Consider the following 142,573-nt stretch of genomic DNA (forward strand, 5'->3'; position numbering starts at 1 on the left):
GAGTGCAGTGATATCATTATAGCTCAAAGCAACCTCAAACTCCTGGGCTCAAGCGATCCCCCTGCCTCAGCCTCCTGAGTAGTTGGGACTACAGATGTACACCAAGATGCCTGGCTAATTTTTTTATTTTTTGTAGAGATGGGGGGAGAGGTGGGAGGGGCTGGGTGTATGTCTAGCTATGTTGCTCAACCTGGTCTTGAATTCCTGGCCTCAAGAGATCCTCCCACCTCGGCCTCCCAAAGTGCTGGGATTACAGGGATGAGCCACCATGCCTGGCCGGGAAGAGATGAGTAGGAGATATTTATGAGTTAAATTGGACTGGAATATTTACAAATTCTTCCCCTATTGGCTATTAGCCTATATTTCTCCTTCCTAGCTAAACTTCATGCATTGAACAAATAATTACTTGGTACCTCTCATGTGCCAGGAACTGTTAGGCCCCAGGGACTTAAAGCGAACAAAATTAACATCCTTGCTGTCATGAAGTTTACATCCTGGTGAGGGGAGATAGACAGTAGATAAGTAAATATGTCAGGTGGTTATAAGTGCTATGGAAAGCAGTGAAATAAAATTCTGCCCATCCTACCTTTTGAAAACCTCTTAATTTAGGTGGCACATGGCCACACATACCATAGCTCCTGAGTAATTTAGGCCCTCAGTATCTCTCACCTGGACTATGATTATGATATGCTAATTGATCTTCCTGCCTCCAGCATCCTCCAACCAGTTCTGTCCTACTCTGCTGTGAGACTCTTCCTGAAATGAGTTATGTGAAAACCCACCAATGCTTTTGGTTGCTTGTGATAGGGAATAACATCTAACCTGCTGATCATGGTCCCTTTCTTATCTTCTGGATCCATTGTTGGCATCTACCTCTCTCATTCTCCTTTTTACCAATACTGATTGTCTGCAGTTTGATGACAATGCCACGCTGTCATTTCTGTCCCTTTGCCCGGGCTGCTCCTTCCACTTGGAATGCCCTCCCACACCCTCTGCTCCCTCCCAAATTTGGCAACCCTCTACTTAGCTGAAACTACAGATGTACATTGCCACCCAGGACTGATTTATTTTTTTCAATTTTTTGTAGAGATGGGATCTCAGGGTCTCTATGTTGCTCAGGCTGGTCTCGAACCCCTGGCTTCAAGTGATCTTCCCACCTTGTTCTCCTAAACTGCTGGGATTACAGGTATGAGCCACCATAACCAGCCTTCCTGCTTTTATTTGAATACAACAAAAATTGATTTTTTAAATTTTTTTTTTTTTTTTTGAGACAGAGTCTCACTCTGTTGCCCAGGCTAGAGTGCCGTGGCATATGCCTAGCTCACAGCAACCTCAAACTCCTGGGCTCAAGTGATCCTCCTGCCTCAGCCTCCTGAGTAGCTGGGACTACATGCATGTGCCACCATGCCTGGCTAATTTTTTTTTCTATATATTTTTAGCTGTCCAGCTAATTTCTTTCTATTTTTTTAGTAGAGACGGGGTCTTGCTCTTGTTCAGGCCACTCTTGAACTCCTGAGCTCAAACGATCTGCCCACCTTGGCCTCCCAGAGTGTTAGGATTACAGGCGTGAGCCACCTCGCACGGCCTAAAAATTTTCTTGCTTTTAAAAAAAGTTGAGGCTGGGCGCTATGGCTCATGCCTGTAATCCTAGCACTCTGGAAGCCCAACGTGGGGAGGATTACTTGAGCTCAGGAGTTCCAGACCAGCCTGAGCAAGAGTGAGACCCCGTCTCTACTAAAAATAGAAAAATTAGTCCTGGAGGGCACCTGTACTCCCAGCTACTCAGGAGGCTGAGGCAGGAGGATCGCTTGAGCCCAGGAGTTTGAGGTTGCTGTGAGCTAGCCTGACGCCACGGCACTCACTCTAGCCCGGGCAACAGAGTGAGACTCTGTCTCAAAAAAAAAAAAAGGTTGAGGTTGAATGTGTTTTGTATATTAGCTATATATATTTCCTCTTTTGTGAAATATCTGTTCATATCTTTGTGCTCATTTTTCTACTGGTTGTTTGTCCCTTTCTCATTGATTTTCAGGCTTTAATAATCTTTTGTCTTTTTTGCCTGGAATATTACACAGAAGAAGATTTTTTTAACTTTCAAAAATTGATGTATTTGTATGTATTTACATACATATACCTGTATATATGAACATGCATACATATTCTGAAAACATTTATTGCTAATTTTAGTTGTCATTTTCTTTATTAAAAGGATATTTCCTGTGTAACATCCTGGGATTTCTTTTTCACTTTTCATGTTATATTGCTAAAATTCATCTCAGGCTTGTTGAATGTGGCTGACTTTAGTTATGGTGGCTGCTGTGTAGACTATTCCAATGTGTGACTTTGCTGACATTAATTTTTCTCATGCAGCAGAGGCTCTTGGTGGCCTGTTCTTCCCCATGGCCCACCTGTGATTTCAGCTGAGTATGTGGTGGCCAGGTTCATGGGAGCTTCCACTTACTGACAATTCCAGCTGCAAGTGCTAGGCCTTGGACCTCTCCAATTTCTGCTTCAGGGCCTTCCCAGAAGCCTCAAGAGCCTACTCAGCCCTGTCACCATCAACACAGCCTGAAAGTAAAGAGAGTTAATGCAGCCCTCAAACATGGGGGACCTGACCTGATGAATAAACTCCCCAGCATTCCCTCCTTCAGATGGGCAATTCTGGGAGGCACTTTGTACACTTTTCAGAGGTCTCCGTAGAATCACACCCCCAATGGCTTCTCCTCCTACCCTGCCTCCCTCTTTTCTCTCCTCCAAACCTGCTGTCCTCCACGTACATCATCACTTCCCAAATCCACAGCCTGCACCCAAGTCCTTGTCTCAGTCTCTGCTTTTCAAGAACCCAAATTCATACAACCAATTTCCTGATAATGAATATTTGGGTTATTGCAGGTTTCTGTTATTGCAAAAAGTGCTACTAAGAACATACACATAAAACCCACTGGTGCCCAAGTGCAAGAATTTCTCTTGTGTATTTATATAGAAGTAGAATTGCTGGGTCAAGGGTTATGTGAATGTTCAACTTTATAAGATAATTCCAAACTGTTTACCAAAGTGGTGGTAGTTGCTGTTGTTTTTACCAATTTACAGTTCCAACGACATTGTACATGAGATCCTGTTGACCCACATCCTCTCCAACACCTGGTATTGTCAGATTTCTTAATTTTTGCCACTCAAATGGGCATCAAATGGAATCTCATCGTGTACTGTACTTCTCTGATGATGAATGAAGTTAACATGTCTTCATATATTTATTGACCATAAATGTTTACTCTGCCGGGATATATCTGTTTGTAGCTTTTCCCCATTTTTCTATCGGACGATTATCCTTTCTCCATTACTTTTTCTAAGTTTTTGATAGTTATGGGGTTTTTCCTTGGAACCCAAGTGTTTAGAATGTAATTAATCATAATCTCTATATGATATGATTTTTTTCTCTTGGTTACAAAAGTAACACACGCACGCATGTCATAAAAGAAACACGTGAAGAGCACAGGCAACGTTAACTTGGTCGACGTTACTGTCAGCTCCATCCCATTTTCAACCAGGAATAACTGCCATCAACAGTTTGTCATGCCATAGTTTTGGATTTTTGTTTTCACATCTCTATTTCAAATTAGATTGATAGTTTCTCTTGTCCTCTGACGCACTTCCAGGGTAGGGGCCTTCAGTAGGGGCCGAGGCTGCCCACCAGGGGGACAGGATCTGCCCACGCGGCTGTCTTGGGACTGCACTTAGATCTGGCGCACAGTGGGGCCTGGTTAACAGCTGTTAAGTGCGAGGAAGCAGGGGCCTTGTGAGCTTCGCGCACAGATACGCCCTAAATGTTTGGCCATTGCTGGACATAAGGATATTCACGCAGTTCTGGAGGAGTGGGGCACTCTGACGTGACGTGTTGCCTCGGGGTCACCGAGGGACGCACGGCAAACAGAGTTGAAGGACTGGCGTGCCTCGCAGATCTCTCGGGGTTACTGGGGAAGCTATGACTGGCAGGGTAAGGACTTGGAAAGGCGGGCAGAGGGCGGGCAGGACCTTCCAAGGACCCAGTGTACCTGGAAACGGGGTCTGTAGCATTAAGGGGCCTGCAACATCAGAGCGTGGGAGCACAGAGATGCGATTGCTTCCCAAGGGTGAGGACTGGGTTGTATTCACCTTTGTATTCCCAGCCCTGGGGCAGTACCTGGCTCAGATCAGGAACATAATACATTACTGTTGAATGAATGCTGAAAAGTGAGTTAGAACAGAAGTTTTGAAATTACAAGAAGACTTTAGCTTGCCTGAGGCACAGGATTCAAGCAGGAGAAAAGAGGAGATAGTCCTGGTAAAGTGTGCTGGGGCTTGATTACTGAAAGTCTTGGCTGTTGGGCCAAAGCATTTGATTTTTATCTTGGAGTAGGGGAGGCATTCAAGACTTTCTGGGTAGAGGGAAGTTAATTATTCTTATGTTTTTACCAGTGACAGAATTAAAAACAAGTCTTTGACAATCTAGTCATCTAATGGCATTGCACAGGATGTAAGGGGGAGGTGAGGGGGGAAACGAAACTGGAGACAGAAAAATGAATGAATCAAGAAGTTGTTAAGTTTTTTTGGACAAAGACCTCTATGAAAAATCTCATGGAAACTGTGGTCTCTTTCAGAAAAATAGACATGAACCTAAACCCATGCACTTTTCAGGAAGCCTTGGATTAGTAAATTATTCTGACAGTGAGAGGATCAGCCCCTGCAGCATGTGTTTATTCATTCAGACACATTTACTGAGCCCCTAGCATGTATGTGCAAGGCTCTGTGCTGAGTGCTGGGAACAGACACCATCCAACATGAGGCATGGGGTGCAATGTGGCATAGGGGTCAAGGGCGCAGAATCTGAGCACAGATCTTTGGCTTCAAGTCCCTGCCAGGTGACCTCGGTTAATTTACTGAATCCACCTGTACTCCAGAGGCGTTTTATAGGGAGAATACTGTCATTATCCCCATGGGCTGCTGTGAGGATTAAATGAATCCTACATCCCAGTAAAGCACTTAGAACTCAGGGCATGCAGTGGTGCCTACAGCAGAGCCTTAAGGCAGAAATCAGAGTGGAATGCAAGAGGAAGGAGCAAAAGAGAGCAGAGGGCTTGATGGCTGAAATGAGGGAGGAGGGAGAAAGCAGTGACTAGTGGGGGAGTGAGGGCAGGAATTTTTAAGTCTGGCAAGGGGGGTGCAGTGGAGCAGGAGGGCTGAAGACGCGTCAGATGACCTGTGCTCTCCCCTGAAGACACCCGAGTGGCAGGAGGCGAGAGATCTAGAGCAAAGGTGGAAGGCCTGGCTGTAGCTAGGAAGACACTTCCGCATGTGAGCTGCAGGGGCGGAGTCGAGTGTGGGTGCAGGTGCTGACTCTGAAGTAACCACAGGCAAGTGAGAAGGAATGTCCCCAGTGGGGGAAGGGTGAGGAGAGAGGAAAAGTTGTGACACACAATTTCAGAGGGGAGAGAGGAGGATGAGAGTGCCAGAAATTATTCAGGGCCAGTGAACTGAATCTGCCTGGTTGGGTAACTTCTTCTGGTTATAGGAGCTTACAAAAGGAAAAAAGCATTAAAAGGGGGGGGGGGTAGGGAGAGTGGTGGGTGTAGAATGTCACGGTGGTGAAGTCAGGAAGAATAGAGATGGATAGGGGATTGCTGGATTCGCCAACTGGTTGGTCTTTACTGAAGTAGTATCTTGAGGGTCCCTATAGTGTCAGAACTGATGCCACATGGCAGAGAAGGAAGGAGAAAAAGAATAGGGAGGCAGTAAACTGCTTGGATTGTTCTTGCAATCTAAGAACATTAACTCTGAAATGAAAGGGGAAAGTAAGATATTAACCAGAGAGAATAACAGAGTCAGGTGAGGGTTTTTTTTTTTTTTGGCAAAGGCAGCAGTTGTAGATGCTGGCAGGAGAGGAAGCAATAGGGCTTGAAAAAGTCAGTTGGCGTATGATACCAGCATGATATGGTAGTAAATAGCTTCTCTGGGCCACATGTTTTCCGTAAGACAATGTTATCCCCAATTTACAGAGGAGGAAACTGAGGCTCAAAAAGCTAAGCCATTTGCACAAGATCACACTGCTACTAAATGACAAAGCCAAAATTTGAACCTGGGTCATGTGGCTTGAAAGCACCAGTGTTTGCTTGTCTGATACCAAAGGCAAGCAGACAAGTTGGCACTACAGGGGAGAAGGGATTCTGTCGGCACTGAGGAAGGAAGAGTTGGAAGAGACACACAAACTTATGATTTGTGTTTATTTATTATTTAGAATTATTCTCTCATTCACATATATAAGCATATGGACTTTTAAAGTTGGCATGATTGAGGCCAAGTGCACTGGCTCACGCCTGTAATCCTAGCATTTAGGGAGGCAGAGGTGGGAGGATGGCTTGAGGCTAGGAGTTTGAGACTAGCCCGAGCAAGAGCAAGACCCATCTTTACTAAAAATAGAAAAAGTAGCCGAGCATCTTGGCTTGCACCGGTAGTTCCAGCTACTTGCGGGAGGCTGAGGCAGGAGGATCACTTGAGCCGAGGAGTTTGAGGTTGCTGTGAGCTGCAGTGATGCTACTGCACTCTAGCCAGAGCAAGACTTTGTCTCAAAAAAAATAAATAAAGTTGGGATGATTGAGAAAGCCTAACTTTACACAGAAGAAAATACAAACCAAAGAACTGTCTACTTTTCTGAAGTTAGAGAATGAATTAGGAACGGTCAGGAAAGTTACAGCTAAGGATTGAGGACAATTGTGTGGCCAGTTGATTCACCCAGCCCTCTACCTAAATAAATGGTTTCTTCATGGAAGAAATAATCCTCCCTTAATTCAAGATAATCAAGGGGAATACAGTTTGCACACACTGGCAAGTTGTTTATTGCGATTATAAGGATGTTGTGATGTATTTCTCATCTATCAATATTTTCTAATGGGTGACTTCAAAATATCTGCCTAACAGGCCTCATTTATTTTTGCCAAACTCCCATATGCAATAAATGCGGAGAAAACCAAAACCAAACCGTAGGGCAAAGGGAATTATGCAGTGTCATGATCAGGCCACAGGCTAGAGCCAGAGGCACAAAACCTGAGAGCTGTGGTGAGCAACCTGGCAAACAGGACCCAGAGTCCAGGACATGGGGGGCGGGGGTTGCTGGGGCAGTGGTTGCTGCCTCGCCAATGCCCCAGCCCCAGAGGTTACACCAAAAGTAGTTGAGAAAATACCAGGGTCAGGGGCATGTACTAGACCAGGAATGGACCGAAAAAGCACATCCGAATAAAAAGGAGGTAGCCACCTGACCCAGCTTGCAAATTAACCCCACATGCCCAGCCCACCCATGTCTCAGGAAAATCCTGCTCATCACAACACACTTTGTATAGAAATATGATGTGAACCACATACACAATTTTAAATTATCTAGTAGCCACATTTAAAAACATAAAAAGAAATAGTTGAAATTAATTTTGATAATATACTTTAGCTCAATATATCAAAAGTATTATCATTTCTACTTGTAATCCATATAATTGGTAGTTTCTATTCTTTTTTCATACTGAGTCTTCAATACCTAGGACGTGTTTATCACTTGCAGCACATCTTGGTTCGGACTAGCCCCATTTCCAGTGCTCAGGAGCCAGTGCTACTGGCTTTTGTGTTGGACAGCGCAGACCTAGAAAACTATACTTAACATTTCAGCATTAGAATATTTTATTTATGCTTTTGTCTTTTCTTTTCCTTCCTTTTTTTTTTTTTTTTTTTGAGACAGAGTCTCGCTCTGTTGCCCTGGCTAGAGTGCAGTGGCATCATCATAGCTCATAGCAACTTCAAACTCCTGGGCTCAAGCAATCCTCCTGCCTCAGCCTCCCGAGTAGCTGGGACTACAGGCATGTGCCACTAAGTCTGGCTAACTTTTCTATTTTTTGTACAGATGAGGTCTTGATATTGCTCAGGCTGGTCTCAAAACCCTGGCCTTAAGCAATCCTGCTGCCTTGGGCTCCCAAAGTGCTAAGGATTACAGGTGTGAGATTCCACACTCCGGCTTCTTTTTTTCTTTCAAAACATTGAATTGGCTGTATTTTGAAGGATGTGAGAGAAAACTCTGACATTCTGAGTCTCTAATTAAAAATTTAATGCTTTAGGTACAGCTCTCCCAATTTTCTTTCTATCCCTAAGAGATGACTCTTTTTGTTTGTTTTTGTTGTTTGTTTATGTTTTATTTGATTTGTTTTTTTGGAGACATGGTCTCACTTTTTCGCCCAGGCTGGAGTCCAGTGGCACGATCATAGTTCACGGCAGCCTGGAATTCCTGGGCTTAAGCCATCCTACCACCTCAGCCTCCCAAAGCACTGAGATTACAGGTGTGAGCCACCATGTCCGGCCTGTTTGCTTTTAAAGCCCCACGGTGCTCAGAATCTTTTGGGAAGATAAAAAGGCAGAGGAATTCGATGCAGGTGACTGCTACCGAACATTCATTCCTTCTATTTATTTGTTTGCTCACTTTTCTCTTAATGACAGTTACTAAACATCAATTATAGGCCAGTCAGGGACTGGGCCTGGGGCTAACTTTACAGACATATTGCCTGCCTTGCAGAGCCTACCATTTAGCAGAAAAGCTAGACAAATAACTGTAACAAAATGTGATAAGTATTGTGATAGGGGAAGTATGAGGGACTGAGTGGTTACCTGGGAGAATAAGTTAATCCATTTTGGGAGATAAGAGAAGGCTTTGGGGGCTGGGAGCAGAAGGACAATGTCTAAGCTGGAACCTGAAGTTGAGTAAAGGATGGCGTGGCTGCCGGAGAAGGGAGGCAGGGGACTGTCAGAAAGAGCAGCTTCGGGGAGGGCCCACAGCCTGTTAGGGAACTGAAAGAAGTTCAGTGTGCGTGGGGCTCCAGAGTGAGAGGCGAGGCTGCTATTGTGCATTCTTCTCCACGCAACCTAGTTCACGGTGGGAGTTGGGAGGCAGGATGTTGACAAGTCTGGAATGGGCAGGCCCAGCACAGGAAGTACTCCGCCCCAAAAGTACTCCTTCACCAGTTCAGTTCAAGTTCAGCAGTTACAGACTCAAATGTGTTAGTGAGTTTTTCTTTAGAAAGCAAGAATCTCTGATACAGTGATTATTATCTTTTCAGATCCTGTCAGGCTTTGAAGCCTTATTTTGGATTCAGTAAACTGAACATGATAGAAGTTCCGTGTAATAAGGGACATATGACAGTGTATATAAAATATGGGGGTGAGGCCGGGCGCGGTGGCTCACGTCTGTAATCCTAACACTCTGGGAGGCCAAGGCGGGAGGATCGCTTTAGGAGTTCGAGACCTGCCTGAGCAAGAATGAGACCTCTGTTTCTAAGAAAAGTTAGCTGGGCGTGGTCGTGCGTGCCTGTAGGCCCAGCTACTCGGGAGGCTGAGGCAGGAGGATCACTTGAGCCCAGGAGTTTGAGGTTGCAGTGAGCTAGGCTGACATCACGACACTCACTCTAGCCCAGGCAACAGAGAGAGACTCTGTCTCAAAAAAAAAAAAAAAAAAAAAAATACAGGAGTGGAACCAATGAAAGGGTGATAACTCTCCCCAGGAGAGGTCTGGGCAGGCTTCACATAGGATATGGCACTGAAACAGGGTCTAGAAGAATAGGGAAGAGTTTATCAGGCCTCTAAAGTGGGAGGACAGTCTGATAATAAACATCATTATTTACTAAATGTCAGGCACTATTCTAGTGGGTTTTATTCATTAGCTCACGTAATCCTCATTGAAAAAAAAGCCTTTGCCACTGAAATCTGTTTACAGATGAAGAAATTGAGGCACAGGGAGGTTAAAGTAACTGTCTAGAGTCACACACTTGTAAGGGTTAGAGCAATTTAGCTCCAGAGTTCACTTTTTTAACCCCTATGCCACATTCTGGGGTTACAGGGGGTTGGGTGTGTCTGGATCACAGGGTAAAGAGAGGGCAAGGAACATCAGAAATCAAACTGAAGAAGGAGGCAGTGGCCAAATCATGCAAATTCAGCCTGAACACCTTGAAGATAGGTTCATAGTAGCCTTTAGGTAAATAATTTTTATTACTTGAGTGCATATATAAATGATTGCTAATGATCATATCTTTAATTGTGGTTGCATTAAGAGAACATCATATTCATATCCAGATTTACACAAGCCACATTTCTGGCGGTGATTCCGCAGCCCCAGCAGATTCCCATAGGATCACAGCTATGAAGAGAAGTAGCAGGAACCAGTCCCCTGTCATTAACTAGATGCTCTGAAAGCTCAAAAGGCAATTCACCAGAGAGGAAGGAGGTGTGAGTTAGAGGGGACAGGCAAAAGTCCCCACTCTTGGCCCTCTACCCACAGGGTCTCCACAGTCACAACAGGGCTGTCTTCTCACTAAGAACTTGTAAAACGAACATCAAGCTCCCTTGCCAAAGGGACTGCTTTTAGCTAAAGCAGTATGGCCAAGCAGGAAATCTGTGTGTTGCCCACAACCCCCATCGCATATCCACACATACCAACCCATAGGGCTGGTGCTTGCTCCTCCCAGCTGCCCCTGCAGCTGTCTGGGACTTTAAAAAGAGAGCTCTCCAAAAATCTTCTGGGGACACTTGAGTGACTCCGGTAATCTCTCTGCACAGAAGGTGCCTTTGATTTTGGGGAGTGAGATTTCTTCCTGACACTTCATGCTGTACGGAGCTGCTGCATCTTTTAAAATCTTGGTCTCTCATGTCCATAGCCACTGGGTTGTAGGCAGAAAGCTCCATCTCTGCAGCCCCCTAACTGACCTTGGGGAGGTGGGATAGATGGGTCCTCCCAGCAAACCCAGACAGATCCTATTGGGAGAGGGCACTGAGCAAGAGCCAGGTCTCCAGCGTGGCCCATGCACCACGCTGCTATGGTATGGTTGGGCCACTTCCTTTTCTGGCAGGGTCATGGGAGGGAACTTCTCCTTCCACCACCACTTCCTTCATTGAGAAGGTCAAGGAAAAACCAGTGAGATTGTAATTATTTTAAATGGAGTTTTAAAATGGAGTCAACTTTGCTTCTACTGGTAGATACCCTTGATTTGTAGAGAGATGGTTAACCAGGACTTGATTATAATGACAGACCTTCTTAGCCCTAAGCATTTGGACATCAATTTGAACCTATTTCTTGTTTTTAATACTTATTTTTTTTAATAATATTAAGAGGGGAGAGAGAGAGATGGGGATTCAATTTTCTTTTTTTTGTTTGTTTTTTGTTTTGTGAGACAGAGTCTCACTTTGTCACCCTGGGTAGAGTGCAATGGTGTCACTGTAGCCGACTGTAGTCTCGAACTACTGACCTCCTGCCGGAGTCTCCCGAGTAGCTGGGACTACAGGCGTGTACCACAACACTGCCTAATTTTTCTATTTTAGGTAAAAAATATTTTTAGGCGGGGCGTGGTGGCTCACGCCTGTAATCCTAGCACTCTGGGAGGCCGAGGTGGGCGGATCGTTTGAGCTCAGGAGTTCGAGACCAGCCTGAGCAAGAGCGAGACCCCATCTCTACTAAAAATAGAAAGAAATTATATGGACAGCTAAAAATATATATAGAAAAAATTAGCCGGGCATGGTGGTGCATGCCTGTAGTCCCAGCTACTCGGGAGGCTGAGACAGGAGGATCCCTTGAGCTCAGGAGTTTGAGGTTGTTGTGAGCTAGGCTGACGCCACGGCACTCACTCTAGTCTGGGGAACAGAGTGAGACTCTGTCTCAAAAAAAAAAAAAAAATATTTTTAGTCTCACTCTTGCTCAGGCTGGTCTTGAACTCCTGAGCTCAAGCGGTCAGCCCACCTCGCCTCGCCTCGCCTCCCAGAGTGCTGGGATTACAGGCGTGAGCCACCGTGCCCAGCCTTTTTAATACTTATTAACATTCATTGTTCACTTACCACTTATTATCCATTGTACCAACAACTTTATTTACATGTACCATTTTGTTTAATCTGAAATGACGTAAATCCTTTAGTTTTTTCATAAATTCTTTTTTTTTTTTTTTTTTTTTTTGAGACAGAGTCTCACTCTGTTGCCCAGGCTAGAGTGAGTGCCGTGGCATTAGCCTAGCTCACAGCAACCTCAAACTCCTGAGCTCAAGCGATCCTCCTGTCTCAGCCTCCCGAGTAGCTGGGACTACAGGCATGCACCACCATGCCCAGCTAATTTTTTTTTTTCTATATATATTTTTAGCTGTCCATATAATTTCTTTCTATTTTTAGTAGAGATGGGGTCTCGCTCTTGCTCAGGCTGGTCTCGAACTTCTGAGCTCAAACGATCCGCCCACCTCGGCCTCCCAGAGTGCTAGGATTACAGGCGTGAGCCACCGCGCCCGGCCCCATAAATTCTTTTATTCCCACTTTACACATCAGAAAGCTGAGAATAAAAAAAGTTTTAAATGATTGGCCCAAGATCTTGCAGCTAGGGAGCGTTTGACGTGTGATTCAAAGCCAAGTGGGTCTGACTTAACCTCCATACCAAGGTGCTTCCTGCAGGGGGCCAGCAGGCTATCTGTGAAGGAAAATACCAGACATGCCATCGTGATTGGTAGGGCCCAAAAGACTTATGTGTTGGGAAGATTGGCATCCCAGTCAGCAGAGAAAATAGCACGTCAGAGTCCCACATTTGGAAAATCTAATTCCTTAGGCTTTACATCTTGATCTAGGCTGGGATCACCTGTCCTAAATATCTGAATTATTTTCCAAAGAGACACTATTTCCACCCCAGCACTGCAGGAAACCTCATTATGCCTTTACAGATCCTCCTAGTTTATATTAGTCTCTCCCAGTCCTGTTCCTTCCTAATGCATTCTTTTCTTCCCAATTATTTCTTACTCCATCTGTCTTCTCAAGACTGTAAACTCCTAGAAAGGTCCCCTGGGTGTTCACTGTCTCCCCACAATTACCCGCTTTCCAATCTGTGCTCGACACTGTGCTTCCTCTTCTATTGTTCAAAGCTTACCCAGCTGTGGCCCCATTTCCCTCAGCAGTCTCCTTGACTAAGGCCACGCCTAAAATAATCTTTCTCTTCCCTATGTTTCTATAGCATGCATAGGCTAGCACTTGTACCTTAAGTTGTTCTCTCTCATAAAGATATCTCTTTTCTGCTGCAAATGATAACTGAAAGCTGTTGTAGGACTAGGGTTCTATCTTCTGCTTTTTACTTTGATAAATCCTCTTTCAGCTTTGAGTGCACACTATGGGCCACCATCCCTGTTGCTGTGAGTGAGAATAATCTTATCCTTAGAGCCTTGTCTCTGACAAGGCTGGGCCTCCAGTGCTTTAAGGCTTCCATTCATTCATGAAACATTTTTTTTTTTTTTTCGAGACAGAGTCTCGCTCCGTCCCCCTGGGTGGCATCATTGTAGCTCACTGCCACCTCAAACTCCTGGGCTCAGGCAATCCTCCTGCCTCAGCCTCCCAAGGAGCTGGGACAATAGGCACACACCACCATGACTGGGTTATTTTTTAATTTTTTGTAGAGACAAGGTCTCTCTATTGGCCAGGCTCATCTTGAACTCCTGATCTCAAGCAATCCTTCTGCCTCAGCCTCCCAAGTAGCTGGGACTACAGGTGCGCCACTACACTTGGCTAATTTTTCTGTTTTTAGTAGAGATGGGGGTCTCAATCTTGTTCAGGCTGGTTTCAAACTCCTGTGCTCAAGCTATCCTCCCACCTCGGCCTCCCAGAGTTTTAGGATTACAGGCACGAACCACGCTGGGCCTCAACAATTTTTTTGAGTGTTTATTTCAGGTAAAATATTGGAAGTAAAAAAGGTAAGTAACAAGGCCCTTGCCCCCAGGAAACTCAGAATGTGGTGAGAGCAACAGATATGTAATTAGATAGTGTGCTGATAGGAGAAGTGCAGTGAAGGCTTCCCAATGGTGATACATGAGCTGAATCTGAAAGGAAAGAGGAGTAATAGGTGTTGGGGTGGGATGGAGAGCTTTTCAGGCAGATCTACTAAAATATTTTCTGTAAGGAAGGAATATAATCAAGTTTATGGTTTGGGTAAATCACTCCGGCTGCCGTCTGGAAAACAGATCGGAGTGAGGCAAGACATGGGGGGCAAGACTGCAGGCCGACAGGCGGGTTGGGAGTTCATCGCAGTAGTCAGAGCAAGTGGCAGTAGCATGAACTAAGGCAGTGACAGTGGGGATGGAGAACATGGTCCGTCAAATAAGGGACATTAAGAAAGTAGAATAACAGACTTGCTGACTAATTGGATTTGGGAGCTGCAGGAGAGGAAAGAATCAAGGACGACAATCAGATTTCTTACTATTGTGATGGGTTAGTACCATTCATAGAGACACGGAACACAAGAGAAAGAACAGGTCTTTTATGGGCAGTGGTGCATATGGGGAGATATGACATTTGGGACACCGTGAGTTTCAGGTATCTGTTGGGCATCCAAGTGGAATGTCCAAGGCAATTGATAAAAAGGTTGGCACCCAGCGGAGATCAGGGCTGTAGGCATCCGAGAGGTGAATGTACAGAGAAGATAGCCGAAGCCATGAGAACAGACAAGATCACTAAGAGGAACTGTGTTGAGTGAAAGGATGGTATAGGATTTCACCATGTAAGGAGTGGGCTAAAGAGTCCATGATGGAGACTGAGAAGGATCAGTCGGAGAGGTAGGAGGCAGACTGGAAAAGGGGACCTACTAGACCTCAAGGGACTTCAAGTAGCTACTGTATGATTTCAGCAGTGGGGTGGGGGCAAAACTGGCTTTCAGTGAATGAATGAAGGATGTAGATGATGGTTAAATGTGTATATGCTTTTTTTGAAATTCATTGAGCTGTATACTTAACATTTATGCGTTTTCTATATGTAAACTATAGCTCAATGGAGCATTCAGCATAAAAATTTTATAAGAAATGTTTGAACATGGTCATGTGCTGGGAAAGGGAAAATCAAGGGGGAGAAGTTGAGGGAGACAAGGAATGATTAAGGGGAATAAGTTCCAAGGAGGTGGATATGATAAGCATGCTTTGGGCAGGTGGAAGGATTAACTTTAGACAGGAGGAGGGATGCCTCTTTCACTGACAGAGGAATAAAAGAGGAGGCATGGCCAGGCACGCTATTTCATGCCTGTAATCCCAACACTCTGGGAGGCAGGAGGATCACTTGAGGTCAGGAGTTTGAGACTAGCCTGAGCAAGAGCAAGAACCCATCTCTACTAAAAATAGAAAAATTAGCTGGGCATGGTGGCACAAGCCTTTAGTGCCAGCTACTAAGGAGGTTGAGGCAGGAAGAGCGCTTGAACCCAGGAGTTTGAGGTTGCAGTGAGCTATGATGACACCATTGCACTCTAGCTGGGGCGACAGAGTGAGACCCTGTCTCAAGAAAAAAAAAAAAAAAAAAACAAAGAAGGGCAGAGATGTTTATGGGAGTAAATAAGTTGGATAGGGGATAAGGTAAGAAGTTAAAAGAGTTTCTCTTTAATACTTTCTTTTCCCCATGAAGCTGGACTCCAGCTGAGGTGGTTAAAATATATGTCCACAAATTCTTTGATACTCCTCCCTCAAAAGATGGAACTTAATTCCTTTTTTGAATCTGTACTGGATTCACTTCTAACAAAAATAATATGGAAGAAATGATGATATATCATTTCCAAGATTAGGTTATAAAAGACTGTGACTTTTGTCTTGATAAGGTAACCGTCTGTTGTGAGTGAACTGAGACTGAAGGGTTTCCTGGGATGTGGAACTTTCAAAAACTGGGAAAGTTCTGGGTAAATCAGGGCAAGTTGGTCACCCTAGTCTTGGGATGACTATATCTCTCTGTCTCGGATCATTCACTCTAGTGGAAGCCAGTTGCCATGTTGGAAGCTTCCCTATAGAAAGACCCACATGGCAAGAAACTGAAGGAGACCAGTTTAGTTAATAGCCAACCAGGAAATGAGGCTTCGATTCAACAGCCCAGGAAGAATTGAGGCCTACCAACAACCACATGGGGGGCTTGGAAGCAGATCCTCCCCGCCTTAAGCCTTCAGATGAGACCTCAGCCCCTCTGGACAGCTTGACTATAACTTCATGAGAGACCTTGAGCCAGAACTATCCAGCTATGCTGGCCCCAAATTTCTGACCCACAGAAACTGTTAGATAATGTTTATTGTTTTAAGTTGCTAAACTTGGGGGGGATTTATTATGCAGAAATAGATAACTAATTCAGTAGATCAATGAAAATGAGACAAAGTGGTGAGATGGGTTTCCAGGGCCTAGCACAGTTGGATAACTTTCTCCAGTAGCCCTTGACAACTCTAGACTATGTGCTCATCTAATCTTTATGCCACTGATATTATGCAATGTCCAATATCTTTTTTTTCCCAACAGTATCTTTTGGTAGAGGAACTTTGCCAAAAGATTATTTAGCTTTCTATGGGCATATTTATCATGAACATTGTCATTGGCTTTAAAAGCTTCTCAGCAAGAAAGTGACCTGATGATATTTTGGCTCTGAAAAGTGCAATTTTAAAGGATGCCTTTATAGCCTTGATCACTTCTCTTATCTTTAGGGAGAAATTTCATCAATGTTATATTGGGAAACATTATTCTGTGCTTTTTTTTCCCCTAGAAAAATTTGTTTTGATTACCAAATTGACCACTGAGCTTTTTTTTTTTTTTTTTTCCCCTTTAATGGCACTAAAGCTTCATTGGCTTTATGCCACTATTTGAGCAAGTTTCATAACATAGTGTACTGGGAACTGGGGCAAATAAATCATCTGTTTAATAAAACTTACTTCTTAGAGTCTCATTGTATTTTCTATTAGTGCTTTCCTTTTTCAGCTGCTTGTCAGAAAACCTCACGCGTAGGAATTGCCCAGCCCCAGCACAGCAAGATTCAGCCTGTGTATTTATTTGCCCTGGATTCCTGGTCAATGTTTTACTTACAACTTTTTTTCTGAGTTTAAAAGTACTCCATCACTCTGGGAGGCCGAGGCAGGAGGATTGCTTGAAGCCAAGAGTTAGAGACAAGAATGAGCAACATAGTGAGATTCCAGTCTTTACAAAAAAACCAGAAAAATTAGCTGGGCGTGGTGGTGGGTAGTCCCAGTTGCTTAGGAGGCTGAAGCAGGAGGATCATTTGACCCCAGAAGTTTGTTGCTGTGAGCTATGATCACTCCACTGTACTCTAGCAGGGGTGACACAGCAAGACCTTGTCTCTGGAAAAAAAAAGAGAAAAGAGAATATTCATGTTCTACTCTATATATGCTTTTTTGCCCAATTAGGGTCAAATACACATAACATAAAACTTACCATCTTAATCATTTTAAAGTGTACAGTTTGGTATCGTTAAGTATATTGACATTGTTGTACAACCACTCTCCAGAAATTTTTCATCTTGAAAAACTAAAACTCCGTACACATTAAACAACAACTCCCCATTTCCTCCTTCCCCCCACCCCTGGCAACCACCATTCTGCTTTCTGTTTCTATGAATTTGACCGCTTTAGCTATCTCTTATAAGTGAAATCATACATTTGTATTTCTGTGACTGGCTTATTTCACATAGCATAATGTCTTCAAGGTTCATCCATATTGTAGCATGTGTCAGAATTTCCTTCCTTTTTAAGGCTGAATAATATTCCATTGTATGTATATACCACATTTTGTTCATCTATTCATCCATCTACGGACACTTGGGTTGCATCTATCTTTTGCCTTTTTGTTTTTAATTTTTTTTTAATTGAGACAGAATCTTGCTCTGTCGCCTGGGCTAGAGTGCTGTGGCGTCAGCCTAGCTCATAGCAACTTCAAACTCCTGGGCTCAAGCGATCCTACTGCCTCAGCCTCCCGAGTAGCTAAGATTAATGCGCGCCACCATACCAGCAAATTTTTTCTATTTTTAGTAGAGATGGGGTCTTGCTCTTGCTTAGGCTGCTCTCGAACTCCTGACCTCAAGGAATCCTCCAGCCTCAGCCTCTTTTGACTATTTTGAATAATGCTGCTATGAACAGGAGTGTACAAATATCTCTTTGAGATCCTGCTTTCAATTCTTTAGATGTGAACCCAGAAGTAGAATTGCTGGATTACCTTTCTTGTTTTAATCTTTTAGGATGGAAATATACTCATGTATTATTTGTATAATTTAAAACATACAGCGAAACAAAAAAGTAACCATCATAAAGTGAGTTATGGGGGCATAAGTTTTCAGATGTAGAATATTACCTGGATGTGGCCATAGGTGGGAATTGTATGTATCCAACAAGCGACACTTTAGGCTTGCTCAAGTTTCCTTGGCGGAAAGAGAGCACTGCAGGCCAGACCAGTCTGCTTTCTTATGGCACGGGCAAGATTGGAAAGTGAAACTGGAGCATTCATTTACATCTTCATTTCCTGTCTAGGCACCTTTATTGCAGCAATATATATATATACACACACCCCTCACTTGGTATATCCCTTTTGCTTGCCAACTTTATCTACATGTCAAATACATTTTACTCATATCTCAAATATTCTTGTGCTTCTGAGGCCCCTTTTAAGCTTCCTGTAAAGCTCCTCAACTAAATTGACTTTTCCCATATCTGAAGCCCCACAGGTCTTTGTGCCTCTCTTAGACCTCTTTTCTTCACAATACAAGAGGTGGAACAAGGCTCATACCCATTTAAATGGTTGCTGGTGTCCACCTTTAAATTTGAATTAAACATTGGCAAGCATAAGTCAAGGGCTCTATTAGCTAGAATTTAGATTACAACCCATATTTCCCATATTCAACATTTATTAACAAATACTATAGGGGGTGTGGTGGTGCACACTTGTAGTCCTAGCTATTTGGGAGGCTGAGGCAGGAGGATGGTTTGCGCTTAGTTGGAGCAAACAGTGAGCTATGATTGTGCCACTGCACTCCAGCCTGGGTGACAGAGTGAGATCCTGTCTCTAAAACAAAAACAAAAACATACTGAGTATCTGCTACATGTCTGGCACTGTTACGAGAGCTGGGAACAGACAATGTGCCTTCCCTCATGGAGTTTACATGTACTTTCTTCCATAGGTCTTCCTAATTTAAAGAAATCAGGAGTTCATTTTCAACTCATTTAGTATAGGGTGCCTAGGCACAGCAGTTAGAGATAATACAAACACTCACACACACACACTCACACACATTTTAAATTCAACAAGTATTTATTGGGTACCTAATATGTGCCAGGCTGTGTGTTCAACGCAGGGAATTTAATAGTGAACAAGACACCCGTGGTTTCTTTTTCTTTCTCATAACAGTTTTATTATGATATAATTCATATATCATAAAATTCACCAATTTAAAGTGTACAATTCTATGGTTTTTAGTGTATTCACATAGTTGTACAACTGTCACCCCCACAAGAAAACCCATACTCATTAGCTGTCAATCTCCATTTTCCCCAACTCTCCCAGCCCTAGGCAACCCCTGCTTGCCATCTCTTTGGATTTGCCTATTCTGACCATTTTACATAAACAAAATCATACAATACTTGGTCTTTTGCGACTAGCTTCTTTCACTAAGCATACTGTTTCAAGGTTCATCCATGTTGTAGCATCTTTGTATTGCTCAAATAATAGTCCATTATACCAATGGAATTATTAGTACATTATTCCCATATACCACAGTTTGTTTATCCCTTCATTAGTTCATGAATATTTGAGTTATTTCTATTTTTTGGCTATTATGGATAATACTGCTATGAATATTTGTGTACAAGTTTTTGTGTGGACAAATATTTTCAGTTCTGTTAGGTATATGCCTAGGAGTAGAACTGTTGGTTAATATAGTAACTCTGTATTTAATCTTTTGAGCAATTGCAGCTACGTTCCAAAGTGGCTGTATCATTTTACATTCCCAACAGTAGAGTATGGGGTTCCAATTTCCCCATATCCCCCCTATATTTATTATTATTATTGTGTTTTTTTTGTTTTTTTTTTTTTTTTAGAGACAGGGGTGGGGTCCTCCTGCCTAAACCTCCCAAGTAGCTAGAACTATGGCGAGCAACACCACGACCGGTTAACTTTAAGAATTTTTTTTTGTAGAGACGGGGTCTCTCTATGTCACTCAGCCTGGTCTCAAAGTCCTGGCCTCAAGTGATCCTCCCATCTCCCAAAGTGCTGGGATTACAGGTGTGAACCACCGTGCCTGGCGCCAAACTTATTATTATGACATTTTAAAAAATTACAGCCATCCTCCAATGTATTTTTTAACTTTTTATTTTGAAATAACTTTTGATTTAAAGAATTGCAGCCAGGCGTGTTGGCTCATGCCTTTAATCCCAGCACTTTATGAGGCTGAGGTAGGAGGATCACTTGAGGCTAGGACTTCGAGGTTACAATGAGCTGATCTACGACCTCTCCACTGCACTCTAACCTGGGTGACAGAGCTGTGAGCATAGTACAGAGAGTTCCAGTATATCCTTCATTCAGCTTCCTCTAATCGGAGAGTACGAATATTTTGAAAAAGAGAGAAATAATAGCAAGAGATCCAGCTTTATGTAGTCCTTGTTGGCTGAAGTGGGTATTAGGAGCTTCAGCCAGCCAAAGCAAAAGATGTTTATACAGAGAGAGGAGATAGAAGATACCGAAAAGAGGGTCACATCAAGGTGCCCGAGTTAAGAAAACCAGGAGGTAGAGTTCAAGGAGATAAAGCCAGATCCTGTCAGCAAAGTCAAGGTTAGGGAGGAAAGCATTTTCTGACGACCCGCACCACTGGTGGTCTCATCACACTGTTGCATCTTCTGGTTGCTTTCTAATTGCAGCGGGCTGTTTTCTCTCCAGCCGTACTGTAAACTCCTGGGCGCTTCTTCAGACAGTGCTTTCAAAGACTCTCACGTTGTCCACCCTTATGCGAAAAGCACTTACTGAAAGCTCCTCAATCGTCAGCTTCCCGTAGCGCGGGAAAGACAAGCTCCACCAGAGAATGCACGACCAGATGACACGTCAACTGCCACACCCAGGCCCGGGCCCGGACGCAGGACCGCGCTGGCCATTCAGGAACCGCTGCTGCCCGCCCTGACCGGAAAGACCGCTCCCGATTGGCCAGGTGTGCACGAGGACCCGCCTTTCGAAGGTGGCAGCGCTGCCTCCCCTCTAACCCTGGGTCGCAGCCTCCGCAAAGGCCGGCGGGGTCAGAGCCGGAGTGGGATCCAGCCGGTTTTCGGCAGGCGAGGGCTGGAGCGGGAGAGCCCTCCTACGGCGAGGCCAGGCCGGGAGGCTGGACTAGAAGGGTTGCGGTTCTCTTTGTCTGCTCTCCACAGCAAGGGGAAGGGCCGTGCCGGCTCCCGCCCCGGAAGCGGAAGTGCAGGCACTGCGGCGTCCCGTCCAGTGTGAGCCCGGCCCGTGCGCCCGCCGTTCCGCCCGCTGGTTCACATTGAGCTCTCGTGTCCGTGTCCTGCCCTTCGTCCCCGCCATGCTGTCTCTAGACTTTTTGGACGATGTGCGGCGGATGAACAAGCGACAGGTGAGCTTGGCCGTCCTCTGTTTCACCTGGCTCCCCTGTCCCTTCGACGCCGCTACTGCGGGTTCCGGCGGACCCCTGGGCCCCGGTGTGAGGGCCTGAGCGTGTCTGATGCCCGGATCATTCTCTTTCTTTGGAGTCGGTGGCCGGAGGCCGCTTTGTCTGCCCCCTGTTTTTAGCCCCCACCTGATTCGCGGCCTACCAGGGGCAGAGCGGGAAGCGGTGTTTTCACGTCCCATATCTCCAAACGAGGCAGGGGAGTAGATGGAAACCCTAGGGATCTTTGTAGGTGGGAGTTGAGGTTGCTTATTGTTTTAGACATTGTAAGTCGGCCGACTCCTCCAATCGGAGCGACTTCGGATGGATTCCAGAGAGAGGAGGTTTAGCAGTTCACAGCTACTTCGTCTTTTGGGGCGCTCGGGAAGGCGATTTGTATGCCCCACAAAAGCCGTTTTGCTGCTTTCAGTCCCTGCGCCCTTCTTGTACAGCCGGGCCATAGCGGGCTGCACCGACTTTAACTTGCACCGCCCTGAGCTCAGAGTTGGAACAGTTACGCTACTTGCCCTTGAGTTCACTTAGCATTAAGGGGCAGCCCTCAGAATCTGATTTTACTGTCCAGTGTCAGTGGCAGAGGGATCTTGAAGTTTAGGTCTCCTGATTCTGTCATTCAAAGTTACACTGCCTTGACCTTCTGAATTGTATGCCAAATGGTGCTGAGAATACTGTTGTAATTATTTAGTCGTTAGAAAAGGGGGCTCCTTTTTGTTTTCTGCACCAAGTGTATCCATAGAGCCTAGTTTTACTTGCATTGGATTTTTTTTTACAGTATTTTACTGTTATGATTATTTTAATGTCACTATTAAAGTTTTTTTTTTCCCATTGGACTTGTATTTTGAACTATTTATAATTGCCATTTAGGGAAGTGATTATACAACCTCCCCTTACTCTCCTTCAGGCCTTGGCTAGCTCAGTGTGATCTCCACTTAGACATGTTCCCTCAGTCAGAATTGATCATTCTTTTCAACTTGCACAAAATGTTAGTTTATGTCTTTATAATAACACTTCAAAATTCTCACTTGACTTGTGTTGTCTTTTTCATCCGATTTCTAGGTGCCACGACATTTCTCTGAATAAAATATTTATTTTAGGTCTGCTCTTTATTTACCTTGTGCTAGGAACAGTGAGAGAAGTACAAAGATAGATAAGACAGACTCAGCCTTCAAGTAACACAAATATGTAGAAAAGGACTAAGGCAAAACAATAACTGTTTTGCACTGTTGCTATATGTGAAGCACTTTATACACCTGTGAGGTAGGTAATGGCATTCCCGTTATATATATATGAAGAAAATGAGATTTTGTGAGAAGCAATACAGTACAGAAGTTAAGAATATGGACTCTGAAGCTGGACTGAGGTAGCTTTGCTACTTACTAGCTTTGAGACTTTGAGTAAATTACTTAACTTCTCTGTGCCTACCTTTAGTTTTTTTATTTTTTTATTTTTTGAGACAGAGTCTCACTCTGTTACCCGGGCTAGAGTGCCGTGGCGTCATCCTAGCTCACAGCAACCTCAAACTCCTGGGCTCAAGCGATCCTCTTGCCTCAGCCTCCCAAGTAGCTGGGACTACAGACATGTGCCACCATGCCCTCCTAATTTTTTCTATATATTTATATTTTTAGCTGTCCATATAATTTCTTTCTATTTTTAGTAGAGACGGGGTCTCGCTCTTGCTCAGGCTGGTCTCGAACTCCTGAATTCAAACAATCTGCCTGCCTTGGCCTCCCAGAGTGCTAGGATTACAGGCATGAATCTCCCTCTTATTTTTGTAATAACACTTAAGCCACTGCGCCTGGCCCTACTTTTATTTTTATTGGGATAAAATACATATAACATAAAATACACCATTTTAACCATTTTTAAGTGTACACTCAGTGACATTAATTGCATTCACAGTGTTGTGCAAGCATAGGGTTGCTGTGAAGATTAAATGAATTAATTCATATAACACTCTTAGAACAATGTCTGGCACATGGTCAGTTTTAGTTGTGTTATTATTGATGTTGTTACAGAGATTTAGTAATTTGCCTGAGATCAAAGGTAAATGGCAGGATCTGATCTTAGGTCCAAAGCCTGAAAACTTGGGTAAAAAAGGATATGACAGGTTCTAGCAGTGGTAGGAAAATTGTGGGAGATTCTAGTCAGGGCATTAATAACAGCTTCAAGGAGAAACTGACATTTAAGCTGGATCTTGAAAGTCCTTCTTAATAGCATCATCTCTGTGGGTTGGTTAGAATTTTGATAATTCAAGAGGTAGGGGAAGGAAGAACATTCACTGAACACTTCTAGACCTGCTAGATAGGCAGTGAGGCTATAGAGATGTACAAGATATGCTTCCTGCCCACAAAAGAGTTTGCCATCTAACAGAGAAACCAAGAAAAATATCAATTATTATAGAACAGTTATAAATAACTATTAACAAAAGTATAGGCAGAGAGAACAGAAACATGAAGAAGCTGCCCTGCCCTTCTGTTTCCCTAATATGGAATGATTGTGGTTCAGAATTCATTGCATCCAGGACATGCAGAGTTAGTTGAAGTTTATATGGTAAAATAACCTATCCCTTCCCCCACACCTCCGGACTTCCCAGAGGTTGTTAGGAATGGATGGGAGGAATCATATACCATGGGGATGGGGTGAAGGAGAGCTATGAAATGAGATCTTTGCCTGAACATAATATCTGGGAAGAAGAATTGACAGTGCCTGTGGATATTGGGAGCTAATCAAATGAAAGAGGAAATCTAGACTTTTGTTTTTATTCCTCTAAAAATTGCTATCACTTGCGTAACTTTTCTATTTATGCCTAATTACATGTTACACACATATGAGATGTTTGATTACTTTGAATTTTTTTTTTTTTTTATAAGAGACAAAGTCTTGCTCTGCTGCCCAGGCTACAGTGCAGTGGCTTACTGTCAGCTCGAACTCCTGGGCTTAAGCGATCCTCCCGCCTCAGCCTCCCGAGTAGCTAGGACTACAGGTGCATGCCATCTCATCTGGCTAATTTTTTATTTTTTTTGTAGAGTCAGGGTCTTACTATGTTGCCCAGGCTGTTCTCAAACTCCTGGCCTCAAGTGATCCTCCCACCTTGGCCTCCCAAACTGCTGGGATTATAGGCATGAGCCATCATGCCCAGTCTGTTTGAGATTTAATGTTTTTTTTTTTAATCAGGTCCAAAGAGGAACACTTTAGTAAATAAATTCCATCCATTTAATACATTTTTACACTTATGTACATCCCTCACAATCAAGATATAGAACATACCTATCACCCACAAGGTCATTGTGCCCCTTTGTAGTTTATCCCCCGGGCAACCACTAATTTGCTTTATGTCAGTATGGAGGGATTTGCATTTTATATAAATGGAATCACAGAGTAGTATTCTTTAGGTTTTAATCAATTTTTTTTCTCTATTTAATTTTTTTTGAGCAGTTTTAGGTTCACAGCAAAACTGAAAGGAAGGTACAGAGAGTTCCAGTGTATTCCCTGCCTCCACACATGCACAGCCTCCCCAGTGATCAGCAGTCCCCATCAGACTGGTACATTAGTTACAACTGATGAACCTTCATTGACACATCATAATTGCAAAAGTCCATAGTTTATATTAGGATTCACTCTTGCTGTTGTATATTCTATGGGCTTGGACAAATGTATAATGACATGTTTTGCCATTATAGTATTATACAGAATATTTTTACTGCCCTAAAAATCCTCTGTGCTTTGCCTCTCCTTACCCCTTCACCCCCTGGCAACCACTGATCTGTATATTGTCTTTATAATTTTCGTTTTCCAGAATGTTATATAGTTAGAATCATACAGTATATAGCCTTTTTAGGTTGGCTTCTTAGTATTTAAGGTTTCTCCATGTCTTTTCATGACTTGATAGCTCATTTTTTGTTAGCTCTGAATAAGACATACCAAAGTTTATCCATTCATCTACCGAAGGACATCTTGGTTGCTTCCAAGTTTTGGCAATTATGAATAAAGCTGCTGTAAATATCGGTTCAGGTTTTTGTGTGGACATAGGTTTTCAGTTCCTCTGGGTAAATACCAAGAAGTGTGATTGTTGGAGTATGTTTAGTTTTTTAGGAAGCTGCCAAACTGTCTTCCAAGATGGCTGTACTGTTTGCATTCCCACCAGCAGCAAGCAAAAGTTTCTGTTGCTCCACATCCTTGCCAGCATTTCATGTTGTCAGTATTCTGGATTTTGGCCATTCTGATAGGTGTGTAGCAGTATCTCATTTTAACAGTGCCCCCTTGTATTCTTTCTGAGTCTTTGGGTACTGCCTTTTATGTTAGGTGATTTCTTGCCGATGTCTACTGCCATACCAACCTGAATGTGCCTGATCTCAAAGGTCCTTTTAGATGTCATGTACTATTTTATTTGTCTTCCCTTTATTTGGAGCATGGCTTCTTTACTGGAGTATCAGATCACCTTTTTTTCTGAGGCTTTTCTTAGTCCATGAGGCCCTGATTTGTAGAGTATGACTATTTCCGTGGTGTAAATGCTTCCAGAATGGCTGATTTCATGCTGCCAACATGTCATCACTGAATGCAGAATTGGGAAGAGACATGCAGTAGCACACAACTATAATTTCTACTTTATAGATAAAATAGAAAAAATAACCTTAAGAACATATATAATAGTAAACTGTAGTAAAATAGTTAGGAACTGATGAATTCATTGCCTTTGTTTTTAATTGTAATTTAAAATTATACTAATTTTTACAATTTTTTTGGAGACAGGGTCTGGCTCTGTTTCCTGGGCCAGAGCAACCTCAAACTCCTGGGCTTAAACGAGCCTCCTGCCTCAGCCTCCCAAGTGGCTGGGACTACAGGTGTGTGCCACCATGCTGGGTTAATTTTTCTATTTTTTGTAGCAATGGGGTCTCGCTCTGTTGTTCAGGCTGGTCTTGAACTCCTGGGCTCAAGTGATCCTCCTGTCTCAGGCTTCCAAGCAGCTGGGACTATAAGCTGCTTGGAAGCTTGTGCCACCATGCCTGGCTAATTTTTTTTTTTTTTTTTTTGGTAGAGATGGAGTCTCACTTTCTTGCTCAGCCTGGTCTGGAACTTCTGGCCTCAAGCGATCCTCCCACCTTGGCCTCCCAAAGTGCTAGGATTACAGGCATGAGCCATTGCTCCTGGTCCCTAGGAGATTTTTCTTAGACATAGGCCTAATATGAATAAAAGTGCAGCAAATTGGAGGAGCACAGGGGATGAATCCATTACTTTTTCTGATTATAGAAAACTAATCTGGTCTTGTTTATGATCAGGAAAATCTTTATCACTGACAGGGTGTCAACATTTATTAATGCCATTGCCAAATTTCTATGTAGAAATACTATCAGTCTCCATTACATACACAAGGAAATCACAAATAAAATTTTCTTATAAACTACACTTAATATCTGGGTATATTCTTCTGGAGCATCCAGAAATCATCCTCTATCCTATGTAACTGAGCAAAACCCAGAATACAGCACCATAGTAAGGACTGAAGTCATTTTCTTGCTACTGTTCCTTGATACTTCACATCTTTTAGTTTTTTTCATAACATTCTCTCCATGGACATAAAGACAAGCATGATTATTCATTTCCACAAGCAGATGGCACAAGCCTGTGACAATAAAGATGAGCTCCACTTAGGGAGAAATTGTGATTATAACTCTTCAAAAGAGTTATCTTTTCTGACTTCAAGGAAGCAAGTGAAATATATTATAGAATCCAAACAGAGAAGGTATCTGCAGGGACAGAAAGCTTTGTCTGAAAAACATGATTTATCAGTCAGAGTTTAGTCTGGGAAGAACTATTATGAATTTTATGTTATAGTAATAAAACCTTACACAATTGTGGGAAAAGCTAGATAAGTAAGAATCTAAAAGTGGGAGTTAGAAAACCAGAGAAATACCACTAACCAGCTCTTCTGAAGCACTGGTATGGGTGGACAAATCCAAGCCTTGGGGCAGGACTCCGCATCTGGCTGCTAGAATGGGACCACAAAGGAAGCAGATGGAGAAGTCTGTGGAAGGCTGTTAACCTATATATCTAGTCTCTCTTAGCCAGGAGAGCTGCATGTGGAGCAGAGGAGAGCAAGGACAAACTGGATCCTTAATGTCTGTCTCGTAACACCTCTAACCGCAGTGACCTTCAGCTTAATCGTGGCTGCCTCACTTTCACTTTCCACATCTTGGGCAAATTTCTCTTTTGGGCCAACTCTAACCCAGAACCGTACAGGAAAGGGGCTTTGGGGAAACCTAGTTCTAGCATAGCCAAGTTGACAAAGCACAAAACTGCTGTAGTCTACTCTTTGTCAACTTGGCATCTATACACACCTGTTGTATTCATATTCAGCTTTCAAATAAAGGTAAAAGCAAAGTTATATTTCTGTCTAATATATTATTCTATAACTATCCTTTGTTTGTGTAATTGGTCACACAGTCATAGCTGTTTTTTTCCTCTGCCCTCAGGGAGAACCTAAATTGGTCATGGTTTCTTGCCTGGTGGGGTGACCCAGACCTTCTTTACTGAAGGGTTACTGTCATAAGCCGTGCCACCTGCATTGGGTTGTTGGAGTTTTTACTAACTTTTACATGGGGCCTCTCTAAGAGGGGCATCAGAGAATCCTCTATATTCTAGTTATACTCATTTACCTCATTGTGTAGTAGCAACCCTGTTTCTCTGTGATGGTCAGGATCAATCACCCTAGCCAATAAACAACCCCCCTGCATTTTGGTTCTCTGGCATGAGGAGCCCAAAGTGACCAGGTAGGGGTCTTAAATTCTAACTCAGTGTAACTATTAAACCTAACAAGACAGATGGCTGAGGAAAGAGGCTGACTGACTAACATCCACAGGACAGGTCATTTTTTCCTAATCATTAAGATCTTCTGCTGAGGTAATGGCTCTGATGAGCATTTATAGGAATTATCTTCACATTCTGTATAGCCATTTGGAGAGCTCCATCCACATTCCTCTTACTCGAACTTCTGGTCTCTAGCTTTCCAGTTGGATGTCCCTTCCAAGTCCCTGACCACCCAGCCAAACTGCTAGTCATTCTTGAATCAGTGTCAGTCCACACCTGTGCTCATCTCTCCTTCCAGGTAGAATGAACAACTGTATCGCTTGAAGTTCTACCCATTGGGAGGATTTCCCTTCATCACAATCCATGGTTAACCTTGAATATAGTGCCATAGCTGTCTTTCAGTTGGTGCTAGGTGGCGTACGTAGAACCATCTAAAAATCAGGCCCAAAGTCTTCCTTAGCTGGCCATAGGGAACTCCCCTTGAGGCAGGAAGTACAGGATGGTAGAAGAAGCAGTGTAGCATCATTAGGAACCATGGGTATCCGAATCATTTGCTCGTATTTATTTGTGTCTTCGGGACTTGCTTGAGCCCAATCTAATATTATACCATTTATACTTGATGATTAAATACTTAACCACTGTGCACGCTTAACTTTATGGCTTGGTGGATCTGACAGTATTCTGTTCATTCTGCAGAGTCAGGTTACATGCTAACTTGGTGAGTGTTCAAGTGTTTGATCTCTACTGGAACTTAGTAGCAAGCTAGAAGCTGTTATTCAAGAGGAGAATAGTTCTTCAAAGGACAACATAGCTTTGCCCCTAAGTCCCAAAGGTCTCCTTTGTCATTCACCTGTAAAGGACTGCCAGAGGCTCCATATACCATCCCTGTCTGTCACAGACGCTTCAGTCACCCTGAAGATCTTCTGAGTGATGTGGCCCAAATGATAGAACAGTTTTCACAGCAGCTTAGACCTGTTGTGGATCCTACTTAAAACTGGCCCAAAATTGGTTCACTAAATAAATAGAATAAGTTGGGGAGTATTCACTTTTCCACAGTTTTCTGGAAGAGTTAACTTAGAATTGTTATGATTTTTTTTTTTCCGTTAAATGCTTGGTAGAATTCACCAGTGAATGCCTTTTGAGCATGGATTTTTCTCCTTGGGAAGGTTTTTAAACCACAAATTCAATTTATCTAATAGATATAGGTCTGTTCAGGTTATCTGTTTCTTCTTGAGTGAGTTTTGGTAGTTTGTATCATTCAAGGAATGCGTTAATTTCATCAAAGTTGTCTAATATATTAGTATTCATAATACGTGTCTATTATTGTTTTAATATTTGTAGAATCTCTAGTGATGTCACCTCTCTCAGTTCTTCCTGATACTGGTAATTCATATCTTCTTCTCTCTCTTTTTTTTTTTTTCCCTGATTAGTCTGGCTAACTGATCTTCTCTAAGAACTAATTTTTTGTTTAATTGATTTTTTTATTGTTTTCCTGTCTTCTGTTCATTTTTTTTTGTTTTCTTTCAGTATTTCTTTTCTATGGGTTATTTTGCATTTCATTTGCTTTTCCTTTTCTAGTGTTTTAAGATGGAAGCTTAATTTGGGAATTAAACAGTACATTTCTAAATAACCTATGGGTCCAGGCATGGTAGCTCATACCTATAATCCTAGCAATTTGGGAGGCCAAGATGGGGGGATGAGGCCAGGAGTTAGAGACCAACCTGAGCAACATATCAAGACCCTGTCTCTACAAAAAACAAAAAAAATTTAGCTGTGTGCAGTGGTGCATGCCTTAGTCCCAGCTACTCAGGAGGTTGAGGCAGGAGGATCACTTGAGTCCCAGAGTTAGAGGTTACAGTAAGCTATGATGACTCACTGCACTCTAGCCCAGGCAACAGGGTAAAACCCTGTCACCCCCCACCCCAAAAAGAAAAACCAAACAATGGATCAAAGAAAAATCACAAGGAAATGACAAAATATTTGGAGCTGAGTATGAACAAAAACACAACAAATTATTTAAGACATTTCTTTTTTTCTTAATATAGACCTTTACAGCTATAAAAATTCCCTCTACATACTACTTTAAGTATATCCCACAAATTTTGATGTGTTGTGTTATTTTTATTCAGTTTGAAATACTTTCTAATTTTTCTCTCTCTCTCTCTCTCTTTTCTTTTGGAGACAGAGTCTCACCCTGTTGCCCTGGCTAGAGTGTCGTGGCATCTTCATAGGTCACTGCATCCTCAAACTCCTGGGCTCAAGCGATCTTCCTGCCTCATCACCCCCCTTCTGCCCCCACCCCCGCCCCGGGACTACAGGTGCACACCACTGCCTGGCTAATTTTTCTATTTTTAGTAGAGATGGGGTCTCACTCTGGCTCAGGCTGGTTTGGAACTCCTGACCTCAAGTGATCCTCCCGCCTTGGTCTCCCAGAGTGCTAGGATAACAGGCATGAGCCACCCTGCCCGGACTCTAATTTCTCTTGATATCTTCTTTTACCACTGGTTATCTAGAAGTGTATTTGATTTCTAAATATTTGAGAAAATTTTCAGGCATCTTTCTGTTATTGATTTCTGTTTGCATTTCATTGTGATCAGAGAATATACTTTATATAATTCAAATTCTATTTATTCATATTTGTTTTGTGGCCATGAATATGGTCTATCTTGGTAAATGTTCTGTGTGTACTTAAAAGGAATTTAAATGTATCTGCTGTTGTTGCTTAATGTTTATCTGCTGTTGGGCAGAATGTTCAGTAAATATCAATTAGGTCAAATTGGTTAGTAGTGTTGTTCAAGTCTTCTATATCTTTTTTTTTTTTTTTTAGACAGAGTGTTGCTTTGTTGCCCTGGCTAGAGTGAGTGCCGTGGCATCAGCCTAGCTCACAGCAACCTCAAACTCCTGAGCTTAAGGGATCCTACTGCCTCAGCCTCCCGAGTAGCTGGGACTACAGGCATGCGCCACCATGCCCGGCTAATTTTTTTCTATATATATTTTAGTTGGCCAGATAATTTCTTTCTATTTTTAGTAGAGACGGGGTCTCGCTCTTGCTCAGGCTGGTCTCGAACTCCTGACCTTGAGCAATCCGCCCGCCTCGGCCTCCCAGAGTGCTAGGATTACAGGCGTGAGCCACCGCGCCCGGCCTAAGTCTTCTATATCTTTATTGATTTTCTGTCTGCTTGCTGTATCAATTATTGAGAGGGGTTTTGAAATTTCTGACTGTAACTGTGGATTTATGTATTTTTCTCCTAGAAGTTTTATCAGTTTTTACTTCCTGTATTTCAGAGTTACTAGTTGCATATATGTTTAGGATTGTTACATTCTCAACTTACCTTTATTTATTTATTTAATTTTTTGAGACAGGATATCACTCTGTCACCCAACCTGGAGTGCAGTGGTGCAATCATAGCTCTGTAACCTTGAACTCCTTGTCTCAAGCAATTCTCCTGCCTTGGCCTCCCAAGTAGCTGGTACTATAAGCATCTGCCACCACACCCCGCTAATTTTTAAATTTTTTGCAGAGATGGGGGTCTTGCTATGTTGCCCAGGCTGTTCTCAAACTCCTGGCCTCAAGCAATCCTCCCACATAGCCTCTCAAAGTGCTGGGATTACAGGTGTGAGTCACTGTGTCCGGCCTCTTCTACCTTCTTGAACATACTGTTTTAATGTCCTTTTCTACTAATCTTATTGTCTTTTGCCATTTCTGAGTCTTTTTCTATTTATTGATTTTTCTCCTCATTATGGGTCATATTTTCTTGCCTCTTTGTATGTCTGGTAATTTTATTTTACTTTATTTTATTATTATTATCTTTTGAGATGAGGTCTTGCTCTATCACCCAGGCTGGTCGTGAAGTCCTGGACTGAAGTGATCCTTCTGCCTTAACCTTCCGAGTAGCTGGGACTACAGGCATGTGCCACCAGACCCGGCTAATTTATAAAAAATTTTAGTTAGAGATGGGGTCTCACTGTGTTGCCCAGGCTGGTCTTGAACTCCTAGCCTCAAGCAATCCTCTTGCCTTAGCTTCCTGAGTATGTATGATAATATTTTATTGGTTGCCAGAATGTGAATTTTACCTTTTTGGGTGGTGGATATCTTTGTACTTGCAAAAATAGTCTTGGGCTTTATTCTGGGATGCAGGCAAGTTACATGGAAACAGTTTGGTCCTTTCAAGCTCTTTTGAAGCCTTGTTAGGTAGATCCAGAGCAGTCTTTATTCTAGGATAAATTTTTTGCACCACAAGTGAAAAATACCTTTCTGAGCACTCTGTTCAAAGCCCCATGTGTTATGAGGATTTCCACTCTGGCTGATGGAAACAAACTGTTCGTACCCCATATGAGCTTTGAAAATTGTTCTATCTCCTGCTTTTAGATGGCTCTTTTTCCATCCTCAGTAGTTTCCTTACTTGCATGCGCTGATCGTTGCTTTTGCCTCCCTGAACGCCTCCCACTTCTTTATTCTCAAATCAGGAGACTGCTAGACTCTGTCTACATTTCCCCTTTGCCCTGTCTTTGGAAACCCTCTGGTCTATAAGTTGGGGCAGTCATAGGTCACCTTGTCTGTTTCTCCTTTCTAAGTAATTACAGTCATGTGCTGTCTGGACACATTCATATGTCCAATGTCTGAAAATTCTTGTTTCATATATTTTGTCCAGTGTTGTAGTTATTTCAGGCAGAAAGGTAAATTTGGTCCCTGTGAATCCAACCTGGCTAGAACAGCACATTTTTGAGATTCATCTATGTTGCATGTGTCAGTAGTAGTTCATTTCTTGCTATTCCTGAGTAGCATTCCATTATATGGAAATATTGCAATTCATTTACAGGTTGAATATCCCTTATCTGAAATGCTTGGGAACAGAAATATTTTGGATTTTTTTCAGATTTTGGAATATTTGTATTCGTATTATACCAGTTGAACGTCCCAAATCTAAAAATCTGAAATCCAAAATGCTCCAGTGAGCATTTCCTTTGAGAATCATGTCAGTGCTGAAAAAGTTTTGAGTAAAGACTCTTGGCAGGAAAAAGAGGGGTGAAAAGAAAGGGAGAAGTGTATGACACTTTTCAAACTTCTGCTCAGAGTGATTGTTTTAGCACAGAGTGTGCTTCTGTCTAGGTTCTGCTCATAGACTGACTCAGCAGTATACAAATAGGCATCTTTTAAGGAACATACCAGTTACACACAGTGATGGACTTCTAAACTTTTTCTCTAATAAAAATGAGGAGGATGATCTTGATGATTACATAAATTTCCATAGTAAAAGGTAGTATTAGGTGTCTGAGGAAAAGGGAAAGGGTAATAATGGCTAGGATAGTGAACTCCTTGCAGGGACATAGGAAATCATAAATTTTAAATCATTCGTTTTTCTTTTCTTTCTTTTGTTTTTTAATTTTTTTCTTTTTATTGATTGATTGATTGATTGAGACAGGGTCTTGCTCTATCCCCCAGGCTGAAGTGCAGTGGCATGATTATAGCTCACTGCAGCCTCCAACTGGGGGAGGGAGGGGTCAAGGGATTCTCTTGCCTCAGCCTCCCAAGTAGCTGGAACTATAGGCACACACCACCACACCCAGCCATTTTCCTTTTAAAGAGCAGTTATATTATTAGATATTAGGTAACTGTTCTGACAGTTCTACCTCAGAGCCCTTCTGAAAATGGAAGGTTTTTCTTTAAGAAAACAGATTTGGGCTGATTGACATATGGTTATTTTTAGTTTTTATTTATTTCACTGTGAATTTTTATGTTTTGCCACAGAAATCTTAATGTGTTTGAATATAGGCTATTGCCATAAGCCCTGCTAAGGGTATTGGGTAACATATGGTATATGCAGGTGTTACCCTTTCAAAATCTGACCCCTTCTGAATTCTGAAACATGTATGACCCCAAAGGGTTTTGAGTAAGGGATTGTGGAACTATACATTGTAGTTTTTATGGAATTCCACAGCTCTTTCATCAGAGGTTCTGGATTGGGGCCCAGAATCTCTTGTCCTGACCGGTACTGCAGGTGATATTTTTAGTGTGGAAAGTTTGGAAAATAGAGTCTTAGCTAAATTCTTACCATTTATCCTCTGGTCGACCATGATTGCTTCTTAAAAACTGGTTTTCCTACTTCTGTCGTCTCCCACTTCATGCTTCAGTTCAGTCTTCTAAATAAAAAGACCATTTTTTGTCTTTTAAAAAGCCACCATCTTGAAAAGGTGGAATTTAGGAAACCTGAGTTCTAGTAGTTGCTACTCTGCCTGCCAGTAGCTGTGCAGCCCTGAGCATCACTTAGCCTCTCTGTGCCTGTTTCTTCACCTGTAAATGAAAGTGTCAGCCTTGGTTTCAGATTACCCATATGCTTACATTATTCCATTACTCAAAGAACAGCAAGTATTTCCAAGTGTCTCTTAGAAAATGTTCACATTTTCTTCTTTCCTTTGTGGATGACATTGATTACCTTGACATAGTACATCATGCTTCATTGAAATATCAGAAAAATAGTGTTCTGGCCATTGGCATGGACTTAAGAAAATGAACCTAAACAGTTTATTTTTGAATAGGTGACACTTCCAAATAGTAAAAACTTTATTTATATATTTATTTTTATTTTTTTTGAGACAGAGTCTCTCTTTGTTGCCCGGGCTAGTATGCCGTAGCGTCAGCCTGGCTCACAGCAACCTCAAATTCCTGGGCTCAAGCAATCCTTCTGCCTCAGCCTCTCGAGTAGCTGGGACTACAGGCATGTGCCACCATGCCTGGCTAATTTTTTTCCGTATATATTTTTAGCTGTCCAGATCATTTCTTTCTATTTTTAGTAGAGACAGGGTCTCGCTCTTGCTCAGGCTGGTGTCGAACTCCTGACCTCGGACAATCCTCCTGCCTTGGCCTCCCAGAGTGCTAGGATTATAGGCATGAGCCACTGCACCTGGCCTAGTAAAAACTTTAAAAACGTAAAGCGTATGTATGCCAAAGTATTTTCCTTCCACCCTGACTCCTGATTCTTCTTCCCAGAGGCAGCCACTGTCCCCAGTTTCTTGTGTATCCTTTCAGAGATTGACCATGCGTTTATAAGAATATCAAACTTGAAACCTTTTTTTAAGTATGCAGGAAAAGCAGGTTAATAGTAGGGGAAAAGATAGAAAAGAGAACTTTAGTTCTCTTTAATTATAAGAGAACTAAATTCCTCATCATAAATCTTGAACATCGTCTATTAACTACCCATTATGAAAGAAGAGAAACAATTTTTAGAAGCATTGAGAAGAAATAGCTAAAAGAGATGAAAATGGTTGCTGTAGGTGGCCTGCCATGACTAGGATATTGCTGCCTTTTATTATACATTCTTGTGTGTGCATATATATATATATATATATATATGTAGGTATTATTTTGATAGAAATAAAAATTGTTTTAAAAAGAGAAAAAGCAGAAAATATGGATAAATAAAGGAAATAAAATTGCCTAATATTATACCTCCAGATATAAATACTCACATAGTTTATTTTCTTCCATTTTTTCTATACATTCTTTGAATTTTTAAGAACAATTAAAAGAATAGTATGGTGAGCACCTATAAGCTACCACACAGATTCAACAATTCTTAACATTTTGCTTTATTTGTGCTGTGTATACTTATGTGTGTGTCATGTGTTACATATACATTTTTTTTGCTGAATCATTTGAAATGGAGTTACAGATATGACGGTTCACCCCTAACTATAGCTTAGCTGACTGCTGCTAACATGTATCTCCTATGATAAGGACATTGTCCTACATAACGCCAATACCATTATCACACGTAAGAAAATTAGCCTTAATTTCCTGGTATTATTTAATATCCAAGTCATATTTTGAGTTTCCTCAGTCGACCTCAAAATGTCTTTTTTTGTTATGCTTTTTGTTTATGCATTGCATTTGGTTGTTATGTCTCTTTGGTCCTCTTTAATCTAGGACAGTCTCCCACCTTTTTTCCCATGGCATTGAATTTTTGAAGAGAGTAGGACAGTTGTCTTGTAGAATATCCACATACATATATATTTTTTAAAATAACAAAAATGAGCTTATATTGTACATATTTTTGAAACTTTCGGTTTTTCACTTTAAAGTATATTTTGAATGTTTTTTCAGGCCCATATTTTCAGTCTTGCATTTAAGGTTCTCTATAATTGGACCTTAATATGCTTTTTCAGATTTCTCCTAATCCTTTCTAGCATTAGCTTTTTTCATTCCTTGAACTACTTGCCTTTGTGTCTAGTCATCCTGTCTACTTTTACCCATTTTCCAGCCTTGGCCTAACACAATCAGCTCACATTATTTCCCTTATTTGAAATGCCTTTCTGGTATTGTATCTGCTTATTCATGTTAGGGAATTTTAGAATTTGTAGGGTACTAGAAATTAAGCAAGACAGAAGGCTGACCTTTAAGTCTGGACTACATGACTGGTAAGCTACAGGACTTTGGTGATGTCTCTTCTTTCTGAGACTAGATTTCCTCAACTGTTGAGTGAAAGAGTAGAATTAAATGTCATTGACTATCCCGTGATTATCAAGGGATACTTATTGTAGAAAATTAAGTACTAGAGGCTGGGCTCAGTAGCTCATGGCTGTAATCCCAGCACTTTGGGAAGGCAGGGCAGGAGGATCGCTTGAGCCCAGGAGTTCGAGGTTGCAGTGAGCTATGATCGCGCCACCGCACTCCAGCCTGGATGACAGAATTAGACTCTGTCTCTTAAAAAAAAGAAAGAAAGAGAGAGAGACAGAGAAAGAAAGAACATTGAGTACTAGAGGAGTTCAGGAGTAGAGATATATTAATAAACTGTCAGTTAGTAGATAGCATGGTGTGATTAAATTTAAGCTGAATGGTTGTAAAGCCCAAATGAAATAACCCATATGAAAGGTTCTGAAAGTAAAATGTCATTGTATAAATGTAACTGATGTCTTACCAAACAAAATGGGGCAGAGTTCTTTGGGTGAGGGAAGGAGGACTGTTCTAATATGCTGATGGTGTGATTATTACAGTATATTAAAGAACATCTCAGAAATTTAGCTGCCCTAATGGTGTAACTTGAAACTTTTAAATTGATACTACTTTCAGTTCCTTTCCTGAGTGGGGATAATGGTGGGTCTGATCTCTTCTCTTTTGTTCTTACAGCTCTATTATCAAGTCCTAAATTTTGGAATGATTGTCTCTTCGGCACTAATGATCTGGAAGGGATTAATGGTAATAACTGGAAGTGAAAGTCCAATTGTAGTGGTGCTCAGGTAACAATTAATTTTTCTTTCAAGGCATAGAATTGCATGGCATTACTTGAGAGAAGTGAGGTATTGAATAACTGGTATATCAGTTCCTTAAAACTGTTCTTTTCCAAAAAAAAAAAACAAAAAACTGTTCTTTTCCAGAAGAGGGCCTAGAAGAAAATTAGTTATTACTTCTCAAATATGAGGAATTCTCACCTTTTGAGAATTGACACTCCCATTCAGAACCCCGAAGGGTCCATGGCCTTTTTATAAAAAGTTTACCATGTGAGCTTTATTTTTGCCACATCCCTTAAGAAAGTGTTTCATTGTACTTCATTTTCCTGAAATTCTTATGCTGCTCACTTTGATACATCAGTCCTGATATTTAGTTGTTAGTTCATTAGATGTTATAGTACATCAGCAAATTAAGAATTTTTTGGTTGCATGTTCTCAGTACAGAAGCATCACTAATTATTTCCATGTTTCCTGACCTTTAAATATCACTTCTAACCTAGACTGCAGGAATTTTGAAGGTATTAATACCATCTCTTAAGGTGACAAATAACACTGAATTTTTTTCCCACTCTGCTTCCTTCTCTTTGTACTCATACTCTTAGTGATTTTAAAAATGAATTTAATATCTCATTTTGGGAGAATTACCCCCTTGGTTATTTAATTGAATCATTATAGTTCTGTCTTATTTTGGGGTTAATTTTGTAAGCCATCTCAAATCCTTTTTGGAGATAATGGAGTACAAATATAAAAATAAATCAAATTATTAACATTATCTAGAGTCTAAATAATAGTACATTACTCTTTTTTTAACCACTTTATTGAGGTATGATTGACATACAGAAAGCTGTACATATTTAATGTATACAACTTGATGAGTTTGGAGATACGTATGTATCCCTGACACCATCACCGCAATCAGTGCTATAAATATATTCATCACCTTCAAAAATTTCCTTTCTCCCTCTTATTTTATTTTTTTTTTTGAGACAGAATCTCACTCTGTTGCCCGTGCTAGAGTGCCGTGGCGTCAGCCTAGCTCACAGCAACCTCAAACTCCTGGGCTCAAGCGATCCTCCTGCCTCAGCCTCCCAAGTAGCTGGGACTACAAGCATGTGCCACCATGCCCGGCTAATTTTTTTATATATATATTTTTTAGATGTCCATATAATTTCTTTCTATTTTTAGTAGAGACGGGGTCTCGCTCTTGCTCAGGCTGATCTAGAACTTCTGAGCTCAAACGATCCGCCCGCCTCGGCCTCCCAGAGTGCTAGGATTACAGGCGTGAATCTCCCTCTTATTTTTGTAATAACACTTAACATTACTCTTTAATAACACGAATTTGACTCTGTCATTGTCATATTCTGATATACTTCCAGCTCCAACCAGTGTTTGGAAGCACTTGTTGCTTGCTTATATAATACTTTACCGATACTCTTACTTGTACCTTAATTCTATCTTTATTAATTATCAAATGCATTAGCCTGGCGTGGTGGTGCATGCCTGTAGTCCCAGCTACTCAGAGGGGACTGAGGCAGGAGGATCACTTGATCCCAGAAGTTTGAAGTTGCAGTGAGCTATGATAACGCCACTGCATTCTACCCAGGGTGGCAGAGCAAGACCCTATCTCAAAAAAAAAAAAAAGAAAGAAAGAAAAAGGAAATCAAATGCACCTGTAATTTTAGAGATCCAGGGAAATGTATGGGTATGAACTGGGCGCAGTGGCTCATGCCTGTAATCCCAGCACTGTGGAAAGCTAAGGCAAAAGGATTGCTTCAGGCTAGGAGTTCAAGACCAGCCTGGTCAACGTAGCAAGATCCTGTCTCTACAAAAAATTAAAAAATTAGCTGAGCAAGGTGGTGCATGCCTGTAGTCCCAGCTACTCGGGAGGCTGACGCAGAAGGATTGCTTGAACCCAGGAGTTCAAGGTTATGGGGAGCTATGATCGTGCCACTGCCCTCCAGCCTGGGTGACAGAGCAAGACCCTGTCCCTGTCTCTGAAAAGAAAAGAAAAGAAAAGAAAGAAATGTGTGGATTTTATTAGCTGTGAAAGCATTTAAAGTACTGCTCTGAGAGTACAGAGACTTGCATCTCAAGCTCTTTCATTGTCCTACTACAACCTTGGGCAAGTCACATATTCATTGAACCATAGTTTCCTCATCTGTAAAATGAAGGCTAGACCTAGATGATGTCAGAGGACCTTTCCAGTTCTAAAATTATGTGGCCTTTAGTTCCCAGTTTTGAATTCAGTTTGTGAAGTGTTCAAACACTAACAGAAGGAGCAGCCACACTAACTGGCACTCTAGGGAAAAGATTAGAGAGGGGGATTAGGGAGCCTTCTGGAGATTCTTCTGGGATTATTTTAGATTTAGGTCATATTAGAGAAGGATCTGGTCAAAACTGGAAGGAGCTTTCAGTAGAGAAAGGTAGTTTATGTGATTGGGTGGCCAGGTAGCTTTTACCTGGCCAGGGTTTTATGTAACTTCAAGGAATATGTCTTTACTTGGAATATGCAGAGGGCTTAGGTGAACTGAGAATCTGCTTTCAGGACTTTTATGAAACCTTGCGGATAAAGACAAACACTTTCATATTATTTATTTTCACATTAATTATTTTGTACATTTCAGAAACATTTAAAACTGATTTTTTGGCTGGGCATGGTGTTTCATGCCTGTAAACTTCACACTTTGGGAGGCTGAAATGGGAGGATTGCTTGAGGCCAGGAGTTTGAAGGCATGCTGGACAACAAAGCGAGACCCCACCTCTACAAAAAATAAAAGAAAATGAGCCTGGTGTGGTGGCGTGCCTGTAGTCTCAGCTGAAGCGGGAAGATCGCTAGAGCCCGTGAGTTCGAGCTGACAGTAAGGTATTGTCGCACTACAGCACTCCAGCCTGGGTGATAGAGTGAGACCCCATCACTAAAAAAACTCCAAACAACAATGACAAAAAAAGCCCTGATTTTTTTTTTTTTTTTTTCTTTCCTTTATGGAGCTGAAGTCAGTTAAAAAATATTAAAATATTTTCTGTATAACTTATAAAATTTATCATGTTTGATGTATTAAATTTAAAAGTGTAGTCTGATAATAGTTAAGAAGTTTACTAATAATTTGTTTATTTTTTATTTATTATTTATTTATTTTTTACGTTCCAGAGAGAGTGGAATGGGTCAGTCTCCAGGAATGGAGAAAGTCCTATTTTTATTTCTTTTTGGAGACAGAGTTTGATCTGTCTCCTTAGCTAGAGTGCAGCGGCGTCATCAGACCTCACTACAGCCTCAAACTGCTGGGCTCAAGGGATCCTCCTGGCTCAGCCTCCTGAGTAGGCGCATGCCACCATGGCTGGCTAATTTTTCTATGTTTTGTAGAGACCGGGTCTCGCTCCTGCTCAGGCTGGTCTCGAACTCCTGAGCTCAAACAATCCTCCCATCTCATGGTAATTTATTTAATGTTTAAAAAATTTCCTCAATTTATTTCTTTAATAGTTCTCTCACTATATACTTTTATGTTTCTTTAATTGCCACCTATATCTGAATTCCTAAATCTTTTTATTTCTCATCTAGCTTTCTTTCCTAGACTCTTGTTTTCACCCTACACCAGGTATCTCCATCTAGATATTGACCAGAAACTTAAAACTCTGTATAATAAGTTGATTTTTCAAAACTTTCCTCTCCTATTTCTATGATTGTCATTGCCATCTACTCAATTGCCAATGTTAAAAACCTAGGAATCATTCTTTTTAAACATTTTTAATTGACACATAATAATTATACATATTTATGGGGTACCTAGTAATGTTTTGTTAGATACAATGTATAATGATCACATCAGAGTAATTAGCATATCTGTCATCTCAAACATTTATCTCTTCTTTATGTTGGGAACATTCAACGCAAAGAACATTCTATCCTAGCTATTAGAAACTATATATTATTGCTAACTGCAGTCATCGTACAGTGCTATAGAATACTGGAACTTATTCTTTCTATCTAGCTGTAATTTTGTATCTTTTAACAAATATAGGAGTCATTCTTTATTCTCCCTTCTGGCATATCCAATTGGCCACCACATTTGTTATTTTTCCTCTCTCTCTATTCTACCCCTTTATAGTTGTGCTCCCTGCTATTCTATTTCAAGCTCTTGTCATTCCCTGCCTGGGCTGTTGCAGTGACCTTTAGAGAAATGCTTTTATAATCAGAAAAAAGTTAATATATTTTCATTACACGAAATGTCGAAAACACAAAAATAACTAGATGAAAACACATCACCCATAATTCTAAGATATAATCACTATTAACATTTTAGGTTTTTTTTTCATGTATATATTTTTTTCACAATTGAGGTAATTTTGTGTGTGCATCCTTTTCTTTACTTTTTCTCATCATTTGCCTGTGTCCATGTTTACAGAATTTTTTGTTGTATGTATTTATTTATTTAAAAAAAATTTTTTTTTTTTTAAAGAAATGAGGTCTTGCTATGTTGCCCAGGCTGTAGTGCAGTTGATATTCACAGGCGTGATCATTGTACACTACAGTGTCAAACTCCTAATCAAGTGATTCTCCTGCCTCAGCCTCTGGAGTAGCTAGGACTACAAGTGTGCACCACCATGCCCAGCTAATTTTTAAAACATTTTTGGTAGAAGTGGGATCTTGCTATGTTTCCCAGGGTGGTCTCAAACTCCTGGGCTCAAGCAATCTTCCTGCCTCAGCCTCCCAAAGTACTAGGATTACAGGTATGAGCCACCATGCCTGGCGGCTTTGGGATTTTCTTTAAGTGCCCCAAGTCATTCTAATGTGTAGTAGCAAAGTTTGGGAATCACTGCCATATTGTACCCTTACAGAGAGGGACTAGAGTCTTCAAACAAAAATGTTTGGATTTTGTCATTATTCCTGTATTGAATTTTATTTCATGCCAGGTGTATTTTCTTCTTACTTAAGCTGTTGTTATTGAAAATTGGAGCTTGAGTTCCTGAAAAGATACTGATGGGCTATTACTTCATAGAAAAAAAGGGTTCATTTTAATGCAAATATCTTAAGACCTTTTTAGAACTTTATGTAGGATAGAACAGGTGAAAAGTAAGATGACACTCTGTAGAAGTTTCTCTCATGTGTTACCATAGAATTGAATTCTCCCCTGGTTTCTGAAATTCTTAGGCAAAATCTCTGCTCTAGTCCTTGATTTTCTTTCTTGTTTCTCTTTTAAAAATAAATGTGAAATAAGTAAATTGATAACACAAGTGTTATCTTTGTAGCTGACTATTTGACTTAATGAGCTGTTTTTCCTTCTTAATGGGTTCAGTCTATAAGGTCATCTTGGTCTGTATCTTTATAAATGGCAGAAGATGATCCAGTTCTCATTTGAATATGTTAGTGTTTTCAGATGAAGTGAGAATAAGGGCAGTGTTTTTAAAGTTCATTCTTTTATATTCGGGTTTGTCATTTGAAATTTTAAAAGGTTAAGGAATTAGTAACACTGCTCTTTTCAAGATTTAAGCTTATTTGAATAGTAATGCTTAAAATGGTTAATTTCACTAGTTACTGAAGACTAATAACTAAAAAAAACTTTTAATGTAACTCTTTAGTCTGGGGAAACCATATTTTGGGAACAATATACATTTATGTTGTTATAGTTGTTAAAGTGTTGGCTATACTCCAAAGGTGATACTTTTAATTTTGTTGAATATCTAATTTTGAAAGCAAATATAATCTCACACTCTCTCTTTGCTATTATATTCTTCTTTCCCTCCCAGTGGCAGCATGGAGCCTGCGTTTCATAGAGGAGATCTTCTCTTCCTAACAAATCGGGTTGAAGACCCCATACGAGTGGGAGAAATTGTTGTTTTTAGGATAGAAGGAAGAGAGATTCCTATAGTTCACCGAGTCTTGAAGATTCATGAAAAGTATGTGTAAATTGTATCTTCTCTGTTTTTAAATGTTTTTGTTTAAGTGTTTTCAGTATTTAGTTTTGATAGCCTAAAGATTGTGAAAGAGTGAGGAACCCCCGAGGCCCTTTGTCCAGTCCATTTTATGAATATCTGAGGGTTTGGAGAACGGTAAATATTTATTAATTCATTTATTTCCTTAAAAGTTTTTTCCAGAGGTTTTTCTTAGCTCTTTTCTATTTCCCAAACAATCAGTAATCCTGTATATAACTCCAAAACACATGACCTAAGGATTGATTTTAAGTAGAACCTTCTGATCTAAGCATGTTGTGTTTTAGAAGTGGAAAGGACGTACACAAAACCTTAGAATGACCTCGGAGTGGAGGTGGGCCATGAAAATAAGCAGAGAATTTCACCTCTCTGGGTCTCAGTTTCCTTATCTGTAACAAAGAGAGGTTTAGGAAGAATCTCTGAGAATTAACAGATCTCTTTGAGTTTTAAGTCTGTGGTCCCCATCCAGCTACATATTTCTCATTCCTCCCTTCCGAATCTGTGGTATTTCTAGTTAAGGAAAACTGTCAGAAGGAAAGGAAAAAAAGAATTGAAAGAATAAGGAGGCATCCTGCAGGACACACAGAGGGGAAGTGAAACAGTGGGGGTGCTTTAGGTTCTTGAATATTCGGCAGCCTTCAATAAATATTTTTTACTACCGTATACCCTATAAAGTAATATATTTTCTCCACTTAAAGAAGAGGAAACTGTGAATTATTACTTTTTTTTTTTTGAGACAGAGTCTCGCTTTGTTGCCCGGGCTAGAGTGAGTGCCGTGGCGTCAGCCTAGCTCACAGCAACCTCAAACTCCTGGGCTTAAGCGATCCTACTGCCTCAGCCTCCCGAGTAGCTGGGACTACAGGCATGCGCCACTATGCCCGGCTAATTTTTTGTATATATATATTTTAGTTGTCCATATAATTTCTTTCTATTTTTAGTAGAGACGGGGTCTCGCTCTTGCTCAGGCTGGTCTCGAACTCCTGACCTCAAGCGATCCACCCGCCTCGGCCTCCCAGAGTGCTAGGATTACAGGCGTGAGCCACCGCGCCCGGCCATGAATTATTACTTTTTGAGAATCCCTGTAAACATCCTAGTTTAGAAGAGTTCTTCATTGATGTGAAATAAAGATGTGACTGCTCTTTCTTTTTTTGTTTTGAATCATCAGACTTCAGTATATACATTGAAAGACTGTAATTTAAAATGGCATGGCTGGGTGCAGTGGCTCATGCCTATAATCCTAGCACTCTGGGAGGCCGAAGCAGGAGGATCGCTTGAGGTTAGGAGTTTGAGACCAGCCTGAGCAAGAGCGAGACCCCGTCTCTACTAAAAATAGAGCCTGGCATGGTGGCTGTCACCTGTAGTCCCAGCTACTTGGGAGGCTAAGACAAGAGAATCGCTTGAGCCCAGGAGTTTGAGGTTGCTGTAAACTAGGCCGGCGCCACAGCACTCTAGCCCAGGCAACAGAGTGAGACTCTGTCTCAGAAAAAAAAAAAAAAAATACAATGACATTCTATTATTGACTGGGAAGGAATAGCTTTTAAATTTTTAGAAATTTATTTTGGAATTTTAGAGGTTTTCCAGATTCTTAAAGTGGATTTGTGTTGTTAATTCTCAGCAATGCCTATTGTGAACAAAGCAAAACCAACTTTCCCATGAATTTATCAGAATTAATCAAATTAAGCCCAGGCCCTGCTTCAGCTAGAGCAGAAGCTCTCCATCTTTATGTATGGTCCTTTGAAATTGAGTGAGTTCCTAGATTTTATTTTAAAACAGTTTCAGGTCAGATTCATTGACAGATAATATATTAATCACAGATTTTTATTTTTAATTTTAATATTTATTTATGGAGACAGAGTCTCTGTCACCCAGGCTAAAGTACAGTGGCATCATCATAGCTCACAGCAATCTCAAACTCCTGGGCTCAAGCGATCCTCCTGCCTTAGCCTCCCAAGTAGCTAGGACTACAGGCAAGTGCCACCACACCTGGCTAATTTTTCTATTCTTAGTAGAAACAGGGTCTTGCTGTTGCTTAGGCTGGTCTTGAACTCCTGAGCTCAAGAAGTCCTCCCACCTTGGCCTCCCAGAGTGCTAGGATTACAGGTGTGAGCCACTGCGCCCAGCCTATTTTTAATTTTTTTAAGTTTATTTTTATTTTTTAAAGACAGGCTCTCGCTCTGCTGCCTAGGCTGGAGTACAGTGGCTGATCATAGCTCACTGCAGCCTCGAACTCATGGGCTCAAATAATCCTCCCGCCTCAGCCTCCCAGGTTGCTGGGACCACAGATGCATGCCACCATGTCCAGCTGTCTTACATTTTTATAATAATTTTTAACAGAATTCTGAAGATTTTGAGGTGTATGATACTGGTAATCTGGGGGGGTTGGTAATTTATTTTAGACTCTTGAAATGTTTTCAACTTGCAGGCCTATTTAGATAACAGACCCAGTAAATATTATGAAGTTTTTGGTTTCCTTTTTTTCTTTTGGTGAGACTGAAATACCTGATTGGAATTATCATTTGGTTTAATAGTATTAACATGGGGCCAAATAACAATCAAAATATATGTACTAAGTAAGTTCAGCCTATTTGATGACATCGAACACTGGCTGGTGATCAAGTGTTTGCAAGGAGAAATTTCACTAAATTGACTTAGTCCTTAGCTTTGCTTTTTCCCTTGCAGATAGACGCATTTACTCTGCACCCATTTGGCTTTTTGGGTCTTATTTTTCATTTTTCTCATCTGTAAAGTGGTTATTTCCTCCTTCCTAATGTCATAGTTTCATGATGGATGAATTAAAATCTAAATACTTTGAGCTCCTTAGGGGTAGATAATATTAAATATTTGATCCCTGTACTAGCAAGGGAAAGATCCTATATAAATGTGCCTTCAATCAGTATTTTGAGCCTATGAGTTGTGAAGTGCTGTAGTAGGGTCTTAATTGGTCTAATAAGAGCTGGTTGCTACCAGAGAATATTTGTTCCACCGTTAAGTAGACGAAGGAGATCTATGCTTTTTCACAAAAGCCATAGTGTCTCTCCTGATTATATACCCCAGAAAGGGAAAATTGGGTGTAATCGATTGTTCGTTTTGCCAACAAATCAAGTCTTTGGGAATAGCCCAGGTCTCCTGTAGCATCTCATCCCTTTTCTGGGGAGTTTCCCATTTTGTGGTTTTTGTCTTTTCATATCTGATTTTACTTTTTTGCCTCTGTGGAGTTAATGTTATTTTCATGGTTGAATTGATTCTTTCTTCCTGATGCTCTTGACTTTCATTCTTGCAGCTAGCCTCTCCTGGCACCTGCCCTCTTTTACGCTCCAGGATTTTCCAGACATTCTTTCACTTACTGAATTGTCAGCTACAGATTATTTTCCTCTGTATATATTTGCATTTTTTCTAACTGGAATCTTATTTTTAATGTGACTATTTGCACTTAACTGTTTTTGGTGCTTGCAACACCTCTCAGTTTATTTTCACCTGCAGATTTAGTGTCTAGTGAGCCAGTTTCTGACTTAGAATCTAAGTGGACACTATTCAGTAGAAATCTGAAGCTAATTTTCTTCTCGTACATTGGTTAATACACAACTCACTTGAATTTTAAACTGGTCTTTATCAACTGTAAAATATACTTTGCTTTCAATTAAATTTTAAAATTACTAGAAACCTCATGATTCTTTAGTAGACTTAAACTAATAATTTTCTGATCAAGCAAGGTACTGTTCCTATAAACCCTGGTGTGTGTGAAGAATGGAGGTGCTTTTTCTTTTAAAATTAACCCCTTCATCTGTTCCCCTTCCCCCTCCTCTCTCTGCTCCTCAAAAAAAAATAATAACTTTTTTCCCTAATATAAAAGCAATACATGTTTGTTGAAGGGGAAAAAAAAGAAGATAAAGGTAAGCTAGGCCAGGTGCGGTGGTTCATGCCTGTAATCCTAGCACTCTGGGAGGCCTAGGTGGGAGGATCGCTCAAGGTCAGGAGTTTGAGACCAGCCTGAGCAAGAATGAGACCCCGTCTCTACTAAAAATACAAAGACATTATCTGGACAACTAAAAATATACATAGAAAGAATCAGCCGGGCAGGGTGGCACATGCCTGTAGTTCCAGCTACTCGGGAGGCTGAGGCAGAAGGATCGCTTGAGCCTGGGAGTTTGAGGTTGCTGTGAGCTGGGCTGATGCCACGGCACTCTAGCACGGGCAACAGAGCAAGACTCTGTCTAAAAAAAAAAGGTAAGCTAAAGAAAGCCATAGATAGCCACTGCTTATACATTGGTCTGTTTTATTTCAGCTATTTCTTTGCTCCTTGCAGCTTGTTGGTTGGAGAACTGGGTCATTATGTAGTTCTCAATAGTATACATTTGCCAGTTACATCTGGTGGCGTAGGTTAATGTGTTCCTTTGCTTTTTGTTGTTCCAGAAAATTGGTGGTTTGTATATATTTTATCATAAAAATGAGATTATACTGTACATTCTATTTTGTACTCTTCTTCACTTACTGAAATTCATATAATTTTCCAGTGTGATTAAACATTCTTTTACAACATTATTCCTAATGCTTATGTAGGATTCCAGTGCCTTATGATTTGGACTGTTAGTTGGTTTTTAGTCTTTCCCTTTTATAAACAACACAACTGTGAATATCCATTTAGCTAAATAAAGAATTATTTTGATAGTAGAAATGGTGATAAGATACCATAGTGCCACAGGAATTTTTTGGTTACCAAGAACAAATTTTATACTTTCAGATGTCATGAAAATATTTGATGACTTTAGTTTCCCTTACTCTTTTAAGGCAAAATGGACATATCAAGTTTTTGACCAAAGGAGATAATAATGCAGTTGATGATCGAGGCCTCTATAAACAAGGACAACATTGGCTAGAGAAAAAAGATGTTGTGGGGAGAGCCAGGGGGTAAGTATAGAGGGGAGCATCCTGAGCCTCTCAAATATGGTCTCATCATATACAGTTGAATATAGTGATTTGGTCCTGGTTTCATCTTTCTGTCCTTTGAAAGTTGTGCTTCTTAAAATGCATCTAAATCTTTTGATATACTACTCCAGAGGGGAGGAACTAGTGTACAATAAATGAATAGAATGTTGGTGATGAGATGGTGAATTGGATGTGACAATTTAAAAAATTCATTTGTTTATTCAGTTTACTCGAGCACCTTCCATGTGCTCTAATGTCTCTGCTATGCTAGGCTCTGGGGATCCAAAGTAGTATGGTTCCTGCTTCATAAAACTTATATTTCTTAAGAATTTACAGGCCGGGCATGGTGGCTCATGCCTGTAGTCCTAGAACTCTGGGAGGCCGAGGCGGGAGGATGGCTTGAGCCCGGAGTTTGAGACCAGCCTGAGCAAGAGCGAGACCCCGTCTCTACTAAAAATAGAAAAAATTAGCCAGGCATGGTATTGCACACCTGTAGTCCCAGCTACTCAGGAGGCTGAGGCAGGAGGATCCTTTGAGCCCAGGAGTTTAAGGTTGCTGTGAACTAGGCTGATGCCATGGCACTCTAGCCCAGGTAACAGAGTGAGACTCTGTCTCAAAAAAAAAAAAAGAATTTACTGATGCGGGGCACTGTGCCTCAGGCTATAATCCCAATACTTAGGGAGGCCAAAGAGGAAAGATCATTTGAAGCCAGGAGTTTGAGACCAGCCTGGGCAACTTAGTGAGACCCTATCTCTACAAAAAAAATTTTTTTAATTATCTGGGCATGGTGGCTTGTGCCTATAGTGTCCTACCTATTTGGAAGGCGAGGCAGAAGGATCACCTGAGCCCAGGAATTTGAGGCTTCAGTGAGCTATGATGATGCCACTGCACTCCAGCCTGGGTGACAGAGTGAGACTCTGCCTCTTAACAACAACAACAGCAACAACAACAAATAATTTACTGAATCAGCAATTTAAAGTGTTCACCTAAATTAATTTTATCATGTTAATATATTCCATACAATTTTATTTCTGGTCTTGAAATTGATGAGGTCAAATGAAATTAAAAAGTTATATTAAGCCTGTTTGTTTCAGATTTTATCAGGAGAACAGATCAGTGGAGGACAGGAATTGTAAGTTACTGGTACTAAGGAAATATGGGATTGTTGCTACCTTAATGTTAGTAATAGTATTAACAATAACTCGCATTTATTAGGACTTACTGTGTAGCAGATACTTATTGCAGGTGCTTTACAAATATTACCTCATTTTAACCTCAGAACAACCCTAATATTCCCATTCTACAGATGAGGAAACACAGAGGAGTTATTTACCTAATATCACGCTGATGAGAAGTGGCTGGCTGGCTCTGTAGCCTACCCTCTTAACCGTCACACCAATATTACTGGCATAAGATTTCTGCAGTGGGTAGATGCTGGTTCCCACTATTTGGATGCCACACGGCACACTTGCCACTGTCAGAACCTCTACTCCTTTTGACCGAGGACACAGACTGTGTGGATAGAGAGTGATCACACCAGTGAGCAGGCCTGAGAAACACTGTTCCTATAGAGAAAGACACGCGGGTTGCTAAGTGGAAGCTGCCCCAGTTAATAGCATGAGAGATGCTCAGTTTGGGACCAAAGAGATCAGATGAGAATAAGCACCGTTGTGTTTGTCCCCTGCAGAGCTGTTTTTTGTATATGCCTTCACTTCAGAGGAACTTGGTTTCCTATGATGGAGCTAAAAATACTTTCATAATCCCAATTAGGTCATCAGTGCTTCTGAGAAAATACGGTCTCTATATATCCCTCAGTTCCCAAGATGCTGCTAATGTGATTATTCAGACTCATCAACCTCTTTGAGTCTTTTTGTTTTTCCTCTAATTGTAAATATACAGGTTCATGCAGAAACGTAAGAAAATATCAGTCATCAAAAAGCAAAGTCACTTCTCATCCCTTTCTTCTCCATCTCTGTAAATATTTACTGTTAACTTTTTGGTTTGTGTTTTAGCCTTTATGTATAGAGATAAAGATGCAGATGTTAATACATGCATCGTTATACATACATAAACACTTTTTTTTTTTTTTTTTTTTGAGACAGAGTCTCACTCTGTTGCCCAGGCTAGAGTGAGTGCCGTGGCGTCAGCCTAGCTTACAGCAACCTCAAACTCCTGAGCTCAAGCGATCCTCCTGTCTCAGCCTCCCGAGTAGCTGGGACTACAGGCATGCACCACCATGCCCGGCTAATTTTTTCTATATATATTTTTAGCTGTCCGTATAATTTCTTTCTATTTTTAGTAGAGATGGGGTCTCGCTCTTGCTCAGGCTGGTCTCGAACTCTTGAGCTCAAACGATCCGCCCACCTCGGCCTCCCAGAGTGCTAGGATTACAGGCGTGAGCCACCGCGCCCGGCCCATAAACACATTTTGTGTATGGAAGGAGAATGCTCACACTATTTTATAACCTTTTTTTCCCCCAAAATTACTAGTATATTTACAAATCAATAGATTTTGTCTTATATCATCATTTTCATAGCTGTATGCTATTCGACTATATGGATAGACCATGCTTTTATTCAGTCAGTCTCCTGTTGTTAGATACTCTGTTTCCAGCTTTTTTACTGTGAACAATGTTATGATAGATATCCTTGTTACATATATCTCAGTGCTTCTGCTCAATCATTCTTCACCGTAAATTCCTAGAAGTGGAATTACTGAGTGAAACATTCATATTTTAAGACTTCTGACAAATTTTCCATACTGTTGTTGTTGTTGTTGTTGTTTTTTTAAGACAGAGTCTCACTCTCTTGCCTGGGCTAGAGTGCCATGGCATCAGCCTAGCTCACAGCAACCTCAAACTCCTGTGCTCAAGCGATCCTCCTGCCTCAGCCTCCCGGGTAGCTGGGACTACAGGCGTGTGCCACCATGCCCAACTAATTTTTTTCTAATTTTAGTTGTCCTGCTCATTTTTTCTATTTTTAGTTGTTTGGCTAATTTCGTTCTCTTTTTAGTAGAGACGGGGTCTTGCTCTTGCTCAGTCTGGTCTCAAACTCCTGAGCTCAAGCAATCCTCCCAGAGTGCTAGGCTAGGATTACAGGTGTGAGCCACTGCACCCAGCCCATACTGTTTTATTTATACTTCCACCAGTATAACAGTATCCCTTTGTCTGGGTCTTGATTCTAAAGTGTTTATTACAGCTCTGCCTGCTCATTCTGGCCCTTTGGTCGCATAAAAGATGCATCATCCTATGAAAGATTAGAGTAGCTAAGTTGTCTTTCTGAAGAATTTTTGAAAAATCCCAAACTATATACAATACCATTTTTAAAATCTCAGCATTGAAAATATAGACCTTTTTCTGGTTTTTCATAAAAAAATGTAATAGTATAGAACTCTCTGAATTAAGTAACTTTCCATGAAGTATAAAAAACCATCTGGGACATGAACAGCAGGAGCACAGAATCTTCACTGTACAAATTCACTTTGCATTGATTTTACCACCACTTACCTTGACACATAATGGAACATATCACCTTCTTTTGTGGAAATTGTATTTATAAAACACTAAGCTGATATTTCAACGTCGGGTTTTACCCAAACTTTGAGAACAGAGCTTTGCTGCAGGCAAATCTGTGAATGTCGTACAAATATCTTTATGCGTTTTTATATTTTGTTTTGGGGTTTTTTGAACAGCTGCACACTAAAAAATTTTACACTGAGGCCTAAGGCTCTAAATTAAAATAATTTTTAAAAATTTTAATGGAGATATAATTTACATATTTTGGATTGCAAAATTCACCATATTAAAGTGTGCAATTCAGTGGGTTTTAGTACATTGACAAGGTTTCACAACCACCCCTCTAATTCCAGAACACTTCTATCACCCCAAAAATAGAAGTCTATACTCATTAGCAGTCACTCCCCTTCCCCTACTTCCTGTAGCCCCTGCCAACCACTAATCTACTTTCTGTCTGTATGGATGTGCCTATTCTGGACTTTTCATATAAACAGTCATAACAAGGCCGGGCGCGGTGGCTCACGCCTGTAATCCTAGCTCTCTGGGAGGCCGAGGTGGGCGGATCGTTTGAGCTCAGGAGTTCGAGACCAGCCTGAGCAAGAGCGAGACCCCATCTCTACTAAAAATAGAAAGAAATTATATGGACAGCTAAAAATATATATAGAAAAAATTAGCCGGGCATGGTGGTGCATGCCTGTAGTCCCAGCTACTCGGGAGGCTGAGACAGGAGGATCGCTTGAGCCCAGGAGTTTGAGGTTGCTGTGAGCTAGGCTGACGCCACGGCACTCACTCTAGCCCGGGCAACAAAGTGAGACTCTGTCTCAAAAACAAAAACAAAAACAAAAAAAACAGTCATAACAATATGTGGCCTTTTGTGTCTGGCTTCTTTCACCTAGCATAATGTTTTCAAGATTTTATTCATGTAGTACCACGTAATAAAAAGAATTTTAGAAAATGAAACTAACACTGAACCAATTAAGGATTTAATAGGGGTGATTTTTTTCTAAATTCAGGAAGTTGAAAAGCTCAAGAGGACCTATTCGTCAAAGAAGATTAGAGAACAGCAGGAGAAAAGGACAAAAGACTGGGAGAAGATTAGGGAGTAGAAATGTTGACAATAGAAAGAAGAATAAAAATACAAGGAAGGAGCAGAGAATTGGACTTTCTGTTGACTGAAATTGGTTTTGTAGATAACACTTTGAAATGGCTTTTTTTGTTTGTTTATTTTTTTTGAGACAGGGTCTTGCTCTCTCACCCAGGCTGAAGTGCAATGGCGTCATCATAGCTCACTGCAGCCTTGAACTTCTGAGCCCAAGTGATCCTCCCACCCTGTCCTCCAAGTAGCTGGGACTACAGGCATGCGCCACGATGTCTGGCTAACTTTTCTATTTTTTGTTGGAGACAGGGTCTCGCTTTGTTGCCCAGGCTGGTCTTGAGCTCCTGGCCTCAAGAGATCCTACCACCTTGGCCTCCGAATATGCTGGGATTACAGGCATAAGCCACTGCATCTGACCACATATTATCTTTTTAAATTGGCTACTGGGTCCAAACTTCCTGGATATAGACCCCTTTTGACATTTGATATAATGTCCTGAGGTCTCTTAATTTTTGTGGCATCTTTTCTTTACTGTTTTTGGCCTTTTGCTTAATGATCTCTGTTCATTTTCTCACAAAACATTATCAGATAGTTCTGACGCTACTTCCTCAGCAGCACCTTTGATCCCACGAATTCCCAAGGAAATGTATTTAACCATAGCAAATGTATTTTACCTTCTAGGTATTAACTTGGTAAAGGTTGGTATTGTAGTTGGTTTTGTGGGTGGTATTTATTTTATTTACTTTAAATCCCATTCTGCTTATTAGCAACTCTGCTTTAGCATATGAATTTATCTGAGCAGAATAGGAAAAAAGTGCAACTGATTTGAATTTAAGATGACTGATGATAGCAGCATTATGCGCTTGATTATCAACTCTTTGCTGTCACTGTCCATGGAGGGAAGCAGTAGCACAGATAATTAAATCTTTTGTTTCGACTGTCATATGCTGGCAACCTTATGTCTTGCTTATATTACTCCTAAAGATCAAGTTGCTTTCATTTCACTTATAGTGAGTGGGCAAGGAAAAGCCGACCTTAAGAACAGTGTTTCCATGGGTTACTCATGAGACTGAGTGGCTGCTGGGAGCCAAAGGTTGTGATTCTTTGGGCATAGATGTTACATGGAGGTAACAAAGTCCCTACAGGTGAGAACGCTGGTTATTGATCATCAGATCAGAATTAGCAGCTTGTTTTTTTTTTTTTGTTTGTTTGTTTTGTTTTGTTTTTTGAGACAGAGTCTCGCTCTGTTGCCCGGGCTAGAGTGAGTGCCGTGGTGTCAGCCTAGCTCACAGCAACCTCAAACTCCTGGGCTCAAGCGATCCTACTGCCTCAGCCTCCCGAGTAGCTGGGACTACAGGCATGCGCCACCATACCCGGCTAATTTTTTCTATATATATATTTTAGTTGGCCAGATAATTTCTTTCTATTTTTAGTAGAGATGGGGTCTCGCTCTTGCTCAGGCTGAGCAGCTTGTTGTTTTAAAAGAAATCACAGATGCTTTTCTAGCTCTTAATCTGCATTTTACTGTGAGGCATTTGCCTTTATGTTCTTAAATAGCAGACTTACCTTCACTGAAAGTGATAGCTTTTATGAAAGTGTTAAAAATGAGACAAAAGAAACGTTATTGCATTAAAAAAGAAAAAATATGTGTATTAAAAATATGGAAAACCTCTATCCACTCTTCTTAGAGCTTAGCAGTGCTATTCCGTAATGACTGTTACTTTTCAGCTCTTGGAGGTCCCAGGGGTTGAGACTAAAGCATGGGCCCCAAGAGGGGATATTATTTGCCACCAAACACCTGTTCCATGCATCTCACACTAGAACTGTGCTTTAGTGTGTAGGAACATCACTTGGGCCCCACCTTTCAGAGATTCCCTGACTGAGTAAATCTTGGGAAATATAAGAATCTGCAATTTTAACAAGCCATCTAAGTTATTCTAACAGAGAAGGTCTAGGCTTTAAGAAATCCAGTGTATGGAATGGGAGTTAGGAGATAGGGTGGCAGAGACAGGTTGGGGTAATGCTTGCCAGAAGGGAGAGGGGCAGGAAGGGATGAGGACAGGAGACAGGAAGTAAGGGGAGTTCTTGAAAGGAAGTGAAATGTACCAAAGACAAAATATGTGTTCTTCAGGTTTGCCTAAGGTTTTGACGGGTGGAGGTGTTATGTGGGAGGTGATTTCTGTTTGTGCTGCCTTTGGCCTGGAGCAAAGGTTGTGGGTGCCTTGAATAAAAGTATCTGGCCTATTTTAAAGTGTGCAAAGGGCAGCCTCCACTTCAGCCCAACCTCCCTTCTCTACGACAGGCTCTAGCTTAGAACATTTATCACCCAGTCCGCTCTGGAGTCCAGCAGAAGAGGAGAAAAAGAAGAAAGTTGTATATTTGCTAACCACCTCTCCCTGGCACATCGATGGTACCCTGCTAATTTTCTCTTTCTACCTGATTTCTTATGACGTCGAGGCGTCTTTTATATGGAGGCAAAAAATTGAAGCCCTGGTAGAAAATGAGATTTCCCCAAGAGAGGGCAAAAAGAAGAGGCCTGGACATTCAAACATTCAGTCAGGCAGTACTTATTGCATGTCTGCTGTGTGCAAGGCACCATGTTGGCCTTGAGGATATGGGGGGATCAAGATTGGCATCGTTGTTGCCCTTATAAAGCTTACAGTGTGATAAGGGAGATGAACAGTATACAACTAGTTTTACAACTAATTATTCAATTAGAATTATGATAGTTATGATAAAGACCTCAAAGTATATCAGGTGCTATAGGATTATTTAAAAGGTGGTATTGCCTTGCTTGAGGGGACAAACTTTAGGGGCAAAAGGAAGGAAAGCTAGTGGAAAAAAGGTGTAGCAGCCAAAGAGATAGACGAAGAAACAGATTTGTGGTACGTTACAGAAACCAAGGTTGGAGGGATTTCGAGAGCAAGTTTGTGGTCATCAAAGCTAAATGCTGCAGAGATGTAAAGGAAGATGAGGGCTGAGACTGGTTTGCTGTATATGGTGATTAAAACTGTTCTAGAAAAGTTTCAGGATTAAGAGGGCTAAACCCAGATTACAGGTAGTTAAAAAATTAGAGGGTGGTGAAATCCGAAGTATGATAGAGCTCTTCTGCTCACTTTTTGGCCACTTAGCATGAAGTACCTTGTAATGTTCTGGTTGTAGTTGCCTTGGCTCCCCAACTAGATTGACACCTCCCTGAAGGTTACGATGACAAACCTAGCCCCTAGCACTGTATCGGCATGTAGCATTAGAGTCACAGCTAGAGATCTAAGACCTTGGATCTGGTGCTGGTTCTGCCTCCCAGAAGCCATGTACCTTGGGTGTGATCATCTGTTTCCTCATCTCTAAAATGGTGATATTCCTAACTTCCCTATCATACAGGCTGTTGAAAGGATCAAATAGGGCAATATATGGAAATGGGCTTTGTGAAATGAAAATTAGTATTCTATGGAAGATACTGATAATGTTCAGTGAATGATAATACTTAGGAATTTTTGTGATCAGTTTTTTGTTTGTTTGTTTGTTTTAGATTTGTTCCTTATATTGGAATTGTGACAATCCTCATGAATGACTATCCTAAATTTAAGGTAAGAGCCTGTACTATATGTTTTCATTAAAAATGTGATATTTTGCTTAATTTTGGAAGCTACTAAATGGCTTACAGTTAAAAGTTGAAAGAATAATTGGATGGTTTAGTAACTTATTATGGTCTAAAAGGCCAGTTTATTAATTAACTCTGAGGACTTGTGAACTTTTAAAAGCTTTCCTGACTGTGGTTCTGTGTTTATTTTCTAGTATGCAGTACTCTTTTTGCTGGGTTTATTTGTGTTGGTCCATCGTGAGTAAGAAGTCTACCTTGATGTTCCTGGGAAGACGCTGTACTTTTTGTTACTGAACGTTTGGAGTAGATACTGGTCTGTGATTGGCGGAATGGAGAACACACTCGTTGGCACTTCTTGGTAGCTCTGGTTCGCATTAGTTTCTGTTTCCAAGCCAGAATATGTGTGGGCGGGTGCATGTGCACCATGGAGTGCACTCAAGGGGACTTTTCAATCACAGGATTTCATAGTTGTCATTGTCACACTTTCGCATTTTTGTACATCAGTGAATTTTTTATATTAAAAGGTTGAGCCAAAGCCCCCAGTGTTTGTATTTTGAAGCCAAGCTTCACTTCTAAAGTGCCTACAGAGTTCTGTAAATGAAAATGCAGCTCTGCACGAGTTTGAAACCGTCATACCTCCTTATAATGGGAATGGCATATACTGAGGTGGTCATAAGTCTTTTCAAAATTTTAAATAAAAGACTTTGCACATTGAACCCCATATCCCTGAATTGTGTTTGTCGGGAAAGCTTCTGAAATTTGCCTTTCTTGCCTGGTTCTTAGTACCCCCTTGAGGGGATATAAAGGCTTTGGTGTGAACAGTTCTTCAGCTAAGAAGGTTGCCCTAATATTAACAACTGGTTTTTTTGTTTGTTTGTTTTGTTTTGTGAAGCAAAAGTAGCCATTGACATTCATAGGAAATCTCTTAGTCATAAAATTGATTCTTCACTAGGGCGGGACTCAAATGTGTGTAAACTCAGCTGGTGTTGCTGAGAGGCTCAGAAAATCTCACTTAGCTGTAGAAACTCATAACCCATTCTACACCTGAGACATTGTCAGCCCTTTCTACACAATGGCAGTGTGTGCTAGCAATTGGAGGAGGCACGATGAAGGTGCTGGCAGGCATTCTACTTGTCTTTATTTAAACTCTAATTTGCCTGAACCTGTTTTCTCAAGTGCTGGGCTTTGCTTTTCTCTAATGCAGACTTAAGGCAGGCAGAGTTTAACATAATGAATACAAAGCCCAGTTCTGTGTTTTCTTTTTTATAATACTGAGACAGGGAAATAGGGAGTATGGGGTAAGCCAGTGTGTTTTGAGCACAAAATACTCTTAGTTCTATCCTGTTCTTTTCTTGTATTAAATGTGAAATCTCAAAGTAAACAAGTTTTCTATGTTGGGCTACATGAACCATTTCTACTATTTGTTCAACTAAGCTGGAAATCAGTCTGTGCTGCAATGCTAAGGGAATGAGAATAGGGACAATTAACCTTCTGAAGCCCTCCCCGACAGAGAATAGTGCTTCTCAAATCCATTAACTAGGCTTTAGCCTTCACACTTCAGATAAAGGCTCTTAATGGTCTCAACAGAGTATGAACCTTGGCAAATCACTGCTAACAAAAGCTTTTTTGAACCTGTCTGTGAGGCTTATGTAGTACTTACGTTTTCTTTTTTTGTTTTGTTGTTTTTGTTTTATGAGACAGGGTCTCTGTTGCCCAGGCTAGAGTGCAGTGACTTCATCACAGCTCATAGCAAACTCCTGGGTTCAAGCAATCCTCTTGCTTCAGCCTCCTCAATAGCTGGGACTACAGACGTGCGCCGACACACCTGCGTTATGTTTTTTTTGGTAGTGAAGGGGTCTTGCTATGTTGCTCAGGCTGGTCTCAAACTCTTGGCCTCATGGAATTTTTCTGCCTCAGTCTCCCAAAATGCTGCGATTACAGGTTGTGGGCCACCACACCTAACCTATGTTTTCTTACGAGCCAAGGAAAGGCTGAAAAATAGCCCCATGTGTGAAATGGTAGAAAAATTACTATTACTCCATTTTTTTTTTCCTCCTAATCACCTGTGGAGGATGGGGTCAACTGCTCAGCCTAATGAGTGCACTGGTTCTGTTTTTGTACCAATCTTTCCAGGACTGCTCTGGAGGAAAGCAGTGTGCTTTGCTGGGTGCGGTTGAGATCCCAGGGTTCTCTTTGATCCTAGTTTGCCTGAGTGTAAAACATCCTTGTATTAATACTTGTATCTCCATCTATCCAGATTTCTCTTCCTTATACACCTGTTAGGAGGAAAACATTAATACGTTCCTCACTTGCATATTTTCATACCCATTTGTGTAAGAGTACTTTTCCTCCTTTGCTGGGCACTCTAGTTGAAAGCAACAGCTACATTTCTCTGAGAAAGTAATCAAAGCATTTAACAACATTTGAATCACTCCATTAGCCAAAAATATTAGGTCATTAAATATGACATGTCTGATCTCAAGTCAAAAGGGTAGTTTATTATATCTCAAACAAGAAGCAGTACAATTAACAAAAGTGTGCGCCTAAACTATTGACACAGTTTTGCCATCTTAACGGTGGCTTGTTTATGCCAACAGCAAGGAAGCCCAGAGAGCGAGTGGCAATGAAATTGCAAAAGGTGTTTTCCACAGCTTGTTGAGAGTTGAATATTTTTCCTTGCAAGAAGTGATCCAAAGCCTGGAAGAAGTGGTGGTCAGTGGTGCAAGGTCTGGTGAATACAGTGGATGACAGAGCATTTCCAAGTCCAGCTGCTGTAGTTTGAGCAGCGTTGTTTGTGTGGCTTGTGGTCGAGCATTGTCTTGCAGGAGGATTGGCCTGTTATCTATTGACTTAATCACAAGCATCCTCGTCATTGCATCCAATTGGTTACAGTAGTCATCTGCTGTAATTGATTGACCAGATTTCATGAAGCTGTAGTGGATAATATCAGCAGTAGACCACCAAACAGACACCATTCACTTTTTTTGATGAATATTTGGTTTTGGATTGTGTTTCGGCACTTCATCTTTATCCAACCATTGTGCCGAATGCTTGCAATTGTCAAAAAGAATCCATTTTTCATCACACGTAACAGTGGTATAGAAATGGTTTGCCTTTATGTCGTGACAGCAAAGAAAGACAAGCTTCGAGATGATCTCTCTTCTATCCAGCGTCTTTACCTTGCCGATTTGTTTTAAAATGGTCTAACATTGTTGGAATAGTGACATCAAACCTTGCTGCTAATTCACGCATAAATTGAGGTGGATTCGCTTCCCCTACAGCTTTCAGCTCATCATCATCCACCTTGGTCTCAGGTCACCCACATGGCTCACTTTCAAGATTAAAATCACCAGAATGGAACTTCTCAAACCATCCATGTACTATGTGTTCATCAGCCACATCCTTCCCAAATACTTGTCGATATTTTGAGCTGCCTGTGCTGCATTGCTTCCATGACAGAACTCATATTTGAAAATAACACTAATTTTTTGCTTATCCACGGTTTCACAAAAATTGCTCTATAAAAATGTGAAAGATAATCACAAGCCAAAATGTGCATTTGAAAGGCTGAGGAGGTACCTTCACAATGAACATAAAACAAGAAGTGTCAAAGTGAAATGTCAAAGATATCAATTGTCAAACTTAGTACTTAAGGAAATAGGACATTTCATACTTAATAACCCAATGCAAAGATTATTGTGGGGAGGGGTATGATGTTCCCAGTTTTTTATATTGTCCAGGTTAGTGCTAAATGTGAGACTAAAACCAGGGATATTTTTAAATTAAATATAATGTATCTTCAAATGCATAAGAAATGCCAGAGAGGTTTAATTTGGTAACTGAATGTAATTACAAGCCCTTTGAGATTTGCAGGCCTAGTGGGAAGCTGGGAGGACTCAGCCATTGTGAGTGAAGGGAATTGGAGTGTGAGAATCGATAAAACTTGAAATGAGAATTTGATAATGGGATTATCTCTTGGCTATTACTCATCCAATCTCATAACCCCAACTAATGAATGTCTTCATATTATTTCCAAATGCCTGTCCTCAGCTCTAGTCCCATGTCTCTCTGTTCCGACTGGACACTTCTACTTCACTGTCCCATCTTTAAACTTAAGCTCATTAGTGATTCCTGCAAACTTCCCCTCTAAATTTCTATGCAGGAGTATAAACCTAGAGTTTTCATTTTCCTACCAGTTCCTAGTCACTAAGCCCTACATTGACCCCTGTCAGTCCGTTCTCGTTGCCATCACCTGAATCCAGAAATGTTCATTCAGTGGCTCCCTGTTGCTTGTGTACCAGTCTGTGGCTATTTTAGATAGTTACCGCCTGTTAATCAGTGTTCGTGTGCTTTTTGCTTTCAGAAGTGCTTGTTTGGACCATAAATTTTGTGTTCACCCTACCTGTTACCTAGTGTGACGTTCAGACTTTGAATTCATCTAACATTAAGCATCTTTATGCTATACTCCTGGGTGTTTTCTCTTACATTCTCTCCTGCTCTCGTTTCTGCTTGTCTGAGTCTCACTGTCTTCACAGGTGGTTGTTCTACGGTCACTCAGCATTTGCAGCCCTATAGTGTTTACGTTTGTGGATATGGCCTCCAGGTCTCCAGATTGTAAACTCTTATAGTGTAGGGGCCCCACTTTACGGACATTGTACTCTGTTTCCCCAGTAGCAGCATGTATTATTGTTCAATCATCATGCACTGGAACCAGAGGCAGTAACTTAGGTTAGCATTGTTACTGAGCTATTATTCTAGGGCAGAGCATATGAATCATTAAAGTGATTTGTGTTTTCCTGTTATTTAGTAAATGCATTTTCTTGGTCTTGCCAAATTTGAATCTGAAAAATTTCCCTCTGCATAGTTGCAGTTACTTATTTTTTGTTTCTCTTAGAGACAGAGACCACCATGACCAGCTTTTTTTTTTTTTTTTTTTTTTTCCAATTTTTTGTAGCAATTAGGTCATGCTAGGTTGCCCAGGCTAGTCTCAAACTCTCAAGCTATCCTCCTGCCTTGGCTTCCCAAAGTGCTGGGATTATAGGCATGAGCCTCTGCGCCCAGCCCTCCATGGTTCCATTTAAACAACATATACCAGCCAGGTACGGTGGCTCACTGTAGGCCTGTAATCCTAGCATTCTGGGAGGCCAAAGCAGGAGGATCGCTTGAGGTCAGGAGTTCGAGAATAGCCTGAGCAACAGTGAGACCCTGTCTCTACTAAAAATAGAAAAATTAGCCGGGCATGGTGGCACATGCCTGTAGTCCCAGCTACTTGGGAGGCTGAGGCAGGAGGATCGCTTGAGCCCAAGAGTTTGAAGTGGTTGCTGTGAGCTAGGCTGATGCCGCGACACTCTAGCCTGGGCAACAAAGCGAGACTCTGTCTCAGAAAAATAAAAAATAAACAACATATACCCTTTCCAGATTTTAAAATGTTAATCCTGCTTTCTTCTTTTTTGTGTGTATCCTTAGACTCTTGCTGTGTCTTCTTTCTTACTGGGAGAAGTATTGGCATTTGTTACTTTTCTTAGGGAGTCACAGGCTTCTCAGAGAGCCAGGGCTTGGAATAACGTCTCTGTTATCCTGCCTGCATTTCTTGGTATTTGCATAAATGTTTTACCAAGTCCAACAGACCCCAGAACATGGTGTGGGGGCTGTTTCAGCATCTGAGGGCATCCTCCCTATGACATTTACCACTGTTAAGCTTCACAGATGATCTGTCTGATTCTAGCTGGTTAAATGGGTTATCTACCTTCCTCAAGATGCTCTTTCAGTTGGGACGGCCTGTTCAGGCTACTTTATGGCCAGGTATATCTTTTTTTTTTTTTTTTTGTTGAGACAGAGTCTCACTTTGTTGCCCAGGCTAGAGTGAGTGCCGTGGCGTCAGCTTAGCTCACAGCAACCTCAGACTCCTCCGCTTAAGCGATCCTACTGCCTCAGCCTCCCGAGTAGCTGGGACTACAGGCATGCGCCACTATGCCCGGCTAAGCCAGGTATATCTATCACTACCCTCCTTTGCTAGAATTGTAAGTAATACTAGGTAGGCTTTTAGAAGTAAAACAACACATGACCCTTCTCTCACGACCGTGGTGAGTCTGGATGTAGAAAGAGTCCTATGTAACCAAGAAGTATATAAACCAGAATGTGCAGGGCTTACAGAAAAACGATGAAGGCGTTGCCCTCTGTGTATCACTGTAGGCCCTCAGGACTCTTCCAGCCTTACCCTTACCAGACAGCACATTACTGTACTCCAGACACTGGCCCCACTGTGTAGACATTCTTCCTTCAGTTATGCTGGTCACTCTGCCTGGAGCGCCTGGTCACTTCTCTACCTACTTAAAGTTTTCTCATTCATTTAGCAGACATATATTGAGCATCTATTGTATGCCAGATCTGAGGCTAGGCCCTGGGGATATAAAGATATATAAGGCAAGGTCCCTCCCACTCTGCCAGGAACTCAGTGCCTCAACAAAGGGCAACATGTGTACACAAATTTTTCCACATAGGATCCTAAGTGCAATGAGAGAGAGATGCACAGGAAGCCCCAAAGAGGGATGGTTCTTATTCTTGATTCTGTTTTCAAGTGTGCGTAGTGCTTCCTGCTCGGTACTGTTCTGTGCTTTGTTCATACTCCTCTCTAACGTTGCCTTTTGTGTGCTGCTGTCCCCCACCAGAGGCCAGCGCCTTGAAGGCATTAAAACAAGTTCAGCTTCTGATTCATCCTTGTATGTCCCCTAGTCCCTATCGCACTGCTTTGCATATTTTGGATTTATTTGTACCTTGCCTTGTTCCATAAAGATACATCTAGCACTGTGTGATAAAATATAAAATAATTGAAGAATTCAGAATTGAAATAAATGTGGGAGAAGAAAACTATGAAATCAGAGGTGAGGTTAGTACCTACAAGACATATCAAAAGAGTCTGTAGTCTACTGGAAAAGATGCATAGCTTTGGCTCTCAGCTCCTTAGCTGCTAATGCAAAGAGGGAAATAGTCATTTCTATGCTTTATGGAATGGGCATAAAATGGAATTTAAAAAAACAAACTTGTAATGGTATCTGAGGACCAAGAAATTTCTCAGACCTCACTGTGTGACATTGTACAATAATCCTTGTACTAATTAGCCTAATGATTTTCGTAGAGCTATTTCAGAGAATGTTCCTCAGTCTAGATCCAGTTTGGTAACTTCTGCAAAAAGCCATTTCACAAAAGACCCACTAGCTATCTTATCATAATCAGCCAGGAATCTTTAACTTTCCTGTAGAACAAGGTTCCTTAATTTTTTAAAACTCATGTCTTCTTTTAAGAAACATAAAAATCTCATAACTCCTCTTCATTCCAATAAACACCCCCTCCTACTCCAGTATATAATATCTAATCTCTTATCCTCATCAGTCAAAAGTATTTCATCTTGCTCCTTTTTTTTTGGCAGGGGTCTGGGGGAACAGAGTCTTACCCTGTCGTCCTGGCTAGAGTACAGTAGTGTCATCACAGTTTACTGCAACCTCAAACTCCTGGGCTCAGGCAATCCTCCTCCCTCAGTCTCCCAAGCAGCTGGGACTACAGGTGCATGCCACCATGCCCGGCTAATTTTTGTATTTTTTGTAGAGACAGGGTCTCTCTATGTTGCCAAGCCTGGTCTTTGAACTCCTGGCCTCAAGTGATCCTCCTGCCTCAGCTTCCCAAAGTTCTGGGATTATAAGTGTGAGCCACTGTGCCCAGCCTACTTTTTCTTATGTTTGTCATATAAAAACAATAGTTACTCCTTTCCCACATACAGTTATATTACTGTATCAAATATGACTTTCCAACTGCATGTTATCCTTGTTCTGCCAATCTTAGGAGTTTCTGAAATGCCACCTACTCTCAATTAAGAATAATTTCTCAGGTATTGTTACTTTAATTGGCCTATTTAGGTTGGTAAACTGTATACCAGCTTGAATTCAAGGAGTCTAGTTAGAAGGATTTATACTAGGACTCAATGTCAGGCAAATAAGTAAATCAGGTAGCATCAAGCTTGAATCAAAGCTCTAAGCCTGACAACTTATTTAAGCCCCCCAAAAGAGAATACTGTATAGAATTCTTTTCTTGGAATTGGTCAAGAGCTGAGGTAGATGTGCTGGTATTTTAGTTTATCAAACAACTTACTATGTAATAGGCATTTTGCCAGGGCCAGGCACTGTTGTATCAACACCATGGTGGTTATCCAGGGAACTTTTTCTCCTCCTCTAATGAGCTTCAGATTTAAAGCAGGCTTTGCTTTTCCCAGGATCCAGCTAATAATGAGTATTTAGGATGTGCCAGGTGCTCTGCTAGGTGTTTTAGCAAACTTTTACTTTCTCTCATTTAATAAACCTCAAAATGACCTCCATTATACAAAAGAGAGAAACGAGGAGAAGTGAAGGGATTTGCCCAGCCATGGTCTTCTGGTCCATGCCCGGCAGAGCCAGGCTTGAAGTCTTGCTCCTACCGTGCCACAGTACTGGGTGTCATAACCCCGTCCTTCTACACAGCCTAATGAGATTCTTTTCATTTGCGATAATCGCAAAGCCCTTGGGAATCCTTTACAGCCTCCAGTTTTTCCTCTGGCTTTTCCCAGATTAGTAAATCTCCTAGAAATAGTGAGATTCTCTGGCCAATTTCCAAGCATTTAAACCTCTTTAGAGTTTAAAGAGTATTTATCTCAGTTATGGAAATGTCCCCTGAAATATGTGAATGCTATACCCCAATAACTAAGAGTGCTGGGCCTCAGGCTTCTCGCCGCTGTAGGCTTTCACCGCTTCCCGAGCGCCGGCACCATTCAGCTGAGCAGCAGCCTTTAGCTTTCTCAGCCGCCGCTGTAGTCGCCGTCACATTCTCATTAGATGTAGGTATTTTCTCTTTTTAGAAGATCGCCTTTAAGAAAACATTTTGTATTTTGGCAATTTCAGTTTCCAAAAGATTTCCTTCACGAGGTTAATGTTCAGATTTTATAACTAATCCCTGTATGCTCCCTCTGACGTCTCGAAATTGTATCCCTGATTCTCCCTTCTTGCTCCCTTGAGAGATTCTGCTCTTTTCCTGATTCTACAGCCCTTCTCCTCTCTAAAACTGAAGAGCAGGACCTGAGATATTCCAGGATGTTTCTCTTTTTCTCTCTTGCCCATTTAGGTTGAGACTGTGCTGAAAGGTTTGCCAGGATAGAGATTTTACACTATCCTGCTGTGAGCAGCTCTAGATTGGTTGTCATTTCTTTTCACTAGACTCATTTATGTCTAATTTTAATTTCTGCTTTTCTCTTGCTCTGTTGTCCTGTGTATTTTCATGTGTTTTAACCCTCTGGTTTTCTCCATTTGTTTAGTTTCTCTGCAACTAACTTGCTTTGTACTCGAGTTAACTCATCTATGAAATGTGCATAATACCAGTCTTTACTACATCAAAACAGTGTTGAGGAGCAAAGGATCATGCCTGTAAGCACATTTGGAAAACAACAACAACAAAGATTCAGTTGTGAAGAGGCATTATAATCGATTTCAATTTGATGAAAATACAGCAAAGACATTAATATATATGTCCTTTATTCAAGCAATTTTGGATTAAAAAACATGGTGCAGTTGCAATGTTTTCTTGGTGTTGGTTATGCTAGGATTTGCTGTGTATCTTTCATCCCTTTTGTCGCCTTTTGGACTGTTCCGTGAACCTTCCTTACATTTCTTGTGGTTATCTTTGAATGTTGTGGAGTCCTGGGAGGGTCCAGAGTGAGCTTGAAAGAGCTTTCCCTCACATCCCCCCATTCAATTCTTGTCTGCTTTCTTGTGTCCTGTCCTGTCAGCTTTTCCTCATCCGATAGAGGCCTTTGGACTTCCCTTGCCATCAGAGGGGACTTAGGGAACAGGCAGTCGGCAGTTAGGGTCCTCATGCTAAGCTCAGAGCCCAGCACTCCCTTGGGCAAGCCACCCTTTCTGCTGTGCATGTGACCGCCTGTGTCTGGAGCTGCTGCCCTGCTGCTTTCTCCAGGCTGCTCTGAGGCCCCCTTTCCCCTGTGCTAGGCTGACAAATCCAGTGGCCCCAAGGGCATCTGGGGCCATTCTCAGAGCTGTGTTTGGAGTTGTGAACCCAGGCTGTGTCAGAGGAAGCTTGGCTTAAGTATAAATTGATCTATCAGGGTAGAATCCAAGGTCCTACAGTCACCCGTGGAAGAGAGGTGAAACTCGGAATGCAATGCCCATCCCCCTTTCTCCTGAGATATCCAAACCCACCTTGGCTGTGAAATTTGGGATGGTAAAATGGGAGTGAATTTAGGGAGAGCTGTGTCTGCCTGTACAGATTAGGGGGCCTGATGCAATGGTCCCAGCAGACCTGAAGTCTGATTCTAGTAAGATATCTAGGCAAGTGACAACCTCTCTGAGCCTGTTTTCCACCTATAAAATGAGAAGAGAGAAACCTACTAAAAAGGTTCCTTCAAGCATTTAAGTGAGGCAGCACTCAATACCAGCTCCTGTGTGTTCACACGAATTTCTACATCCACGGAGCAGAGGAGATATCACTGGGGTGTGATGGATGCAGAGGAGAAGGAGGGGGTCGAAAAGGAATGATTATTGCGGGAAGGTGATGAGAGCTATATCTGTACACCATGGCTAAGCTGTGACAAGAAAACAGAGGTGTAAATGCCAGGGCGGGGGGTGAGAAGCAGGGAGGTTGGGAAAAAAGCCAGGGCCAGAAATGGAGTGTCCTGTCCTGTGTGTCATGCTCCTGGCAGCTGGGCATGAGCCGGCTTCTCATATGAGCTTCCCCTTCTAGGATGGTGGTCCACAGAGCTCGCAGGCCTTGCTGAGCTAGATACGTGCAAAGGAGCAGTAGCAGGTACCATTAGTGAGCTAGACAGGAGTAGCTTCTGTCACAGCGACCACACTCACTGTTCAGTGTTCCAGGGGGGGATGCAGAGTCCAGGGCTTGGTCTGCACCCGGCTCCTCCATCATTCACTCCTCTGTGTGCTCTCTCCAATGAGACGGTCAACGGTCAACGGTCAACGTCGTGGGAGCAGGGAATTATCTCTGCCCTCCTGTGTCTAGCACAGTGCTCTGGACGTTGATGTTCAGTAAACGTTTAAGCAAAAATCAATGTATTATTCTGGAGCACAGTGTCTTCCTCTGCTCATTAAGTGATGCCACTGATCCAAAAGTTCTTTCCAAGACAAGGCTAGACAGCTCCTTGGGAGGACAGAGTGCTGGGTGTGAAGAGGGTAGGTGCTATAGAACTGCTGCTTCCTGCCACAAAATAATTGTGCTAAAAATTTCATATTATTGGCCAGGCGCAGTGGCTCACGCCTGGAATCCTAGCACGCTGGGAGGCTGAGGGGGAGGATCGCTTGAGGTCAGGAGTTCAAGCCTGAGCAAGAGTGAGACCCCGTCTCTACTAAAAATAGAAAAAAATTGGCTGGGGTCATGGCAGGCCTGTAGTCCCAGCTACTCCCTAGGCTGAGGCAGGAGGATCACTTAAGCCCAGGAGTGTGAGATTGCAGTGAGCTACGATGACGCCATTGAACTCACCCGGTGCAACAGAGCCAGACTCTTGTATTAAAAAAAAAAAAAAATTTTTTTTTTTAATTTTTTTAATTGAAAGTCAGGTTCAACCAAGTCACACGGCTTGTGTATGGACTCCTGGTTCAGGGCTCTTTCCGCTCTCCTGACCCAGAGATCTGCTTCCTGCCCATAGGCCAGGTCTTCCAGCAGGGCGCCCACTCCCCGGAGGTGGCTCCTTGTCCCACCCGGTCTCACTCCACATTCCCATCCCGAACAGCCCCTGTGTGCCAGAACGTGTCCAGATTACCTGGTGTGTGCTGCTCCGTGAGGCGGAGAGCCAGGCGAACATGGTCAGATTCCCCCAGAGGGTGCGGGGGGTCATTTATGGAGCGCCCGGGCTGGGCACTGTAAAAATGCCCGTGCAACACGGCAGGAGGGCGCCTCTCCCGACGTTTACCCTCTTAAAGAGGCTCAGAGGGTGCAGTAACTGCTCGTTGGCCGAAAGCTGGCGGGAGTGGCGAGGGAGGGCAGGGGAACCGGCTAGCCGGGTGCCGGGTCCTTAGCCGAAGGCGGCGGGCTTCGGCCAGAAACCCCCGGCGGAGGCGGTGCCCACGTGCGGGCAGGGGCGCGGGTGTGCAGGTGCGTGTGCCGGGCTTCCGAGTTGGGTGTCCATGACCGACAACCTGGCGGTGAGGGTCCCTCGGGGGGCGGGGCGGCGAGCCGCGGGGGCGGGCTCAGCTCCTGGGCCAGGCTCCGCCCAGGGGCGCGGGTTTAAAAGCCGGGAAGGCGGGCTGGGGAGGCGGGAGCAGTCCGGGAGCGCGCTAGAGGAGCCGCGGCGGGGCACAGCCATGACCCGGAGGGCTGGGGGCGCTCAGCTGCTCGGCGGTCTCCTGCTCGTTGCCCTGCTCGCTGCGGGCGTCGCCCCGCTCAGCTGGGATCCCCCGGAGTCCCGGAGCCGAGCCAGCAAGATCCGAGTGCACCCGCGGGGCAACCTCTGGGCCACCGGTAAGGCTTCGGGGATGCAGGCAAGCGCCCCTCACCCTGCCCGGACCCCGTTTTCCTTCTCAACCCCCTGGCCTCTCCTCAGCCATAGACACTTAGTGTCTGAGCAGATGGGGACCCTGAGGCTCACCTAATTTAATAGATGGGAACTTGAGACCCAGACAGACAAGTCAGTGACTTGGTTAAGATCACTCAGCCAGTTTAAAGCAGAGCTGGGGCTAGATCCTACATCTGACTGCCAGCTGGTGCCCTTTCCCAGATTTTGCCGAATCTTCTAACCTCTAGTGTGTCTTCTCTGCAGCCCCACCTTCCAGGTGCCTCTTCGTTCTCCACTTCTTTCCTGCCCCTTCCCGCCCCTCTGCCAGGGAGGCAGCACAACTAGCAGGGTTTCTCCCTGATCCCGGACTATCCCACCCTCCTTCCAGCTGTGCCATCCTCTCCACCCCCTCCACTTGTTCAGGAAAAGCCGAGGTAGCAGGCTTTGCCACCACCCAGATGTCTTTGTGGCTCGCTGATGAAGAGTAGGATGAAGGTTTCATATCTACCTGCCATGAGAACTGAAATGTGGGGAGATGGGGAACTTTCCCACTGGGGTAGGATTCTTGCTCCCTGACTTCTTTGTCCCTTGGCACCTCCTTTTTAGGTCACTTCATGGGCAAGAAAAGTCTGGAACTCTCCAGCCCGTCCCCACTGGGGACAGCTCCCTACACTTCCCTGAGGGACCAGAGACTGCAGCTGAGTCATGATCTGCTCAGGATCCTCCTGCTAAAGAAAGCTCTGCGCATGAGCCTCAACGGCCTAGCACCCCACACCCAGGTGAGCCAGGCCCCCACCCCAGAACCCGGAGGGCTCAGCAAGGGCCACTCCTGGATCCAGCACGGGAGGAATTACCACCCAACATCGGGTTTAGGGTGGGAACTCCAGAAAGCCAGAGTCCCAGGCTCTCCCTATGACTCAGGGCTCAAAGGAGGAGCACTCTAGAAAGGAGGCTGACATTCCCAGTAGACCCCACGGAGCAAGAATCAGGGAAAGAAGTTCCCTCTCGCTCATCACCCTGTCTAAAGTCTCAGCCTAGGGTCATCCAGCCTCTTGCAGCAGGACCTTTCTCCTCCAGACCACACAGCCTTGTCTCACCCTGGCTGTTCCCTGCTGCATTAGTCCATCTTTACTGTGCCCTGTGTGTGCCTGTGGCCAGACTGGGACCCTGTGGCCCAGAGAGGGGAAGAGAAGTCAGTAGCTAAGACAGAGCCCGGACCTTGCTCACCTGGACCAGTGCTGTTTCCACTCTCATCTGCCTCAGTAACCAGGGGCAGGGTTATCGATTTCAGCACTCTTGACATTCTGGGCTGGGTAATTCTTTGTTGTGGGGGCTGTTCTGTGCATTGTAGGATGTTTAGCAACATCCCTGGTCTCTGCCCACTAGATGCCAATAGCACCTTCCTTCCTCCCAACCCAAGCTGTGACATGCATAAATGTCTCTACACATCACCAGATGACCCCTAGGGGAGAGGGCCCAAAACCACTTTTGGTTGTAAACCACTGACCTGTGGGATTTCAAGGCCCCAAAGCTGAAACCAAGCTTGCCTTAATGTCTAGCCTAGTTTAGTGGCAGCTCCTCCATCCCCTGCTGCTAGTGCTGTCCCCACTGCGTACCACCCTCCCTCGTACTTGTTGCCATGTGCAGAAGGCCGGATGATGTGGTAGAATGTGGGATCTGGCAACAATGTGCTGGGTTTATAACCTAGCTACTTGAGTAGCTGTGTGGCCTTAGAAATGTCACTTAACCTCTTTAAGCCTCATCTTCCTCATCCATAAAATGGAGATAATAATAGGCCATCTTCCATTAAATGACACCATTTATGTCACATGCTCAGCATGATGCCTGGTGCATAAAAAGCCCTTAGTAAATGGGAGCCCTTAGCAGTCTGTGAGCTCCCTGGCGGCACCTGTTGCTGACTCACCTTTGTCTCCCCCACTGTGCCTAGCATATAGTGTCACATTTTGAAAGAAGGGAGGGGCATTCCCCAGAGAAGCTCCAACCCCAGACCCAGCCAGCATCCCTGACTTCCTGATGCACAGAACCACCAGTCCCTGGGGACCTCAGAGGTAAGGGCTAGGAGCTTGGGCTGGCTGAGTCTGAAGGGAGATGATGTCACCTCTAGGACCTAGGTTTTGAAGGCCTGAAACATGCAGACCAACTAAGAGAATCTCAGAGGAAGCAGTACCTAGCCCTGGGGGTGGCGCTTCAGAGTGAGGTCTGGGGCAGAGCTGGGCTGGGGAAGTGAGGACACCAACCCTGGCCCAGCACCAGGCACGGCACTTGGATTGACTTCCATGGTCTTCTTTTGACTGTCATGACTACCCTGTGAGATTGGGGCTGTATTCTGAGAAAACTAGTGCCCCTGACCCCTCCCAGCCCTTCAGGATTCTAGGGGGCTTGCCTCAGCTGACAGCCTGCCCCTGCCCCCTCTGTAGATGCCTAGCACTTAGGAATAGCAGGACGCCCCCATCATGTGTCCACCCCACCCTAGGTAAATTCTTCTGTATGTTCCCCTTCAGTACAGGAGGCTGCTGATGCAAATACTGCAGGAGTGATGCCAATACTGGGGCAGCCATGACAACATTGGAAGGTGCTGAATGGGACCCTGGTGGTGGCCTCATCTGGATGTAAATCCTGAGTGCGAATCTCTGTTACTCCATTACTGTGATTCCTGGTTGGGCTGCTAGGAATATCGCTGAGGCAGACGCAAACTATGTTCCTGCTGTATGTCTTGCTTCCCTGTTGAAGTTGTGAATAAAACCCTGCTCTTTACATAAAATGTCTGGTCCTCTTCTTGCAGCCACATTTGGAAAGAATGGGAGGGAAAGAGGGCTGTAGGGCAGGGTGCTCAGTGAGATGGGGCTAGCTCCAAAAAGCCCCAAATGCTCCACGCCATGGCACCAGCCTGGCACTGCCTCTGGACTCCCTCTCATCCACTCACCCAGCAAGCAGAGTCAGTGCCTGCTGTATGCCGGTCCCGGTCCCGTGCCAGGCGCCGGGTTCTACTGTCGCCTCTGCCACCTCCTGGCCAGGCGAGTGTCTCCTGTGTGTCCTCACCAGGAAGAGGGGTTGCTTACACTACACTCCCCGGGTCTACCTACCGTCTCCATCCCACGCCAAGCACTGCGGGGAGTGCCCAGCGCAAACAGGGCAGAGAGCAGAGTTGGGATCCAGACCCCGCCGTCCACTCACTCTTCTCTCTGGCCTGGAGTACGGTTGCCCGAGTTAGCAAATAAAAATACAGGACACCCATTTAAATTCGAATTTCAGATAATAATTTTGTCGTTTAAAATGTCCTAAATATTGTATGGACATACTCATTTGAAAAAAATTATTGTTTATCTGAATTCGAACTTTACCGGGCGGTCCTGTGGCACCGACTGCCCCTCTCTGGGCTGCAAACACCCGGTCTTAAAACGGGCGACCATTTGGTCCCTCGGGCTCCGCTTGGAGCGAACATCGAAGAAGCCCTGATCGTCTGTCACTTTTCCCGGAGGTTTTTCGCAGAGAACCCAGAACCCCGGCCGGCGCGGGCGCAGCGGCGCTCACACACCGCTCTGCCCTACCCGGACACTACTCGGCCCCGCCCTCGGCGGACGCCGCGCCCACCCTCGCGAGAGGCCGGCGCCTGTCGGGAACCCGCAACGGCGGAAGTGGGGAACCGGAAGTGGCAGTTGCCATGGAGCCCGCGGAGGAGGACTGGCTGGTGGAATCCTTGCGCTTGTAAGTCGTGCGGGTTTGGGAATCAGGAGCTGGGCCTGGAGCTGGCTCCGCGGGTGGGTGGCTGCGGGCGGCGGCACGCGGGGACTCCTGGCGTGGGCTGGGCTGGCGGTGGCCGCGTGCTGGGCGGATGCGGAGGACTCCGCCTGGGCCTCGGCCCCCACGTCTGCGGGCGCAAGTTGTGTGAGGTGCTAGTAAGAGCAGCGCTTGCGAAAGATAACGTAAGTGACCAGTTATTTTGCTCTGGCTTCTGAGTTGAGCCCTGAACACAAGATTATCTGATTCCTCACATCAACCTTGGGAAATCTGGGTACCCTGGGAGCTCCACAGATGAGGACCAAGCCTCAGGGAGATTGATTACATGACTGGTCTGGTCCCAGACACACAAGGGATAAAATGGGAAACAAACTCCGTCTCACGCCTGCCTGACTCCAGAGCCTGGGCTCCTAACCACCGTACATGCGGCTGCCATGTGGGAGTTCTTCGACAGCTCTAAAGTGCTGTGCACCATGTGATTTTGTGTCCCTGTCGTGCAGGTATCAGGATTTCTATGCATTTGACCTCTCAGGAGCCACTCGAGTCCTTGAATGGATTGATGACAAAGGTGACGGGCCCTGCCTGGCCCTAAGGGAGAGGGAATTGCACTCCTCGGGGTTTCAGGGACTCGGCCTAGAGGGACCCAATCCGCTCTTCTCTGGGCTTCTTGGTCACTTGTAGCAATTTGATGCTGTGTCAGCACTCATATTCCTCTTCTTACTAAGCTCTTCCATCCCCTGCTACAAGGCTGCACACCAACGAGGAAGGAATTTATCCTTGCTTTGGGGGATTGAGTTGGATTTATAGACCCAGCCATGGCCTACAATCTTTCTAACAATTTGTCACAGCTACTTCTGCTTCTTTTTCCAGGAGTCTTTGTGGCTGGCTATGAAAGCCTGAAAAAAAATGAGATTCTTCATCTGATATTACCTCTCAGGCTTTCTGTGAAGGAAAACCAGGTAACATGAAATATAAATGCTGAGTATATGTGTCAACTTTTATTTCTGGAGCTCCTATTATCTACCAGGTGTTGTCCTGGGCACTAGAGAGAGACGCAGGGCCTGCCCTTGTAGTCTGATGGAGGGAGGCAAATGTGCACAGAGATAAATGCTGTAGAATGTCCCGTGGTTTACACAGGACTACTAGAGGAAGAGGTCAGTTTTGCTTTAACAAAAATGGATTTAGGGAGCTATTATTATAGTATATAGGGTAGTTGAAGCCCACAGAATGGTTAAGATCATCTAGTGAATGTGTACTGCACAAGGAATAAGAGGAGAATACAGCTAAGGACAGAACCTCAGGGAATACATTTTAAGGGATGGATACAGGAAGATGAACACACAAGGAATACTAAGAAGGAATGTCTTTGAAGTGGGAGGAGTCTTGGAAAAGGTCAGTGTTTCAGAAGCCAAGAGAAGGGACCATGTCAAGAAGAAAAGGGTTGGTAGTTATCTGATGTTGCCTCATTCAGATGAGGATTGAAAAGTTCATTCATTAGACTGGCAGTTAGGAAGCTCTTGGTGACCTCTGCCACAGCATTTTTGCCAGTTGGTGGTGGTCAGGGCCAAAGACTGAAAAGGAAGAGAAAGTAGAGTCAGAATATGTAGGGAGGGAAGAAGCTAGAGCAGTAACTAGTAGGAAACACAGATTTGAGGGAAGGTTTCCTAAACACAGACGCTTGAGCAGAGTTACAAGCTGCGGAGAAGTAGCCCCTGAAGAGGGAGAGGATGAAAATTCAGTAGTGAGGGAATAACACAGGGAACCTGCTTTTACTTCCAGGGAGGGAGGATGAAGATAGATCAGGAGTCCCCAGGATGGCACTTGTCATCAGAAGACAAGGGAAGGGGGAGTATATAGGCAAATAACCTTGGAGGCCCATGTGGGGGCCGCAGTTTGAGTGTTTGTTCCTGAATTTCTTAAATTCTTTAATTAAATGAGAAACAAAGTTATCTTAGGGGTGACCATGTTATGGAGTTGAGTTTAAAATAGAAGAGGCTAGACAAGGAAATAGAAAGCCCAGGGGAGGCTGGAGCCTAAGGAGTCTGTGTGGCCCAGTGTTTCTTTTTTTTTTTGAGACAGAGTCTCACTGTGGTGCCCAGCTACAGTGCCGTGGCATCAGCCTATCTCACAGCAACCTCAAACTCCTGGGCTCAAGCAATCCTGCCTCAGACTCCCGAGTAGCTGCAACTACAGGCATGTGCCACCATGCCCGGCTAATTTTTTCTATATATATTTTTAGTTGTCCATATAATTTCTTTCTATTTTTTTAGTAGAGACAGGGTCTCGCTCTTGCTCAGGCTGGTCTCGAACTCCTGAGCTCAAAGAATCCACCCGCCTCGGCCTCCCAGAGTGCTAGGATTACAGGCGTGAGCCACCGTGCCCGGCCCCCAGTGTTTGTTAAACTAGCCTGAGGACCACTTGTGTCAGAGCCATTAGGGGTGCTGCCTAAATTGCATATTCCTGGGCCCCCTCCCAGACCTACTAAATTAGAATCTCAAGAGGTAAGGCCCAGAAAAACAAGTTTGTACTTACGAAACCTAGAATCTACGAAAGCTATAGAGCAGCCTAGTCTTTGTTGCCTTGGGGGGAAATTACCTACCTAGTGCTCTTGGTCCCCCCATCTCCACCACTCAGGCTTGAGCCACGGGCTCACCCAGACTGAGCCTTGGGGAAAGACCTTATTTATCTCCCCTCTCCCCACTGGCTTTTCCTCTTTTCTCTTCGGCCTCCTCCTTTTCCCCTGCTCCAGTTCCTTACATGGAGATAGTAGAGGCTAGTGGCTAAGAGCATGGACTTTGGTCAGACAGACTTAGGTTCAGATGTACAGCTTAATACCCGTGTGACCTTAGAAAAGTGGCTTAAGCTCCCTATACTTTAGTTTTGTCACTGATAGAATAGGGGTAATTATAATACCTAGGTCAGAGTAGTGGTAAGAATTAAATGTGAATTAAATGGTGCCGGAGAGAGTGAACACTTGTTAAGTAGCAGTTGTTAGATTTTTATTGCTAGAGGAACCCACCTGGCTTCCAGTGGGAGAATGGGGGGAGAAATGGGGGTGCGTTCGTTGGCTGGTATGAAGCTGTTAAACTTCTGTGACTCCTCTAAGAAGGCTTGGAGTATAATGCTTGTACTGTAGTGAAAGGGGTTGGTGAACGGCTAGGAGAAGGGTTTTGGATGTGCAGGGGAAAAAAGGAAGCTGTATATGTAGGCAGCTGAGACCACCATTTCCAGATAGCAACATACCAAGGCCCTGCAGGGAAAAGTGTCTGTCACCAGCTGAGGGATGTCCATGGCCTCCTGCCAGGCCAGGATGTGACTCCTTACCTAGAGTTCATGTGAAATGTTCCTGTGAAGAGTAGGCTCTATTTGATTGGCCGCCCATCTTTATTTTAGGGCTTATTTCCAGAAAGAGATTTCAAAGTGCGTCACGGAGGATTTTCAGACAGGTCTGTCTTTGATCTGAAGCATGTACCAGATACCAGGTATGGTGGATTCTGTGACCCAGACCTTCCATGCAGGGTGGGATGGCTGGAAATGCCCAGGGGCATCTTGCGTGTTTGACTCGTATGAGTGCGCACACGTGCATACGCACACACAGATTTAGAATACAGAGAAACCATTGCTGTGGCTTCACAGTCCCCCACAGCCCTTTTGAATAATGTAACCAACAGTTCATTGGAGTTGCTCCAGGGAACAGCTAGAGGATAGAAGGATGCTCTTAATGTCTGCAAGAGCTGATGGTGGGTAGTTGGGTGATGATAGTTCAGTTGGGATAGGCTGAGAGTCTCCAGGTCAGAGCTATGTGCTCAGGCTCCACACTGGTACCCACTCTAGGTGACCATCGTGACATGTGGCCTGTTCCTAAAGCAGAGTGAGCCTGCTCCTCATCTGTTAAGGGTGGCTGGTCTTGATGATCCTGCAGTAAGATTTCCTGATATGGGGAGTGGAGTCTCAAGCTGAGTGGGCTAGAGGGGGGACGGGACAAGATGTCTGGACTAAGATTTTCTATCTATCCTGAACAGCTTGTTGGTGACCAGTGGCCTTCCAGGTTGTTATCTGCAGGTGTGGCAGGTCACAGAGGACAGTGGTGAGTGAATTTGATGTGGTGGGCATTGGGGTACTAGGACTGTGTGACTCACATACCCCCATCCCCTAATCTGAGCCAGTTAAGAAGTAGATTCAGAGCAAGGTGGGAATTAAAATGCAATATCTACTTTAATGTAGGCAAAGATGAATTAGCAACCATGTCATGGCATACATATAGAGCTTCCTGTTACCTACTGCAGGAATTGAGTTCGCTCGGAGAACTGCAGGCCTCTCCCATGGGCAGGGCAGAGGCAACGCTTTTGTTTGCATTTCCCTAATGAGTAATAATGTTGAGCATCTTTTCATGTGCTTGTTAACCATTGATTTGTATATTTGCTGAAATGTCCATTAAGATCTTTTGCCCATTTTTTGATTAGGTTGTTTGTCTTTATTGAGCTGTACATTCTGGGTACAAGTTCTTTATTAATATGTGTTTTGCTAATATTTTTCTCCCAGTCTGTTACTTTTCATCTTCTTAATATTGGTGTCCTTTGAAGCATAAAACTTTTAAATTTTGCTAAGGTCCAATTTATCAATTTTTCCTCTTAGGGACTGCACTTTAGGTGTCATATCTAAGACATCTTTACCTAACTCACAGATTTTCTCCAATTTTTTTTCCAAAAGTTTTACTGTTTTAGCTCCAACATTTGAGTCTATTATCCATTTTAAGTTAATTTTTGTGTCTGGTATGAGGTAAAAGTCTAATCTTTTTTGCATGTGGACATCCAGTTGTCATGGCACCATTTGTCAAAAAGCCTGTCCCTTCTCATTGGTTTGCCTTGGTGCCTTTGTTGAAAATCAGTTGACCATAAATGTAAGGACTGATTTCTGCATTCTCCTTTCTGCTCAGTTGATCCGCTTATCTGTCCTGACGCCATTGACTTGTAGTTGTTTTTTATCTTTGTCCAAAAACAGGCTGAGCGGGGCAGCAATGGTTTAAAGATGAGAGGGGGAAGAATCTTACTAACCATGTGGAGTTCCTTTGGTCCCTACAGTGCATGGGGACCAAGTGTCACATAGAATCTGTAGCCTCAGGCCTAGAGGAGCTAATGGCCCAAGGGTGCTTTCTCTGACACTCATCTGGGTGTAGACAGTCAGATAGCATCACCTTCTTCTAGATAGTAGTGCACAATATCCCAGAGCTAAGGGGAGACTGGCCAGCTATTTTCCTAGAGGCCTAAATGCATAACATTATCTTGGTGAATTTTCCAAGGTCCAGGAATGAACTCACAGCCTTGGTGTCTCAGAAACCTGATTTTGTCAACACATCTAGAACAAATTGAATCTGTTTATAGGGGCAGACACACTTACCAGACTCACAAGACAGCAGTATAAACCGGAATGCAAGTTTATTAGTTTATAATGAAAAAATAAGTATCACTAAATGTGGAATGTCCCAGGTCCTTATAACTACAGAAGAGCCAGCCTAATCAACGGCTGCGTGATAAAGGTAACCAGAACAAGAGGAATCAGGTCAGAGGTTTCCAAATTGCTTTTCTGTAAGAAATCTTAGGCACACAGCATGTGTGAAGACATTGCTGCCTGCGCCCCTGGGGCTGGGCCTGAGGCCTCTTCTCTCAGCTCTGGGTTGGATGAATACAGTGTCTGAGGGTCTCAGCTGAATGTCACTTGCTGCTTCCACTTAGAACTTAAATATTCAGCGTGGGGGCCGAGCACGGTGGCTCATGCCTGTAATCTTAGCACTCAGGGAGGCTGAGGCAGGAGGATTGCTTGAGGTCAGGGGTTCAAGACCAGCCTCAGCAAGAGCAAGACCCCAGCTCTGCTAAAAATAGAAAGAAATTAGCCAGACAACTAAGAACAGAAAAAATAAGCTGGGCATGGTGGTGTACACCTATAGTCCCAGCTACTCAGGAGGCTGAGGCAGGAAGATTGCCTGAGCCCAGGAGTTTAAGGTTCCTGGGAGCTAGGCTGACACCACTGCACTCTAGCCCGGGCAACAGAGGGAGACTGTCTCTGTCTCAAAAAAGAAAATCAGCCTGTTGGTTCAGCTCCCTCTGTCCTGGACAGGCCTCCGCGTGTTCTTTGCCTCTGTGGCTGAACAGCCCCCTCTCACGGACACCACTTCCCTTTAGACATGTTATGGCGTTTGCTCAGTATTGCCGGTCTGGAAGCCTTTCAGGCTCCTTAAGTTACCTTTGCCCGCCTCTGCTCTGACCCAGTCTGTGTTTGTCTGATTTTTAGAGACAACCTTCTTTCTTTTACTTCCAAGCTCATGGGATGCCTTGCTGTGCTTTTGCTTTGATTTTGAAGTAATTTGGGGTTGGTTTTTTAGATTTGGTATGGATTTCATAGGGGAGGACATTTTATCACTGACTAGAGAAGAGGAGACCTGATTTCTTTCCTGCTGTAATTATAGCAGGCCCTCAAGCCTTTGTTTTCCACTGAATCTTTGAAATAGGTCTTTTTCTTCCTCTCATCAGGGGACAGATCACATCTGACTGCCATCCCCTGGCTCGGAGCAGCAGGCCCTGGGAGACTCTGTTCCAGGCTCCCCAGCGTCTGTGGAAAGGGGAGAGTGAGCCGCTCGAGTGTAGCCCCACGAGAGTCAGGCAAGCTCTGCTGGGCGGGCTTGAATCACAGCCTCATTGGCCCTCCCTGGGGACAGACTGGTCCTGAGGGTCAGGTGTTGTGTCTGCTCCAAACCTCTGCACTCCTGTGGTGGGAGCAGGTAGGTTCAGCAAGTCTGGACTGAGTTCACCAAGAGGCCTGTGGGCTTTGGGAATAGTACCCAAGGGGCTGTGTTCTAACCCAGCAAGACCTGTCTCTCTGTGAACTCCTTGTGTGGGATCCATGTCAGAGGAACTTGCTGCCACACACTTGCTTGACGAGCCATTCGTGTGTCGTGTCCTTTCCTCATCTATTCCTTCCTCATCTGACTTACACCTGTCCTTTAGAATGGAAAATATATGCAGATCTCCATTTTCTTCAGAGAATGTAGAAACCAACTAATGAGTCCCCTCTTGAAGCAAGAAAATGTAAAATAGAAAATATGAATTTCCCTTTAATTAGTTTGTACAGCAAACAGCTTGCTCTGAACTGTTACGGATGGTGTCTATTAAGAGAAGTCTCAAATTAGAATATAGAGAACCTGCCTGCTAACCAGGGGCTGAGACAAACAAAACTCAAATTCAACTCAAGGCCAAGTTTGTCATTGTTCCATTCGGTGTAAAAAAAAGATGTGGACTTTTTGTTGTCCAATTTATATTTTAAGACTACAACATCTGCAATGTAACCTTTACTTGCTAGGCTTCAGCAAATTGCTTGAGGTCATGGAACACGTTTTTGAAGAAATAATATTAGTTCATGAACTCTGTACCTGTTATTTTTCACTGAAGGTTTAAATGACATTAACAGGGTGTTCATTCTTTTCTTCTATTTGTTCTCCACAAAACTATAAAAAGACCACTTTGAAGGGTTTGAGATGACTGCTATGATTCATTATTTCCCATTTGCAAAATCAGTTCGTAAGATAAATTATAAAGAAATTAAAGTGCTTCTGACAGTTTCAAAAATGTCAACATAACTCAGAGTGTTTATGTCTCAACATCCTCTCTTGCCAACTGGCAACTCCCTTTCTTCCTTGGCCTTCTAAATGTACAGGGGAAGACAGCTGGCTGGCCTCCACTGTGCAAGGTTTTAAACTTGCATTAACATTCTGGATTTTAGCCTCTTTCCCTTTTCCCTCAGATGTCATTAAAGCTGTCAGTACCATTGCTGTACACGAGAAAGAGAAGAGTCTCTGGCCTAGAGTGGCCATCTTCTCCTCAGTGGCACCTGGAGTCCTCCACGGGGTGAGGCTCAGCAGTCTGCAGGTTGTGGATCTGGAATCCCAAAAGCCCACATACACCTCAGGTACAGCAGTTTACCCCATGCCGGCGCCTCCCAGCCCAACTCAGCCACGCTAATGATAGTTCAACCCCCTGGGCCAGATGTTGGGGAAACACGATGAATAAGAGGCAAACCCTGGCCTCAAAGAGCTCCTGGGCTGGGGTGGGGAGAGGCAGTCCCAGGGACCAGCACCTGCCCAGCTGAGTGTACGATGGCACGATGAGCGGGAGGTGAGATAGCATTCATTCTGCTTGGGACTGGTGGGAAGGGCCTTGTGACCAGTCAGCCCTGCCAAGTTGCCAGACCCATCTGACTCCGGCAGCTTTTGTCCTTTGCCCTTGGTCTTCTAGGTGTCAGTGACGGTGAAGAACTGAGTAGCCTGCAGGTCCTAGATGCAGACACCTTTGCCTTCTGCTGCACCTCAGGCCGGCTGGGGCTTGTGGACACCCGCCAGAAGTGGGCACCACTGGAGTCTCGCAGCCCCGGCCCTGAGTCCGGCGCACAGAGATGGTGTGCAGAAGTTGGCGGCAGGGGCCAGGGCCCTGGGCCCCGCATTGCCAGCCTTGGCTCGGATGGGCAGCTCCGTCTCCTGGACCCCCGGGATCTCTGCCACCCTGTGTGCTCAGTCCGGTGCCCAGTGTCCACACCGAGCCCCAACCCAGAGCTGCTGCGAGTAACTTGGGCCCCAGGCCTGGACAATTGTTTGGCCATTTCAGGTACTGCTGAGCAGGATTTTAGGTCTGTTATTTGATCTCTCTCTTCCAGGGGACTCTGGGGTGTTCAGGAAGGAGCCTGTAGCCCCATAATAAATCTGGCTTCAGAAGTTAAAGCTGCCCCCAGAGAAGTTAACTCTCCAGGTGCTTCAGTGACAGGCCCTTCCCCACCCTGGCTACTCAGCGTCCACACACTGGCAGGGGCCTCTTCCAGCCTGCAGGGATTCAGGTCTGAGGTCAGTTGAGAGGCCTGCAGATAGTGAGATGCTGAGACAGCAATGGGGCTGAACCAGAAAGAAGAGGTGACAGGATCTCAGGAGTGCTTCTCAGCCTACTCACTTTTCAAACTGTAGCAAGCCAGCTGGGTCAGCAGGCTCCTGCATCTGGTCTGGTGGTCCCTAGTTGCATGGGGGTACTTAATGAGGGCATCTGATAAGCCATTGGGGAGGGTGCATCGAGAGGAGGAGGGGTTGGAGAATTCAGAGAGCAGGAAAGGAGGATTGGAAGTAGCAGAAAAAGCGGAAGAAAAGAGCCAAGCTCGGGGAGAGGGATTGGCTCTTTAGTAACAGGAAGACAGCAGGATGGGGTGGGTGTGCGAGTAGCTAGATTGTGTAGGGACATGAGCCCCTCTGAAAGCTTCTGTTTCCCCCATCAAGTAGAGGACAAGACGATGAGAGGGCCTAGAGATGCAGGGACTAGAATTTGAGGCAAGTTGAAAAGGCTTGAAAAAGTTTCTTAAGCCTCAATTTCCTGGGGGAAAATAACAGTACCTACTTGACACAGTTGTGAGGATTAAAAGGTATAATCCATGTCAGGATTAGCCTTGGGCCTGGCACATACTAGGTGTACAACAGATGCTCGTGGTTACATGCCACAGGGAGGGTCAGCTGCCAACGTTGAGAGCAGATGTTTCATGCCCTCCAGTTGGCCTTTAAGTATCTTGATTCCTTGTCCTCTATCCTATTGTGGTACCATAACGCAAATTATAAAAAGTATTTTAGGGCTGGTCGCAGTGGCTCACATCTGTCATGCTAGCACTTTGGCAGGCCAACGTCGGAGGATCACTTGAGCCCAGGAGCGTGAGACCAGCCTGGGCAATAATGAGACCTCAGCTCTACAAATAATAGAAAAATTAACCAGGCATCGTGGTGCACGCCTATAGCCCCAGCTACCCAGGAGGCTGAGCAGGAAAATCACGTGAGCCCAGGAGTTTGAGGTTGCAGTGAGCTGTGATGACACCACTGCACTCTAACCTGGGCAACAGAACAAGACCCTGTCTCAAAAAAAAAAAAAAAAGGTATTTTAGGAATTCAGTGTCAGTCCTCTCTTGTCTGTGTTCTTCCTCAGGTTTTGATGGGACAGTCCAGGTTTATGATGTCTCTTCTTGGGATGGAATGGGGAACCGAATAGAACCTCTCTTCACTCACAGAGGTCACATCTTCCTAGATGGAAACAGCGTGGACACTGCCCCATTGGTCACCACCCACACCTGGCACCCCTGCAAACCAAGGACTCTGTTATCAGCAGCAAGCGATGCCTCCCTTCACGTGTGGGACTGGGTGGACCTTAGTGCCTCCCACTGAAACCAGCAGCATCTTTCTGTCCAGGCCTCTAGGAAGAGGAGTAGCTGCTGTGGTAGCAAGGGACCTGATGTAGGACTCAAGTGACCACAGGTCCCTGTTATCAGCTATGTGGCTGTGTGGCCTTAGGCAGGTCAACCAGGCTCTCTTAGCCCCAGTTTCCTTATTTGTAAAATGAGGATAGTGACAACTACCTCTCAGGGTTGTTGGGAAGGTCAGAAGTAATATGCCGCACGATAAATTATTTGATCTGGGAGCCCCATTTCCCCCAAGTGTAAAATGGCAGCGTTTTGTCTCTGTATTCTTCACCCTGTACCCTAGTGAGAAGCAGAAGAGCTAATGAAAGCCAATATGTTTTGTGAACTTTTTTACAGAATAAAAAAATGTACAGGAGGCCGGATGTAGTGGCTGACACCTGTAATCCTAGCACTCTGGGAGGCTGAGGCGGGAGGATCCCTTGAGCTTAAGAGTTCGAGACCAGCCTGAGCAAGAGTGAGATCCTGTCTCTACTAAAAATAGAAAAAATTAACCAGGCAACTAAAAATAGAAACAAAAAATTAGCCGGGCGTGGTAGCAAGCACCTGTAGTCCCAGCTATTTGGGAGGCTGAGGCAGGAGGATTGCCTGAGCCCAGGAGTGTGAGATTGTAGTGAGCTGTAATCACGCCATTGCACTCTATCCTGGATAACAGAGCGAGACCCTGTCTAAATAAATAAATAATAAATAAATAAACAAATAATCTCACTGTAGCCTTTATTAAAGATTTTCAGCAATTTTGCTTTCGAAATGATTTGATTAGTGGTCACAATTTGGCCTTTGATTTGTTTAAAAATATCTCTATTGAGATAGAATTCACATACTGTACAGTTCACCTATCTAAAGTATACAGTTCAATGGTTTTTGGTATATTACATTAATTTTTAAAAATCATAAAATATATGTAGCAAAACTTAACCATTTTAATCCATTTTTAAGTGTGCAATCCAGTGACGTTAATTACATTCACAAAGTTGTACAACCATCACCACCATCTATTTCTAAAACTTTTTATCACCCCAAACAGAAACTCTAACCATTATGGGCTCTAATATCTTGGCTATCAATTGGGTATGCTTGGTGTATTCCTTAGCTAGGGCTGACATAACAAAATGCCACAGACTGGGTAGCTGAAACAAATGAATTTATTTCTCATAGTTTTGAAGGCTGGGAAGGTAGGTTCCATTCTGAGGCTTCTCTTGGTTTGTAAGTGCCACCATCTTGCTCTGTGCTTACATGACCTCTTCTCTGTATCTGCTGCGGGTGGTGGATGGGGATCAAGACCTCTTGCTCTTATTATAAAGCCACCAATCCCGTCAGATTAGAGGCCCACCCTTATGACTTCATTTAACTTTACCTCCTAACGCCCTATCTCCAAATATAGTCACATTGGGGATTAAGGCTTCAACATACAAATTTTGAGGGGACACAATTCAGTCTATAGCCCTTGGGAATTATTTTGAAGTGAGGAAAACCTAACAAACTTTTAAATGAAATGAATTTTTTGATTACTTAATTTAACAATGAATTTGATAATGTTATATTTTGGAGACATCTAATTTAGATTTTCCAGTTTTAAGACATGATCATCTTTGCTATTTTCTGGAGTCTTCTCAATCATTTCTCCCTTCCTGAGAGCTGATTCTGTAGCTCTCTTCCCAACTCTGTGTTCAGTATGTCACACTGGTAGCTTGAAATCAGCCATGGTGAGAATATATACACCTCAGAAATTGGTAAGTGATACAAAGCAGGGCTTCCCCCAGCTGGATTAGCTGCATGCCTCTTACTAAGCTAAACTATTTTAGCAAATAAAAGCAGAAATGAGTAATTCAGAAAACAATAGAATCGATGCATGGATTTAAAAGCTGCTTTGTTGAAAAATATTGATAAGGTGTATATTAGTCATGTTCTGGCCAGGAAGATTGAACCCACACCAGGTAATTCGGTTGAGGGAATTTAGTTACGAGATCTCTGAAAGAGAAGGTGAGGCACTCAGAGATGAGCAACTGCAGGAAGTTGTCACAGAGGGACAAAAGGAGGTGGTGGGTGGGTGTGACAAGAGTGGGGCCTGCTGGCAGAGCTGAGCACAGTTATCCTGCCTGGCTAGAGCTGGGACCCTGGGGCAGGGGCTGCCAAGCAGGTGCTCGAACTGCAGAGGAGACAACTGAAGACTGCAGAAGTACAGTGAAGGAGGAGAAATTCTCTGGTTTCCTTCCACCCTCCAATATCCTGCCAGTGCCACTGGCCAAGTCTACCTGGAGGTCACTGCCAAGGGAGCCTGGGCAATGCAGTGAGCAGGAGTCAGCACCCTGCAATGCAGACCAGAGCAGGGAAAGGACCCGAAGACAAATAGGCAAATGACTGGCACTACATTCAGACCTCCGCAATTAATCAAGAAAAAGGGAAAAAAATGAATAAAATAGATCAAGGATATCACAACAGATGTAGAGAAGAAGAAATAGAATAGTGTACACAATTATATGTTAATTTGGAAATTATTTTAAAATTTTAAAGTATAAAATCTGATTATCCAATATTTAAGAAAGAAAAAATATTCAATGAGTAACACCAAAAAGGATATTGGAGCAGGCGCAGTGGTTCACGCCTGTAATCTGGCACTCTGGGAGGCTGAGACAGAAGGATCATTTGAGGCCAGGAGTTCAAGACCAGCCTTCACAAGAGTGAGACCCCATCTCTACAAAAACTAGACAAATTAAGCCAGGCATGGTGGCGAGTGCCTGTGGTACCAGCTATTTGGGAGGCTGAGGCAGGAGGATCACTGGAGCCCAGGAGTTTGAGGTTGCAGTGAGCTGTGATGACTCCAGTGCACTCTAGCCTACAGAGCAAGACCCTGGGTAAAGAAACACACACACTACAGGCATCGGCGCTTTCCTAACCGTGGGAGCTGCTCAGCTGCTCAGGCTGTTGGCCTCACATCTGAGGCTGGAGAGCGAGGCCCCTCAGCAGGCAGCTGGGAAGGGAAGATGGAGGCAGAGTGTGACGAGCAAGGACCAGCTGTCTCCAATCTTGAGGAGGCGGCACGCTCCACCACGGAGCCAAACATGCCGTGGCCCTGGGGGCGGGCGAGGCCAGGAGCGGGCGCGCGGTGCAGCCGCAGCCGGCACGCGGCGGCGCGTGTGAGGCACAAGTGCGCATGTCCAGGGCGCAGCCACCGGTACAGCATGGCGGCCGCTTCGCCTGCACCCGCCAAATCTGGCTCGAAAATGTCTCTGGTGGTCTACTCTGCCTGGAAGCATAGACAGGAGTGAATTCTAGGGAATGCGGTTCCACCTAGCCAAGTTGCCACTGATAAAGCCACCACAGGTTTTGTGGTGGAGCCCAAGAATTTGCATTTCTAATCAGTCTCCAGGTGACGCTGGTGCTGCCCACACAGAGAATCCCTGCCCCGCGTGAGCCCGGCAAGGATGTTTCCTGTGCCTGTCTCAAAAATTGCACTACATCTATGTAGCCCCTGCCACCGTATTCCACTTGTACCCCCAATTTTTGTGACAATTACAAATTCTCCCCCACCTCCAGATTTCCAAAATGCTTCTTTGAGAGTCTACACATTCCACAGGAAGAAACTCCTGGGTTTCTCTCAGCAATTTTAGGAAGATGCCCCAGAGAATCCCTAAAGGGACAAAAGGCGACTGGCCGTTCACATTGACGTCAGCACGATCCACCCAGCTCAGCTGCGGCCAAGGAGTGGGGAGGTTCCCTGGCACATAAAAGAGAAGGTTTCAGGAACTTTCTTGGCCTCACAAAAATTCAAGGTAATATAAAAGAAAGACTACGTAGCAATTTGGAGAGGATTAAAGAGAAGGAAGCAAGAAATCCAGCAAGTAGCACCGTAGAGAAGGTAAGCCAACTTGGGGCAGCTTTTTCACCTGTGTGTGCTCAGAAGGATGTGTTCCAGAATAGAATGCATCACGGTAGAGAAGGAAGTCACTAGGGAAGGGGCATGTTGAGGCATGTCCAGGGGAGTGAAGAACATTCTAATAGGCCACGTCTCTGGGGCTCAGCCCAAACCCCCTTTTTTGGAACTGTCGCCCACTCACCCAAGTCCTCTAAAAGGGTGCGTTAGCCAGTCCCACCTGGCCACAGCCGGTGGGACCAGAGTGGGCATCTGACCCAGGTGCCCCAACGCCCTCACAGGGATGAGGGCTTAAGGGCTGGAGTCAGTGCCAAGGCCAGCTCCACCGTGTGTAAGGCTGGGTTTCTGGGGAACAGGAAGGAGGGTCCGTGGAAGGAGACAGGCCATGTTGACTAGATCACGTGTGGGTAAGAAAGAACCAGCAGGCTGAGACAGGTGGGCGGAGAGAGAGCATGCAATAAAGACTGAGTGAATGAACAAAACAGGAACAGTCCCCACCCTGTGTGGCCTCTGTGATGGGTTATTGTGAATGAGTCCAGTTGTGGGAGGCTGGGAAGGAAAGCAGTGTTCCCCACAGCTATGGGAGGAGGCGATGCTATAGGTCTGATTCTCTCAACTAGCACTTACTGAGCATTAGTGTGTGCCAAGCACGATGCTGGGTGCAGATATGAGACAGAAATGTGTAAAATATGACCCCACTGATTGGGGGGCACTCGGAGAGGGAAGGGGGTCGTATGTTCTGCTTGGCGGGGGGTCAGGTGTGATCAGGGGAGGTGCTGAGTTGTATCCTACCTCCCGACAGAGAGAACCGCATATGAAAAGACAGAAGTGAGAAAGATGCAGCCCCAGCGTGGGGACAAAGGGAGCTGGAGATGCAATGGAGAAAACAGGCTGTGGCCAATTTGTGGTGCTCTGTGTACTGTGCCAAGGAGTTGAGCCTGGAGTCGCTGAAGGAATTAAATGGCGTGACAGGGCAGTGTGAATGGATAAGTGAGGTGGCTGTTACAATTTCTGGATGAGGGGATGTGGGCCTTCTGCTGGAACGGTCAGAGATGTGTGATCACGTGCTCAAATCTGTGGTGGTGTCTTCACGTGCTCGTTTGCTATTTTGGATGCGTATGATGTATGAAGTGTCATTCAACCAGTCAACCAAGTGGTTCGGATTTTCCCTGCCCAGAGCTACCCTTAGACCTGAGAGAAATGGATGCTGGGAAATGATTCAGATACGAAAGGACAAATATCACAGGATTCCACTTACATGAGGTAACTATGGCAGGCAAATTAACAGAGACAGAGAGTAGAATGGTGGTTGCCAGGGGCTGAGGGGAGGGAGAATGGGGAGTTAAAGCTTAATGGCTACAGAGTTTTAGTTTGAGAAGATAAAAAAGTTCTGAAGTTAGTAGTGGTGTAGTTGCACAATAATTGAATGTACTTAAATACCACTGAAGTAAATTTTGTTATGCATATTTTACCACAATTGTTAAAAAGTGGAAACCAAGGCTGGGTTCTTTAGAGGGCCCCATTCCAACCCTCCTCTGGCCATGCCCTTCTCCATGAGGACAGAAGTCCTCAGGGCCAAGGGTGTATGCCCACAGTTCCTAACTCCTCTTCCAGATCATCTTCCAGGCATACAGGACCCAAAATTCCCGGTCCAAATGTCCAGAGCCTGCTTCCAGAATCTACTCAGCCTCTTTTCCAGTTCTGTCCTCCCATGGGCAGACTATGCAGTTGGCGTGTGCACTCTAGGCCTGCAAGGTGACCAGGGGGTGGTTGTTTGTGGGGAATGTGGACAGAGCTTGTGTGTACAGAGCGGGTGTCCACATACTTGCATGCAAGGGCTGTCACAGGTCAGAGCAGGAGGTAGGAGGAGAAGGGGGAGGGCAGGTAATGGTCCCTCCCACACCGCCATGTTCCATCATGGAACTCTGAGGAGTCCAAAATTCTAAATTCAAAAGCTAGCTTCATGGCTTTATACACTCTAGGATGGCTATAATAAAAAACAGACAATAGCAAGTGTTGAAGAGGATGTGGAGAAATTGCAACCCTCATACACTGCCCTTGGGAATGTAAAACGATGCAGCCTCTTTGGAAAACAAGACTGGCAGTTCCTCGAAAGGTTAAACGTAGAGTTACCGTATGACCCAGCAATTCCACTCCTAGGTATTTATGTGAAAACTAGAAACATATGTCCACACAAAAACTTGTACGTGAATGTTCACAGCAGCAGCATTTCACAATAGCCAAAAAGTGGAAACAAGCCAATTGTCCATCAGCTGATGAATGGATGAACAAAATATGGTATGTCCCTATAATGGAATATTATTAGGCCCAAAAAAACAATGAAGTACTGATACGTGCTACGACATGAATGAACCTTGAAAACATTAAGCCAAGTAAAAGAGCCAGACGCAAAAGGCCTCTTATACGATTCCATTGATACTAAATGTTCAGAACAAGCAAATCTATAGAGACAGAAAGTAGATTAGTGATTGACAGGAAGTAGGGGAAGTGGGGAAGGGGGAGAGACTCCTGTGGGTATGGGGTTTCATTCTGGGGCAGTGAAACTGTGAAGGATTAGATAGTGGTGACAATTTTACAAATACTAAAAACAACTGAGTTTAAAACTTAAAAAAACAAAAGCCAAAATCTGGTCTTCCACATCATAATAAGGTATATTTGTCAAAGTAGGAGGATAATAATTTAACAGTTTGTTAGCTTGCTTTATAACTTTTAATATTTAGACGTGTGTTAGAGCATGTGACCCTCCATTTGCACTCTTTGCCCAGGGTCTCGTGGTGTTAGGATTAGGTCCTGGGCCTGCTGCCAGGATTATATGTTTCAAATGATGGTGATGTGCTTGGAGAATCTGACCTCAGAATCAGGAGTGACAGTTCAACAACCTCCTTGTTTTGTGAATGAGAACATGGGACACAGAGAGGTGAGGTGGCCTGTACGAGGGAGGGAGTCACCTCAGTGACATGGACCAGCTAGCCGTTCTAGCCACCCAGGGCAGCTGTGAGAGAAAGCATCATGCTATTTCCCGGAGGGTTTGATCCCTGGGCTTTCAGCAGTATGCAGCTCACAGCCCCTTACCTAATGGGCTACAGGAAGGATCTGCAAGAGTAATTTTGACTATACACATTCATTTCCTGACTTTAGAACCCAAGCCCAACATAAGCTGTGACTCCCATAATTGCAGCTGGGAGGCTGATAGAACATGATTAAGACTCCAGCGTTGGAGTCACACAGATCAGGCCCCAAGTCCCAGCTCTGTGCTCAGTCTCCCCTCTACAAAATGGGCCTGCTCATAGTACTGTCTCACGGAATGGCTGAGATGGTTAAATGAGACCCTGTAGATAAAGTGCTTAGCACAGGGCCTGACACTATAAATACTGAGTCACTATAAGCTGTTATAATTTTCACTTCAAGTTCTTGACTGCAGGACTGTGTTGCAAAGACTAGAAAGCCAGAGCCCAGGAGAGGAATAAAGGGAGAAAAGCCACGTTCTCTGGGGGTGGAACAAAGTTGTCAGAAGTAGCCTGTTCTGGGGCAACTCCACTGGGAGGGGGTCATGCTCACCATGGAGTGGTATTTGCGAGTCTCCAACCTGGCCTGTTACATTCTTTGCAGACATCAGTCTCACACAAATCTCTGCTCTGCAGCTTAAAATCTAATGATTAGTTTGATAAAAACACCTCTCCATTTGACCATTTCACTCACAGAATTCACTTGGAGTTAATTTATTCAATGGGTTAATACACTTGCATCAGCTTTGGCTAGGATTAATGTCTTGAAATCCAACTCCAGTGTTTCCTGCTATCTCTAAATGAGAATAAGTATTTTTGCTATGAGTTTCTTCAATAAAAATTTTGCAGTACATAATTTGATTAACTAAATGTATCATCTATTGCACCGTTTAAAAGTGAATTTCATGCATTCCCAATTATAGCTTTCATTATTTTTATCTTGAGAGATTTCTAAGTAAACAGCTTACAAAAGCTACCACCAATTTGTCTAGTTCAGATACTTTGAAGCCATTATTTCTTTTGAATTGAGTTAAAAACAAGAGCCTCCAGAGCTTTGTACATCTGAGTATGGTGGTAGACAAAAAAGTAGCTCAAAACACTTTTGAGCAAGATAGTGGGTGACTATAGTATCAAATCAAAATTATAACACTGTAAAAATCATATTACATTGAGATTCATTGGGAAACATCTCCATGTAACTATTGAACCACAGTTTAAATCACTGCTATCTGACATGTCATACTGCTTTAAGGATTGTAAGATATTTATGAAATATTTACAGTCTCCAGCTTAATTTTCCCATTACTTCACTAGGGGAAAAATACATGTGAGATGAAATAGTGTGGATATTATTTGAATCTTCTTGTTCCATTTCAAAGAAGTGTGATGGCAGTTTCCAAAAGAGAATCTGCTTATTTTCAGTCTTTTTACAATGCAGAGCTACATCTCAGGTATTAGTAGGATGAATTTCCACCTAAGTAAGAATTTCTCATTGAAAGAGTGAAACGATTTTAAATAATCTACAGCAGATTTATTTCCTGGCCTTGCAAAAAAATTCTAAGCTCAGATTTCTGGAATACTTCTTTGAAAACTGTCTCCAACAACGGGCCCTTTTAAAAGTCTCCTCAGTGTCAGCAAATTGACATCCTTTGAAGGGATTCTATTTCGGGAAAGCAGAAATTGGGCACAGCCAAGTCTCATGGATATGACAGATGCCAGGCTAGATAAACAAGGTGTCCATTCTATCAACAATTTTTTTTAAGAGACAGGATCTTGCTCAATTGCCCAGGTTGGAGTGCAGTGGCATGACTATAGGTCACCGCAGCCTTGATCTCCTAGGCTCGAGTGATCCTCCTGCCTCAGCCTCCTGATAGCTAGGACTACAGGTGTGTGCTGCCATGCCTGGCTAATTTAAAAAAAAAATTTTGTAGAGATGGGGTCTCGCTATATTGCCCAGACTGGCTTCAAATTCTTGGCCTTAAACAATACTCCCAACTCAGCTTCTCAAAGTGCCGAGATTACAAGTGTGAGCCACCTGTCAGCATTTATTAAGCCCTTTCCATGTGCAAGACCCTAACTACTCTACATCCTGGAAATACCTCATGGAGATGAGGCTTTCTAAGGTGGTTTGAAGATAGTTCTTAAAGAAAAACTCTAAGAATGTGTTGAATAGTACAGAACAACATAAAAAGTCCACAGCCCATCAAAGTGACTACTTTTGAGGGGGGGTGAGAAAAACAAAGTGACTACTTTTGACAGACATTTGTTTGAACAAGTTCTTTTACGTTTTTAAAAGACTCATTACCTAATAATCCTGTTTTATAAATCTAATTAGGGAGAATCATAATATGCATAGATTGTGCTTTGTTTTATAATTAATGGGTTTCTGGAAGGTTGTGGGAAAAAAATAATCAAACACACAAAGGCAACTGTTTTAAGGAGAAACTGTGTTCCACTTATTTCCAAGCCCCATGTGTTCTGCATGTCAGAGTCCTTGAAAGACTCTGCTCCTACAGAGGGGCCCGAATCTGTGGGAACCTGTTGGCCTGCACATGGGCTCCCCCCCAGAATCTGGAGACACAAGCACAGACAGGAACTAGTGGGCTTGTCAGAGGCAGGTGAGACAGAGGTAGACCCTCCAACTAGGAGACTTCTTAATGCTGTGGTTCTTAGTTATTGTTCTGGACATATTTACAAACAGAAAATGCTTTATCTACTTTGTTATCCTGGTTCACAACCTCCTAGACCCAATTTCACATTTTTAGGATACAGAATGAGCTGAAAGGCTCTACAACAGTCCTGCCACTCAGAAATTCTATTTAGGTTGAATTGTGAAATTGCTGGTTTTACGGATCAAAAATGGCAATCTCATATGGTTCAACCAAATACCTTGAGGGGAGGAGTAGGTTATGGTTTAGAAAGCCAACCACTGGTCTTCAACTTCTCTCCTTTTTCTTCCTCCAAATATATAATAGAATGCTTTCCTCCCAGGTAACTCCATGCAAATCTCAAAAAGCAATTTGGCCAGCCTGAGCAACATCGAGACCCCATCCATACAAAAAATAGAAAAATCAGGGCATGGTGGCGTGCACCTGTAGTCCCAGCTACTCGGGAGACTGAGGCAGGAGGATCACTTGAGCCCAGGAGGTTGAGGTTTCAGTAAGCAGCGATGATGCCACTGTACTCTAGCCCGGGTGACAGAGTGAGACCCTGTCTCAAAAAATAAATAAATAAATTTGGGGAAATGTAGACAAGTCCTATGTAGACAAGTCCTGAGCCCCAATCCTCCCACAGGGAGAACAATAGAAGGCTTTTAAAATTTTATTAATAAACTCTTGTCTAGCTGCCTAGTGCTTAAAAAAGAAACAGCCCATGTATTGCCGGCTCCGCAGCTGACCCAACCATCATTAAAGTCATCAGCACAGGAGGACAAGGGCCTCATCTGTCCTTGAGAGAGGGTTTCAGGGATAAGAATCTCACTCCCCTATTAACAAGCTGTGAAAATTAAGGCACAGAATCACAATGAAGATACACTGAGATGGTGACACAGTCAAATTCAAAACTAGTCTCTGAATCCTTTGGAAATTGGCTTCCATTTCAACAGCATGAATAAGAAAACCCTGAGTAGTACTTCATAAGCCAAGTGAGTATTTAGTGAGAGAAAATAAAGTCCCAACAGGACTGGAATCTAAAATCTCTCTCTTCATCTCATATGGGTGACATGGTGTAGAATCAAAGGCAAGACAAACACTTTTTTTGGAATAGATTCCCTAGTATTTTCAGATTGATACTTTATTTCTTTTTCTTTCTTTCTTTTGTTTTTTTTTGAGACAGAGTCTCACTCTGTCGCCCAGGCTAGAGTGCAGTGAGGTCATCATAGCTCACAGCAACCTCAGACTCCTGGGCTCAAGTGATTTTCCTGCCTCAAACTCCCAAGTAGCTGGGACTACAGGCATATGCCACAATGCCTGGCTAATTTTTCTATTTTTGGTAGAGATGGGGACTCACTCTTGCTCAGTGCTGGTCTCGAACTCCTGAGCTCAAGCAATCCTGCCACCTAGGCCTCCCAGAGTGCTAGGATTGCAGTGTAAGCCACTGAGCCCAGCCTGACTTGATGCTTTCAAGACATTTCTCCTACATTTGGGAACATTTAAAATCTCTCTCTGCCATATGGGTTCTCCGATGCGCACGAAAATGTGAACTATTGTTGAATCGCCTCCCACATTCACTACATTCACAGAGTTTTTCTCCTGTGTGGATTCTCTGGTGTATGAGACTTGAGCTCTGACTGAAGCTGTTCCCACATTGTCCACATTTATAGGGTCTCTCTCCAGTGTCAATTCGCCGGTGGGTAATGAGATTTGAGCAGTCACTGAAATTTTTCCCACATTCAAGACATTTATAGGGTTTCTCCTTTGTGCGGATCCTTTGATGGCTGGTGAGGGTAGAAATCTTACTGAACTTTTTCCCACGTTCTGGGCACTGGTAGGGTTTTTCACCAGTGTGTGTTCGCCAGTGTGCACTAAAGTGTGAACTATTGGTGAAACTTTTTCCACACTCACTACACTTATGGGGTTTCTCTCCTGTATGGATTCTCTGGTGCATAACAAGGCTTGAGCTCTGATTGAAACTTTTCCAGTACTGTCCACATTTGTAGGGCTTCTCCCCAGGGTGGATTCTCTGGTGTGCTGTGAGGTTAGAATGGTCACTGAAGCTTTTCCGACATTCGGGGCATTTGTAGGGCTTCTCCCCAGTGTGGATTCTCTGATGGCAAACCACGTGTGAGCCTCGGCCAAAGCTTTTCCCACTATGGCCACATTTATAAGGTTTCTTTTCTCCAACCTGGGCTAATCTGTGGACAGCTAGGTGTGAGCTCTGGCTGAAATTTTTTCCACATCCAAAGCACATACTGGGTTTTTCTCCTACATAGGTTCCCCGAGGACCTATGAATTTACCTAAGTCCCTTTCTGGAGGAGAGAGTGACTCTTGTCCATCTTCCAGGGATATTTCCCATTGCTTTTCTGCCCCATATTCACTCTCCCCATCTTTCTTCCAATTAAGTTATTGGGAAACATCCGTTCTGGATCTTTCTAATAATGCGCCAGGTAGTTCTACTTCCCCTGAAATGTTCTGGCTTGAATTCTCCTCATTCTCAGCCCTTGTTTCAAGATCTGAAAGAATGAAATGACACTGCAAATGTAACCTATTTTCTGAATTCAGAAGAACAGAAACTATGTGAAAGAGGTCCTCACTGGATGCTTAAAAACAAGTTATTGACAGACAGAACATAGTCACCTTTGCATTAACCAGGATCAAATAAACCGGAATATGACTGAACCGTGGTTAAGACCAGTGGACTTGCCTTCCCCAGCTTCTAAACAAGAAGGTCATTTGGAAAAGTGCTGGGGAAAGGATGCAGGCAGGCTCTAGGCCCATTCTGTTTGAGCCAGAGCAGCTCAACCCTCCTCAGAGGCTCTGCCCTCGAGCATGGCTCCTCCTCTCTGCCCACCTGCCTAGGGACTGGCAGCCAGCACTAAAAGGCTACCTTTCTCTTCTTGATGCTGCTTTCCAGGCAGCAATCCGTAGAATAGGATTTCGTAGACTAGTTCTCCCGGCCTCTCTCCGTCCCCTTACTTACGAGTGGGAGGAATGACTTTGATTAATGAGGACCTGAGTACTTAAGACTCAGAAGATCAGCAGTGAAGGTTCTATCCCTGCAGGGTGAGGCCTGTGGTTGTCCACCACTGCCTGTGGCTGGCTGGGTGGGTCAATCTGCTCAATACTTGGATACAGTATTAATTAGGAAGTCCACTGTGGCCATACACCTAAGTCACATTCTCCAACAGTCCCACCAGTTATAAGGCTGCCATTTTGATCTCATTGTCTAACTCATGTCTGCTGCAGTTGGTCAGGAATCTGGGTAGGGAAACAAGAGTACTATTTATCAGATCCCCTAAAATTCCAGCAAAATGACTGAGCCTCACCAGGGAGAGGAGCTCATCTGAACCATGAGAAATTCATCCCTCCAATATTCTAAGGTTGACTGTAATTTTAATTTGGGGTTTTCCATGCTCAATTTTTCTATTAACCTGGTTAAGTGATAATTAATCATAGTTAAAAATTCAGATAGAAATTTAAAGGGAAAAATCATAAACACTCATAATTCAGTTCTATCTTCTTCCAAGGTAACTAAGGTTTAAACTTAGGGGAACAGGCTTTCCTGGGTGCCACCTGCTTCTCTGTTCTTTTCCCAACTCCTGTCTTTTCAGCACCACAGAACAGTAAGCTGGGAATACTAAGTGCCTGTGTTCCTCTCCCAGCCCTTGCCCAGTGCCGGAATGTCCATGTTGAGAACTCCAGGGATGATTCTGTTGGTGGAATACTAGCTCCCACTCATTTCCCACCTGCACAGGAAGTTTTCTGAGTCTCCTCGAAATCTTGAAGATCGGCATTCCAAAGCCCTTCACTTCTCTGCAGCCTTGTGACCCCATCTGGCTGGGGAACTGGAGGTCCTGCTCAAGGAAAAGCAAGAAGGGACGTGGAGTTCTGTAATTCACTTTCTCTTCTCATATCTGGAAGTGGAAGGTGAAATGAGAATGGAAGCACCTCCCAGGAAGGTCTAGTTTTCAGAAGAAAAAATTTAGTTAATGACTCAGAAAAATTTCCCCCTTTTACTCCTTTGAAGAGTACAGGACAATGTACTTATCTATTTTAATAATAATTACAATGATGATAATGAAAGCTAACATTTGCTGAGTGCTAGCGATGTGTCAGGATCCTCATAACAGTCCAGTGAGGTGGATACCATCACAGTGTCCATTTTATAGATGAGAAAGTGGAGGCTTAGGGTGTTCACCAGCTTGCCCAAGAACAGCCAAGTCTTTAAGTGGCAGACTGCTGTATATAATATAGGTTGAGTTCACACTATAGGCTACGTTATTTTATTTATTTATTTATTTATTTTTCATATTGAGACAGGGTCTTGCTCTGTCACCTAGGCTACATAGAATACAGTGGCATCATCATAGCTCCCTATAACCTCAAAATCCTAGGCTCAAGTGATCCTCTTGCCTCGGCCTCCTGAGTAGCTAGGACTACACATGCGTACCACCACACCCTACTGTTTTCTTACATTTTTATAGACATGGTCTTGCTATGTTGCCCAGGATGGTCTTGAACTCCTGGCTTCAAGTGATCCTCCCACCTCAGCCTCCCAAAGTGCTGGCATTACAAGCATGAGCCGCTGTGCCTGGCCTTCTGGGGTCCTTTAGACGGAAACAACCAACTGAAATGACTGAAACAAATGACAAACTACAACCTTTCTCTCCTCTCTTTCTGTAATTTTTGTTTTTGCAGAGACAGGGTCTCACTATGTTGCTCAGGCTTGTCTTGAGCTCCTGGCCTCAAGTGATCCTCCCACCTTGGCTTCCCAAAGTGCTGGGATTATGGGTGTGAGCCACCATGCCTGGCCTGTTTGTATAATATTGGTACCAAAAGCAGGCAGGGAGACTCCTTTGCTATAAAGCAGAGCAAGAGCCTCAAAATGGTCTTTGTGGGCCACTCTGGACGACTGGTTCAGTGGAAGGTTGAGTCAAGCGATATTTGAGGATAGGAAATAAACAGTGTTCCCCCAGTTTCCCCCCTGATGAGCCATTCCAGGTACAAATTAGTCACAGCACAGCCAGGACAATCATCATGGCTCCTGGTTCACGGTCCCCAGAGCTTCCCATGGGACTCACCTCTCCCACTGTTCTGAGGAAGACTGGGGAGGAGAGCTCACCGTCGGGATTCCCCCTCAAAGCCCGGGGACCAAGACTCCTGGGGTCCTCTTGTGGCTCATCTGCCATTTCATTATCATCCCCTGTCACACCGTCTGACACTGAGTCCGGGTTTTCTTTGGAGTCCTTCCTATCCCGAAGAAGGCCTCGTGCCACCTCTAAGGCATCACAGGTGTTAGCAAGGGCCCAGGGACCCATCAGGGCATCCGTCTCGTCACAGAAGGCATGGGTGCCTGGCGTGTGGGTGCTCCTGGCTTTGCGGTAGTTGGTCTGCAGGTTTTTGAACCGGTATCGACACTGCTCCAGGGTCCACAGGAAGCCACACTCTTGCGGCTGCTCCACCATAATCTGGTACACCTGGCGGTTCCAATGACAGGGACGGAGTTTTTCATGGACCCAGGACTCACCGAGAATTCCCAGAAAAATCTTGGTTTCCTCATGGCCCCAGCGCACTCCTGCCACCTTCTCATCCTCCAGGTCCTGCCACTCTAGCCCATCCCAGGTCTTGGCATTTCTCCAGATTGGCACCTGGCCAGGCTTGACTCTCAGCCTACCCACTGAGCAGTCTCTCACACTCTCCTTCTCTCCAGAGTATGGAGGATCTGAGCTCTGTGGTTTTTCTTCCTGTTCCACGTGGGAGCTCACACTAGACCTGTGGATTGGAAAATCTGTTTGCAGGGAAACAAACAGAAGATGTAATGGTTTGGTGAATCTAATCCCAACCATTTTATATGCCAGGAGGAGAAGATAATAATTTTTTTAAAAAGTCTAGGGGGATTGTTGGGAAGGCCCAGTGAAAATACTATCAAGGACTATGAGAGAAGAACAAGAAAAAAATTCATGCCCAAATCCATAACTGTATATCCACGTTCATCTATCTTGTAACAAATAAAATTCAGGCACACACCTAAACTGACCGTCTCCCTAAGATGAGCTTTTCTGGGCTCATGAAACTCATTCTTGGTGACACTGACTGTCGTATTGGATTTCCATAGTTCTTTCAAACAAGATTGAAGGAAGGTATTGGTTTGAAACATTCAACCCAGAAAAGATCTACAGTAATGAATACTACAGAAACCCTACGGCTAACCTTGACTGTAAAGGAAAAAGTCATTCTTACCTAGCAAGACCCCCTTTGCAGAGTTCTGCTAAGTTACTTCTAGGTGGTTCTTCTGTCCAGGTTCTAGTTGCCTCAGTACCTCCTGGGAGACATACAGCCACATCGCCAAATGTCATCAGCTCCTGAGGAGACATAACACCCCTCCTCAAAACATACTGCCTTGGGACCAAATGCTTCTATAATGCCTGAGTCATAGAGCAAATGACAAAACAGAAGAAATACAAAAATGAGTTCTCTTTGGCTTTTAAATGCAATGAAAGGAAGAGAGTTCAGGAGAAGAGAAAGAAAAGAAATAAGCTAACATTTACTGAACACCTGTGCGCTGAGCCAGCAGCTTTTCAGACTTGCTCAGAGTTACACAGCTGGTACGGATCACAGCGGGATTTGAACTCAGGGCTGTCTGTCTCTGAAGCTTTTTGTTTTTGTCTTTGTTTTTCGCCTCACAACATAATACTGCATGCCATGTGAACACGATCCAGAAGTAGAATGAAAGAATCAACCAGTACCTTTAAGGCAAACAAACAAATCAATATAATCGGACAGTTTCAGGGTCAAGGAAAAGAATAATTTTAATGCAATCCCTCGCTACCACACTGTGGCACTGCCTTATATAAATAAGGAGATTTGGAAGACCTTTTGCGGGCTGATGGAATTTTAGAGCCTAATCTGTAAAGTTACTGGGCTTCCTCACTGGGTAAAACTATTTTGGAACTTCTGAGCAGCAAGAGGGGTAGGGAGAGCCCAGGATGGAAGAAGGTGCAGCCTCAGGGAAAAGGGGAAGGAAACCACTTTATTTAGTGTCTAATTTATGCATTTTGTCTGGTTTGGTTGCAACAAGGAATCCTGGAATCCTGGAATCCTGCATAGTAGGTCTCACTCCCTATTTAACAGATGAAAGGTCCAGATCTAGTGGAGGTAGGTGAAGCTGTGATTTTCCCCAGTAAGAGAAGCCTGTGGAGAGAGAAAGCACAGGATGACAGGAGGAGCTCTCCGGAGAGCCAGTTGCCAGGTCCAGCCATGACGATTCCTTCTGAGAAGGCTCATGTGGAAACTCAGGCCAGCACTCTTCGCCTGCACACACATCTAGCTTTCAAACCATTCCCTGGACCAGCCCTGAAATTCCTGAGCTGCCTCAGGGACTGGCAAGGTGGGGCAAAGGCCCAACCCAGGAGAGGCCTTTGGGTTCCCACCTTCCAGTCACCAGAGAAGCTCTGAAGCTCTGCTTTTACGTGTTTTACATAGTCCGTGAGCTATGAAGGACTCCAGTAAAGTGTCACTGGAGCGAGAACTTCTCCTGGCAGTTCTACAGCTGCCTCTGGCCTGTGAATGAATGGAAACGTCTCAGTGAGGGACACTGGGAAGAGTGAGCAGGAGAGAGGCATCCTGGGGCAGGTGGGCCCTGGAGCCACAGCCTCTGCTCAGATGCCAGAGGCCTGAGCTCAGCTGCACCAAGGAAGGGGTGGAAAGCCAAAGGGAGTTAACGACAGGCCCTTCCTCTCTGCCAGGTTCTGTAATCTCCTGCTTTCAAAATCTTACCATCACCCACACAATTCTATTTCTACTTCCCCTGTGGCCTTGGGATATTTTATAAAGAGGGTAAAAAAAAGGAAAGACTATTTTGTCCAAAGATTTGAAATAGGTTAACAGGGCCAGGGAGCAGGGAGGTTAGAACGGCCCTCCACTTGAAAAGCCCCAGGGCCATCTGTGAGAGGCTGTGGGTACAGCAAGCTCAGGACGTGGAGCTCCTGCTGAACTCCCTGGCTGAGACAGGATCCCCATCAGAGATAAAGGGCCAAGAAGGGCAATCACTGCTCATGCGCAAAGAAGGACTAATTAATTACAGTTGTGGATAGACCTGACCCTAGCTAGGTAGAAGACTAAAAATTGTAGCTGATATATCCGTTATTTTTAAAAATATTTTTTTTTTTTTTTTTTTTTTTTTGAGACAGAGTCTCACTCATCACCCTGGCTAGAGTGCAGTGGCATCATCATAGCTCACTGCCACCTCAAAACTCCTGGGCTCAAGCCATTCTCCTGCCTTAGCCTCCTGAGTGGCTATGACTCAGGTGCACACCACTATGCCCGGCTAATTATTTTTATTTTTTGTAGAGACAGGCTCTCACTATGTTGCCTAGGCTGGCCTTAACCCATCCTCCTGCCTTGGCCTCCCAAAGTGCTAGGATTACAGGCATGAGCCACCAGACCTGGCCTATCAGTTTTATTTTGTTTTGTTGTTTTATCCATTTGTTCCTATCAGCTGTTTCTCATGGCTATAACAATACAGTGGAGTTAACTGACTTCAGGAGTCATGGTTAAGAGGTGCTGGGCAAGTCACCAAACCTCTCCTCTGAGCCTCCACTGTCTCACCTATGGAGTGAGGGTACTTACCTGCCTCCTAGGTTGTTGTCCAGATTAAGTGAGATAACAAGTAGTGCTTAGCACAGGGCCTGGCACATGGTAATTGCTCTGTAAATTTTGTTGCTATTAATATAATGTTATGGGTTATTGTAAAGTATAAGTGCGACCCAAGGGAAGCAAAATTCCATGAAAAAAAAAAAGTCATCTAATTACGACCTGCCTTAAAGTATAAAATAAAAGTGAAGGTGTGTAGTTGGTGAATACAAGTTTATCTAGAACCATATCTGTCCAACTCCCAATACTGCATCCACTACACCACAAACTTCAGGGCAGGGTCAGGAGGGAGACAAGGTGCTGATGCGGAGGGCACGCAGGGGAGATTTCTAGGGTGCTGCTAAGTTGTTTCTTGATGTGGGCGCTGGTTACACAAGTGTGTGCAATTTGTAAAAATTCAATGAGCTGTACACTTGTGTGCATTTATCTGCGCTATATATATATATATATATATATTTTGAGACAGGGTCTCACTCTGTTGCCCAAGCTGGCATGCAGTGGTGCAATCAAAGCTCACTGTCACCTCAAACTCCTAGGCACAAGAGATGCTCCCACTTCAGCCTCCCAAGTGGCTGAGACTACAAATGCACGCCATCACACCTGGCTAATTGCTTTAAATTATTTTTTGTGGAGACAGGGTCTTGCTGTTACCCAGACAGGTCTTGAACTCCTGCCCCTCAAGCAGTTCTCCCGCCTCAGCCTCCCAAAGTCCCGGGATTACAGATGTGTGCCACCGTGCTCAGCTTTGTCTGCTAAATTTCAATAAAAAGTTTAAAACAAGGGGAACTGTCTCAGAATATACATATATGGATACACCGGATTAAAGAGTAAGACAAAGTCTCTGAAGTTTTACTGCGTGTCCAAACAGAAAAAAATAGATTGTATATTACAGATTCAGCTATAATAAAGAAGATGCATGGTTTTCCACTGGCTTTTGATTATGTGACATTTCAAAAATATAAGTTATTTCATTAAGATATGGTTAAATAGTTGGTTGTATCTTAAACCAACTTTAAGATATTGGTTAAATGGAACTGTTGGGGGAAAAAAAGATACTGGTTGGTTGCTTTTTATAAATGTCTTCAGCTGTGTGTATACCATATGTGAGTAAATACTGAGAGAGCACTGAAGTTAAAACTAATTTACATTTATCACCTTACCAAAGGAAACTTAATCCGTTTTCCAGGCCAGAATTTTGGGCTTCCTCTGCCTCTTGCATTTCTATGTATTTCTATGAAGAGTGGCAAATATTTCCTGAGTTCCCACTACGTGCACTGAGCTGGGTGCCAGAGCGTTTGGAACCTTAGCTCGGGTATGAACATAACAGAAAAGAGGGAGGGACAGGATCTAGGAGGGGAGGCAGACGGGTAACAGGTCAGTGTCATGAGAGTCACAGCACTAAAGTCAGAGTGCAGGGGAGCACAGGCAGGGTCACGCCTGCCAGGAAAGTGCAGAGAAGGCTGCATGGAGGAGGTGGTGCCCAGGCTGTGTCTTCAAAGGTGGGCAGGTGTGCCCCCGGCACACAGGCAGGCCCAGCATTCCAGAAAAGGAAGCAGAATGAGGAGAGGCACTGAAGCAAGGCCCAGCAGGGGACATTGAAGGGGAGCCACCCAGGGGAAAGGACAGGCAAGGCATAGAGGTGTGACGATGAGGTACCACAGAGGTTCCCATCAGAAAGGCCTCTTCTGCTGTCCACGGAGCGTGGCCTTTCTGTAGGCGACAAGGAGCCGGGAAGGCTCAAGCTGAGCAGTGACGGCTCCGTCCTGTGTTGAGGAAGACGGCTCACTCTGGCTGCAACATGAGGAATGGAGACGCAGGGGGCAGGGCTGGAGGGAGTCGGGAAACCAGTCGTCAAGCCAAGGTCTGAACTATGCCAGGGCTGGGCAATGTTAAGTAGGGAGGCAGAATTTGTGATCCCAAATAGCTCTGAGGGATGTGGGAGAGGAAGGATCGGGATGACTGCCAGGTGTTTGGGTTGGGTGAGGCTGGGTGGGTGGTGGTGCCACTCACAAAGCGGAAACACAAGGGGAGGTTGACAGGGGACAGGGGTGAGTTCTGGACATGCTGAGTTTGAGACTCCAGGAACAACTTCAGCAGGAGAGCAGGTTGCTGGAAGATGCCAGTAGGGAGGGAGAGACTCGAAATTGAGAGGAAATAGCTGATGGAGCAAGGTCTGGGTCCTGGAGAAGGAGCTGCAGGCAGAGGTTACTAAGCTGAGAGCACACCTCTAGGCTGCACGTGGGGGCGAGGGACTGAGTGCAAAGATTTGTTGGTTCACGGGCGGGAAGCTGAGAGAGGCCACACCTGACAGGTTCAAGGTTCTCAGAGGACATGAGCTGACATTCTGAGAATGGCCAAAGGGTACAAGGCCATTGTGAGGACGGGGAGAGGGAATTGACCAAAGTCATATAAAAGACTTGCTGAGGTGGACTTGGGGGCCAAGCTGAGGTTGAAGCAATTTTTTGGGGGGGGGGGCTTGTTTTTTTAAAAAACCATTTATTGTAGATTAATTGTCCCAAGGCTGGCTGTTCCCATGATCTTGAAGAAAAAACTAGTAACAAAAGCTGAGTCCCTAAAGGCATGGACATGTAAGGGAAACAGCCTTTGTTAGAGAGACACAGGTGGAACTGAGTTGTGAGGGAAGCTGTGGCAGAGGTAGGTCTGCCCTAAGGACTGGAGCCTCTTGAAATCTTTTTTTTTTTTTTTTTTTTTTTTTTTTTGAGACAGAGTCTTGTTCTGTTGCCTGGGCTAGAGTGCTGTGGCGGCAGCCTAGCTCACAGCAATCTCAAACTCCTGGGCTGAAGCAATCCTTCTGCCTCAGCCTCCCGAGTAGCTGGGACTACAGGCACACGCCACCATGCCTGGCTAATCTTTTCTATATATTTTTAGTTGTCCAGCTAATTTCTTTCTATTTTTTTAGTAGAGACGGGGTCTCGCTCTTGCTCAGGCTGGTCTTGAACTCCTGAGCTCAAACAATCCGCCTGCCTCGGCCTCCCAGAGTGCTAGGATTACAGGTGTGAGCCACTGCGCCCGGCCTCTTGAAATCTTTTAGAGGAAGAAGTCATGTCCTTCCACCCAACACAGAGCTGCACGAAGGCTGCTGTATACTGAGCCCTCTTTGCCTCTGTGGACCCACATAGAGGAAGCAGTGAATCCTCAACCTTTCAAGAACCACAATTTGTTATTTTCCCAACCTGGTCCTACCATAATTCTGCAGTTCCAGCTAATAATATTGTTTCCTTTTTTCCCCAGAATATTTTGGGGAAATAAATTTCTACCAGGTAGGAAGGAGTAAAAAAAGAAAGTTAGAAAGTTTCAAAAAGCTTAGTATCAACTCTTATGTTGAAACTCAAAGATCCAGTATCTTCTACAACCCAAGTTTTCTTTACTAATCAAATTCCAGGACTTAACGTCAGCTGGGAAGCCATCGTATCTATTCTCCCTTACTGGTAGGACAGCTCTTGTATCTTCCCAGACAGATGATGGGACTTCTTGTTCACAACTTCTCCCTAGCACCTAGGACAGTGATGGTACATAAGTCCCCAGTGACTGTTGGCCAAATAAGTGAAGGAATGGAACTAATTACAGGGATTTTACAGCCTACTTGCTTTGGTTTAACAACCATCACTGCTTAGAACTTCCTTCTGGTGTCTAACTTGGCTGATTCCCAGTGGCCATCTGGCTCCTTGGCCAAAGCTGCTGCTCCAAGTCTTGGTTGACAGATTGGACGTAGAGTCTGCAAAAGGCAGTGGAAAGGTATGTGCCCTGGTCACGCACACACGGACCTAGGTTCACCCAAAGGTGTGCTCTTTGAAGCAATGGGTTTTTATTCCCTGAAGGTTTTGGACCACTATCAGCCTGGGGCAGGATAGGAGGGGCGTGGGGAAGTGGGGTGTGAGTTTGCTAACAGTCATGTTCAGGTTTTTAACATGCGTTAGAAGACAGACTCCAGAAAAGAATGGGACTGTACTTTATTAGGCAGCATGGAGCATCCATCCTGTAAGAACCAAAGCCCATTCGGAGCACAGGCCCCACGTGTGGGAGGAGGCAGTCTCACATCTCCCAGAAACACCTCATCTACCCTCCTCTTCCCTCATAACAAACCCCTTCACCTGTCATCTTTCCCATCTTCACTGTTTCCAGGCTGGAGGATCCCAAGAACAAAGCCTGGTAGTATCCCAAGATCAAGGGCGACATCTGTAGGACAAACTCCTGATTCAAGCCCAAATCTCTCCAGGGGACAGATAATGTCCTCAAAATCAGCATTTCCTTAAAAATAACGTTCTTAGTATACAAAAGCTACCAGACAGAATTTAAGGTCTGCATATATAAAATGAAAAATATTAAGAACAGGGAAATAATAAGTGCATAGAGTAATTCAGAAATGATCATGGGGCTATGTATCTGTGGGGGTAAAGACACAAGCCCACCCCATAGCATGCGGGACTGCTGTACTCCTGACGAGACAGAAACGACCATCCACTATGGGTAGACAGCCAGGGGTCTCCGACTTCACTACACACTCCAAACACAAAACCCCACAAGAACAGTGTGTTCCCCCAGCAACTGCCTTACCACAGGACAGTAAGCAGAGACCAAAGCAAGCATGTAAATCTCCTCAATGGGTACCTTTCCGGGCAGGCCCTGTCCACCTCTTATCAATGGGAAGGACACTGGGACAATGGGTCCGGGCCAGACCTCATGTTTCTGTGCTCCTGATACTTTCTAGAAATAGAAAGGGGCTTTACCTTTACATGGGTGACTGAGAATTGGAGAAGCCCTTCTATCTTTACCTGAGACCAAAGCCCAAGACTCCAAAGCCAGAAGAGCAGATTCTAACTTGGACAGTGGGCCCTGGATGCTAACAGCTTGGGGTGAAGGCACCTAAGCCCAACAAAATGGCAGCAAAGCAACCAGAACCACACTAATGGACTTCCAGTACTTCTCTGAGGACTCAGGCCATGTTGTGGGCCACGCTATCTTCCATTCCACATGGAGAAATATTTCCCCCCTGTTTCACCAAAGAGGAAACTGAGGCACAGAGGAATCAAGAGAGAGAGGCCAATCAAGCCGTGACATGTCACCAAAAAAGACCCAACTTTGCAGACCTTCTGCTCCTACACGCTGTTCTTGACCGTGTATGGGGCTTGACTCCAACCACTAAGATGACACAGTTCTAGAAATGATGATGAGCAAGGGTGAGATTCTGGCAAAAACCCCAAAGAGCATTTGGGAAGAATGGCTCTTTTAAAGGGACGTCACTATTTGGGGCAGTGTGGCAATTCCTCGTCCAGCCAGTCCCCTCACTTTCCCTCTTTGCCACTTCAATAAAGTTTCTCTTTCATATGAGTTCTCTGATGTGTAATAAAATTGGAGCTATTGCTGAACCCTTTGCCACACTCGGGGCATTTGTAGGGCTTCTCCCCTGTGTGGATTCGCTGATGTATAATGAGAACCGAATTCCAGCTAAAGCCTTTCCCACATTCGGGACACCTGTAGGGCTTGTCTCCCAAGTGGGCTCTCTGGTGCATGACCAGGATGGAGCCCCGGCTGAAGCTCTTCCCACACATGAGGCATTTGTAGGGCTTCTCGCCCGTGTGGGTCCGCTGGTGCACCACCAGCTGGGAGCGCTGGCTGAAGCACTTCCCGCACTCGCCACATTTGTAGGGCTTCTCTCCCGTGTGGATCCTCTGGTGCTTGAGGAGGTTGGAGCTCCAGCTGAAGCTCTCCCCGCACGTCAGGCACTCGTAGGGTTTCTCCCCCGTGTGCATGCCCTGGTGTGCGATCAGGCTGGAGCTCTGGCTGAAGCTCTTCCCACACACCCCACACTTATAGGGCTTCTCCACCATGTGGGTTCTCCGGTGGGTGGCCAGATTGGAGCTGCGGCTAAAGCTTTTCCCGCACTCACCGCACTGATAGGGCTTTTCTCCCGTGTGAGTTCTCCGGTGGGTGATGAGAGCCGAGCTCTGGCTGAACCTCTGCCCACAGTCAGTACATTTGTATGGTTTCTCTCCTGTGTGGATTCTCTGGTGTCTGATTAGGTTCGAGTTGTAACTAAAGCTTTCGCCGCATTCCTTACATTCGTAGGGCTTTTCTCCAGTGTGGATTCCCTGATGTGTGTTGAGGCTGGACCGGTTGCCAAAGCTCTTCCCACACTCCGGGCACGAGTACGGCTTCTCTCCCGTGTGGGTGCGCTGGTGAGCGATGAGATTGGGGCTCCTGCTGAAACTCTTGCCGCACTCGGCACATTGGAAGGGTTTCTCTCCCGTGTGGATCCTCTGGTGGGTGATGAGGTTTGCACTCCGGCTAAAGCTCTTCCCACAGTCCCTGCATTTATAAGGTTTCTCCCCAGTGTGAGTAGTCTGGTGTCTACTGAAGTTTGAACCGTCACTAAAGCTCTTCCCACATTCGTCACATTTGTAGTATTTCTCTCCTGTGTGGGTCCGTTCGTGTGTGATTAGGTGGGATTTCCGGCTGAAGGTCTTCCCACACTGGGGACATTCATAGGGCTTCTCGCCCAGGTAGGTGCCCTGAAGGCCTATGAGCTGGCCCACTTCCCTGCCGTGGGACGGCACCTCCCCATGGTCCTCACCTGGGGCGTTTCCCTGGGGCCCCCCAGTGCCACAGTCTCTCTCACAGTCACTTTCCCCATCGGATTGCTGAACGCCTTCCACTTCAGGCATCTTTGAGAACAACTCATGGGACTCGACATCCTCAAACATGTCTTGATTAGAGTTCTCCCCATTTTCACTCTGTATCTCAAAATCTGAAACAATGAAGAAAAACATACAATGTCTACTCAATTCCCTGTCATGATGAGAAAAGGAAACCAAAGGGAAATTTATAAAAATTAAACCTCTAGTGAATACAAAGAGGCTAGAAAATCCTCAAAGCTTCTAAAAACCAGGTTTATTTCACTCTAACTGGTTATTTAGTTGCCAGGCTCCACATCTTCATGGCCATCACCCAGAATCTCAAAGTTGTAATGATTTGGGTTCCATGTCTCTTACCTGTTTCTTCACCAGGAAAGCAGGTCAGGTGGGAATTTGAAAATCCTAACTAAAGGACTGCAACAGGGTACACAATAACCCCCAATACTCACCATGGTGCCCACTGATGCTTAGTAGGTGCTCATTAAATTTGACAAGTGAATGAATGAGTTTTTATTGGTGCCATAGAAATTTCCCTAAAGCTCAGTTTCCTTTCACAAGGAGCTTAAATAATGATTTCTTGCATCAGAATGTATCTGGTATTTATAATCTTACTACTTGGCATTTAGGTAAGACACAGATGACAGAGCCCCTACAACAAGGACACCAGGTGTCTATACAAATAACCAGAAACAAGTAGGTGGGCAGTTAAAAAACAGCCCTCAAATTTGTCTGCAGTGGAAGCCTATTGGACCTTTATTTGGTAATAGAGAACACATCTGTCTTCCAGGAACTTGTCAAACCCTATATTGCCCTATACTTGGCAAACATGTGAGTGAAAGAAATCATTAGGGAAGGTTGCTGGAATTATATAGCCGCTTCCTTAGACAAGAGACTCTAAAATCACTCTAGGATGAAGCCAGAGCAGCAGAGAGCTCTGAAGCTGGATCACACTGTTCCAACCCCTGGCAAAACTGTGTTTACTGAACAGTGTGTTGGCTTAATGGCCCTGGCTGACAATCTAAGTGTCATCAAAATTAACGGCTGTCAGGAACATTACTGCTGCCAGGAAGTTGTTGACAACATTGTTTATACCACACAATGTCCTCTTGATGAGACTGATGAACAAATTTCTCTCTTGACCTCAATCCCAAAAAGAGCTGCTCTTCTGAGCAACTGATGTGTGTCTGCTTCATGCCCGTGACTGCGGCTCCCTCTTTGCCTTGCCTGCTTGGAATCTCGGAGATAAGAGCTTAGAGCAAGAATACTGGATGTTTTTATAGCATGCATTTTGTGTACTTTCATTTCATGATTTTCCTCTCATTATTTTCTTTCTTACTATAAATTCCTTGTGCTATATTTCGGTAAAGTGTCTCCAATCCTTTTTTGAAATTCTGTAGAGTGTACAGAAATAAATTAATTATGATGAAGATGATGGCCTGATTATTCCTAAGACCTAACATTGGACTGCCTGAGAAAACAGAGAAGACAATTAGTAAAATAATTATACAAAGTTTTAGTGACATTTCTATTATTAAAACTAACAAACTGTTTACTTAAGGTAAGATCTCAATTCAACAAATAATGGTTTCTGTAAGTTAACATAAATTCCCACATATGGGAATTCTCAGACAGGGCCTGGGTTCCACTCATGCCTTCAGTCAATGGAAGATCACATTTAAACTTGCAAATAAGCCTGGGCAATATAGTGAGACCCTGTCTCTACAAAAAAATTTTTAAAAATTAGCTGGGTGTGGTGGCAGGCACCTGTAGTCCCAGCTACTCAGGAGGCTCAGGCAAGAAGATCAGCAGTTTGAGGCTGCATGGAGGTATGATCACGTCACTGTACTCCAACTTGGGCAACAAAGCAAGACCCTGCCTTTAAAAAAAAAAAAAAATTAAACTTGCAAATAGACACATAATTATATTTTGTGCTTACACTAACATGCATGTTGCTGGTAACCTGTGGGTTCATATAATTGCCCTCCAGCCCACTTGCCCATATCTCCAGGGGCTGGACAGAGGCGTGAGGGGCATAACGCATACTCCTGCTTGCTCAGGGTGGGATTCCGTGCTTCCTCAACTTCCTACAAGACAGCTGCTTTGCAAGTTTTGAGCACAGAGCTCTGCTATCATATCTCTTCTAGAAGGACCTCCAGGCCAAGGCCCTGATTTATTTTTAGCAAGCTAACATGACCAAAAACATTTTTTTGATGACGTTAGTAATTTTTCTCTTCTGAATAGGTATTATAACATTAGCTAATAAGGTTTTTCACCACTTGAAAATGAGAATTAGTAAGTTCTTGTATAAACTCAGAAGCAAAGGGAAAACAAGTAAAAACTCAAACTGATTTCAGTGAAATCAGAAGAAAAATATAATTTACAGACACGACAATACACATCAGGTCTTCCTAAAACATTAGAGACTGGTTGAAGTGATGAGGAAGGAAGTGAAAAGACTATGCATGGAAAGTACTGGGGTGGGAGGGTGCCCAGGAGCAGACCTCAGAAAGCTCAGGCAGAAAATCACTTCCTGAAGGTTCCGGATGTGCAGCAGTACGTTTGGGACCTGGGGTCAGCAGGGCTGGCTTCTTTGGTTCAGAGAATCAAAGGAGGTGAGACTACAACTAGAATCGCACAGAAGAGCCACATCTGCAGGAAGCTGTTTCCGTAAGCAGAGAACAGAGCCTTCGACCCATACATGTTAATCAGGGGAATTATTATTACTGAGAAAGGTGACTGTTTCCATCCATAAAAATGGTTAGATGAAGCAACCGCCTCTATAAAGGAATACTATACAGTAGAACTTAAGGAAGAGATGGTGAGACTAAAGGAAGAGATGAAATGTAAGCTGGAAGGACTCAGGCAAGAAGGGAAAAGTCTTCTGGAGAAATAAAGCAAGATGGGAAGGAGCACAATGGGAAATGGGCATCTCGGAAAGCAGAATGGGGAAAAGAGGACTAAAATGAGAAAAGCAATTAAATGAAATAGAAACAAAGAAAGAGGCTAAAAGGATTAAAGAGAATGACAGAAGCAGAAAGTGGGCAAAAGGAGAATAAACATATAACTGGAGTTCTCAAAGAAGAAAACTAAAAGGAATAGAATACTTAAAAATATAATCTATAAAGACATAAGAACCCTTGAAAGGTCTACTATGTGCCAAGGAAAACTAACCCAAGTGTCTAACTGTGGGACAGGTGGACAACAGCAAAAAGATCAATCCTGATAAGAGGGAAGAAAATCAACTGGTTTCAAGATTTCCCTACATTCAATGCCTGCAGCCAGAGAAGCAACAGCTACAGGATATGCAAGAAAAGAAAATGTATGCCAAGGATTTTATATTCAACAAAACTGCCCTTCAAGTATAAAACCTATTGGCAAAGAGCTTTGAACATATGCAGATTTGTGGAATATTAAAGGACGAATGCCTAATAAATTTAACGTTAGAACAAAGACTACAATTACTATGGCAAATAGGATGATTACAGAGCTTGTAAATGTTATAGTGTAGAAATGACACTCTAACCAAAATTGAGGTTGAGGGGTATAAGGTAAGGATACAGGGTATGTTTGCTGATTGCCTCATCTGTAATTACCCGGAAATCCAAAGGATAACATTTAACAGTGGCAAATCACGTAACGAAAGTATAAGTGTACGAAAATAAACATTAAGAAAGTCATTGACTGAAATGGGGAGGAGGAAAGGGATTATCTCTGTCAGATGTTAAATAGTATGAAATCTCAATAGTTAAAACATTAATAGACAATTGGGCCAAAGACACAAAACAAAAACTCCAGATAGACTCAACAGACATATAAAGTCAGAATTTAATCTAGTGGCACATGGATAGAACGGTAGAACAGAAAAGAGAATCTGTGTGACTATGGAAATTTAGCGTAAGATAATGGTAGGCTCTTAAATACATGGAGAAAAGATACAACATACAATAAATGATGCAGGAACAACTAGTTAGGCCAAATGAAAAAATTCAAGTTGGACCCATGCTCGGTCAAATCTTACATGGATCAAAGATTTAAATGTAAAAAAAAAAACAGTATCCAACTATTAGATGAAAATATAAAGCTGGGTGAGGTGGCTCACGCCTATAATCCTAGCACTTTGGGAGGCCAAGGCGGGAGGATGGCTTGAGCTCAGGAGTTTGAGACCAGCCTGAGCAAGAGCGAGACCTCATCTCTATAAAAAATAGAAAAATTAGCCAGGTGTGGTGGCACGTGCCTATAGTCCCAGCTATTCAGGAGGCTGAGGGAGGAAGATCGCTTGAGCTCACGAGTCTGAGGTTGCAGTGAGCTATGACGATGCCACTGCACTCTAACCAAGAGGACAGAGGGAGAGCCCATCTCAAAAAAAATAAATAAATAAATAACAACTACATACGGCTCTTATATGTAACTTTATATAATCTACCAAATTTAAAATTAGTGACAAGGCCGGGCATGTTGGCTCTTGCCTATAATCCCAGCACTTTGGGAGGCCCAAACAGGGGGATCACTTAAGCCCAGGAGTTTGAGACCAACCAGCCTGGAGACCTTATCTCCACAAAAACTTAAAAATAAAAATTAGCCAGGCATGGTGGCATGCACCTGTAGTCCCAGCTACTTAGGAGGCTAAAGTGGGAAGATCGCTTGAGCCCAGGAATTCAAGGCTGCAGTGAGCTATGATCATGCCACTGTATTCCAGCCTGGGTGACAGAGCAAGATCTTGTCTCTCAAAAAAAAAAGTGACACACTGCCTACTAGAAAAATTCTGAAAATTAATTTTAAAAGATTAAATGCTCAGAAAGGTAGAGAATTCTTAGAAACACTCATATTTCTGACGGTTTAATAGGCAAAATAATAGTATCTTTAATGGGTATTTCCCTGATAATTTATAAGGTAGAATATCTTTTCATATAGTTATAATTTGTATTTTTTTTATTTCTAAAGTACTTGCTTATATTTTTCACCTTCTATTCTATTGTGTTCACTTTTCTTATGAATTTTTAGAAGCTCTTTTAGATCAAGGATTTTCACTCTTGATCTGTTAAGTTCCAGGCTTTGTTGCAACTATTTCCTCCCACTCTGTGTTGTCTTTTAATTTTGTTCATAGTATCTTTTTTATGTAATGACTTTTCTTCTGTACTCATGAGTCCAATCTAGCTTTGATCATTTCTGTATTGCTTATGAAGTCCTTCCCCAACCTAAGATTACAAAAATATTTTCTTACATGACATTTCAGATCTTGTATAGTATAGATCTGTAATCCATCTGGAATTTATTTTTGTGTAACCTGTGAAGCAGGGATCTATTTCTATGTAGGTTGAGAAGTAGAGAGCCAATCTTTGTTTTTTCAAAATGATTAGACCACTGTCCAAAAACTATTCACTGAGTGGTTCTTGAATTGCCACAGGAGCTCTCTCCTTATCAGTCAGTAGACAAAAGCTGCAATGGTAACTCGATCTAAACCAATGGTTCTTGTATCTTCACGCCCTCGACACATGCTCTGGACTCGTGCACCGCACGTTCCTGTGGCTGTTCACAGGGCCTTGTGTGTCCCCCTGCCTGGCCACAGGCCTCCTCTTTCCCTCCCATGTTAGAAAGCACATCACAGTGAATGTGAGGAAAACTGCTGCCAATATGGGGATAAACTTGAATTTGCTGTAATTTATTTATAACGATATAAATTGGTCACAAACTTTGGTGCTTTAGTGTGCAGCTCAAAATTCTTCTAAAGCCCTTCCTGCCTGACTGGCACATACCACTGTGTCTCAGGACTGCGGTTGGAGCTATTGGTCTAAAACGGAGAAGTGATTCTGGCACAGGTTATGCCCAGCTCCACTCTGACCTGGGCCCTGCCCAGCGGAGCGCTGCCCTGGCAAGCCTGCGGAGACCTGGACGTGCTGAGTGACTGGGAGTATTGTTCCACCTCAACTCTGGCTGCTTAAAAGACTAACCACTGATAAAAAACAACAATTAATAGTGTAAATGAATGACTGCCAAACACTTTACAGTTATGTTACCTTTCCCTAAGAGCTCTGTCTCGTTTACTTTTCAAGTATTTAAGTAAACTAAAAATAATTTTGTTTTGAAGCTAAGAATTGTAGCTCTAAAAAGACATCCTTTTATAATCCTCCAACACTCCCCACTCCCTTTCTGGCTAAGAAAAATGAAGTGTGTATGTTCATTCGTGGTCATTAAGGGAGCATTTTGCTGGGGCAGCAAGCTCAAAACAGATAACCTGTTGCCTGTGACCACCAAAAGCCAGATGATGCTGAGGATGGCAGGAGAGGTCAGCTGTGACTCTGGCTCAACTGATGGAGGACAGTACGTTAATAACCTCTATTCCTTTCTAGTCTAGGATAGTGCTTCTCAAACCTCAAAGAGCACACAAATCACCTGGAGATCTTGTTAATTGTAGATTCTGCTTCAGTGGGGCTGGGGTGAGATTGACAGTCTGCATGTCCAACGAACTCCCAGGTGATACTCATGCTGTTGGTTCACTGACCACCCTCTGAGTAACAAAGCTCTAATAGCAACAGTCTTTAAACTTTGCTGCATAATAGAACTCTCTGGGAAGCTTTCAAAAATTCCTTGCCCAGGCCATACCACATACCAATTAAATCAGAAAATCAGAAGCCTTGGGAGTGGGTGCCAAGTCTCTGGGTGATTCTGATGTGGACCCAAGTTTGAGAACGAGGTGTCTAGTGCAGAGGTTCTCAAACTGGAGTTGAATCAGGATCACCTAAAGGGCTTGTTAAGCCATGGAGTGCTGGGCGCCAAGCCCAGAGTTTCTGATTCAGCAGTTCTGGGGTTCATGACACTGGAGAGAGAGGAAAAGAGAGGGGAAAGAGAAGGAGGAGGGAAGAAGAGGAGGACAGAGTCCAAATGTTCTGGGGGAGATGACTTCTAGCAAGGTGATTGATTAGAGATGCTCCCAGGTGTGTGGAACTGGGGATAGGGAAGAGGGACTGGAATAGGACAGCTTTATGAAGAGGGTCTCCAAGGGTGGGCACTCAAAAGACAGCTGGGATTTTATTACAGAGATGAGACAAGGCCACTCCAAGCCAAAAATTCAGGGTGAATGCTAGAAAGCACAGGCTATATTCAAGAAACGGCAAGCTCTGGTCTGAATGGAGTGGAGGCTAGAGCAAGGGGGCAGGGGAGGGACCAGGCTGCCAGGGAGGTCTGGGCCAGGTCACACAGGGCCGTGGCCAAAGAAAGAGGTCAAGCCTGATTTGGTGGACACTGGGAAACTCATGAAGATATTTAGGTAGGAGTGTGCCCCAATCATGCTGGTAGGAGGGGAAGGGCTGTAATGAAGGGGAAGAGGCCAAAGGCAGGTTCAGTCTGGATGCTGCTGCAAGAATTCAGGTGAACAAAACCAAGAGCCTGGATTAGGGCTGGCTACGGGGATTACAATGTCCTTGAGAAACATTCACAGATAGAAATGAGCTCCGCCACTATTAATATAGTCTGATCTTAATTGGAATTATAAGATACTTTGTGAGCACCTAGAGGTTCCCATTAGTCAAACATTAAACCACCGCCTAATGAAGTCTTGAAATGTCCTGTGCTGGGTAAATGTGAACAAAGGTCCCAAGCTGGACAAACAGAATAGAGGTCAAGCGGTCCGTCTCGTGTTGAGTAAATGTTTGAGAAGGGCCGAAGACAAGTGCAGCGATTCCTGTTAGCAGCCACAGGGAAGGGCGGGAGCATCTGTTAAACAAACCAAGCAAATACCACTGCAAAGGCAGAAGTCAGGGGACTGACACACCCACTTGTCCGGGACCGTCCCCATCTCGAATGTCCAGTAAAAGATGAAAGGCACAAAGCCCCTGCAGCAAGCCAGGTGGGAAGGGCTGTAACCACCTCAGACACCTGCTGAGACGGGACCCTCTGCTCTGTGCCTCCCAACTAAATAACCACCCCAGAGCCATCTCCTCGGCTGCAACCACTCTGCCTCCTCCAGAGTGTCTAACTGAAGATCCTCAAGTTCACTACAAATTTGTCACATCCATCAGGAAGCAAGGAAACAAAGTTTTGAAATAGGATGAGAAGTTTTTCTAAACAGGTGGAATAAGATTAAAAGTTATTTTTCAGGGCCAAAGAAAATCAGGTACTTCACATAAAACTTAGGCTCTACCAAACACACATGGAAGCAAACAGTTTGAATCCCGGCTCCACCAGGTGACAGCTGTGTGACCTTGCTGAATTTCCATTTATCTGGGAAATGACAGTCTCACTCACCTCACAGGATTCTTAGAAATGGACATGTAAGGTGCCCAGTGCAGGCCTGTCACCATAAGCCCTCAAGGTCAGCCCCTTTCTTCAGAGGACAGCTTTATTCCTACCTACCAGTCACAAGAGGTTGTCATAACCATTGTCCCAAACCACCTTCCTTTTCCTTCTCTTCCCTTTCCAGTCTTCTTTTTTAATTTATTTTTCATGCTTTTAGAGACAGGGTCTTGCTCTGTCACCCAGGCTGGAGTGCAGTGATGCAATCATAGCTCACTGTAACCTCCAACTCCTGGCCTCAAGCAATACCCCACCACCACCACCTCAGCCTCCCAAAGCGCTGACACTGTGGGCATGAGCCACTGCGTCTGGCCCATCTCCCAGTCTTCGGAATCCTCCAGGCTAGGTGCCCCGGAGTTAGTCACTTTGCCTTAATCCTGTCTGCTTCCCCTCCTTCCAACAGGCCACTAAGAACTGTCACTTAGCATCACACATATGATAAAATGTTTAAGGATATGGACCATGTCCTCAGACACATAAGTTCAAATCTTGGTTCTGCCTCCTACTAGCTGCATGATCTTAACAGAGTCACTTAACTTCTCTGGTGACGACAATCCTATTTATCTTCACGGGCTGTGAAGTTTACATGAGTTTTGCATATTAGATACTAAGCATATTTCCCGGCCCAGCCCACAGAAAGAGCTCAAGAAATGCTAGCCATTGTTACTATTAGTTCTTTCTCACACATGTCCAATCAGGGGCCAACCCCCATCACTGCAGCCCGATGACTAGGCAGCTTCCTGGCTGCTCTCCTGCCTCTAGCCTCTCCCTACTCTAATCAAACCTACATCCTGTTGCCAAACTCGGCTTCCTCCCATGCCTCTTGGGCCCCAGTTGAGGCCAATGACTTCAATTCAAGCCTTCATACACCCTTCCTCAAACTCTACCTACCACTTCCTAAAAACACACTTTCCACTCCAATCAGCCGGCCCTCCTCACTGTCACCTGAAGGAATAAACTATGCTGGCTCTGCCCTTCCGGGCCTTTGCTCAACACAACTCCTTTCGCTCCACACCCTGCTCCCTGCCCCCCACCTTTCCCAATTTGACTCCCTCCTGCTCAGGTTTCATGTCCTCCATGAAGCCTTCTCTGACCTGACCTGACCTCTCCACGTTCCTTTCTCTGAATTTCCGCAATCCTCATCAGCACAAAGGCAGCCCTGTGCCCCAGGTCCCGAAATAGTCCTAGGGGCACAGGTAGGTCTGAAGTAAGTATTTGGTAATCGAGTGGCTCTAGTTTCCAATTAAAAACTAGAATGGACCCAGAGCAGGTAAAGGGCATACCAGGAACCCAAAACTAACAGTAATACAGGCGGCAAAGAGCTCAAGTTTTGAATTACTCTTTTAGGAGCCCAGGATAACTTTATACCACACAAAGTTCCTAGTTAGTGGATGGTTTATTTGCTAATTATCTTGGTTTTCATAAAAATAATCACTTTGAAGAAAATCAGATTATTTGGTTTTTATAATTGCTGGAACTATTTGGAGGTTTATTGTACAACCAAGTGAAGGTGCCAAGGGGTATTCAGCCCCTCCCCCAAAATCTCCATCAGCTCCCCCACCACTCCAAACAAACATGTAAGAAAAACTACATATGCAAATGTTGCTCCAAGAGCAGCCCTCTAAGCCCCTCCAATACAGAAGTTCTAGAGCTACCAGTGCACATGATGAGGGCATTAAAAGGGTGAAGAATACGCTGACTGTCTGCAGAGCAGACGGATGGCCCTGTCCTAAACACCCCCACTCTGTCCTAGATACCACCTGTGCCTCCTCCACAAACACCATGCTTTCTCCTCTTCCACCCTCTCCCTATGAGGTTCTGTGTCTCACCACTTTCCTGAAGGGTCTGGGTCAGGTCTTCCACCAAGGCTACTGCCTCCTCGCTGCTTTCGGGCCTATGCTCTTGTAGCCAAGCCTGAATTTCCCTTGGCAGCACTGTCAACATCTGCTCCTTGGTGTGCACCTCTGGCCTCAGCCAGCGCCGACAGAGCTCTCGGAGGCGGCTGAGCGCACCCTGCAGTCCCCCGGCCACTGCCTCCTCCTGGGGGCTGCCCTTGCCAGCACTCTGGGGAAAGGGCTCGGACTCAGGGCCATCCTCCTGCAGTACAGCTTCCTGCACCCAGGAGTCGTCCTCCAGGATCATAGTGGTGACCTCCTCCTCCTGTCCATTTTCTTCTTGAGGCACCTGCACCAAGGGGCTAAGGGGAGTGGTCACTCTCGGTGCCTCTGCAGCCATCATCCACGTCCCTGGGGCGATCACTCAGGCTTCAAGCATTGACTCAGTCTCCTCCAGCCAGGCTCTCTGAGAAGACACCTCCCTCCTCAAATCTCAACAAGTAGTCCTGCTGAGAAACAAGAAAGAGAATCAGAATCCATTAGTAGACTGTTCTAAAGCAATCTAAGTCACAGCAGCCCACATCAGGCCACCAAGTGATCCTTATATCCGCAAGTCAACAGACGTTTCCTGTCCCTCTTAAAGGAAAAATGGCCTATTCCTAAAAACATATTTCTCTATGGTAACAAAAGATACAAAAAATACAGCATTGTTCTTTCCAAAAGACCAAAGAATGAGTATGAGAAATGCAAAATCATCAAAAAAAAAAAAAAAACCCAGGCTGAGTTATCTTGCCCTAAGTCAGTTCAGACTTGCTGCTGAGCAAGTGACTTTGACCTAACATACAACTTAGTCACTTAACCTCAGAGACCACCTAAGAAATATAGATAGTGACACCTTAAGGAATTAGCAATGGATCGGATGTCAGGCTCTTTGCACTTCATTGGAAGGAAGGCAGTATCTCAACCACATTATTACCATATTTTAAAGTATTATGTTTTTGGTTTTGGGGTTTTTCTTTTTCTTTTTTTTAAGAGATAGGGTCTAGTTCTGTTGCCCACGCTGGTCTCAAACTCCTCCTGCCTCAGCCTCCTGAGTAGCTGGGATTATAGGCATGAGCCACCAAGCCCAGCTCAAAGTTTTAAACATGTTCATACTCTCTGATCCAGCCTTGGCCCCTCAGTAATTTATCTTTAATAAATAACCATCTGGGCTGGGTGCAGTGCCTCAAGTCTGTAATCCTAGCACTTTGGGAGGCTGAGTAGGGAGGATCACTCAAGGCCAGGAGTTCCCAACCATCCTGGGCAATAGCAAGACCCTGTCTCTACAAAAAATTTTTTAAAAATTAGCCGGGTGTGGTGGCATGCACCTTTAGTCTCAGCTACTCAGGAGGCTGAGACAAGAGGATCACTTGAGCCCAGGAGTTTGAGGTTGCTGTGAGCTATGATGATGCCACTGCACTCTAACTCAGGCAACACAGTGAGACCTGGTCTCAAAAACAAACAAACAAAAACAACAACAACAACAACAAAAACCCCCATCTCAGTAAAAAGAAATTTATTTGCAAGGACATACAACCATAGCACTGTTTTTAATTGCAAAAAACGGGTTCCTTAAAATCTAGTAGCAGGGGAATGGTTAATAAACACAGTAGAATGTATTAGAAATTATGTTAACATAATCAAGACTACCTGTGGGGGATAGTGACTGGGTAGGGGCTCAAAGGAGCCTTCTGAGGTGCTGGAAATTTTCTATGTCTTGCTTTGGCAAATGGTTGCACAAGACAAGAGCATACATATGAAATTTAAGAGTCATACAGTCTGCTGTATGTTTAAACATTTAAAAAATCATACTAACAAAGATTATTAATCAATAATTTAAGATAATCCTCCTGATATGAAAATAATGGATAAAAACAAAACCCACAAGGCAGAAAAACCATAGACACAATAAGACCCTGATTTCCTTTAAAAATGAACACACAGAGGAAAAAAGACCTAGAGGGCAACTGCAAAATATTGAGAGCAATGGAATTACAAACGACTTAAAATAAATATTATGAAAGCAATGAAAAATTAGTTTTAAAAATCGTTACATCATGAAGACTCAGATAATTCCCCTCAAAAAGAAAAAGAGAAAGAAAAAGTAGGAAAAACTTAAAAAAGAGAGAGAAAAAAAAAGAAAAGCTAATGGGAAAACTGAAGCTCTCAAGGTGTATTTACACAAATGATTAAAAGAAACACGTAAAACAGAACGCAGAACTCTCTCCTACTTGGGAGCCCAGGAAAACTGTGCCTAGTCAGCTAATTCGCTGTGTGACCTGGGGCAAGACACGCCCCCTCTGAACCTCAGTTTCCCCATCTGTAAAACGAGGAGGCTGCGCGGGATGTCGAACGTCCCTTCCAGTCTAAACACTGCGCTTCCTGGCAGGATAAGCAAGGAGCTCTCCGTCAACGAGAGGAGTCCGGTAGGTTCGCGGAGCCGGGCGGGTAAATCCGAGCGGTCTCGGCCCGCGGGACACGGACAGCGCCCCCGACACCCCTCCCCCAGCAGGGCTTCCGGCAGCTGGCCCCAGGCCCGTTATGCCCTGGCCTCCGGCTACCGTCCCGGGTCCGCGGGGTCCAGGCCTGCCTCCCCGGCTCACCTCTCCGGAGACCAGGTCCTGCTCTGGCGGATGCTGCGCGCGCGAAAGCGCCCCCGGGCTCGGCCCGGCTCCTTCGGATTTACCTGGGCTCCAGCCCGTGGGGCACCGAGAACAATGGACGGGAGAGGCCCGCCCACCACTGCGCTCATTGGCTGCCGGGAACGGCCCCTGGAAACTCTGCTTTTTTACTGGTGGCGACGGGGTCGACCCCGCGGCAGGAGGGAGGCTGGGCCCGGGGCATTGTGGGAGATGTAGTCCACCCGGAGACGGTCCGGACCGCGGTCCCGGTGGCAGAGTTATGTGGGTAGCCTGGGCAAAGCTCGAGGGCCAGAGGCAGGGAAGTCCGTGGACAGGCCGTCAGGACCCCAGTGTTGCCAGAGCTGTGGCATTTCACCTCTCTAAAACCTCTGCATATTTGTCTATAAAAAGGAAAAGTTGGATAGACGTAGTTGAAGGTCTTAGCCGCGAAGCGTGTGTCAAGTAATGCTGTTAAGCCCCCTCCCGACGGGCGAGAGGAGACCCCGAGCAGGAACGGAATTGCCCAGGAGAAGCCCCTCAGCGCCAAGGCCGGCGCCTCTGCCCCCAGTTTGCAGCTGTGCACGTGCACCGGCCCTCGCACACCCCTTTGTTGTCTCACGTGGTGTTCCTGCGTCTGGAGGACCAGCCCTGTCCCGCCCTTGTGCCGGGGAGCTCGTTACTCGCCCATCTGCGGTGCGGAGCCCGCCCTGTCCTCACCCCCCAGGCACAGACACTGCCCCGGGCACACCTGTTCTTCTTCGCCATTTTAGTACTTGTCACGGTGTTGCTTACTGGTCAGTATTAGCCCTGGGAGAGCGTCCGGACAGTGGGAGGTTGGCCTCTGTCAGGGTCACGCTGTTGAAGAAAAGGCTGCCCCAACACTGCATGAAAACAGGTGAGAAACTGCCTGGAAACCCAAAAGGAAAATCAAAGAATGAAGAGAAAAACACCCTTTTAACTGTGTATGTTTGTACAGAGCGATTACTGGAGGCACACATAATCAAATGACTACATTAAAATTTTTTTTCATTAATTTATGAGTGAGAAATGTTTCATGTTTATTGGTGACTCTAATCTTGTTTTCTGTGAATTGTTCATATCCTTTTCCCATTTTTAAATTAATCTCTGAGAGCCCTTTATATATTAAGAAAATTATCTTTTTTTTTTTTTTTTTTTTGAGACAGAGTCTCGCTCTGTCACCCTAGAGTGCCGTGGCGTCAGCCTAGCTCACAGCAACCTCAAACTCCTCGGCTCAAGCGATCCTCCTGCCTCAGCCTCCCAGAGTGCTGGGATTACAGTTGTGAGCCACTGTGCCCGGCCCAAATTTCTAAATTTAATAACCAGCAATAGTAGCAACTGTTGTGACAAAGAGATAATTTTCTCGGTCTGGCGCAGTGGCTCACAACCCCATCTCTGCAAAAAATAGAAAAATTAGTGGGGCATGGTGGCGCATGCCTGTGGTCCCAGCTACTTGGGAGGCTGAGGCAGGAGAATCACTTGAGCCCCGGAGTTTGAGGTTGCTGTGAGCTATGCTGACGCCATGGCACTCTATAGCCTGGACTACAGAGCGAGATTATGTCATTCATTCATTCATAAATAAAAAAAAATTTTCTGCTGTCCAATTTGTTAATATTGTCTCTATAGCTTCTGAGTTTTGTGTTAAAAAGCCCTCTGCATCAGTGCAGAGATTATTTGAAATTCGCCTGTTTTTCACTAATTAACCTCTTTAATCCAAAAATGCAAAGTGAAGTTCTGCTGGTGAATCCTATCATCCAATAGCACCCTGGCAGCGTCCTATCTGACCACGTGCAAACAGCACCACCTCCCGGCCAGCCTGAGAAGTCTGCACTAAGCTCCTGGATGCAGAATTCCCGGCCACCACCTCTCTCTCCAGTGGTCACCATTCCTAGAGAGGAAGATCCACAAAATGATTGAGGATGATGATTTGGGGGGATGACATTGTGTAAACAAAGATTTGTTTCTCCACTTGTCCATCCTTACCAGGAATGGAAATTTACACAAAAAGGAAAGGATTGGGGGAGAGGACTGCAGAGCTGAAACTTTCCAGCAGCCTGAGTCCATTTAATTCTGCTCATATCCCAAGTCAACCCTTGACCACAAGAACTGGCACTAGCTTGTCACTGGAGAGTCCTGGAGCCAGCCATCTCTTCCCTTTGCCTGATTCTGGGAACCTGGTCCTGGCCAATGTCAAGTCTCCTAGATGAGACAGAGAGCAAGTCACATTTAAGACCAATTCATGGCATAATGGTCCTACTGAGAAAGTACCCTAAGACCGTCTTGAGACAGTGAGGCAAGCCTAGAAACACAGCCAAGTTCAAGGTTGCTCCTCCAAGTGATTCCTTTCTCCACTGGCCAAACCACAGGGGTGAGAGAGGCTCTGTTCTACCAGGGAACATTCTTGGTTACAAGCTTCAGAGAAATACTCTGGCTAATTAAGTAAAAGGGACTTATTGAAAGCCTGTCAGGGATGTCACTGAGTAGATGGGAGCTGAAGGATCAGGCTTGCAACCATTGGAAATCAAGGAACAGAGAGTAAGGCCCCAAGAGCCACAACAAACAATCCCTTAGCAGCAACAGTCCAGCCCGCCCACCCCAGACCTCTGGGGTTACTACAGCCATCTCTGTTTCCCTGCCCTTCTCACTCAAATTTCCAAGTGCACAGAAAGAGAGTTTGGTTGGTGGAAACTAAATCACATGCATACCCCCTGGATGCACCAGGGTGAGAGGGGATCGGCTCTGGCTCCTAGCTCTTAGTAATACCCCACGCAAAGGCAGATCCTCCACTCTGGAGACTGAAAGCATATTAGGAAAAAGTGGACAGGCAGCAACAGTGTCACTATTGGTTTTTAGATGCTGACCAAGAAGGGACCTCACCCCAAGGAATGCTCAGCCTAAGGCCTTCAGGGGCCCTTAGGCTCATCTAGAGTTAATGAAAAATGAGGACGGTCGGGGTGGAGAGAATCTGCTTTCCACAGTAAGGCCTCACAATCAGGACTAATGACCCCTGAGCAGATAAGGCCCAGGCATTGAAGCAGAGGAGCCTTTGGGCCCTGAGGATGCAGGAAGTACCTCCTCCTACCTGAGACCCGCATCTGCTTAATCCAATCTACTCCCTCAGAGTCACACTAAAAAAGGAGTCTCTTCTGGTTGTACCTAGGGTATGTGCCTCATTTTTGTTAGTTATGCCAAAGACCCAGGGTCACTAAATGTGATTGGAAAGAGACCATTGAAATGGACAGGGTTGTAGGATATTGTAAGACTGGCCCAAGGAGAAGATAAAAACTAAAGGAATGCTCATCATAAGAATGCCCAGACAGAAAGAGAGACTGGGAACAGGATCAGGGAAACATTTCTTTTAAAGAAAGAGTGAGATTCAGTCCAAGGAAGTGTCAGTGAACAACTGTGAAATTAAGTATCACATGACACATGCCGGGGTAAAAACAATAGCTAGGCCGGGCGTGGTGGCTCACGCCTGTAATCCTAGCATTCTGGGAGGCTGAGGCGGGTGGATCGCTCGAGGTCAGGAGTTCGAGACCAGCCTGAGCAAGAACGAGACCCCGTCTCTACTGAAAATAGAAAGAAATTATCTGGCCAACTAAAATATATATAGAAAAAAATTAGCCGGGCATGCTGGCGCCTGCCTGTAGTCCCAGCTACCCGGGAGGCTGAGGCAGAAGGATCGCTTAAAGCCCACGAGTTTGAGGTTGCTGTGAGCTAGGCTGACGCCACGGCACTCACTCTAGCCCGGGCAACAAAGTGAGACTCTGTCTCAAAAAAAAAAAAAAAAAAAAAAAGCAACAATAGCTAGAGCGGAGTTTTTTTCTTTTTATATATAATGGGATTTTTCATCCCCCAAGGCCAGTATCGTTTCTGTTTTTTATTATCAGTTTGCATTAACAGTGTGGCAGAGGAGGCCCTTTAGCTTTGGGGCTTTGGATCTCGTATTGCTCCTCAGAAGATGCTGGCTTTTCTCTTACTTGTCCTATGCTGGCCTGGGCTGCTCCAGGATTGGACACCCCAGGCCCTGTTCCAGCCCTTTCCTGCCAAGAGGAGGGAGGAAAATGGATTTACAACCTCTGACAAGTTCCCATGCCCTATTCTGAACTGCTCTATTCAAGGATGTTTGTGGGAACACACAAGGGTGCTCTGGGCTGCACAAAATGACTCGGAGGCGGCCCCAGTGTGAGGTGGTTCTTGCCAAGACACAGAGGCAAGGGTGGTACCAGGGGTCACTTGGGACAGGGTATGTTTTAGAGGGGATTTATCTCCATAGTCTTCAATGCTCCCCAAGCTATTACAAGTGAAGACTAAGTATAAAGATAGGAAGAAAAAAAGGGAGAGGGAAAAAATTAAAACACACACACATGTACATATATATTTATAGTCCCTAGGCTGTTTGGCTTATATTAATGGGAAGAAAATTATCCCTAAAATAGTTGACCATTGGAAAGAAAAATAAATCTTGTAACCTTCAGTAAAAGCAGTGCACTTGGTAAGCAAAAGTGGCTTCAGGACAAGTTCCCTGACTAACTTGTCAAACCAGACTGCTGATCCTGAGCTCCGCCTAGTACAGTTGTTGAAGTCCCTAGCTCTGAGATTTATTGAGCCCGGAGGTCGAAACATCCTTAGGGGGTGGTTTGGTGCCAAAGACTGTTCCCCTATGGGCTTTTACTAGTGTGTGTTTGATTTGCTTCACAAACACACACACAAGCAACTTGAATTTTTTTTTAATTAAAAAACTAATGCACTCAGAAATCGGTAAGAAAAATAGAGATACATTTGAACCCACAAAACTAAGTATGTTTGCATAGCATAAAAGGCCATAAATGGAAATCAAAGGATAAATGACAAAGTGGGGAAAATATTTGTAACATGTGACAGAGGGCTAAATTTCTAATTTACTATGAGTTTATACAAATGAGCATGAAAAAAGACCAACAATAGAAAAATGAGGCCGGGCGCGGTGGCTCACGCCTGTAATCCTAGCACTCTGGGAGGCCGAGGTGGGCGGATCGTTTGAGCTCAGGAGTTCGAGACCAGCCTGAGCAGGAGCGAGACCCCATCTCTACTAAAAATAGAAAGAAATTATATGGACGGCTAAAAATATATATAGAAAAAATTAGCCGGGCATGGTGGTGCATGCCTGTAGTCCCAGCTACTCGGGAGGCTGAGACAGGAGGATCGCTTGAGCTCAGGAGTTTGAGGTTGCTGTGAGCTAGGCTGACGCCACGGCACTCACTCTAGCCTGGGCAACAGAGTGAGACTCTGTCTCAAAAAAAAAAAAAAAAAAAAAAGAAAAATGAGCAAAAGATAATGGGCAGGTCACAAAACAGAGTGGGGAAAAAAACCTCAACTTGCTGGGCATGGTTGGAGGGAGTCTGAGGGGGGAAGGCTCTGCTGAGGCCAGGAGTTCTAGGCTGTAGTGTGCCATGACCGTGCCTCGGAACTCTGCACTCCTCCTCCCCCCAAAAGCTTAACCGCACTAATAATCTTTAAAATACAAATCAAAACAAATATAGATACCATATTCCACCTAGAATTTTGGGTTTGGGCAAAAATTTTAAAGTTTGATAATACAATGGTGTTGACAGGAAAATAATTCATTCTCATACTGTTGGTGGTAGTATAAATTGGTACAATAATTTTAGAGGGCGATCCAGGAATTCTATTGCAAGGAATATATCTTATAGATATGATCATAAAAATATGCCAAGATATGTACAAGAATGTTTACTGCAACAATATTTATAACAAAAAATAGAAATAACTTAAATGTTTATAGAGAGAGGCCTAGATTAAAAAATGCTTAGAACATAGATGTTCTGTGTTCTTAAAACAGATCTCAGAGTTCTATTTAGCTATTTTTAAAAAATGAGGTTGATTTCCACGTTAATATAGAAAGCTCTTCAGATGGGTGAAGAAAGCATGGTACAAAGTGGTGTGCATATGGGATGGTACATTTTGTGAAAAAACGTAATGGAAAGAAACATTTCATATATATTCTGAGAGATACCTAATAAGTTTTTCTTGTTGCATACCCAAGAAAGTATGAATGGTGATTAGCTTCAGTGGGAGACTGGAAAACAGGAGGGAGACCTTTTTACTTCCTTTATGTATGTGGATTTATTTAAAAAAAATAAATAATGGAATTGAGTAGTGTCTGTGTCATTTCTTTTTAAAACTTTATTTAAAAAAGCAAAGCAGGCCGGGCGTGGTGGCTCACGCCTGTAATCCTAGCACTCTGGGAGGCTGAGGTGGGCGGATCGTTTGAGCTCAGGAGTTCGAGACCAGCCTGAGCAAGAGCAAGACCCCATCTCTACTAAAAATAGAAAGAAATTATATGGACAGCTAAAAATATATATAGAAAAAATTAGCCGGGCATGGTGGTGCATGCCTGTAGTCCCAGCTACTCGGGAGGCTGAGACAGGAGGATCCCTTGAGCCCAGGAGTTTGAGGTTGCTGTGAGCTAGGCTGACGCCACGGCACTCACTCTAGCCTGGGCAACAGAGTGAGACTCTGTCTCAAAAAAAAAAATAAAATAAAATAAATAAATAAATAAAAAAGCAAAGCAACATATGCTATGTTGAAATTTTGAAAAATACAGAAACTTTTGAAAAGATAATAAAAATAATGTATAATCTCAGTACCCAAATATAACCTCTCTTACTGTCATGGTGGATTTCCTTTCATCCTTTTTTCTGGGCATGTGAGTGCGGCCAGTATGAACTCTACCACAATAATCAGGATGCATTTAACATTTTCCCCCAAATTTATAAAACTAAAACTAGCTATAGCCTTTACCCACTGAATTAGCCAATTACCTTCTTCCTGGACCTGCTCGTTCTCTGGGATTGCCCAGGAACCTGGGGCTTATGTAATTCAGAAAGGAACCCTGTGGCCATTCACACCCCTTGGAGAAAAGCCCAGACGTCCCGAGCACCGGTCTGTGGCTGTTTCTGCCATTGCTCTCCGCCACCACAAGGTGTCACTCTTTGCTGCCCGTGCACATTCCCACCTAGGCTCGTGAGATCCCTGGGAGGAGGAATTCCACTCTTGGCACCCTTAATCCAGAGTCCTTCACTAGTTCCCAGGGCTTCTTCATTCTTAGTGCCCAGCCCTCTCGGGCTCCACCAGCCTCTGCCCTCCAAGCCTGCGCCCCACCCCCAGTGCAATGTCAGGATTGGCTCAGATGAACACCCAGGCAGACCACTAACAACTTTCTCTTTATTGCTTGGGGGTTTTAAGCCCTTAAAACTAATTGGGATTGTTCTACTTCTTTCCCGGACCATAGAGCTACAAATTCCACCCCACCCCTCAAGAGTGACTTCCAACAGGTTTTTGGGCATCCCATCCATACCTCCCCCTTTCTGTGCGCACAAAAGGTTGATTGTTTTCTGGTCCCCCACCTTCCATGACAATAGGGTCTGATTGCCTCCAGCGGGGGTGGGGGCGGGGCAGCCCTTCTTAGCAGCTAAATTCTATGTATGTCCCCGAAAGGAAGAGGAGGTCTGTGGGGAGTCTATGTCCCTGGAGAAGACCTGACATTCTTTTAACAGAGCAGTGAAAATACAACCCATCTTCAGCAGAGTGCTGCTACATGGGAATATATTGTATATATTTTTATATGGTTGTAAATACAACATATATAGGTCCATATTCTGATTTTTCATGTACTGTAATATATGTCGAACATTTTCCCATGTCATTTTAAACTCTTCGCAAACATGTCAGCTGAAGAATGATGAGATTCATAAATGTGGAAAGGAGAGCTTTATTTCTCATAAAGGGTTGCAGCATGCGGGGTGGCCGTTCTGACGACAGACTGGGAGGCGATGGCCTCAGAAAGCCTAGAGTAGGTACGTGGAGGGAAGGGTACGGGAAACAGGAGTTTATGCTGAGCCGGTGCCCGAACACACATGTTTAACAAGCTATGGGGCCGGGCAGTGGCTCACGCCTGTAATCCTAACACTCTGGGAGGCCGAGGCGGGAGGATCCAGGCAGGAGTGCGAGACCAGCCTGAGCAAGAGCGTGACCCCGTCTCCACTAAAAACAGAAAAATTAGCCGGGCGTGGTGGCGGCTGCAGTCCCAGCTACTCAGGAGGCTGAGGCAGGAGTTTGAGGTTGCTGTGCGCTAGGTTGACCCCACTGAACTAGCCCGGGTGACAGAGCGAGACTCAAAAAAAAAAAAAAAAATCCAAAGCTATAGGGGGGCTCGTGAATATTTAGGAAAGAAGCATGCGCACGTGCAATTGAGCTTCATGCTACTACATGGGATCCATGTTCAGAAAATGGCAGCGTCAGCAGGACCCCGGGGAGGAGGTTTTGGCCCCTGAGGTCACAAGGTGAAGCAGAGGACACGAAACCCGCCCTGCGCACCGGTAGACTGGCCAGAACCACCCCGCGGCGGGTGGCCCTTACCGGGCAGGAATGCAGGTCGGTAGCGGCGCCGAGGCCGCAGGACAGGGAGGAGCCGCGTCAGGAGGTCGATGGAAATCAGCGGCCGGCGAGGCTCCCAGGGGGCCCGGGGGAGCGGGCCTGAGCGGGCGCGTCTGACCTCCCGTCCTCGTGGCCAGGATTTCAGTTCTGAGGTTTCTCTGGGGATCCCCTTGGCCTAGAGGGCGTCCGTTCAATCAGCTGGGGGGCTTAAGATTTTGTTTGTATTTCTCAAACATTAGTCATAATGGTTGATGATCTTTTCATTGTATGGTTCTATTGTAATTTGTATTCAAACCTCTGGGTCTTCTCCTCCAGTGGTCATTGTCATGAAAAATTGAGAAAGACTTTGAAATGTACCAGAAAAAGGAAATTACTGGGTGTTATATCTAGGGTACCTTTCCATGTTATCTGTGCCTTTTCTTGTTCAATTTACAGAGTTGTAGAAAACTGGTATTAATAAAAATTCCTCTTATTCGTAGAAATACAAATTAGTTGTCCCTGCTAGAATGCGATTGATTATTGCCTAGCATATGTACTTGTTTTATTTCTATTTATAAATTCATTTCAGCATTCCTTATCTGCCTCAGGGGGTGTGTGTGTGTGTGTGTGTGTGTGTGTAGTCTTTTGAATTCTCCTGTGAAGTGGTTGTAACATTTTATGGTTCCCTGATTGATTAATGTTAATTTTATTTATTTATTTATTTATTTTTGAGACAGAGTCTCACTCTGTTGCCCAGGCTAGAATGCCATGGCATCAGCCTAGCTCACAGGCATGCGCCACCATGCCCAGCTAATTTTTTCTATGTATTTTTAGTTGTCCAGCTGGTTTCTCTCTATTTTTAGTAGAGATGGGGTCTCACTCTTGCTCAGGTTGGTCTCGAACTCCTGAGCTCAAAGGATCCGCCCACCTTGGCCTCCCAGAGTGCTAGGATTACAGGTGTGAGCTACCGTGCCCGGTCAATTTTTTTTAATTTTTTAATTTTTTTTTTAAGAGACAGGGTCTGGCTCTGTCCCTGCGGCTGGAGTGCGGTGGTACAATCATAGCTCACTGTAACCTCTAACTCCTGGGCTCAAGTGATCCTCCCACCTCAGCCTCCTAGTAGCTGGGACTATAGACACTCATCACTGCACCCAGATTAATTAACAAGTTAAATAAAATCTTTGAGATGCTTTCATTTCATATTTACATGAGACCTTAATTATGCCCTCATTTAAAAATTATCTTTAAACATCACCTATATTCAAGGAATAGTTAATAGGTTATGGCCGGGATTCATTCTGGAGACAGTATATTTTCAAGGTCAAACTTCATGGAAGTTTATTTAAAAGGGCTGGGAAAAGATTGACAGTTCATAATTATGAATTATCAAGAAAAACTAGACTACGTGTGCTTAGAAAACACAAAGAAATATATTCACATACATTTCCTAATTTCCAATAAAACAAAGTGGAGTCCATACGCTATAGTCTTTCTATTTATGTTTTTTACCCACACTCACTTTAGCCTCTTCTCAAGGCCTTAAAACTGGGGGAGCTAGTGAGCTACTGGGGAGTTCCTAGAGGTCAAGCACTCTTCCCATTCACTTCTAGTAGTAAGGTCTCAGATGACTATCAAAATGTTTGTGAAATTAAGCAATTTCCCTAGTGATGTGAAAGTTTTTATGGACATATAAGGGAATCGGGCAGTTGTCAGGTAGGAAGAGAGAGAAGCAATGGAGCAGGGGAGGGATTGGAGAGGGACTGTCCCCTAGGCTACGCAGCCCGGGACACTGAGCCTGGATGTTTGTGTCGCTCCTTTGCTTTCCCCATCTCCTTCCCACTCCCCAGGGCAGTCAGGTGGCAGAGCCCTGGCAACTGGGAGGAAAGAGAATGTAGATGGACCTGGGGTGGGAGCTGTGCTAGCCGGACGGGCTCCTCTGGCTGGGCAGTGTGGGGGCCACTTCTACCAGCTTGAGAGTTGCAGAAGTAGAAGACAGGGAATCCCCTGCTTGGGGAATGACACAATGGGTAGAGTAGAAAGTTGGAGAACAGGAACTCAAAGCCAGTAGCAGGAACATGGTTGAAGAGCCGACCACGGGGTCCAGACTGAGGGGAGGTAGAAAAGGAACAAGAGCAAGGAAGCAGAAGAGGCCATGGCCAGAATAAAGGGAAGTCCCAGTTGTTATAAGGGAAGAGAGATGGAATAAGGAGGTTGGAGTTGAGAGGCTGAAATGGAAGCTGCTTCCCGATGTGGCCATGCCTTGGCAGGTTGAGTAGATGGGGGTGTAAGTCGCTGGAGTGGAGGAGGTGAAGGGACGGTGAGCACAGGTGATGGAAATGTAATAACGCGTGGTGGAGTCACTGAGGTTGAGGGCAGGACACTGGGATGAGGGGAGCCTGGTAGCCACGTCCCAAAGCCATTGCAAAAGACTGCAGCATGGCCCAGAGTAGAGGTTCCCAGCTAAGGCATGACACTAATGGATGGCTATGACCATTTCTACAGAAGGTTAGGGCATTACATTCAGCGTCAGGAATTGTGCCTCAGCTGACGTGCCACCATCCTGTATAGCAGTTGCAACCCAGATCTAGATGGCATTGCTGGTGCCGGGGGCAAAGGTTGGTAGTTGACAATGGAGAAGCCCTGCAGATGTCCTGCTGATACGTAACTACTGTTGGAGTTTGGGGGAGGTCAGTAACAATGCCCCTCTTTTCCTCACCTGAGTTTAGAATTAACTGAGACATGGATTCAGTTGGAATCCATTTAGATGTATTATTCGCTCATTCAACAAATGTACTGAGTATTATTTATGCATATGAATAAATGCAGTGAATAAAACAGTAAAATCCCTACCCTGGTTGAGCTTACATTTTGGTTGGAAGAAATGGTCAGTAAATAAAAAATTAAGTAAAGCATATGGTATGTTAGAATAAATAAGGAAGAGAAGAGGAATGGAAAGTGAGGGGGGGTATAATTATGAATACAATGATCAGGAAAGGCCTGTTGATAAGATGATGAATGAGAAAAGACCGGAAGAAGATAAGGGACCACAGTTTGCTGATGTCTGAAGGAAGAGTATCAGGCAGAAAACTGCCAGTGCAATGGCCCCGAGACAGCATGGTCTGGCCTATTTGAGACCGCTAACCTGATCGTGGTGATCTCACTTTCCTTGCCAGGGATTGGTTTAAGGGTGAACAGTGACCCAATTCTGACCCATGAGGGGAGGAGATTTACCTAGGAGCTCCTAAGAATGATTTCTATACTCTGAAGAAATGGTTTTGTTCTGTCTATGGGCTTTTCCCTAGCTGATGTGATGTCTGAAGCTATTCCAGCCATGTTGTGGCAAGAGGGGAGCCAGCCTGAGACAGCAAAGCAGAAAGATAAAAAGAACCTAGGTCGGCCGGGCGCGGTGGCTCACGCCTGTAATCCTAGCACTCTGGGAGGCCAAGGCGGGTGGATCGCTTGAGGTCAGGAGTTCAAGACCAGCCTGAGCAAGAGCAAGACCCCGTCTCTACTAAAAATAGAAAGAAATTATACAGCCAACTAAAAATCTATATAGAAAAATTAGCCGGGCATGGTGGCGCATGCCTGTAGTCCCAGCTACTCGGGAGGCTGAGGCAGTAGGATTGCTTAAGCCCAGGAGTTTGAGGTTGCTGTGAGCTAGGCTGACGCCACGGCACTCATTCTAGCCAGGGCAACAAAGCGACACTCTGTCTCAAAAAAAAAAAAAAAAAAAAGAACCTAGGTCTTTGATGGCATCAGTAAGCCACTGATGGTGCAAAGCCTGGAGCTCCCTTAAGACCAGTACAAGGTCATGTCAGCCTTGGGTAACTTAATGTGTCTGGTTCAATGAATGTGTAGGTTTATTATAGTGCCTATAATATTGGGAAATTATATGAGAATCCGGCTAGTATATTTTTTCATTAAAACATTATGAATTGGCTGGGCGCAGAGGCTCACACCTGTAATCCTAACACTCTGGGAGGCCAAGGCGGGAGGATTATTTGAGCTCAGGAGTTTGAGAACAGCCTGAGCAAGAGAGAGACCCCGTCTCTACAAAAAAAGAAAAAAAAAATTAGCCGGGTGTGGTGGCACATGCCTGCAGTCCCAGCTACTCAGGAGGCTGAGGCAGGAGGATCTCTTGAGCCAGGAGTTTGAGGTTGAAGTGAGCTGTGATTGTGCCACTGTACTCCAGCCAGCCTGGGTGACAGAGCAAGATCCTCTCTTTAAAAAAATTAATATAAAATGGATAAAAGGCCTAAATATAAGACCTTAACAATAAAACACTTAGAAGAAAACATAAGGCAAAGGCTTCACACCATTGCATTTGACAATTTCTTTGATATGACACCAAAGGCACAGGTAAAAAAAGAAAAAATAGACAAATTGAAATTCATAAAAATTTTAAAATTTTGTGCATCAAAAGATAATATCAACAGAGTAAAAAGGCAACCCACAGAATGGCAGAAAATATTTAATGATATATCTGATAAGAGACTAATACCTTGAATATATAGAGGACTCCTACAACTCAACAACAAAAAAGTAAACAAAACAATTCCAAAATGAGCAAAGGACTTGAATAGACATTTCTTCAAAGAAGATGTACAATTGGCCAATAAGCGCATGATTAACTCAACATCACTAATCATTAGAAAAATGCAAATTGAAACTACCATGAGATACCACCTCACACCTATTAGGATGGCAACTATAAAAAAACAGAAAATAAAAAAGTTTAGGCAAGGATGTGGAGAAATTGGAACCCTTTTGCACTGTTGATAGGAGATTAAAAAAGCAGTAGCACAGCAACCGTTAGTGGAAAACAATACAGCAGTTCCTCAAAAACTTAAAAATAGAATTACCATATGATCCAGCAATTCCGTGTCTCAGTATATACCCGAAAGAACTGAAAGTAGAGTCTTGAAAAGATATGTGTACACCCATGTTCATAGCAGCATAGCTCACAATCACTAAACCATGGAAGCAACCCAGATGTCCATCGGTCAATGAATGGATACACAAAATATCCATACAGTGGAATACTATTCAGTCTTAGAAAGGAAGGAAATTCTACAATGTGCTATAACATAGATGAAACTTGAGGACATTATACCAAGTGAAATAAGCCAGTCAGACAAAGACAAATACTGTGTGATTCCACTTATATGAGGTCCTAAGAGTAGTCAAAATCAGAGAGATGGAAAGTAGTATGGTGGTTGCCAGGGGCTGGGGGGAGCGGAGAATGGGGAGTTGTTGTTTAACGGGTACAGAGTTTCAGTTTTACAAGATGAAAAGAGTTATGTGGATGGCTGGTGGTGATGGTTGTACAACATTATGAATATATTTAGTACCGATGAACTGTATACTTCAAAATAGTTAAGATGGTAAATTTTATGTTGTGTGTATTTTACCACTATTTTTTAAAAATTCAAAAAATAAAATAAAATTTAAAAGGAAAACAAATGTTGACAATACCCAGTGTGATGAAGATGCAGAAAAACAGACATTTTCATTAACTGTTGGTAGAAGTGTAAATTGAATGAGCCTTTTAGAATGTGTTGTAGCAGTATCTATCAGTATTTTAAATGGGCATACTCTTCAAATCAACTTTGTACTTTTGGATATCTATCCTAAAGTAGTATCTACTCAAGTGTACATAGAGACATGTATACATTGGATGTAACATGAAAAATTGAAATCAACCGAAACGTTGGTCAATAATGTAATGGTTAAATAGATTATCGTAGAGTCATATTGTTTAATTCTAAATACAGTTGATTCTCATTATTTAAGGGAGTTATGTTCTCTAAAGTCACTATAAACACTGAGTTAGTGAATATGGAACCATGCACCTAGAGGAAATACAGGGTTAGGTTCTAATAAACCTCTGGTCACAACATTTTCATCAATCAATCAGCACATAACCTTGTGTTATTTATTTATTTGTTTGTCCACAGTATTTGTTAATTGTTTGTTTATCAGGAGAAACTATTGTTTAGCGCACATATTCATAGCTTAGGAACACAAGTCAGTGACAAACTTCTGTGTAATTCTGCTCAAAGAAATTCTTTCTTTCTTTCTTTCTTTTTTGAGACAGGGTCTTCTTGCTCTGTCATGCAGGCTGGAGTACAGTGGCCTCATCGTAGCTCGAGGCAACCTCGAACTCCTGGGCTCAAGCAATCCTCCCACCCCAGCCTCCCAAAGTGCTAGGATTACAGGCGTGACCCACAGCGCCCGGCCTAAGAAATTCTTTATATTTTAAAATTACTTTGCACTCTGAAAGGCATCAGCCTTCCTCATCTCCTCAGAATTTTTCATGGAACCATAATTTCTGTAGAAATCTGTGCATGTTTTCTTTCTTAGTTGAGCCACAGCAAACTTACAGAGAGCTGCAACCCTCACGACACATTAAATGCTCCAATTATATGAAATCGCAGACGCCTGGCCAGAACGCCACGCATCTGAGGTTTCGCCACAGCACTGGAAGCCGTGGTAGTTACTGTCCTTGATGGGTATGTCAGCCTCAATACGTCCTTCCTGGCTGACGGAGAAATTCACTGCCCATGACCCTGTGTTATACGTGTTTCTGTTTAAATTTACCTTATGTAATATATATTTCTTACAGTGATTTCCAGCCTGGGGCTTTGGAGGCTATTTGCTTTATATGGGTTCATTTGCCAATGTCCTCGTACAACAAGCCAGTCTGATCAGGGTTGAAAACCTGCTCTTCCACATAACCCTTACCCTTTTCCCGTGTAACACTTAGCTTATATTTTTTAAATTCTTCTGTAGCCTCCTGATCTGCAGAACTTGCCTGCGAAAGTAACATTTTTCATGCTGTATCACCTTTTGAAATATTTGAGGCAGCAGCACTAGCTGAGGCAGATTTAACATTTTCCTGACCCAGCGTGACTGTAAATTTCTTTGGCTTTTCAGCTTCACCACAACGCTGTCAACTTCCCTTTCTTTAATCAGCTGTCACCTCATGAATCCACAAATGTCACTTTTCTATCTTTTCCATAGTTTCACCATGCGCTACAGGTGTTACTTTAGCTGCTCAAGTGCTTAAGTTTAGCACTTTCTGGCGCAGACTCGCATACTGATTGGCCAATTTCCTCTTCCTTTTTCTAGGTGTGTTGTATTATTGATTCATTAACAAACTCAACAGCCAGCAGCAGTGACTCATGCCAGAAGGAAACTATTTTATCCATAAGGCACGTCACAGCCTTCTTGATCCTGGAAACACTACACAACACTTCAGCACTGCATTTGGGGGCTATTTAAAAAGCAAAATCAACAACAAAAAGCACAAAAATAAAAGAAAGTAACACTAAATAGACCACAAAAAGGATACCTGTTTGTAATAGGAGAGCTGAAACAGGAAGATGGAGCGTCACTTTGACCTCGTTTGAGAACCTGTGCATAAGGTGCCTCCAATTTTTCACACTCTGCGCGTCTGCAAATGACCCCGGAAGCTCCATGAGTATTGATTTTGGGGTTACCAATAAATTTCAGTGAGGCCAATTCATAAATACAGAATCTGCAAATAATGAGGACCAACTGTATCTACTAAAAAGAATAAGGTAACTCAGTATTTATTTGCACAGCAGGATGCCCATGATGTGTTTTCAATGGAAAAAAGAGCTGTAGAACAGTATGTACAAAGGTTAAAAAAAAAAAAGCCAATTCTTATAAGGGCAGGCAGGCAGCATAACATGGCGAGGAGGGCCCAGGTAAGACACCTGGGGATGGTGGGGCCGGAGAGGAGGAGAGCTCGTCCACCTGGAGGGGGCAGCCCACTGCTCCATGTTAGCCAATTGTCCCCAGGCAGAAGTGTGAACCCTGTGATGCCTTCTTTTCCAGGTTTTCCAGATTCCCATGAAAGATCCCAATTTAAAAAGTTGGCAACTAATTCAAAATTTTAGGGCTGGGCATGGTGGCTCACCCCTGTAATCCTAGCACTCTGGGAGGCCGAGGCGGGTGAGTCGCTCGAAGTCAGGAGTTCAAGACCAGCCTGAGCAAGAGCGAGACCCCGTCTCTACTAAAAATAGAAAGAAATTATCTGGCCAACTAAAAATATATATAGAAAAACTTAGCCTGGCATGGTGGCAGATGCCTGTAGTCCCAGCTACTTGGGAGGCTGAGGCAGAAGGATCGCTTAAGCCCAGGAGCTTGAGGTTGCTGTGAGCTAGGCTGATGCCACGGCACTCACTCTAGCCCGGGCAAGCGAGACTCTGTCTCAAAAAAAAAAAGACAAAAAAGAGTTGGTAACTAATTCAAAATTTTAAAAAATACCACATGGGTCAAATACAACCCATTGTGGGCTACATTTGGCCTATGGGCTGCCAGAGTGTGGCCTGCAGAGTGTGGTGGTATTAAGGAGAAAAACATACACATGAATAGAAATGCACAGAAACAGGTCTGAAAGGATGGGCATGCCTCAGACCACTCACAGTGGTTACCTTAGGATAGAGAAGGAAGAATGGGGTTGTAGGTGGGGGTAGGTCTTCATCTTTTCTGTATTAGTGTGACCTTGACCATGAAAATGTAGTCATGTATTACTTATATAATTTAAAAACAAGAAAATAGCCCTATAAATTGAAATACCATGGTACGTGGCCGCCTAGATTGGGCAGTATTGGTGTTCCCTGCCTTGGACTTCAAGCCCTCAGGAAGCAAAGTTTATGTTTCTAACTTGCTTTTTTAAAAAAAATAGTAATGTTTTAGTTACTTAGGGAACGCTTATTTTCAAGGAATGGAAACCCACTGAGAATAGCAAGCACCAGACCAAAAGGGGGATTTGGTGGGAAGGTATAGGGTGATCTTGTAGCATCCAGCGCAAGAATGAAGCCAGGCCCACAGGGGACAAGAACCAAAGGCTGGAAGCCATATGGGCCCAGAGCCAGCCTTTTTATCCTCCCCTGTCAGCTTTCTGCCCCTTGACTCATTCTTCTACTTGGCATGCCTGCTTCCTCAGTTCGCTAAACATGGCCCTAGTGGCACCCTCGGTCCCAGGGTTACCATGACCTCACAAGGCCTACACCCTCGGGTAGGAGTCTCCCAAGTCCCAGGTCCATATTCCTAGGAGAGAGAATCTGACTGTGGCCACTGAGTTTGTGACCCAGACCAAATATCCTCTCCCATCCAACCACCTGTCAAGGGGAAAATGGGATCCTGTGGTTGGTGCAAACTGGCCCCAGGGACCCTCCCCAGCAGGAAGGGCCATTGCTCAGGGATGGAGGACTTAGCCAGGGGAGGGGCCTCAAAAGGTGTCCATAGGTGCAACTACAAGTTCCATGTTTACAGGCACGTGTAAATGCTGGATCCGACAGAACATGTTTATTCATGATGGAGGTTAACACAGTAAAGTGCCCAAGATCTGGGATGTTAGTAGGGTGACTAACCATCCCAGTTTGTCCAGAACTGAGGGAGTTTCCAGGCTGCTGGCTTTCAGTTTTAAACCCAGAGCAGTTTTTAAAGGTTTTCCAGATGTGAGACTTTCATTGCAAAAAACAGGAAAGTCCCAGAAACGCCAGGATGAGTCGTTCTCTCTAGACCTTAGAATTGGATCTGGTTTTGAATCCTGGCTCAGCTGCTATAGCTGTATGACCCTGGGCAAGTCACTTGACCTCTTACACCTCAGTTTTCTCCTTGCAAAATGAGGATAATAATAGTTCCCACCTCATGGCATGAAATAAACATGCAGTGAGCACCCAGTAAAAATTAGGCAACTAGGTAATAACGTACACGGTAAAAAATGGAAAAAAGCAAACAGTGAAAAGTAATCACACTCCCACCTCTGTCTTTCGGCCCCAGTTCCCCTCCCCAGAAGTAACTATTCTTGACAGTTTCTTGTGCATCCTTCCAGGGATAGTCTGTGAAATACAGAAATGTGTACGCAGATCCTTTTCTCACACACATGTTAGCAGACCACACATTCTGTGCCAACCATAGCTTTTTTCACGTCATACTGTATCTCGGAAGGCAGCCACACCAGAACATTTAGATCCGCCTCATGATCCTTAATGGCTTTGGAGCATTTCACGGCATGGGAACCAGAAGTCACTTAGCCGATCTCTTACTGATTGACCTTCAGGTTATTCCTAATCTTTTGTTACTGTAAACACTATGACAAACAATGTGATATTTTCTTGTACACACATCTTTGTGCACATTCATAGGTATCTGAAGGATAAATTCCTAGAAGTGGAAATGCTGGGAGCTATTAAATATTACTATTGTTTTTATTACTATTAATAATCTCTAAGAAGTCAGGTGTTGGATCCACTCTTTCCTTCTCAAGGCAGACAGTACCTGTCCATCTGAACATAAAGAGATCTTCTGTATCCATTGCCTTTGGTGAGTAAAAAAATTATTAAGTCCTGGTACTGACATCTTGGAACATTCTAGAATGCCTCTGCTCCTTCTTTCCCTGTTTGTGTTGGCCCATGATCACATTCCCACAAAATGTGTCAGTTGAGTTGGTGACTTAGCCTGGGTTCTTCAGAAAATAGAGGCTGAGGCAAAGCTTATATACTTACACTTTATGGGGTGTATAATCCCAGGGGCACAGGAGTGAAGGGAAAAGGGGGGTAAGTCAAGGAAAGAGGGAGAGCAAATATAAGAGCGTGCATTACTGTGCTGACCACCGCTTTTGCAAGCACAATTGCTTCACCTCTCTCAAGATGAATCTGAGAAACCAGATAAAGACACTGAATCTCTGAACAGTTTGTGGGGCCACAGGGAGGGAGTCAGGGCAAGAAGAGGGATAAATTTTTTTTTCCTGAGACAGAGTCTCTCTCTGTCACCCAGGCTAGGGTGCTGTGGTGTCAGCCTGGCTCACAGCAACCTCAAACTCCTGGGCTCAATCCGTCCTCCTGTCTCAGCCTCCAGAGTAGCTGGGACTACAGATGTGAGCCACCACGCCTGGCTAATTTTTTCTATTTTTTAATAGAGATGGGGTCTCACTCTTGCTCAGGCTGGTCTTGAACTCCTAACCTCAAGCGATCCTCCCACCTCAGCCTCCCAGAGTGCTAGGATTACATGATTACTCTCCCAGCTGGGGGATAAATTTATCTGTAGGTTACCTACCATCTCCCATTGGTCAAAGTTTGCCCCTCAGGGTGTCAACTCCTCGTCTCTTATGAGTTGAGCCACCCAACTCCTCCAGCAGCCACAGAAAAAGCCAGAACCCAAGATAGCAGTCACAGTCTCTGTGGTCAAGCATTGACCTGCAGGGCAAGCCAGTGTGCATCCATGGGTTTCCAGGTGGTCTACAGGGTCGCTAAACATCAACAGCAATAGCAAACCCACATGGCAGGAAGGTGGGAGCAGAGATGCCGGTACAAGGCCAGGTGCTGTTGTTTCATGCATTCACATGACATTAGGAACCTGGAGCAGCCACCACAGAGCAAGCTATTGCTAGAGATCTGGCTGGAAAGCAAGGCAAGTACAAGCTCTGTAATGACACATAAAGTGAGTCTGGTATGGGTGGGAACATTGCCAAATTTCACTCATGCTAAGATGCACATTTTGTTACATTTAACATCACCGAAATCAGGGTTCATCTCATAATTGATCAAATGTCAGAATCTATTGGCACTTTTGTTCCTTTTCTTGGTAGTACCTAAGTGGCATTTTGGATGAAATAAGGAAATTTCTTTAGGCTGATGTGTAGCAACATGTCTCTTGATATCCTTGGCCCAGAAATGTTCTCATGAAAGAGGCACTCCCCATCTCCTGTGGGAAAGACCCACCACAAGGAAGAGCAATTGGCCAATTCATGAATCAAGGGTTTTGCATTTCCATTGTCCATGGTACATATTCATTACAATTAATATGACCACTTGCTTATAGGTATCAGTGCTTGAAAATATTTGCTATGGTCAAGTCCAGGCTGTGAAACAAACATTCTTTCCTGTGTTCATGATGAGTAATGGCTTTGATTAAGGCAGAACTCCACAGTAAAGATTAACATCTCATTAGTCTCGACAAAAGAAGTGTGATGGCGTTTCTCAGCAGAGCCCACGCTGGCATTAGGAGTCTGGTTGTATTTAGACCTGATGGGTCATGATCCTTTTTTATTTATTTGCATGAATCATCATGTTCATAAATATTATTATGTTAAAGAAGCAAATTACTAAATAATGTCAACATCATGATTCCACTATGGTTTGTTTAAAAAAAAAAAACCGTGTGTATATGAGTGTGTTTAACCAGTATGTTTCAGGTTCATGTCTACATCTTAAATTGCTATGCTGTAAAATGTAGGCTCTAGAGTCTAAATCCTCACTACTCAGTGTGGTCCTTGAACCAGCAGCATCCCAGGCAATACCCAGGAGCTTGTTAGAATTACAGACTCTTGGGCCCCATCCTAGACCTGCTGAATCAGAACATGTATTTAAAGTGCAAGCTCCCACATCAACTGATGAGTGGATACACAAAATGGTACATCCATGCAATGGAATATTATTCAGTCATAAAAAGGAATGAAATACCGATAAATGCTACAACATGCATAATCCTTGGAAATATTATGCTAAGTGAAAGAAGCCAGACGCAAAAGGCCACTTATGTGATTCCATTTATGTGAAATGTCCAGAATATGCAAATCCACAGAGACAGAGAGTGGAGTAGTGTTGCCCGGAGGCTGGGAGAAGGGGGGTAATTGGGAGGCACTGCTAATGGGTATGGAGTTTTTTTTCTGGGGTGATGGAAATGTTCTGGAATTAGATAGTGATGATGGTTGCACAACATTATGAATAAACTAAAAACATTGAATTGCACACTTCTAAAATTAGAATTTTATGTTGTGAATTTTTTTCTCAAAAAAATTAAAAAATAAAATCAACATAGCACATTGCCTGCAATCTTTTTTTTTTTTTTGTGAGACAGGGTCTCACCAGACTGGAGTGCAGCAATCTCATTGCAGCAGCTCACCACAACCTCCAACTCCCAAGTTCAAGCAGTCTCCTGACCCTGGTCTCCCAAAGTGCTGGGATTATAGGCGTGAGCCACCTTGCCAGCCAACCTGCAATCTTTAACAAATAATATATTGCTTCCTTTTGTTCCCACAGAGTAGGAAAAGAAAATGCTGCTTGAGTCATCAGATTCCAAAGAAATGCCATTTGTTATTTAATGTTTCTTCAGTACTCAAAGATCCTGTGGATTTATTTTTGGATCATCCATGTAAGTGTAATATAAAAGGTTGCCTGTAAACACAGTGCTGTTGTTAATGTTATTAAAAGTAAAAATGATGAAAGTAATAAAAGGTGTTGAAAAGTTTAAAAAAGAAAAATAAAAAAGGCTGGGCACGGTGGCTCACGCCTGTAATCCTAGCACTCTGGGAGGCGGAGGTGGAAGGACCGTTTGAGGCCAGGAATTTGG

General features: G+C 43.9%; 4 protein-coding genes across 14 annotated transcripts; 3 read left to right on the forward strand and 1 right to left on the reverse strand.

The window, feature by feature from the left end:
- Positions 1 to 21,023: 21,023 nt before the first annotated feature.
- SEC11A (SEC11 homolog A, signal peptidase complex subunit) lies at positions 21,024 to 56,884 on the forward strand. 7 transcript variants are annotated; one of them, XM_069465681.1, is made up of 7 exons: positions 21,026 to 21,408; positions 37,388 to 37,497; positions 43,231 to 43,380; positions 48,199 to 48,318; positions 50,107 to 50,170; positions 56,476 to 56,533; positions 56,742 to 56,884. In XM_069465681.1, exons 1-6 carry the CDS (start codon positions 21,358 to 21,360, stop codon positions 56,515 to 56,517), a joined length of 537 nt encoding a protein of 178 aa, XP_069321782.1. In that variant the 5' UTR covers positions 21,026 to 21,357; the 3' UTR covers positions 56,518 to 56,533; positions 56,742 to 56,884. The 7 variants fall into 7 exon arrangements, with proteins under 7 accessions (XP_069321786.1, XP_069321782.1, XP_069321784.1 ...); XM_069465683.1 differs by lacking the exon at positions 50,107 to 50,170 and adding an exon at positions 49,431 to 49,468 and having other exon boundaries at positions 21,027 to 21,408; XM_069465684.1 differs by lacking the exon at positions 50,107 to 50,170 and adding an exon at positions 22,581 to 22,716 and having other exon boundaries at positions 21,034 to 21,408.
- Positions 56,885 to 68,574: 11,690 nt separating this feature from the next.
- NMB (neuromedin B) lies at positions 68,575 to 71,840 on the forward strand. Of its 3 annotated transcripts, XM_069465687.1 has the most exons (4): positions 68,575 to 69,048; positions 69,689 to 69,861; positions 71,031 to 71,151; positions 71,605 to 71,650. In XM_069465687.1, exons 1-3 carry the CDS (start codon positions 68,715 to 68,717, stop codon positions 71,115 to 71,117), a joined length of 594 nt encoding a protein of 197 aa, XP_069321788.1. In that variant the 5' UTR covers positions 68,575 to 68,714; the 3' UTR covers positions 71,118 to 71,151; positions 71,605 to 71,650. The 3 variants fall into 3 exon arrangements, with proteins under 3 accessions (XP_069321788.1, XP_069321789.1, XP_069321790.1); XM_069465688.1 differs by lacking the exon at positions 71,031 to 71,151 and having other exon boundaries at positions 71,605 to 71,840; XM_069465689.1 differs by lacking the exon at positions 71,031 to 71,151 and having other exon boundaries at positions 71,610 to 71,840.
- Positions 71,841 to 72,764: 924 nt separating this feature from the next.
- On the forward strand, positions 72,765 to 83,760 carry WDR73 (WD repeat domain 73). Of its 2 annotated transcripts, XM_069465691.1 has the most exons (8): positions 72,765 to 72,808; positions 73,342 to 73,409; positions 73,712 to 73,800; positions 76,235 to 76,323; positions 76,864 to 76,928; positions 80,636 to 80,800; positions 81,127 to 81,492; positions 82,837 to 83,760. In XM_069465691.1, exons 1-8 carry the CDS (start codon positions 72,765 to 72,767, stop codon positions 83,070 to 83,072), a joined length of 1,122 nt encoding a protein of 373 aa, XP_069321792.1. In that variant the 3' UTR covers positions 83,073 to 83,760. The 2 variants fall into 2 exon arrangements, with proteins under 2 accessions (XP_069321792.1, XP_069321791.1); XM_069465690.1 differs by lacking the exon at positions 72,765 to 72,808 and having other exon boundaries at positions 73,185 to 73,409.
- Positions 83,761 to 106,027: 22,267 nt separating this feature from the next.
- On the reverse strand, positions 106,028 to 120,860 carry ZSCAN2 (zinc finger and SCAN domain containing 2). Of its 2 annotated transcripts, none has more exons than XM_069465692.1 (3): positions 120,734 to 120,860; positions 118,086 to 118,600; positions 106,028 to 108,080 (listed from the first exon to the last, which is right to left on the reverse strand). In XM_069465692.1, the coding sequence occupies exons 2-3, from the start codon at positions 118,492 to 118,494 to the stop codon at positions 106,639 to 106,641; spliced, it is 1,851 nt and encodes a 616-aa protein (XP_069321793.1). In that variant the 5' UTR covers positions 118,495 to 118,600; positions 120,734 to 120,860; the 3' UTR covers positions 106,028 to 106,638. The 2 variants fall into 2 exon arrangements, with proteins under 2 accessions (XP_069321793.1, XP_069321794.1); XM_069465693.1 differs by having other exon boundaries at positions 118,089 to 118,600; positions 120,734 to 120,831.
- Between the last annotated feature and the right edge of the window lie 21,713 nt (positions 120,861 to 142,573).

This window comes from Eulemur rufifrons, chromosome 3, assembly GCF_041146395.1.
Source record: "Eulemur rufifrons isolate Redbay chromosome 3, OSU_ERuf_1, whole genome shotgun sequence".
Taxonomy (NCBI): domain Eukaryota; kingdom Metazoa; phylum Chordata; class Mammalia; order Primates; family Lemuridae; genus Eulemur; species Eulemur rufifrons.

Excerpts from the sequence above, each read along its gene's own strand:
- SEC11A (XM_069465680.1), top strand. The coding sequence starts at position 21,358 with ATGCTGTCTCTAGACTTTTTGGACGATGTGCGGCGGATGAACAAGCGA. Across the intron at positions 43,381-48,198 it reads GTCTTGAAGATTCATGAAAA|GCAAAATGGACATATCAAGT; the intron begins GTATGTGTAAAT and ends TACTCTTTTAAG. Across the intron at positions 48,319-56,475 it reads GTTGTGGGGAGAGCCAGGGG|ATTTGTTCCTTATATTGGAA; the intron begins GTAAGTATAGAG and ends TGTTTGTTTTAG.
- NMB (XM_069465687.1), top strand. The coding sequence starts at position 68,715 with ATGACCGACAACCTGGCGGTGAGGGTCCCTCGGGGGGCGGGGCGGCGA. Across the intron at positions 69,049-69,688 it reads GGGCAACCTCTGGGCCACCG|GTCACTTCATGGGCAAGAAA; the intron begins GTAAGGCTTCGG and ends CCTCCTTTTTAG. Across the intron at positions 69,862-71,030 it reads GCCTAGCACCCCACACCCAG|CATATAGTGTCACATTTTGA; the intron begins GTGAGCCAGGCC and ends CACTGTGCCTAG.
- WDR73 (XM_069465690.1), top strand. The coding sequence starts at position 73,265 with ATGCGGCTGCCATGTGGGAGTTCTTCGACAGCTCTAAAGTGCTGTGCA. Across the intron at positions 73,801-76,234 it reads TTTCTGTGAAGGAAAACCAG|GGCTTATTTCCAGAAAGAGA; the intron begins GTAACATGAAAT and ends TCTTTATTTTAG. Across the intron at positions 76,324-76,863 it reads AAGCATGTACCAGATACCAG|CTTGTTGGTGACCAGTGGCC; the intron begins GTATGGTGGATT and ends TATCCTGAACAG.
- ZSCAN2 (XM_069465692.1), bottom strand. The coding sequence starts at position 118,494 with ATGATGGCTGCAGAGGCACCGAGAGTGACCACTCCCCTTAGCCCCTTG. Across the intron at positions 108,081-118,085 it reads CCAGACCCTTCAGGAAAGTG|ATTTTGAGATACAGAGTGAA; the intron begins GTGAGACACAGA and ends TCATTGTTTCAG.